Below are 123,675 nucleotides of genomic sequence, written 5' to 3' on the forward strand. Positions count from 1 at the left end.
ATTGCAGATTTCAGTGACTATATCCAGACACAATATACGCCCCTTTTAGTCCCAGCGCCCAAACTCATTTCTGACTTTTAATGGCCGCCGACCCTTCATATTTTCGGAAACCTTTACAAATTTTTACCAAAACCATCTTTAAACTATCTCCGATCGAATTAGGGGTGGACACGTGGTATGGGAGTAGAAGATATATTTTTTTAAAGGGAAAGATTAAACACAGGCTGAAAATGCCCAAATTTCATCTGATTATTCCCTTTAACCGGGTGCGGACTGTTAATCTTTCATCAGACTTGAACAAAAGATCACCAGAAACACGTGTCGTGACTTTGTCTGGAAATACAAAGTAAACATGATATCTGTTTTTACAGCTTTTCATGATTTAAAGGAATATATCACTCGATAGGGTAAAGAAGTCATTGTAGATTTCAGTGACTATATCGAGACCCAGTATGCACCCGTTTTAGTCCCAGCGCCCAAACTCATTTCTGACTTTGAATGGCCGCCGACCCTTCATATTTTTGGCAACCTTTACAAATTTGCACCAAAACCATCTTTAAACTATCTCCAATCGAATTAGGGGTGGACGCGTGGTATCAGATTAGAAGATATATTTGTTTAAAGGGAAAGATTAAACAAAGGCTGAAAATGCCGAAATTTCATCTGATCATTCCCTTTAACCGGGTGCGGACTGTTAATGTTTCATCAGACTTGAACAAAAGATCACCAGAAACACGTGTCGTGAATTTGTCTGGAAATACAAAGTAAACATGATATCTGTATTTACAGCTTTTCATGATTTAAAGGAATATATCACTCGATAGGGTGAAGAAGTCATTGCAGATTTCAGTGACTATATCCAGACCGAGAATGCACCCGTTTTAGTCCCAGCGCCCAAACTCACTTCTGACATGTAAAATGGCAGGCGACCCTTAGTCATTTTCGCCAGTCTTTAACAATTTTTGCCATCTTTCAAGTTTTTCGGATTAAACTAGGGGCGGCCACCTCGTATCAGATCTCAAACTATATATCTTTAAAGGGAAAGATCAGACAAAGGCAGAAAATGCATGAATTTTATCTGAGTTTGAGTGGCCGCCGACCCTTTATATTTTCTCCAATCTTCACAAATTTTTGTCAAAATCATATTTGAAATAGTTCCCATAAGCCAAGTTGTATCAGGTTATTAGATATATTTCTTTGAAGGGAAAGTATAAACCAAGGCAGAAAATACCCTGATTTATCTGATTATTCCCTTTAAACCTTTGAATGGCATCCAACTATTCATATTTTGCTCAATTTTCACAAACTTGTGACAAAAATCATCTTACAAAAAATAGGTATCGATTTAGGGGCGAAAATAATCTGATTTCATCTAATCATTTCCTTGAAAATTATGCCTACTATTGATGATTTCTATAATCTTAATAACTTATTGTCTTGTATTTGTAATGAAACATAGTTGCAGAAGGTGACCCATGATTAATTGGCTCGAAACTTTAACTAAATAACCTGCTATCGCTTCCTTGCAAAAAAGTAAATAAAAAGCCGTGACAGACGTCCTAGAGACAACAGATGAGGAGAACGTGAGTGATTTTGTGCCGTTCAGGGCGAGTTTGGACTCCACACGGTATCGTCACGGAGGCGTAGTATCGATAACACGAGGTATCGAGAGCACGGTTTGGGCGCTGAGTTTGGGCGCTGGCTTCAGCTTGGTAGAACTGTGCACTGTACACACGTAGTCGTATACGTATACGGTTCTGCTCTCTATCGCCTATCGCGGCTCGAAACGTGAGTGTGTGTTTTGGATTCTTGTGCATTTTTCTATTGAAAAATTAAAATTTATGTATATACCTCATTTGCTATTCTGAAAAATTTGATCAAAACCGTATATACCCTATGTGTTAATAAAGTGTAACAGTTAGTTCTATTATCACATGATTATGATGTAAATAGCACTCGAAATAGATCTAGGCCTAACACCATGAACACGTAGACCCTATAACGTTAGTCGAATTGAATTGGACGCATGAGTATAGGCCCCCTAATTGCATTTCATTTTTTTTTTTTTTTGTAAATTTGAATTAAAGTTTAAGTAAGGGCCAAATTACAGGCAAGTAAATTAAATTAATTAGCATGTTACACTGTATATCAAGGCTATGAACTCACATTAACCTGTCTCAGCTTAGGCTGTGCATGGGGTCTAACGTTCGTTAGCTATCTACCTGGATTCTGAGTGAGTACTAGCCTGACCAGATACATATGCTGTGTGAAGCATTTACAGCGACTGGATGGGTAGACAGAAAGATCCGTCTGTCCGGAGGACTCTTTTATATTTTGCCATTAACGCTGTCCTCCGTAGACATACGGAGGGGATCCGTGAAGCCAGACGCAGTCTCCGCGGAACATTCCCGACGGACAGATACAGACAGACCGATCTTTCGTTCAACTGGATGGGCTGCGTGTATATAGTTATCTGAGTTCATTAACATACGGTAATTACTGAGAACTGTATTAGCCTGAATGAGCTTATCAATAGAATGCAACTGCCATTTCTATTTTCTTGCAGGTTGCAGAGGAGTGATAAAACTTGAAAGAATTGCTGGACACAACAACGCAACGCAACAGTCACAATGGCTTCGAATGACCGCGGAGACCAAGGGGTAAGATTTTATTCAAAGTTTGCTTTTATTATGTACAAGTACCAATGCAATGGACCAAATCTTAAACTCATTCAGTAAAAATCTTATTATTTCCCATATGTTGAGTGGGTTCATAGTTCTACCAGCCGTTAGACCCCCAATTTAATAATACCTCAAATTGTAATCAATCCCCAGAAAAAAAAGGAGCTTTGTTTAGCATACATAAATAAACTGTAAATCATGTGATCAAGTTGTTGGTGGTTGTGATGGTCTCAAAATGTGACTCTCTGTGTTGTGGTTATTTTTTTAATTTTTTTTTTTACTTATTTTTATTTATAATTTTTTTTTTTTTTTTTTTTTTGGGGGGGGGGGAGGGGGAAGGACTTATATGTGCAACAAGTTTGTGTATTTTTTTTGGGGGGGGGGGTTTGTGAGGCATGATAAAAGCTGAAACTAAAGCTTGGTAGGCTTGTGAGCATGAGTTCATAAACACACCTTAGGTGCAAGTCTCATGCCTAGTATGAATGGCCTGAGACTTGACATGTACTTGCATGGTGTTTGTTTTTGCACCTCTGTGTGTCTTGTGCTATTAGCCACAGTGTGTGTGTGTGTGTGTGTATGTGTGTGTGTATGTGATTGTCCTACAAGAATATTTGACAATGTCAATGAGCTAGATAAACATTTCTTCTGATGTGAATGATGTTGTTGAATAGAAATGGATAATGAAACTCTTTTGGAAATGTATTTGTATTACATGTGTTCAGAATCCACACAGAAAATTACTAGATTTCAAACAGGATATGAATGGGCAACATCCCACAAATGCAACCTTTATTCAGGGCTCCGATTCCAAAACCACAGTTTATGCCCAGCCATTCATGAGACCGACCTATTCACCTGTGTGGTTTCCTTCCGTACATCAGCCATCACACATGGGCAGCATACAAACATGTGATAGCATAGAGTGATAACAAAGTACTGTACATACAAAGTGTAGCACTACAGTCCTACACTTGATACAAGCAAGCCCTTACACATGTCCTGAACTGAATGTGTAGCTAATGAGAGTGATCCTATAATACTCACTCATGCTTTATATATATACACAGAAACAAGACCAAGATCCAGTGAAGGTTGACAAATGGAATGGAACAGCAGTGAAGAATGCTCTTGACGATGCTGTAAGAATGGTAAGTGAACACATCAATAAAATGTGGAAGAATTCTACCTCTTTACAATAGAAGAGCTAAACAGAAACAAATGCAAGTCAACTGCAAAAAAAAACCACATAAAAACAACAACAACAAAATATTGCAACTTCAAAGGATGTGAGTTTATTGAGTCTTATTATGTCTTCCAGAGTATTTCAAGAAGAAATGTGATGAATTTGGTTTCAAAATGCTTTGTAATAATGAAAATGTCCATTATATACAGTATCTTCTTCAGATGATAGTATATTATGGAAGCAGACATGTAGCATGTGTGTTTATGTGACATTAACTATAGCAATGTGCCGAAGACCATGAATGTTTACCAGTATTTGTATGATTGTTTTTATAATATTGATGATTATGATGATTTATCTTAAACAGTTTATGATTTTCGAGAGATGTCATTAGCTTTGGGAATTATGATGCAAAACCAACATAATATATGCTGTTTGTGTCACATCAGGCATAATAAATTCTACATTCATATTTATTTCATACAACACACATAGCAGGGTCAGGGTATTCATTTTTCCATTGATAGTTTTATCTGACTTTCAGAGTTTCGAAAGATCCTGTTTCTTCAGATTGTGAACCTATAACTCTATACCTTCACATTCAATCTGCCATGTGAAGGACCTCCTTCAAAGAACATCTACCTCCCGATTTGTGTTTTGGCCTCCAATGTCATCAAAGGTGTATAACGTGTGTTTTACTTTCCTATCTCTTCATCTTCTTGTCACTTCTATCCAGATTTTTACCGATCACTTTCAGTATGAAGAGAACCACACGCTGATTGACAATCGTCTCATCCTCTGCTCCGTGGCCTGCATGTTCGCTGTTGCGGCTCTCATCTACGACTATCTGAGGCCTTTTCCCGAGTCCAAGACAGTTCTTGCCATCTGTGTTTTAGCATATCCTTTTTTTTCAAATCTTTCACTCTAATGGGCCTTTCCCAAGCTCACTTGATCCCAGTTGTAAGGACATTGATAGCTGTAGATCCAAATTTCCCTGATCCCTGATGCTTAACTGTGATGTGGCTTTGCCATGCTTCTCAACTTTTTTTAAATCCCAAAGCCCACTTTGGCCAAGGACTGCATTAAAAAAACAACAACAACATTTTATAGGCCTAGTTAGATTACATATCTCTTTCAATTTATTTTTGGCTGACATCGCGACCCACCTGCGAGAGCTTCCATCGGGTTGAGAAGTGTGAGGCCTAATGGATAAGACCCTAGTCTCTCAATGTTGAGCACCCTGATTTGAGTCCACTGTTGGCATTGATTACACCGTGAGGCAGTGGTCTTTATTGTTGTTTTTAAATCTTGTTGCCAATAGGGGACTTAGGGCAATTAGTTCCGTGGTAGCTCGCTCGTAAGCATATATGTATTTTTCTGTCAGAATGCTCCAATCTGTTTGAAAGTTCATGACAGAATTTGTGTGTTTTATCAATCTTTGTTGTAACAATGTAACAATACTGAAATGCTAATGGGCATGAGTATGAGTTATCTCAGAGTTTTTCTGTGAATGTTTTGGTGATTCTGTACACATGCATTTGCCAAAGAACCTGTAGATTGGTAGTTAGAGATTATCAAGTTGCTCTGTGACATGAAGCAAATAATAGGATAGGATTTTGTTCAGTAAATCATGATAAGAAAGGGATAGTAATATCTTTAGAATGGCTATATGTACCTGATATAATGTGCTTTTTTCCTGAGCTTGGAGTAGCAAGACTTCTTATTTGACCTTGTCACTGAAAGAGGATTTTTAAAATTTTAAAATTTTTCAATCTCACACCATTGAATGTGTCAGGACTCTAAGATTGTCGAGGGCCACAAAAGTCAATATCATTGTTCATGCATTGTAGAAGTCATGAGGACTTCTAAAATTCTTGAACAATAATCAGTCTCAACTTAAGATCATTTTGCAGAACAAGATAATCTTATCGTAACTAAAATGTTTCTGAATTGTTGCTTCTGTAATGCATGATATAACCCTTGACCCTTTCACACTTATTTTGCCATGATGTCTGTGCTGACACTGTACACAACAATGGTCGAGAAGAATCACTTTCTGGTCACCAACCAAAAGGATCCAGCTGGGGTTGACCCCAGCAATACGTGGTACTGTGATTCCATAATGAAGAGGTAAGATATTTAAAAGAAAAAAAAATCAGTCCAATACCACCATTTAGCACCAATAATTCCAGATGGCTAAAGAGTTTGACCAACACACGCAGATCGTCTTCATCTCAGTCAAGAATACATGCTTGCATTTTATGGAGATGCTTCAAGAGCCACTCAAAAGATAGTCTTGGAAGAGAGTGCTTCTTTGTCAACATGATGGTATTTGAATAAAGGTCCAATCCAGTCAAACCATGCAATCTTACGCGTCTTCATTTGAACTGGAATGTATATTGGGATTGAGTCGTGTGATAGTTTCAAATCACCCTCTCCTACTTATTAAGTGCTTGAAATGTGACAGCTTAAAGTCAATCAGTCACAGCTTTATTTGTTGGGGATATTTTCAGGAAGTGAATTGTTTTCATAGCTTTATTATTGATGAATCATAGGAAGTCATTGTTTGCCATTGTGTGCGGCTGTAATGTTGCTACCTCACTGGCAATGAAAGAAAAACGGAAAAACAATTGCTGAGTGCTGTTATTTAACGATGGTCATACCAGCCACTAAACAGTATCAAAATACTCTGTCAGTTTTCTCATCACAAGGAAAGCATCATTATGTATGTTTGTTGTGATGGCCCATGCCACGTGGAACATGCTTGATGAAGAGAAATGCAACAATTTAATGTATTTTGTATCTAAGTGATGTATTGAAATTGTTTGTAAAACTGTGTTATTGTTGTATATTCTTTTATAGATATATTTTTAAGGAAAACAAGTTGCAGAAATGAGTTTAAATTGAGATTGAAATTGAAAAAAAAAAATTATATATTGAAATATTTTCTTACAAAATTACAGCAAATTCATGAGTCAAAGTTGCTGAGCCAGAGGTGCCCTACTTGAGGCCAAAAGCTTAAAATACACATATAAACTTGTAATAGTACCATGAATGAATTTGTAAAAAGCAAAAACTTGGCAATCGTGAGATTTGAAAAAACTTTGATTCTTGCAAGAGTAGAGTATGTCTTTACTCAAAACACTCTCCCATCCAGATGAATGGGACTCACGTTAAGAGTGTATTGTATATGGGAATTCTTTTTTTACATGAATATGATGAATATTCTTATCAGCTTTAGCATTTATGTTCATTACATGTTTTGAAGGATGAGCTGCTAAGAAAGCTCAATGTCCCATTTTCTCCCCTCCTTTCCCACCCCCCCCCCCCCAGGTTTGATGATGAGTATAGTCTAATAATGCAGTTCACTGATGGTACCACGAAGGCAATGAGAGATGCCAGCTTTTCCAAATCTGTCGGGGCGTGGTTTGACGAGAATGGCACGCTTCTCTACGATCTCTTCCAGGCAGACGTCTGTTCGTTGCACGACAGTCTCATCAACGAAAGGAAAGACAAGTAGACGAATTAGTTTCCTTCAATGGGTTTCCTTCTTCTTGTCTGTTCGTGAATCCTGTTTAGGGAGACGGTATCTATGCCCAAGCATACATTGACACTGATGTTGCAGTATTGAAGTATATGTTCAAATGACACTCATATGGATGCTTTAGAATTAAACCTGAAGAGATTAATGCCATATTCATACATCCCATACAGGGACTTTTAAAAACCTCCTCAAGTTGAACTCCCTCTTGTCGTGTTTTGCATTCTGTTTGCCCCAGATTATAAATTCACATTCCTCATTCACCAAAGATTGTGGCAAATGAATGCCTTTTTTGCATGAAAATTGCAGTTGATCATCATTGAATTCCACCCCCTAAAAAACAATCAAAAACCTCAAACGGACAAACAATTTGTAGAAATTGTAATGAAAATGCTGTTGACAGTCTCACAGAAGCAAGCATATGAAGATATAGATTAGCATCTCCGCTCAGCAACTTCAAAATCTTTGTGGTCAAGAAAATGGGGTTGGTTCCACTTTCCTGTTGAAAACGATTACAGTAACTACATGTTGCATCTGAGAGTAAGATTTCTTCAAAAATGCATTTGTTCCGCAGAACTCGAAACTCTTGGGAACAATGCTTGATTTCCCCATTTCACCTTAGAGGTCCCTTCCTATGCAGAATGTGGCAAACTGATCGCTAGGTATTTCCAAAGAATTGTTTAAGGAAAGAATTCAAACCTGTACTATCAACGTGCGAGCTAGAAGGGTCAAAATGACCCTGCTGAAAATCTGTGAATCTGCTGAAAAATCTGTGATCTGTGAACCAACAGAGTGAAGATTGCATTTGTGGTGTGAGCGACATTGTCGAGATTATGCATGATGCAGAGATGCAGCCTTAACCCGTTGAGGATGGGCTGATTTTGCTATAACATGTATTTCCCATTGACACCTGCCCAAGTGATACTTGGGATTCGTCTTCGATGGGTTAAAATCTGTTCATGACAGGATACTGTAGATGTCATATGTGTTAAGCCTTTGGGAGGTGTCATATTCTGCAAAGATCTTATCCAGGGTTCCATCTACTGTATTGTCAAACAGGAATTGAATCTTCTTATGTCTGTTGTTGGTATAAGTAAAATAGAAGCACCACCTATTTATTTTTCAGCTTTTTCTCAATGCATTTGAGGCAAGTGATTGTGCTTGCTTTCTTATGAGGTTAGCTGGTTTTGCCAAATGAGTATCAAACAGTTACGAACTATTTACCGACACTTATCGAGGCATAACCTTGTAATGTCCACCTGGAGAGGAGATATGTCAGGATTTGTACATCACTGCACTGCACATATTTGCATTCGAATACATTGGGTCGCAGAGCACTTCTAAGCTTTCAAGGCTTGTGATGTTGACTTATGTTGATGTTTTTACATTCCTAGATCTTTCACAACTCACGGCGGAGCATGCATTGCATAAACTACTACTTTCTTGAATTATCGGAATTATCTGCTTTGCTGCAGCTTGGTATGGGTCTGTGGCTGCTATAGACTGGTCAAATTCTACCACGGGAGACAAAATTGGTGGTTGCTGGCCGCGTTAGACAGGAGGCCGCCATACATGGGAGGGGGGAGGGATTTTTCAGTGGCAATATACAGCAGATGGTCACTATAGACAGATGACCGCTGAGGCAGGTTTGACTGTATGTCATGTATTGCCCCATGGCAACATGTACGTCAAGGTATGCAAATGTTTTGGTGTCTAAGAAGAAGGGTAGACCATTGGAAGCTCATCATTGAAGCATAGTCGGACTTATTTGTTTTTTGTTTTCCTCAGCTGTAGATCGAGTCTCAGTTGTTGTGTTTAGCACATGATATGTATTGTTTGAGCAATGTTTTGTGAACTTTTGTGAATATCAGTATGTGTAGATCAACCCTGTTTTTCTTCTGCATAGATGTGTAGCAAACTCGAGTATGTAAATAAAGTGACCTTTCACTTCTAAACACGGAGAATTGACATTCTTCTTCTTATTCTGTTGTGTAGATTTCTTTATAATGAAGTCCTTTAGCCTTGCTGAGATGGAAGGGAAACTTTGTGTGTTATGACCATTGCATTGGTGTGAATTGTCTTGATGTAATGCTGCCTCCTACAGTTTTACTTCAAATGTGACCATGCATCAAAAACTCACAAAACTTTACACCAGCCATCTACTCAGTAGGTCAGGAAAGTGGGAGTACGCTGTACTATTATGAGGCCAAAAATGGTGCGTTTGGGGTCAACGGTGTTGATAATATGTGATTTTTAGTACTGTACATGTATTTGAAAATGTTGTAAATGTGGAAGAATGAAATCATCTAAGACCCATAGTTCTGCTATCTGACATATTTCTTTATATTCCACAAAAATCCTACAGGAAATTTCAAATAAGCATGAATAGATACTCGGTGGATATACCAATATCAATGATTATCTTATAATCCCTTTAAAGCGGTTGTTATGGAGTTTCATCTTTCTTCTGTGCAAAATAGTGGGTCAGTGAGCTGTGTCTTTTATACATTATGTGTATATATTATATTATATTTTATATATATATATATATATATATATATATATATATATATATATATATATATATATATATATATACACACACACATGTATATATATTTCTCCTCTCTCTCTCTAAAGTTTTTCATGAATGAAAAACTGTACACAACTGTACTTGAACGGAGGAGTGGTCCCAAAAACTTCAATCTTTGAGGATATGACAGAGCTAATCAGTCAGTCCGCAACACCCGATAATTCGCTCGTATTTATTCAACTCGTATGCAAGCCCGCTTTAGGCTTGCATACGTAATGAGGTGCGTAAGGGGATTTTGTCCTTGGGCTTTCGGCTACAAAAATACACCTTATGTTCACAAATTTGGTATCAAATTCAAGGAAAATATGTAAACTATTGTCACATGTTACTCAGATTATTGTAAATGAAAAATATCATAGCGTAATTTGAGCTTGAAAAATGATGAAAAAAGTAATTCGTGCAGTACACTTTCAAGACGTCAAAAAAATACCAAATTCACCTTGCGTCTCAATGAAAATGCTTTATTTGGTAGTCCATCTCCTAATCTTTGTATCCATGTAAATATCTTGACAATTTGTTGCTCAATCCGGTCAGGAACCAGTAAAATATACATCGATGTCAGTGCTGATCAGTTTGAAACCGTGCAATCTCAAGAGTAAGCTCTCTCATTGGACAGCGCCTGCACTCAGCGCTTGCATTACGTCATTACGCTGCTACATAACGGTTTCATGCCACTTGCGGTTTTTTGGCACGCGTGTAGTTCAAGCGCTGAACGCACGCACTGTCCAATGAGAGAGCTCTTTCGCACCACTGTACACTTTGTGCGGAGCATACTTCTGGCTTATGAGTGAATTTTACAGACATTTCAAAACGGAAAAACTAGTATAAATCATGCTTGCGTCTCCTTGACTCCGATATATGATGAGTATCTAAGTTTCCTCTCTAAGAAAAAGCCAAAATCAGAAACAACAGTTTCTTAATCCGGTCAGGAACCAAAAAAGAACTTTAGATGACAAAATCTTCCGTGAAAAGCAGGTAAAATTTACGCAAATTCAACTGATTATATAGTCATGATAAGATCCGATGTTATAGGCAAATTCTGTATCAAAATAAAGATCAAAGTCTGGAAAACAATATACCGTGACTTGTAGCCATGACGAATGTATGTACAAGTCGCTACACTGTGAAAACCATAGCCCTATCAAAGTCTCGCAAAATCTCGCACGACGAGACACCTTTCGAACGCAAAGATCGTCAACGAGAGTGCTGAATAAATCTTGCCGGATCGGCTCATTAGCATACATGCTGCGGACTGACTGTAATGGTTTTTCATATGTGATGTATATATATTGACATTTTTGCACATTCTGTGCAACATGAATCTAGCATGAAAAATAAAAACAAATATTTTTGTTGCGATATTTTATCTCTGATTTTGCGGACTTTAAAACAAGCAAAATTGATTTTACCAGACTGAGGGCAAAATGTTATTCATGCTAAAATGTCCACTTTTACAGTATGCTATAATGTATGTTCATGCTTTTCAGGGGTTAGGTGGTAAAGTTGTGGTTGATTAGACCAGCAGAGTAATTAAAATAATGAGGAAATATCATGGGATGACACATGTGTAGTTCTACTTCCATTTATTAACCCTTCCAGGGATGCTATAGTCTCAACAACATACATCAGCTATAGTATTTACTTCAAATTTACAAGATTTCACAGATAGACAGAAAATTTGACACAACATACAAAAATATATGATGTGAAAGATTGTCATAGAAACACATGGAATGCAAGGTACAGTATTCTGTAAGATTGAAACGATTGTAAAACTGCCTACCAAGAAAAAATAAACCTGATGCTTTTCTGTGTTACACAAATACTACCGATATCAGTTAATGTTTCAATTTATTTTTACAATGGTAATCAGAGGAAAGGATCTCTAGAAATCACATCTTTTTTTTTTTAAAGCTCAGAAATGCCATGATCATGATTTTATTACACCAACAAGCACACACTATTGACCTGAGAAGCAGTAATATTTGTAAAAGTGGTACACATACACAATTTTGAAGTTGCTGTTGTTTCACTACTTGTCCATTGCTCCAGGACTGATCAAAAACAGCCCTTTTTTAGTTGCAATTGCTAACAATGAATATTTGAAATTACAAGGATTTCCCCAAATTACCTCACACACATGATATGCAGCCCTGTAAAACAGCAAGAACACAAAGCAGTCGTGTCAATCACAGTGACACATCCACACTCACAATCATTTGCGTACCATATATCATTGTGTTATCCCGTGCTGGCTACAGATTTGAAAATGATGACAAGATCACCTATCTACTCTCCCTTTTTCAAAAATAAACATATATGTCCTCCCTCATCAGAATTTTTATCACAGGATAAATGCTGGAGGCCAAGTAGAAGTTGCTTGCATTATACAATCATTATAATAATTCATTATAAAAAGCCTGAAAGACAGTGGTAATGATCATTCCATTTGTTGTATATTTCATCATATCACTTTTGAATTGACATGGAAGGTGGGGTGGGATCTACCTGGTACCGACATTGTTCACTGCAATTCACCTGTAACTGATTCATTCTATAATCACTGCTACACTCCAAGCTTGATATATTACTTCATCCACAGCATGTGAATCACATGAACAATTCTACATAGTGAGTCACTTGACATGTTAAAGGAACTGGTATAAGTTATGTATACAATTTACAAGTAAATCCAAAACCAAACAAAAATGATAGTGCGGTATCAGTTGTGTCTTTGGAAGAAATGGACTCTCTCTATCAAGAACTTTATTACAAACAAACTCATATGAAGGAGTACTTTTTCCTGGCCTCAAGTCCAAGTTTCTGTAAATTTCTATTGTATCTTTTATATCCTGATATTCAACTTAAGCCATGTCAAAGGTCAAAAGGATTCAGTCACTATGAAAGTCCACTCTAACTGATACATCCAAGTATTATATCCATCACGTAGTGACAAGCTTAACAAGACTGCTGAACTGTAAATTCAGCTGAAAGATTTGGCTACGCTAAACATCACAAGACTTGAAAAGAGCCAGATATAACTAGAATAAATGCTCAAGGCATCAAAGCACTTTCCTTATGCAATATAAGCGGTAACGATATCACTGTAAATTGACTTGCCAGTAAAGTACTGAAGAGTTGTGCAAATTACAAAACATGGACGGGAATCATTCTTTCTATACAGCTTTTTATACACCGTTGGTTTGCTGTCTAACATGTGTAACAGACTCGATCGACTTATCACTGACATGGCAATGCAAGTCTTAAATACATTTTCATGCCATCATCTCTCACAGCACTCATAAGTGATCACTGTACTAGATTCTGTGGTATTATCAACCATAACCTGACCCTTACAAGCCACCATATACCTATGATAGTAAAGATATGATGTATTTTGTGGTAAAAAGTTCTACTCTTCAGCATGACTCCACTAATTAGGCCTATCAATGTCACCTGAAGACTATAGCAACCTACGGTACACAGCAAGCTAGTTTGCAAAATGGAGGTAGATCACAATGTTCACAGCAGTATGCCACAAATTAAGGAGAACAGCAAGGTGATGGACAGCAAATTACTACTGTAAAGCCAGAAATGTTTGCCTGCATTTTAATTTGCAAAGTTTGCAGCATTAAAATGCATGTGAAAGTTCTAGTCTACACTATGATGCCTTGAAAGCCAGAGGCAATTCCCAAAAATTTAATGTTGCAAAAAAAGGCTGTCAGCTCCAATTCATGAAAATTTCATGTCATAAATATTTCTTGCTTTACAGTAACTACACATAGTGCCCCGCATGAGACTTTATATTGAACAAGATTTTGCTTATTTTCTTCCCTTGCAATATGTGTTACGCAGCCTGAAGTTTGAATCAAAAATATAATATTTCAAAAACTATTGGTTAAAAAGAAATCTTTGGTTTTGTAATTTTCAAATGTTGAAGTTCATCATAAATAGTTTCTGCTAGTCATTGCTCATGAAAAAACAAACAAACATATTGCTCTCCGTCAAATAAGTACAATTATCATGAATAAGTCTCCTTTCTAGTTGCGTGAGAATTCTTGATATATAATGGAGGTTCCCTAGACAGTTTGTTGTTGCAACTTTGAAGCTGAAATTTTCATTGTAATTCATTTTATTTTTCCATGGTTGCATTCTCACTAGAAACAATCTTAAGTAAGTGAGGGCATCGTTTCCTTCTACAGTGTCCACTCTCGGGGACGATGAGTTTGTGACCAGCCAATCATGTCCTGCCTCTGGAGGGGAGCATGTGGCATGTGGGTCTTAGGGATGGACGGTGTGGAGATGAACGGGATGTCTTCCTCCCCGCCGAAGGATGCGCTGAGGACCGACGCCCTGCCAGTGGTCTTGTCAAACGATGCGCTCAGCCGACCTGACAGCGGCCGGGTGTGTCCCAGCATGGAGTAGTTCAGGCTGCGGGCAGTGAGATGGGGAGTGCAAGAACCCAGAGCCGATTTGGGGCGGATGCGGAGGGTCTTGTCCTCCTCGTCCTTCTCTGCCTCAGTCTTCACCCGAAAGCGGCTCCCTACCGGATGACCCAGGTGGTAGTTGGGTGTGGCCGACTCGCTGTAACTCCTGGTGTGGAGTTTAGCTGACTTCCCAGCAAACCAAGTATCTGTTTGCTCTATATGTGTGAAAGAAGATTTTTTGGTATCAATGAAATTACACATTAAAAAAAAATCTTGATGAGCCATTTATGATCCACACCAAGATTTTGAAACTCTGTGCTGAAGTCTAAGCCCTAAAGTAAAAAAATATATTCAGTTTGGAGATGTATCATTTGATGGCATTTATGTACAACACTATTACAGCAAGTACTGTCTATCAACTATCAATGTAAAAGAATTATTTTGTTTCTTTGTGCCAAATATACTGTTTGAGACATCAGCTGAAAGAGGCAAACCTCATTTAAGTTTTGAAACTACTTGGTTTGTGTTTATAGCAACATCTTCAACACAACTTATCATACATGTAGAACATAACTTTATTTTCCGAGGCAATTTCTTTTTCCTGAACAAAGGTAAATATGTAACATGAAAGCTCTCTAGCTGACATAAGAATTATTCGTTTTTATATAAGAATTATTTGTTTTTACATAACAGATATCCCCCACCCAAAAAAAAGTCTCTGTCATAAAGGTGTTCACAATCAATTTGACGAATACTGTCGCCCCTAGAATTTCACATGGGAACGAAGATACTTGGCTGTGGATAACATATACTCCATATCAAACTTGGCCATATGCATGTGAGCATTTCTGAGTTGTTGAGGGTTCTGAAACTTCCATTTTTGGAAGACTTGACATTTTTAATTCTTACCTTCAAATCCCTGTCTGGCTGTGTCCAGGTAAGATCCATTCACTGACTTGCCATCTGAGTATCCTAACACCTTTGGCTCTGGGAAGAGAAGGAAAAGAAATTATGCACAAATGCACAAGGGGTGAATGGAAATCCACATGAACTTGCATATAAGGTAAATGCAAAGTAAAGATATGATTGCAAAATATATCAAAAGTAGTCTTGGAGAAAATAATCCTACTGACAGGGTTGTGAGAGATAGAATAATCAATTTTATCACAATGAGTCATTTCTTTTGTTAAGAGTTCATTATCAAAATGAAGATAATAGATCATAATTATCAAATGAAACAAAAACATAGACGTCATGTTACCTTACAGGTTCTAATCTGCATTAGTGAAAAGCAAAACTCCTAATTACTAACTTGTATGTGTTGCTAGAAATAGCACATCCAAGTGCACTAGAGTCTTATGATGTGCCTCATCCTAATTATAGAAATGCTGGCTCACAGTTGGTAGTATTCTGACCCTTCAACATGCAACTGTTTAATCAAAAGATTTGATAAAAGTGTAGTTCATGAACATATATGCTCTTAAAAGTTGTGTAAAACTTTTGGAACTCATCACACAGTAGAATTCTATGAAAACAAGTTAAGTATTCATCCCATTTTTTTTTAATGCCCAGTAGTACTCGTGCTTAATGTTAATTTGATTTAGGATGATGCAAAATGACTTTTCCACTGTAATGAAACACTATTGATACTGAAACTTTGTGTATCTAATGCAGGCAATCAAGCCTTCAATATTACCACTGCACATGTTTAAGAAGACATTTCCTTGTATTTTGATCCCTTTAAGTCTGATGATACAATGTATCTATTTCAGCCAACATACACAATACACAAACATCAGGCTGTATAAATTGTCTCTTGAAAACATGCACACACAAAAATAGCACACAAAAACACTATCATGAGTATATGTGTATGGTTTATATAAACTTCAAGTGAAAATTTCACCAGGGTAAGCATATGCACATGATGCATACTAGTACTATCTTAACTCAGATCAAAGTAAATATTTCTGTCTCATATAGGCAAATTTGTGTATTTTTTGCTGATACAGTGTATTGTGCTGATTGATTGCATTCAGCCAGCCCCATCTGACCTTTCTACGGTACATGATATGCAGTAACATTCAGAAATGCCGATGTGACAAAGACAAGATTATGATATATATGCAGCAAAAATTACCCTGGGAATTAAAATCTGTAAAATACTTACTTGCAGTGTGGAACAGGGTCTCATCAAATGACGAATCAGGGCTCACTGACTTGTATGTGTCAAAGTACCTGTCAGATGATCGGCATAAATTGAACCAATGAATGAGCATTTTGATAAATGTACACCTCTTGCTTACATTGTTGAAACAACATGTGAAATAGGAAGATGAAAGTGGGGCAGAAATATTCTGGCACCAATATAGACATAATCAAAAGGTATCAAGATATTTGTTTCTGAAAACTTCTTATGTAACAATACTTTCAATCTCAATACACTTTTGGAATGTTGGTCCTTATCTGCAATTAGACACAAAATACCAGATAAGTAAAAGTAATGGAATAATTAAGGTGAATCTTAAATTATACTGGCTGTTGATTTCTGCTATATGACAAGTCACAAGGAAATATGAAATAACCCCTGCAATCAAATGCTTGGTACCAGAATAATCTTTTTTAAAACATTATCTGATTTTTTTTTTCTTCAAGTCAATAAAAAATTATGAAACTGCAAATTATCTAGAAACCTATCATCTGAACATTTTAATGACATAATTCTGTCTGTGACAGATTTCATTTCACGGAACAATATGCATGAACATGTCCTACTAAAGACTAATATCATGATCATTTTTTTAAAAACGCTTGTCTCATTTTGCTCTAGACATTACTAGATTTTTTTTTTTTTGCTTCCATTTTATTGTGTTCACAAGATAACTCTCTGTCTGTGGAGCCTTTTTTTGTCTGGTGAGATCTGCATGGTTTAGTGGTTGAGGCACTAGACTTTTGAACATGAGACCTTGGATTCAAATATTGTCCCATAACATACACCAATGTATATAGCATGTCTGACATTATGCTTTGATCACAACCTGTGCTACGTGTATAGATAGGTATATAGTGGGCAATGTTAAGGCAAAAATGATAGCGGGGCATCTGGGAGAATAATTCTTGCATAGAAGTGGTTACCCTGAGTGGAGTAGATCATACATGTATGAACATTATCATTATAAAACCATCAAATAAGACTAAATGCAAATTTTCATCAAATCAAGGTTATATATTATTCAACTCACATCCTCTTGGTAAACATGAAACGTATCCTAGATGGATGGACAAAGATCCCATGTTTATTCCTGCAGGAGAAGTACTGTCTGCCCTTGTACAAGCCATTGTGTTTGCCAACTATGAAAGGATGCACAAATGCCAGAAAAAAAAAAAAACAAGATATATAGAAACATTCAGAGAAAATCTAGTACATCAGGTACAGAAGTATATTCATCACATTGAATATTCATATCAAAATATTTGGTCTATCTACCTGTCAGCTATCTATCTATACCTATCTATCACAACTTGATACATGAGATAGGTAGATAGATAATGGCATATGATGCACCGTTGAGAGCTACTCATGCAGTCTTTGTTTATTGAAGATGAATTGATGATAAACACACATTTTGCACATACATACACACACATACACACATATTATATTTATCATCTAATATATATCATGTAAATTTGCTATGCTGTAATCAGGGTGAATGGGAATTTAAGAACTTTATTATAATCAGGCAAATGTGCTCATCAAGCAATTGCATAGGTGTGAACTTGAGTAATTGATATGCACAGATGTAAAGCATAAATCTAATTAAATACAAAATATGACCATCTTCAAACAATGGCACAAGAGGCTTCTCAGTGGTGACATTAGATGCTACAGGCCATGCATCATGAGTGTTTGCTGTTCTATGCTACAGCCACTAAACTTACTCTTGATTATGGGCCACTATGATGTGTGCCCAAAGTTGGGGCCAGGCTGGACCTGGCTACTTTTGTTCAATATACAATATCCATGAATTGTATTCTTCTGAATCATTACAATGTATTTGATGCAAAGTTTGTGTGTTCACTACATGTGTACCTGATAGAAAATTGGCCCTGTATCATTATATATTAAGTTACTAGTAGTATGAGACATAAGTGCATACTGCAGTGCAATCACCTGCTTTGGATCAGCTATTCACATTTTGAGGAAAGTGTAAACACCCAACACATGCTTATATTTGTTGGTGCTTCTTGCTGTGATGCCTTACACATTAACTGAGCTGCTTTGAAGCATCATGCTAATGCATGGCTGGAATTCATTTAGCATAACATAAGATGTTGCTGGATCATAAAAAGACACTGTACCAACCTGGCTCGTCGAGTTCAATGCCAACCCAATCTCCCGTAACGTTGGTCAAGCCACCTTTATATTTCACTGTGCCCTCATGAACTTCACCCTTGTAGATGACCTCTACCCTCTGACCTACGTTGATGTTGATGAACAGGACCATGCTTGCACTGGACGGATGTCACATGTCAGTGATGTTGAAGTCACCCTGTGGAATGATAAATTGTGAAATTACAGCTCAGAGTGAAGTGTCATTATCAAACTCTTTATGCCGTAGTGCTATATACGTTCACATGTCCGACTCAATCAATGGCTTGCCGACTTAACATATTTCAATCAAATGCACAATGCACAACTTGACTCATAATTTGTGATATAGGACAATACATTAAAGTGTCACAGCAATAGCATTGTCATGCAATTTAGACCACAGCAGAGCTTGCAATTTTTTTTTTCTCTTGACTTTGCTGTTAATGGATTTCTAAGAAGTTACATAGCTTTGAAAAACAGTTTTTGAATTATTTTCATAAAGTGCTCATGTGTTGCAGTCTCAGCATAATATGTGAGGGGTTTTAAGACCATAGCAAACTGATACAGAGTTAAGCAAGTGACTTTGTACAAAGTAGCAACTACATGTAAGCCTACTGTAGAAATCTCTTAAAGCCCCAAAGATCTTACCTTAACGTGATCTTTGTATCATGTGATAACAAAAAAGATCCTCTATTCCCCCGCCCCACTAATTTTTCATACCACTCTACACTATTCTTGTACTATTGTTAGCTTTCACACGGATGCACACACTCAAAGTCCCACACACAAACATTTGGGGGAGGGGGACATACGGAAGTCTTCCCCAAAGCTGGTTTTTATAGCTCAATACCCTATAAAATCTAACCATAAACTACACAATTCATGTTCACTCATAAGTATTATATGGTAACCTCACCTGTTAAAATATTTGTTTTGTTTTTTGGGTTTTTTTTGCCACAAGTGTATTGGAGATTGACAACCATTTGAATTAGACGAGCTGAGCTGACCGCGGCGAGTGACAGTGTATCACTGATGTCATGTCACACTATGTCAAACTGAGCTTAAACTGAAGTACTTGATAATGATATGACAGCTAGACACAAACATGAATACTGTATCTGTGTATTGTGCAATTGTGTTCACATTCGATTTGTTTCTTACAAAGTCATGTCAAATTCTGCACTAGGTGACAGCAATCATACTGCATACCCAGTCTCAGTATACTACATACATGTGATGATGCATGATGTGTACTGAGTAAAAACAGATGATGATGATTGAATTGATGTAAGACATACAAAATACAGTCATCTATTCATGAGGCCGAGGTATAAATATTGCACAAATATATTGCATAGATATTGCACGACTTACCAACCTACATTCCAACGGCACTGCAGGCACAAAGCCGATCCGACGACCAAATCCAGCACGTTCCCTGGAGCTACAATTAATCAGCTAGTTTGCAGCAGCCATCATAACTGTCCACGTACAGCTACAGATAATGACTGGGCTTGCAAGCAAGAGCCCACTCTTTGGTGTTTAGCGATGGAGAAATAAGCTAGGGTCTTCGACTTGAGGCACTACTGTTTCCTTGTACTACATCTCGGTTTACCTGCCGAGAGCTCTCATCCACCTGTCACGGTACACTGCACCTGCACACGCCAAAATTCGTTGTTGTAGTAACCGGAATCCTACATGACTCTGTAGGGGATAGAGGTAAAGAAGTGTAAATATTTTTTTAATTCTATTTCACCACTTTTTCAACTTTAAGCTCAATTTGGATGAAAAAATACATTATGTTTTACTAAGATCAAGTGAAAAGATATGGCAGCTCAAAAATTAATGTCAGTTAAATGATTCACATTCTATATTTCTGAAACGTGACACCTATAAGTATATTGGAAGCTCCAAAGAGATTATCTCTCGCAAATTTCGAGATTTAGCCTAAATTGCGAGACCCAACGAGAGAATGTTTCGCTGCTCTATTCGTCGATCGGCGATCGCGCCCACTTTCAATTGCAATTTTATCATCTGCTGAGAGCAGCGATCTCTGGCTTACGATTGTTCTCATCCTGCGAGGCAAGTATATTGATTTGAATTTTGTTTTTCTTGTACATAGAGTGATTTTAAGTCAAAATATTCCCCCAAATGTTCATGGAACTAAATATTGGTCGAATAATTGAACTTGCGTGCTAACGTGAGTGATATTAGGGGTTGTCCTAGCGTATGTTGGGAGACCAACAACCAGTCCTCTAAACTTTCGCGATGAAGAGAGGTTAAATATCAGTCCCGTGCACTGAGAATTGTGTATGTCATGTAGAACCCCCTTACTATGCTATACACGCCACGTACTGTACACGATCCACGAATGAGCGATGTATGATAACAATGACAATGTCAATGATGTAGTAGGCCCTATAGTTGATTTTAAAGTTCTGTATCAGTATCTATACATTGAGGGATTGCACGTCTATATCCCAGCAGCGACGTTTGGTGCAGCACAAACAAGACAAGAAATAAATCAAATCAAATGTATCAAAACTGATTTTCATCAATGATCAAATAGACTTTATTGATTCCTCTTAAATGATGTTAGTCTTATTAGTCTTACTCTTAGAGTTATATGCTCTTTAATATTTCATATAGTTGTCAAGGGGTTTCTAATTATGTCGCTAAAAGTTAAAACCTGAATCCCTATCTCAACCAAAACTATACCATCCCTTAACATTTCACTTTTTTCTTTTTCTTTTTTTTTTTTTAATTAAAAATGATGCAAAACAGCCACACCTGTAAGCTCAAGATGGCAGAGAAAGAAAAGGAGGTCAAAGGTTGCTTGGGTCAAGAGACGATAAAGGTGATTGGGGAGTGTATTGGCGTGCCATCATTACCAGAAGAAGCCTGTAGTCTACTGGCAGAAGATGTGAGTTTCAGGCTGAAAACGATGATTCAGGTGAGTGTCAGAAAGGCCAGTTTGGATTTTCAAGAAGAAAAAAAGGAACATGTATAAACTGTCAAGACGCTTTATATCATATACATATCGCAATTTGTGATAATTATTAATGATAATTTTTAGCAATGATCTAATGACACTTCAAGCAAAGTCTTTTATATCATATATCCAAAGTATATATAATACATTTTGAATGTTATGAGTAATACTTTATGAAAGTACATCATTTTCAACAAAGACTTAAAATTTAAATTTCAAACAGAATTGTCTCTTATCATAGAGAGAATCCTAACTTTGCGTCAGGACTTACTGAATTCTGTTTATTTCTATTTTGTTCATAGATCAATACAATTTCAGTAGCAAGTGTAAACATGAATTACAGTATGTCAAAGTATACAGATGTTTGTGACTCTGTTGTTTGATAGCAGGTATTAATTCATTTCTGTTTTAATAACTTAAGAAAAATCACCCATATTTTATTGCTCAAAGGTCTTTGCTTTCTCTTCTTGCCTGTACATACTCCATATTTTCTGTTATGTGCTGAAATATGTCAAAAGGTAATTTTTTTCTTGTTGCATAGCTGTGGGATGTAGTTTCAGATGTGTAGGACTTAAGTTTTCCAAGCCATCTTGATTGTTTGGGTTAAAAAAGTAAAAAATCCAGTAGATGCACTATATGTATACTATGCATGTATTACAGGTTACAAGAGTTATACACACTTTCACATTTATGATTTGATCATCGTTACGTTAGGAAGCGGCCAAATTTGCGAGGCACGCCAAGAGAGTGAAGCTGTCGACGGCAGACTTTGACTATTCCTTACGGATCCACAATGTTGAGGTGAGGATTACTGGAGCTTTTCAAGGGATGTTGCATGATATACACACATTCCTTTGTGAAGTAAATTGTTGCAGTTGTGAAAACTGGCTGAAACTAATACCAGTAATGAATGTCAAGGTTACAGCAGAGCTCTTACGAAGAAACTTATCTCATGTATTCCCTCTATTTCCTTTCCTCTCCTCCTATCTCTCTCTCTCTATCTCTTAATGCGGAGCTTCAGTTTTAGTTATTATAATGTTTTTTATGCCATTGCTGTATATGTTCGGTTTATTATGTCTCACAGTGATTGCATTTGATTTTGATTTACTTTTGATTTAGTCTCCCCCACTAAGGTTCCTATGACTCCAAGTGTTGCAAATGATGTATCATTGGTCTGATTATTTTTGTACATATAAGTGGACAAAATATTATTGTATAGTAATGATTGTAATAATCACTGTTACTCAGTTACATTTGTACCGTACTCTTGTCAAAACAAAGTGGAAATAAATTCAAATCAATCAATCAATTGTGACAGGGGATTACCAAATAAAACTGAAGCTGATTTGAGGTCAGAAGATGAGCTATGTAGAGCTTACCATTACTCCCCATGGCATTTAGCAGCCTTGAAAGTTCATAAGTAAGATTAACTTGACCTGTGCAGTTTCAGTTATTCAATTCAATTCAATACTTGAAAAGTTTGCATTTATCACCGGGCAAGAAATACTGTGTGAACCTTATAATGATTCAGAATATTCTTACACTTGTTGTAGTGATGAGTTTTATCTGTGAAGAACTATTACGAGGCAATCACATCCGTCTGGATTTCATATCATGTAACACTTGATATTTTCTCTCAATCCATCCCGTTATGGCAGCCCCTGTATGGTTTCGTGACGGACGATCACATCCCATTCCGCTTTGCGAGCGGTGGCGGGCGGGAGTTGCATTTTGTCGAGGAGAAGGAGATAGAGCTCTCGGACATCATAAACTCATCAATGCCCAAGATTCCTCTGGACATCACTCTCAAAGGTAGTTTCCTATACATACATACATGTATCCATATTATGTACACATACATTCATACATACAGACAGACAGACATACATATTATATATATTTTTTTTATACATATTATATTTTTTTTCAGGGTGGCAGTGCTGATTTCAGTATTCATATTACTCCTTCAACTGCTTCATAGCAGCTGCGGAACTTTAGTAATGGAAAATTGTTTTTGTTGTTGTTTTTTTAGCTCACCTGAGCCAAAGGCTCAAGTGAGCTATTGCGATCGCCCTTCGTCCGTCGTGCGTCGTCCGTCGTGCGTAAACTTTTTACATTCTCATCTTCTTCTTGAAAACCCCAAGACCGATTTTCATCAAACTTGGCAGGTAGCATCCCTAGGGGGTTAGGAACTCAATTTGTTAAATTGGGCACCATGCCCCACCCAGGGGGCCCCCATGGGGGCCCAAACCCCCAAAAATTAAGGAATCTGTAAAAATCTTCTTCTCTAGAACCAGAAGTGATAGAGCTAAGTTAATACTATGAGTTAGTACATTGCTGACTGTAGTTTCAAGTTTGTTCATGGCAGAATCAGGGGTGCCCCCCTTGGGACCCAGGGGAGGGGGTGGGGAGGGGTCCTAATGGGGCCTAAATTGTACATTTGCATCTTCTTCTTGAGAACCCCTTGACCCATTTTCAGCAAACTTGACAGGTAGCATCCCTAGGGGGTTAGGATCTCAATTTGTTAAAATGGGCGCCATGCCCCACCCAGGGGGCCCTCAGGGGGGCCCAACTCCCCCCCCCCAAAAAAAAAAAAGATGAAGGAATCTTTAAAAATTTTCTCTAGAATCAGAAGTTATAGAGCTAAGATAATACTATGTGTGAGTACATTAATGACTGTAGTTTCAAGTTTGTTCATAGCAGATCCAGGGGTGCCCCTCTTGGGGGCGGGGGGGGGGGGGGGGGGGGGGGTTGGGAAGGTCCAAATGGGGGCCTGAATTGTACATTTTCATCTTCTTCCTGAAAACCTCATGATGGATTTTCGTCAAACTTGGCAGGTAGCATCCCTAGGGGGTCAGGATCTCAATTTATCGAAATGGGCACCATACCACACCCAGAGGGCCCCAGGGGGCCCCAATCCCCCCAAATTAAGGAATCTTAAAAGATTTGGGCCCTTATTGTACATTTTCATCTCCTACTTGAGAATGCCTGGTCAAATTTTAGTAGAGCTGTGAATAATTTAGATTAGTGACTGCGTGAAAGGTGAACTTGCGATACTCAGGTGAGCGCTAGACCCGCGGGTGTCTTGTTTTTTAATGTGTGTTTGTCTGTGTGCATGTGTGTGTTGTGAGCATACATTCATCATGAACATAAACTCTTAAGTACTTTATTCTTACACTGGAATTCATTTCAAATGAGAAACTAGTATGCACTTTTATGTATTTTTGAAGAGCCATATATTTCTTCTCTTGGATGGAACCATAGGTTAGCCAGGACCTGTTTTCACAGAGTTCCACAAATCAAGAACATAAAACATATGATGAAATTTAAGTGTAATATGTATTCAAACCAAGAATGAAAAAACAAACAACAAACAACAAACAACAACAACAACAACAACATATGAATGTATAACATACAAAAATATGCAGTATTACAGTGAGCTTTGAGAAATTATAAAGAGGTTTGTACTAATTCCACTAGAAAAAGATCTATAGCTCAGAGAAAAATGACACTAATTTTTTGAATCCCCAAACAGATTAATTTGTTTGGAGAGCATACATGTTGGTTTATAAATAAGATTAAGTGATGAGGCTTATTGATTGTTTTTTGAAGATGTTTCTTGAAAAGTGACATCATGGTTATCATCTGACTTGGGTGGATTTAACATCTGAAAGTTCTGTGTCTTAGCACCATCTCATGTAAATGACCTGTAAAATAAGCTGTCATGTACAATGTATTTGTTTCACTAGATTTCCCTGAAGACTTCATGTTTGCTTTAGTAATAGCTGTGAGTATTAATGATGATGATGATGATGACAACGATGTTGGTTATGATGACGATGATAATTGTTATCGATGTCATTACTATAAAATGACAGTAAAGATACCAAACATGATGATAAATATTAGTGTGAAATTAACACCCAGTTCTACTTTTATGATTTTTGACAGCTCATTGGTTGAGCATTGAAGGAATACAACCAGCAATTCCTGAAAATCCTCCACCAGGTGAGTTTTTTTAGCCTTCCATTTTCCTCCATTTTGAACACCATACTACTTTCATGCTACTTTTGGCTCGCATCACTTCTGAAACCTGCAAAATTATCTTCATGATATTCTTTGCACATTTTGAATGGGTTGAATTGTGTGTGTGCTTTGTCTACTGACAAATACTAAGTACAGTAGTACTACATGTGTGTGTCCTACTATTCATTTCACCATGTGTGTGTGCTGATACTGAGTAGCTTTCTGTGCAAGCTGTATATTCAAATGGGTCGTTTGTGTGCATCAGTACATCAATTTTCTTGCATAGAAATGTCATATCAGATTCTGTCTCGTTTGTGAATTGTATGAAAGCATGCAATTATGCAATTGAGCAACATGAATTTAAGATTCTGCAAATATGTTTGTGTGCTGCTCAGTGCAAGAATTTGATTGTGCAAAAATGAGGACATGTACAGTACCAATTTCCAGTGTGGATAGTTATGCCAATACCAGTGACTTAACTCCTCTTTTCTTGCCACAGTTGACACCAACACCCAGAAGTTGGAGTCCCAGGATGCGCTCCACACCAAAAAGCCGACGCCCAAGAGCGAGAAGAAGACTGGGAAGGGGGCGGAAATGGGCAAGACGGCAGCCACCTTGCTCGCCAAAGCCAAGGGTATCACGCTGGCACCAACCAAGCTGAAAGGGGTGTTAGTCCATGAACTGTCGGTGGTAAGCGAGGATTGAAATCATGTCCAAACTCACTGTGAAGCATACTTGCAATTTTGTGACTATATAATTGTTGCATAGATAGGCTACCTGGCTGGCAGGAAACAAAAATAAGATCACAAAATTACAAATGCATACTATATGTAAGAATCTGACGATTATTCTTTAGTAGAAAAAGGCAGGGACCTACAGCTAGAGCAACAAGATTAATGGTTTAGTTATATTTGCTTAAAAAAAAAAAAGAAGTAACAAATTTTTCAATAACGAAACAACTTGCTTTGCAATATCTCTCTCAAATTGCCACAACTGATTAAGTTCCACCAATTTGGTTCTTGTTCATTACAATGTTCAAGTTATGATATCGAGAGATAAATGTTCAATTTCCAGAACTCAAAGGAAGGCCATGCTATTGATGCACATTCTAGTCACCATCTCATTAGCTGTGTGAAGTACTGATCAAAAGATGAGTGTAGAGTGAAAAATTTGCATGTCTAACTTTCTCCATTCTTTTCTTCCATGGAACTTTTTTACAGGAGCAACAGCTGTACTACAAAGAAATCACTGAGGCATGTGTGGGCTCTTCTGAAACCAAGAGAGCTGTAAGTGTCATTCAAGCAGCATTCACGCACAGGTCCACCACAAAATGTGATTTTCCATCTAGAAAGAAATTCTAGCACAAATCAAACACCATTCCTTTCAAGCAACATAGACTCATTTACATGAGAGATAGTCAACGTCATTAAAATGTGGGATGAAGCATTTTTAGCAGGTTGGTTTTTTTTTTGTGTGTGTTTTTCCATTCGTTTATTGTCATGTCAGGGTGTGCATGTGTGTGCTTCATTTTCATGTACTACCCAGCAATATGTTGCTGTGGACATTTGTTTATTTTCTGCAAGTTTTTGTTTCTTTTGGTTGCTGTAGCTTTTTGTGACTATAGTTTTACTGTCTTACAATGAAACATGTTGTTGGCCATGCACTCTTTCCCCTGTACAGATGATGAAGAAACGAGGCACAGGAAAATGTGATTACATGTGAAAAGAGTTTTTTATTTCATTTTTTTATTTGGAAAGGAAGCAGTCCTGAAGTAGATGAAGATAACAAAAGCTTAAACCCATTTCATTATTTAAAAAAAATTGTTTACTCATGACACAGGAAGCACTTCACAGCCTGGCGAGTGACCCCGGCCTCTACCAGGTCGTGCCCCGCTTCAGCATGTTCATTGCCGAGGGCGTCAAGGTCAACGTGGTGCAGAACAATCTTGCCATTCTCATCTACCTCATGCGCATGGTGAAGGCCCTCATGGATAATACCACCCTCTACCTAGAGAAATATGTGAGTGAATATATCGTTTCCATCTTTTTGTCTCCTTTTTCGTGCCCTATTCCTTGTTGCCTCTTAATTACCTCTGCCAAGGAGGTTATGTTTTTGCTGGTGTTAGTTTGTTTTTCTATTTGTCTGTTTGCAAGTAAGTCCAAAAGTTGTGAAATGTTCTGTCATGCTTTACTTACTTTTTCCACCCTCTTCATTCCTCTGTCCTAATCTTCTCTCCCTCCCCTGGCGGGTTCGAGTAGCTCCACGAACTCATCCCGGCTGTCATGACCTGCATAGTCAGCCGCCAGCTGAGCCTACGCCCGGATGCCGACAACCACTGGGCCCTGCGCGACTTTGCAGCCAGACTCATGTCCAGCATGTGCAGGTATGGCTGAGTCAGAATAGCAGAACTTTTGGTTACATTGGCATGTTGCAAATAGCGGGCAGTTAAGAAAAAAAAAATCAAAGTTAGACAAACCATGACCAGAAGGACTTTTGATTACATCAGCATGTAGAGAATAAGGGGCAATTGAAAAAATAAAATGAACTTAAGTATTCAACTATAACTGCTCCTTTCCCTTTTTTTTTATTGGGGGGGGGGTGGTAGGGATGGTGCCTTGGGTTTACTTTTAATTGTAAATATTTGCAGCTAAAAGATTATTGCCTGGCAAACTTCTGGTTGTCTACATGTAGCTGCGTGAATTGCAATTGCAATTAGCATAAAACTTGTTATCAGTGCCTTTTGATACTGTGTCCCAGATCAAGTGTTTATGAAGTGTTACCATGTTCATGTAAAAATTTGACTGCTACAGGAAATTCAGCACCACCACCAACAACATGCAGCCCAGGATCTCCAAAACGTTCGACGACGCCCTGTGCAAAGACAAGGCTCCGCTGGCCACTCTGTACGGCGCCCTCGTGGGCCTGGCTGAGTTAGGTCCTGAGGTAAGTTCATGCCATGCCATCAGTCTCACAACTTCTACTGTGTATATTCATAAATGACATGAGATCAAGCATTTTAGCATAATATGTCACTGGATGTGAACATCCTTGGAAAAGACATCTTATCCACAACTGCCTTGTCAACCAAAAGTGTATGAATGCCTATGCCTAGGTAATGGTAATGGCAGGGCCGTCTCACGGACAGATGATAACACATAAGAGGCTGTACACATACGACAGCAAAATATGGTAAAGAATGTATTGGAGTCCCATGAACCACAATTCTCTGGTATGATGCTGCTGCATCACTTCTTTCATTTTTGGGGGAGAAAGTTTGCTTGAGGAAGGAAGACACCCAAACTCGGGCAAGGTGACAAGATGGAGTGAGTGGTGACAAGATGGCATGAGAGTGGTTGCTGTGAGAGTGACCATCATTATTGGGGACAAACTTAGATCAGAACTGGATGTTGCCAATAATTTGGACGGATTGTTGTTGTCTCCCACCAGGTAATGAAGACATTGGTCATCCCAAAGGTCAGGATGCTGGGCGAGCGGCTGAAGGCGATGTCCGAGAGCCTGATGGTCAGCAACCCGGACAAGGTGGCCGCCGATCATCTCAAGCAGCTGATCCAGGTCAGAGGTCATCACATGGTCTTCTTCCCATGACATTGTCATCTCATCCGTTATCAATACCCATCATGTTTGATCACATCTTTATCACATCATGATCCATACTTTAATCAGCTCATTTTATACCAAAATGTAAACAATTTTGTTGGATGATTTACGATTTAGGAGTTAATAGTGCAAGTTCACTCCATATAGTTTGCTTCATTGATCAGAGTAATATCACACGCAGAGAACGGTAGAGGTCCAATTTTTGCTGTAACCTCTATCAGTTGGTTTATCTGATTCATTCTTGCTAAAATCATCCTGAACAAACTGTGGAAATAGATGTGAAGGTGGAGTGCACTCGCAAATTTAGTGTCTCTTGTGTGTAGTCATGTACATCTTATTCATCTTCTCTATCACTACGCATATCCTCCACTTTTACGGCCCGACATTTTGTGAGTTTGGTAGTCCTCGATCTGTCGGTCATTGTCGGGGAAGGTTACTACAGTTCTTTCCATTTTGTTTTCACGGGGTTTGGGAAAACAAATTGGATCCAGTTTAAAAGGGTGCCTAATCGAGATTAAAGGACAAGTTCACGTTCATTAGCATAAGGATTGAGAGAATGTAGCAATATTAGTAGAACACATCATTGAAAGTTTAATGAAAATCAGACAATCCGTTCAAAAGTTATGAATGTTTGAATTTTTTGTGCAGTCACCGCTGGATGAGAAGACTACTACAGCTGATGATGTCACATGCGTACAACAGTATAAGGAAAATATAAAGAGAATTTCACAAAATGATACTTTTTGAAAAAAGTGCATATATCCTCGACTTGTCACTGACGTATGTTAAGTGTAATATTATTCCCCCTGCCTTCTGAAAGGGGGAAGTCAAGCATTCTCTTATTATGCAAGAAAAGTGAAAATATGTTGAATTTTCTTTATATTTTCTTTATATGGCTGTACTCATGTGACATCATCAGCTGTATTAGTCTTCTCATCCAGCAGCGACTGAGCAGAAACTTCAAAAATTCATAACTTTTCAACGGATTGTCCGATTTTCCTCAAACTCTCACTGATGTGTTCTACTAATATTGCTGCTTTCACTCAATCCACATGTCTATGAAAGTGAACTGGTCCTTTAAAAATTCTACTACATTATGATATTATCATACAAATCATATCTATCCATAACATTGATAACTTTTTTTTCTTCATGTTTTATAATGATGATGATGGTAATCATTATCATCATCATCATCATCATCATCATTCATCATCATAGTCATAATTGTCACCATCATCATAGTCAACATCATCCATGTGTTTCTATTCTAATTATTCTCTCCCATTTTCCTTTATCCACTACAATGCCTAACACTGTCTCTCTCACCAAAGCACGCACCTTCCCTTCATTTTCAAACTTTATTTCATTTTCTGATTAACGAACCTCCGGTATAATGAAAATCATTCCCTAATCACAACACAGAAACACTGTGCCCAGTACCTGAAAGGAGTTCGCAGTCCACCGGATGTCCTCCAGGAGTACGAGGAGGAGTTTGGTTACCTGGGGCCCTTCCTCCACTCCCACGTCAGCAAGCTCAGGCTGCAGCCCAATTCCGCCTCCACACAGGGCAGCAGCGGGGGGAGCGGTGTTGTCACCAGGCCGGTCATCTCCATCCCGCAGGTGGGTTGCCATGGAGACAGAAATTACAACAGAGAATCTCCACGGATGGATGACATTTAGTGCAAATAGCTTGCACTGCAAAACAAGTATGAAGCACAATTCTGATGGAATTATTCAGGCATGTTGTAATTGTATAATCACATGCACACTGAGTCTGTAGCTATGGAAACATAGGCTACTTCAGAATCGGGAATTTGGGTGTAGAGAAAGAAGGGTAAAACTCTGCAAAATATGAACAAAAAATGAAGATGTCATCAAAGTGATGTCACATTGCGACAGAATCAACTCATGGGAGTGCAAACATTATGCAGGTTTAGCAACCACATTCCTTTTTTTCTTTGAAACACATTGTAACTTGCATACACTTACATGCATTTCTCCCACAATCAGCAGTTGAATTGTCATCTCCTCCTCTTCCCCTCCTCACAGGGGCGTCCCTCAACAATCATCACCCAGGGCCGATCCCTCTCGTCCAGTTTTGGCTCACGGACCCCCACCCTCCTCTCCCCCACCCAGACGACAGTCCAGAGGACCCTTTCCACCCCGGGGGCAGGAGGGGCGGGGTCATCTTCGTCGAACCAGGCCAAGTTTCTCCTCGTAGCGACCACCAATGCCTCAAGAAGTTCATCACAGACGGTAAGTTGAGTACAGCTTTTGACGACTGAATGAACAACCAAGCTTGAGTATTTGTCTGTTTGGTATAGTCAGACTACTTGATTATAGCAGAAAGACCTACACCTGTAGTGCCGTCTTTTCTAAGATTCCCTTTGTTTTGAGCATAAACAGCATTGTGGGATGTATGTGGCTATGAATTAACAACAACAAAAAAAGATAGAAGAAAGATTTAAATGATTTAGAATGATTCCATAAATGCAGAAATATTTATGAAGCTCTGCAGAATAAAGAATTTTATCATCTTATAAAGTCATTTCTTGAGGACATCAAAATTCACTTGTCCTCGCTTTTTAGAAGACATGGACAGTTATATTTGCCGAAACATATTTCAGTATGACAAGGTGAGGAATTTATACTATTCAGTGAAATTGGTGATTTGTAATATTCTTTTCGTATTTGCTTGCTATCATTGTGATATTCTGACCTCAAAGTGCAGTAGAGTTCCCATCTTGAAAAAGTAGTAAATAAAATTAAATAAAAACTTTACATTTTATCTTTTGAATAGGTTGTTTGATTTTCCTCAAAAATTTTCCCCCTTTTTCTACATTTACTCAATCCATATGTAGCGCATCATCACATTACCCAGAAAGTCAAAGATCATAAAAGGAAGATAAATATGCATATATCCGACTTTGACAATATAATCTTTACAGTTTTCTAAGTATTGAGTTCTTATTAAAGATATTTTCCTTGTAATGAAGAAGGGCAACTTATATAACAATGTAGAGCCTAGTGCCTGACGAATTCATGTCTGCCAAAAACTAAAAAAATTATATCCCTGACATTATATGGCTTTGGTGATGACGCATCACATATATATTAGGGGGAAAATCGCCCATGTACAAAAAGAAGGTTGTTTACAAGAAACTTGCTCATGTGGATGTTTGTATTGTCATCCCTGGCAGAGCCCAGTTAGCAGCAGTCAGGGCAGCAGTACCCCATCCACGCCTACCTCCACCATATTCAAACTGGTGACCAGTGCATCGACACGCCCGTCGGGGTTAAAGGTCATCACCACATCCTCCAGCTCGTCGGGCAGCTCGATGCTCGTCATGTCCCCGACGGGCACGATACCTCCCGCCACGATGAAAGTCGAGAAGAAGTCACCCACGTCGACGCCGACGACCACCAGCGCGTCCGGCGGGGGCAGCAACACCAACATGCTGATGTCGCTTGCTCAGGCTGCCACGATGCAGACCCCGATCCGATCCTCCAGTACGGATGACCCGATGCAGGACTTATAGCGTGGGTAGCATTTGGGTGACAGCTGTGTACAGGAGACACTCTGATCGTGAGTTTGGACCAGGGCATCTGCCTGCCATTGTTTTGGGACACCTTACTCTGATCGTCCAACCAGACAACCTCATGTGGGAGTTGTAGCATCTACGGCTTTAATGGCCAAATGGGCGATAACTGCAAGTTGACACGAGACATTCTGATTGTGTTATTAGACCAGGGTGTGCAGCCTGGTGTTGGGACAGCCGACCAGACTTTGTGAAAGAGGTCTGCCAAGTCAAAAGCTTCCCATGTGTTTGTGCTGCAGGAGGCATGACAAAGGTGCACCTCGAGGGAAGGACCTCAAACACCTTGTGAATGATGGACGTTATGAAGCTTGGAATAGTGCAAGAAGAGTGATATAGACCTGTGTCTGTGTCCATTACACCCTGTTCCCTCCTCTTCAGTTCAAAGCCAGGAGTATCATTTGTCTAAGCCACAATGCAATGTTACATCTCTAGGATAAGTGTATTATCTCTGCCGACTTTCCTGAAGTTTGTGCCACTCACAGAGCATCAATGCCAATTGATTTCTTGTCAGACTGCTACTTGAAAGAATAAAGCTAATCTGTTGTCTCACGAAGTGAGGTAAACACAAAAATGATTGCGACATTTCAGCTATGAAATGTTGCCGAAACGTTGGAATCACTTTAGTGTTTACCTTGCTTTTCAAAATTAGCTTTATTCTTTCAGTTACCACCACGATGATGAACATCTTCTGTACAAAAGACTGCTACTTTGTTGAAAAGACAAAGCTTTTTCTGTATCTTTCATCAAAGGAGATATTGACATATTTTTTGTTGCTTTTTTTCCCTCGATATTACCATCAATAACTCAGTGATAAGAACCGCAATAACCACATGTTGTGTACTTTGCCCAGCAACGTCATGTGACATTGCAACCCTGTGCAATGCGGTGTGAGCAGCAAATTACTTAAAGTCAAATGAAAGCAATGTATGTACTTTCGACAGATAGATCATACAACTAAAAATGTCTAATTAAATGCAAGCATCAGATGGTGTTCCATTATGAGAAATTTGAGGTATTCATGTGGGTATTTTGTATTTCCCCCTCCCCCACCCCCCCCCCCATCTGTAAACTTTTTTAAAGACATTCCATTCTGAAAATGTAAAACAGCATAGGTTGAGAATAGCTGGATGTCTGACATGAACCAGAAATCAAACCTGAGTTTGCATCAGTTGTCTGATTGTCTCAGGGGCAGATCCAGGAATTCTGTAAGGGGGGGGGGGGGGGGGTGCAAAGCAAGGTGTCACTTCCGCGTTTCATCAGTTGACTAGTGAGGGCATACTTTTATTATTTTAATCAAAAAAATTAAAGGGGGGAGTGTGCCCCCCCCCCCCCGATCCGCCACTGTTGTCTTGCAGTAGTCTTGCTTTCGGTTGTCCTCATTACTCGAGTTTGTATTGCTATTGGTTATGCTGAAACCACAAAGTTGGATTATCATGTGCTTTGATTGAAAACTCACTTTGAAACATCATTGGATACTGTGATTGGAAACTCATCATTGATTCAAACATCTTGTTCGTGATGATGTAATTTGATCAGGCTGTAAATTTGATGTGATGCGGGAATATGTTTCTGCTAAAAGTCCATTTTGACATTCATATTTTAGTGTGTAGTAAATTTAAACACGGTGCACTTTCATTATAACTGATCAGCAAATCAGTTGCAGTAAAAAACAACTCGATGCAAGAATGTCATTAATATGAAGGTTTACTTTCAGTTCTAATGAGTGAATTAGGACCAGGGCCCTGTTTCATAAAGCTGTTCATAAAGTTACGAACAACTTACGAGCGACTGGTGATCAGTTCTGATGTGCTATACTTATCAGAATTTCCATAATTCAGCACAAGAACTGATGACCACTCGCTCGTAAGTCATTCGTAACTTTACGAACAGCTTTATGAAACAGGGCCCTGAGCTCATTCTACCACCTTGCTCTTATAGATAATGCATTGTTCATCCACGGCATAGCGATGGTCAATGAGACTATAGCAGAAATTGAACAATTGTCTATCAATCTTTTTTCTTTTCTTTTTTTTTTCAACTGGGAGCTAACATCCTTATATATATAATATAGATTGGAGGCACTTTGTAAATACTTGTATTTATGGTGTATATATTTCAGTAATAAAATTCAAACTTAAAATCAAGATGATTATTGACTGAATTTCCTGTCTTACTTTACCATTAATTTGTCAGCACTGTTTTTGTTTGTTTTTTTGTTTGTTTGTTTGTTTGTTTTTGGTTTTGTTTAAACGGTGCAATGTGGCTAACAGTGTCAACCCGGTGGTGCTGTTGACGTAACTGTGAGTTACAGGAACAGCACATGTCCCCCCTCCCATACTGATGCAGCTTTAATAGTGTACAATGCTTACAATATTCAGTGTTTGGGAAAAAAACACTAAACTTGAGCAGCAAAATGGCGCAACGCCATAATGAGCATTGCAACATTATTAGAAAATAATGAGTTAGAGAACATATGTTAGAAGTACAAATGAGTTGAGTGTTTATTAGTGAACAGGGAGTAACTGAAGCTTTTTATCTTTTTTCTTCATTTTTATTTTAATACACTTTTCTTAGGAGGGGGATGGGATGGGTCAGTGATAAGTTAGATAGATTGCATTGTTTTTTAATCACGATAGTCAGTCTTCATGTAGCATTGTGTAGCGTTGTGTGTTTGCAGTTTCCCTTTACGTTAGAGACCCCACACTCAAGACAACATTCCACCTACTGGGGGTACACTGTATAAGAGACAAGATGTACTTCTGTGGGAGTCTACTTTTTTTACGATCTATTTCTAATGATATCAGAGACACAGGAACTTTAGAAGATTATAACTGATAATTGCAGTATGTACAGTTAACGTCACGTAGGTCGAATAATTGCCTATAAAGTCAAAGGTCTTTTCAAGTCCTTCTCTTTATATTCTATTGATTTTTATCCCACAAAAGTTCAATTTTCTCGAAGTCGAAGCTATTTCTTCAGTCCAAATAGATTTGACTTGGGCAAGGTTGACTGTGTTTACCTGTACATCTTTTCAATTGAATTAGTATACCACATACAGTTTAGTCGAGTTTCGTCATAGCTGACATTCATATCAGCTAAAGCGTTTCTTTGATGTGATAGTAATTTCATGATAATAATGTTGATTAGTCATGAGGCCGGGGATACAACTTCAAATAAAACACTTGAGAATAAAGGGCTAGAATTATTTATTTATTTATTTGAACTCTCTTCACAGAAGGAATAATAATCATTAATATACTATACGTCACCGTTTTGCTTGTGAGGTATGATTTTCTTTCCTTTTATACTGATTAATCCATAAAAGACTGAATGGTTTATTGCACTGAATCTTTCTGAAGTTGGTTTGGTTTGATTTTCCTTTGTTGCAAAAGGCACAGTATACTTGACATTGTGCTTTGATCTCAAGATTTTTTCTGTTCTTTTTTTTTTTCTTCTCTTAATTATAGATAGTATAGCAGTGTAGGTTTTCCTAGGTAGACATGTAGGTCTTCCAATTTTTTTTTTTTTTTTTTTTTGGTTTGTTTGTTTTTGTATTCTTTTCTGGAACAGTCATTCTCCTGTGCATCTTATTCACTGGCTGTAGGTCAGCTCTTACTTTTTTCAAACTTACAGTATGATATCTCCGTGACTTGCTGTTGGAGTTTAAATCCTCAGTGCTTGCAAACAATGTCCAGGCTTACATCAACTTGATTTCTATTTCTGCGCATGCACATGTAGTTGAGGAAAGCGAAACTTGTTTTCGTTGTTTTCTGGTTCTGGAATCCTTTTTACCATTGTCCAATGAATGTCAATATCACTGTTCTCATTTAGTTGTTGTACCCTCTGCGATGATTGTGAGGGTAATGCATATGCTCATGGCATCGCCGTATTGTCATCGGTGGGCGTGGTCTAGAGTGTGGCTGTGGAGGGATGCTGTGAGGGGGCCACGCCCTGTTAGGAGGTCTTCGGTTGTCCATATGGTTGGCTGGAGGACGCCCCCAGTGTTGACCGACGTTGCCCTGTATCAACGTAAGAAAGAAGATTTACAGTTAAATGCTTTTGGCGAATGTAAATGAGATTGTCACCTTTCAAGAGACAGGGGGCTTTGGCGACCGTTTTAAACTTTATAAGCAATAATCTTAACTTTGATGAAACATGCATTTTGTCAGCTGCATATTAGGGCCATTCTCATTGATGAAATTGGCAAGCACAAGCAGGGATAACGTATGGCAACAAGTACAAGTTAATCAATGCATCACCTGGCTATTGGAACGCACTAGATTTGGGTTGAGTAGCTCCCTGGCAGCGTTTTCTCTGACCTCCCGCGACAGTTGAAATAGCTGAGACATCTCGTCTGGCGGTGGTTGATGGGGTGGAGGAACCAGCCGTGATGGGGGAGGGATGAACGGCAGAAGAGGATTGATAGGATACCCACTGATCATCTGTCTGTTTAATGCGTGCTGCTGGTGGTTGGCCGAGATATTTGGTCCTGAAGCGACATTGCCTGGGAGAGGTAGAGCAGCAGGCATCATGGGGTTTGGAGGAGGTGGAACCATGAAGCAACTCCCAGCATGCACTGCGATGTTTGAAGATGATAGTGAGGGGAGGTAGGGTGGGGGAAAGTGAATCCTCTCTTTACTGATCATCTTCTGAAGAGCCACTCGCTCGAGGTTTTTGATATCCCGGAAAGTGAGAGGAGGAGGGATCGGGGGCAGAACAACTGGCACTGCCGTTGCTGGAGAGGAGATTGGGTCGTCTCTAAGGTTGTCATCATTCCCCGATTGACAGATCTTTAGTTTTTCTCTATTTTCATCAACCTCCTCATCGTAATCATCATCGTCGTCGTCATCGTCAGAGTCTTTGGAGAGGATGATGCACTCCTCATTGCGCTGTATGATACCTAATGAGGCATCTCGCTCTGCACCTTCTGATCCCATAATGAATGAGATCGTCACACCGTCTTCATCCTCATCGTCGCTGTCGGGTCCAGACTCTCCAGTGAACACGCGGTCGCTGTCAGAATCGAGGGAGTCTCGTGCGTCTTTGACGCCGTCGTGTGTCCCTCCCGATGCCAGTTCTTCCTCCATAGCTCTCATATCGGCGACAAACTGAGCTTGGTAGGTGATGACATCTCTTCCCGGCCACGGTCCGCGGCTGGACAGAAGTTCCTTTTTCGTTTGGAGATCGGCAGCATCAATCTTTATCCCATTGATATAATAGCTCTGGGGTGGACAGAGGTCTGAGTAGTCAACTGGACCTTCGCAGTCCGCCTGATGAGAGGAGCCAGTTGCGTCATCCTACATTGTGTGAAATTACAGGTGAACAAACTTAAGTGTGATGCCTCAGCACTAGCATCCTTTCTAGAGATAACTTAACAACATTGCCAACACTTGAGCACAATTCCACAGAAGAACTCACATCATTCAAAACCTAATGATCTCAGTGAAACGTGTTCTTCAAACTTGTTAAGTAAGTCGTAATAGACATGATAAAGTTTGATTAAAAGAATTCTTCATTTTTCTTTATTTCCCTCTTTCTCGTCATGTATGTCTCAGCGACAAATGGCGGCAAAATATCAGTTTTCAACAGAAACATAAGAAAGTATTGTGACACAGAAAATCTGGCGATGATCCGTACTTGATTCTCTTTCTTGTCTCCGTCCTGTGTCTGAACGTGTAGCCAGTTGTCCTTACTCACTTCCTAAAGATAGAAAAGTAAATCATTATCACTTTTATTCTTAAAAATCTAAAATAACTCTCAAAAGTCATGTTCACCCACTGAGAACAGGGAACGTGTGTGAGCCAAGAAGTTTATGTAACATGCGCACCGTTCTAAAGTGGACATAGTATAAACTCATGTGGTTCGTTGTGCAGAACCTTGGGGACATCATGCTTTTTGGGTGACAATGTTGTTTAGTAAACTGCACAACGATTGTATGCTCTCCGAGTGTGCAATTTCCTATAAAGAGAGTTAACAATTTCGACATTTTATTTTTGTGAATAGGGGATAATAGCAATGGCGGTAGTGATGGAAACAAATAAAATAGTTTTATCTCGAAATGGGTCAAGCGTCATTTTTTACAGTTTTAAATTAAATTCACAATTAGATAGAGGAAAATAAAACCCTTCCGGCTGTACCTCACTAGTCACATGACAAGGGATATTCTTTCAAGTTATGATTACAAATTTTCTTGTCATTTTCTTTGTTTATTCGAAGGTTTAATTGCAAATATCTCAACCTCACGAGAATGTATTTAGCTCGTTTTGCGATGAACTTCTCAGAATATGCACGAATGAATCAATAAGTACTCACTGTGAGCACGTCATGTACAATGATCTTTGCCTGTTCTCTGACTGCTGACTCTTTCTGGACATCCTATACACAAAGATGAATAGTACATCAATGTCAGAGTATAGATACTTAATTTTAGAGTAAAGATGAGGAAAAGCAAGAGAAGAAAAGGGACGACTTTCATTTTTAGGGACACTATAGCACAGGACTGAATATCTTTACCACGATGAAAAGATTGATGATGTTATTTTCTTACCTCCAGAATACCGTCGAGGAATGCCAACGCCGAGTCCTCGGCGTATTTCTGGACCCGGGCAGCCTGGGAAAGGATACGGTCGAATGTTTAGCGATCGTCATAACCCCCCCCCCCCCCCAAATGAATAAACAACAAGCAAAAACAACAACAACAACAACAAAACTACAACAGCAACAACAAAACATGACAGTGATTTGCAGTCATGATGAGACACAAAAAAACCCCCAAACAAACCGGATGTGAAATTAAAAAAAAAAAAAATTAATAGTGAAAATAGGTTTATAGCTTAGATAATTTGTCAGTCGAAGATTCACGCTTTGTAAGAAAAACAAATAAAGGAATACAATCAAACGTACACATGGTCTGAAATATCAACTTTCGCCAACAGTATACGATTAAGAGAATAAAACTTCACTCACAATGTACACATTTTGTACAATGGTTCTTGACTGAACTTTTAGCTCTGATAATTTCCAGACGTCCTACAAGAAAGAACACTAGATACAAACGGCATTTCTACTTATTGTTTCTCCAGAGAATAAGTAGAAACTAAGTTCCCAACCGAAGTGGTTCTACAGTTTTGAAAATAGAGTCTTTTTTTAAAGAAGACAAAAACTCTTACCTCAATAACTTCGTGGAGAAAGCCTGCCGCCAAATCTTCGGCAGCTTTGATATCTCTAGCTGCCTGCAAAGGAGACAAAATAAGATAGACCGTGTCAATGATGTTCGAAATGTACATCTTCTGCATTTGCATTTCCATTTGCATTTGCCTGCAGCAAAAATTTCTTATCCTGTATTTGTGAAATGGATTTAGAGCAGTTTACTTTATATCATACTCTATGTTAAAGGTACTAGCCCACATTTGCAAACCCACGAAAATCAAAACTGCATAAAACAGGTCCAATATGACTTCAAGTACAAGTTATAACAGTAACATACCTCACCTGTCGCTCTTTGTCTATACCATTCGATAAAAGAGTGAAAATCATCGTTTTAAAATCAATTTTCAAACCGGGTCAACCCGACCCAAAATCGAATTACGAGCGCGGGCTATAGCTACGTACATTGTACATGTAACACGTACGTGGACCGGAGCTAGCGAGCGTTATACGCATGCATACAGATTACGGTGCATTTTCATTTATTTTTATGAAAGTAATGGACTAATTGGAACGAAATTTTGCACAGGTGTTACTGCAATCATACCCAAACTCCATGCTAACTATGAGACCAATTGCTGCAGGTTTACAAATGTGGGCTAATACCTTTAAGCAATAAATGCATTTTTGTTGGCTTTATTTCAGCCTGTGAATACATGGAAAAAGCATAGTAAAACTCTATTTCTCTCTCTCTCTCTGTCTCATTTATCTCTTTTGATGACATCTTACACGCCTTTTGTCTTTCTACAAACAGAAGCTGGGAAAAGGAATAAAAGAGAATATTTATAGAACTCTTACTTGATACGCATTCTGCACGATAACCTTTGCCTGTTCCCTCAGCTGAAATTCCTTGCTCACTTCCTGTGAAGAATGGAGACAAATCAATTAACTTCGTCGAAGAAAACGAGGAGATTCAATGAACATCTGCCATAACTTACATAACTCTATGACATTGATTTATGTCCCATGTTTTGATTGAGATGTGAAAATAGAAGGAGCGATTTTAAGCCAGAGATTAATAAATTAAAGATGGATTATAATGAAGATTTCAGGAGGATCACTGGCAGCCTCCAAGACGGCTAAACCAGGCAAAGAAAATGTTAGATAAGTAATACGGTATAAATCATTCGAGATGGTGAGCTTGGTAAAGTTCATTTGCAGCAAACAAATCAAGTGTCTTACCTCATACACTCCTTGCACAATGGCCTTTGACTGTGCCTTCAGATCCGATTTCTCACTCACTCCCTGAAATATTTAATAACAGAAGCATGAAATATGGTGCAGGTTCATCTAAACTTAGTTCAGCCATTTTGCCTTCAATTTCAGGTACCAAACTAAGTGCTAATCTAGTCGCACGTTGCCTCTGGATATAGGGCCTACGTTTGTGTTAGAGTTTTCCCAAGTATGAGGTATCAATGAGTTACACAAAAATGACAATGTAAATATGTTTTTGATTCTCACCTGGAGCACATCGTCAAGGAAGTTCGTCGCCGATTCTTCGGCAGCGTGGTGATCCTTTACTGCCTGTGAGCGCGATGAGCATGGTGAGTAGAAATTTTATAATGAAACCGGTAAATGGTATATACTTGAATCATTCATATTGATTTAGTCTGCATAATGATGACTTATCTGCAGATTAAGGACGAAATATTCAAGGTATGAGGCACATTATTGTTTTTTGCACTAAAAATATATTATCAGAAATTTTCGATGTAGACTCGAATTAAAAGTGAGGTGTTATATGTCAAAAATGATTCCTTCTAACATTTGGATACCTACCTCGTATACATTCTGTACAATGGTCGAGGCCCGTTCTTCGAGTTCAGTCACTGCCCTTACCTCCTACAAACAGAGATAAAGACATTTCGTCAATGCTATGCATGTTTGCTGGTGTTCTTATTGACATTAATTCATCAACTTAGATCTTATAATTGGTATATTATGATTATGATACATGATTACTGTAAGATCTATGCATTACGAATTCAAAAAAGAAACTGGTGGCTTACCATGCTTACCTTGAACACATTCTGGACAATGGCCTTTGATTGCAGCTTCAAATCAAACTCAGCATCCACTTTCTGAGTAAACAGCAGAGCAAACACGTAATTAAGTCCTTTTTAACTTTAACCATACCATCAGTGCATATATTTTTCAGTAATTGTGATGACAAAATTGTTTTTAGATTACACATATCAATGCACGTATGATAACATGCAGTCACGGAACAATTTTCTTTACATATTCGGTGTACACTGTACCCAGTTCAACTTTCCACTGGGCATGCTGGGTATTTGGATTTAAAACGGAACAAAACTAGTTAAACGTTGCTGCTTCTTACCATCAGCACATCGTCAAGGAAGACTGTGGCTGATTCTTTGGCAGCTTGGTGATCCTCCACTGCCTGTGAGTAAAATATTAATTGAAACAAATATTTTTACCCGAAGGCGTACATGCATCGTATATTAGTTTACACATGTATTTGTTTTACTAATGATTTCTTTCACAAACAAAAACTCAATGTAAAACAGACACTCAGATCAGCTGGAATACAGGTATACTTGTCAAATAATACATGTATGCAAAGGTCCGAGGATCATATCTTGCAGTATGGTCTGACAGAACGGCAGTCACTGAAAAAAACAAACCCCATGTATAATGCGTACCTTAAATACATTCTGCACAATGGTCGTCGCCTGTGCCTTTAATTCAGTCGCTTTCGCAGCTTCCTACAAAGAGAACAAAATGAAGAAAGTGTGATTATGACAATGTTTATATGAGAATATGTTAGAGAAAGGGGGTCATCAATATAACAGTTGTAATTTTCTCTGTGTTTTTTCCGAATGGTTGTAAAACCGAAATGAAGCACACTTTGTTGTAAATACCAGAAATGGAAACCTGCTAAAGGACATCTGTGAAACTAAGAATTCTTATCATCACCCCGGATCACTTCAAAATGATACGAGACTAATGTCATTATGTTGACGAAAACAAACTTATGCATTACTTTCAAACAAACACAATAAGCTATTCGCTGGATAGATTCTATAACTGCGATGTGGATCATCACGTGGATCATCCGCCACTTAGTTATAACTTCAGACACGGTCAGTACATATGCTTTCTCGCATGAGTATTGTCGCGTTAAGCTACTGTAATTTCTGTTATATGACTTTACCTGAATATGTTGTGTCGCCTTTGAGTCGTTCTGTGTCACAGAACTCCTGCAGCAAGAATAAAAAAGAGTAAGAATGAGAGTTTATAGAATAACAGTGTTTCCCCTAAATTATCCCCTGCTTTTATTATCTTTATTTACATAGCAATGTACTCCATTTTTATGTTTACAAATTATAAACCAAGAAATTGTAATCATTATCATATTTTCCCCGTTCTGCAAATCCTGTCCGTTAGATGAATTAACTATCAGCATGGTTAAACGTTGCATGTCATGATGTAGCCATTGTGTTTTATAGTTAATGACTCACCCAATCCCGTACGAACAAGCAAGGATGACTGTGTGGCGTGCGAGTTCGGGAAGAGAGCGGGTCTTCCTTGCTCTCTGTTGGCGACCTGAATAAAGGTGCAGAAACATACAAAATATTTTAAAAGAAAAAAATATAAGAAAGAGGAATTGGAAAGGCACAGTAATAATCATGCAGAACCTCTCACAGGTAGTGGGAAATCGAGGTTGTTCGATTTTGATGCGAAATCTCTGAATGCCATACCATTTGGAAGATAAATGATAAGAGGGAACACAAAAACTGTGGTATTACATTTCGCATAATACCACTTGGTATCATTATGTATGGTATACACTAACATGATGAATTCATTCTTGGTTCCATTCCAGATTAAGCTTAATTATTAAAATGTATTTATTCTTAAGGATGATTTTTGTCTTTTCCTTTTCTGTGCTACTTTTCCTCTATAATACACCTGTCAAATATTGCATGACTGGAGGTATGCGAGAAAAGTAAACAGGTACATACAGAGCATAATTTTTTGCGCACCCCACGAAACACAATATGACTAAAGGCCGAATTACAAAATTGCTTCTATCTCAATAATGATGTATGAAATTCAGACAAAAAGTTGTCGATTTGTCACTCACCATTTTTCGCTGTACAGCATGCCAAAAATGACACCATACGATCAATTTTGGTCAAATTATTGCCCATTTTGATCGATCAGATGAATCTATCAAGTGATTCGGTCATCTGCTATATAAGAAAGTAATGTTTGGCGCCGGTTCGCAGGCCCCTGGAAACAGGGACAGGGTATTGTTGCGTCACCCGGAGTGCGCGCAAACTTCAAGTTGACGCAATCAAAGAATAAACATGTTTAGTTTTTCTGTAATTGTATTTTGTTTTCTGTCTTTCACATGGAATTCATTTTAGAACATTATGAATTCAAAGAAAATGGCTTTAAAGGAAAATTGACTCGAATGAACATTAATTATCACGAATAAAACCAAAAATCAAACCCGTAGACACATTGTAGTGACCAATCATCACCGTTGATTCATAACGTTACCAGTCACGCAACGCTTGATGCGCGCTACAAGCAGACAAAGTGGACCTCTGTTTATGACGTAATGACCGCACTGTTTTCTCACTCGTGGTTGGTTCCGCGCGTGGCTGTCTTTACCTTCCGCGCAGATGGTCTACCAAATAGGAGGAATATCATTATATTATTTTGTCATTATAAAGTCAAGTGAGATGCTGCTTCAAAATTCTTATTTTTTCTTTACTCTTGATCTCCGACAAATCATAAACTTTGACCCTTTTCATTTCTGAAAAGCATATCAATATTGGAAGAGCGTGACTACTAATAACATGTTATTCTGTGGACTTGTCAGCACAGAAGAAAAGGACGAAGAAGAAGAAGACGACGAAGAAGAAGGAGTAGGAGGAGGAGAAGGAGGAGGAGGAGGAGGAGAAGGAAGAAAAGGAAGAGAAGGAAGAGAAGGATTGAGGAGGAGGAGGTCGGAGGAGAAGAAGGAGGAGAAGAAGAGAAACAAGACTGCTATAGTTATCTAAGAATTTACCCGACAGCGCTGAGCCTTGTAAGCATGGTCAGGTGATATCTACTTTGGATATCTTTGAAAAACCAACGTTTTCTGATAGTGGTTTATCGGATATGCCTGACTTTCAATCGGAGTACCCGAGTTCTTGGGTCCAGCCCTGGTGCTGAGTGTTGACGTCTAGGATAGCAACCTCTTGCAGCAAGAGCAAAACAAGAAGCTGGATTCTTGTCATTACCATGACATTTGCCACTCCAGCAAGGGTTTCTATTGTAGCCACTGTTTGTGAAATGCGACCCTGAATACTCGCGGAAGATTTTAACGATGAAACTTGAACTGTTATTTCGACTCACAGACATCTCAAGATAACATGTATTGCAGAAATAGGTGTATCATACTATCACCAAATCAGAGAGCTTATGAAAAGTCTAGAAGCTCCCAACTATTGCTTTGCAACGAAGCAACGCTATTAATGTTGGTTTACATCGTACCCATGCCACGCCCCAAGTTTACATGTCTATCTTTTATTTCTTAAACGTCGTCTTATGTATGTTATGCATGTTTCGAGAGCACCCACGACGCAACACGGCGTGTGAAAGACAGCTTGCATTGCTGCAATGTTTGTAATTATTGTAATTGAAATGTAACTTTTACCCTTTATGTAACTATATGAGTTAAAGGAACATTGTACGTTTACCCCCCCCCCCAAACTGATGCAACTTTAAAATGCTTACAATATTTATTTATTGGTTGTTTGTTTGTTTGTTGTTTTTTTTGGGGGGGGGGGGTGGGGAGAGATTAACAGTGAAAGGGCGCAACGCCATATTGAGCATTGCAGCATTTTGACGATTTACTTCTAATAATATCACAGACACAGGCACAACTTTAGAAAATTAGAACTGATAATTGCAGTATGTACAGTCAACCTCACATGATACGTCAAATAATCGCCTATTATTAAAAGTCGAAGGTCCTTTCAAGTCTTCTTCTCTTTATATTCTATTGATTTTTATCCCACAAAAGTTCAATTTTCTCGAAGTCGAAGCTATTTCTTCAGTCCAAATAGATTTGACTTGGGCAAGGTTGACTGTGTTTACCTGTACATCTTTTCAATTGAATTAGTATACCACATACAGTTTAGTCGAGTTTCGTCATAGCTGACATTCATATCAGCTCAAGCGTTTCTTTGATGTGATAAAAATTTCATGATAATAATGTTGATAAGTCATGAGGTTGTGGATGCAACTCTAAATAAAACACATGGGAATATAAGGCTAGAATTACTTATTTACTCATTTATTTGAACTCTCTTCAAAGAAGGAATAATAATCATTAATATATAATACGCCACCATTTTGCTTGTGAGATATGAATTTTTTCCTTTTATACTGATTAATCCATAAAAGGCTGAGTGATTTATTGCACTCAATCTTTCTGAAGTTGGTTTGGTTTGATTTTCCTTTCTTGCAAAAGGCACAGAATACTTGACATTGTGCTTTGGTCTCAAGATTTTTTATGGTTTTTTTTTTCTCTTAATTATAGATAGTATACCAGTGCAGGTTTTCCTAGGTTGACAATTAGGTCATACAACCTTTTTTTTTTTTTTTTTTTTGGTTTGTTTGTTTTTGTATTCTTTTCTGGAACAGTCATTCTCCTATGCATCTTATTCACTGGCTGTAGGTCAGCTCTTACTTTTTTCAAACTTACAGTATAATATCTCCATGACTTGCTGTTGGAGTTTAAATCCTCAGTGCTTGCAAGCAATGTCCAGGCTTACATCAACTTGATTTCTATTTCTGCGCATGCACATGTAGTTGAGGAAAGTGAAACTTGTTTTCGTTGTTTTCTGGTTCTGGAATCCTTTTTACCATTGTCCAATGAATGTCAATATCACTGTTCTCATTTAGTTGTTGTACCCTCTGCGATGATTGTGAGGGTAATGCATATGCTCATGGCATCGTCGTATTGTCATCGGGGGGCGCGGTCTAGAGTGTGGCTGTGGAGTGATGCTGTGAGGGTGCCACGCCCTGTTTGGAGGTCTTCGGTTGTCCATATGGTTGGCTGGAGGACGCCCCCAGTGTTGACCGACGTTGCCCTGTATCAACGTAAAAAACAAGATTTACAGAAACAGAAAATTTAACCCTTGATAATGCTTTCGGTGAACGTAAATGAGATTGACACTTTTCAAGAGACAGGGACTTCGGCGACCGTGTTAAACTTAAAAGTAATAATCTGTGTTGCTGCAGACTAAAACATACAATGTCATGCACGTATCAGCTGCATTAGGGCCATTCTTATTGATGAAATTGGTGAGCATTTATGAACAATGTATGGCAACCAAATCCAAGTTACAGTCAATGCATCACCTGGTCATTAGAACGCAGTAGATTTGGGTTGAGTAGCTCCCTGGCAGCGTTTTCTCTGACCTCCCGCGACAGTTGAAATAACTGAGACATCTCGTCTGGCGGTGGATGAGGGGGTGGAGGAACCAGTCGTGATGGGGGAGGGATGAACGGCAGAAGAGGATTGATAGGATACCCGCTAATCATCTGTCTGTTTAATGCGTGCTGCTGGTGATTGGCCGAGATGTTTGGTCCTGAAGCGGCATCGCCTGGGAGAGGTAGAGCAGCAGGCATCATGGGGCAGGGAGGAGGTGGAACCATGAAGCAACTCCCAGCATGATGCACGATGTTTGAAGATGATGGTGAGGGGAGGTAGGGTGGGGGAAAGTGAATCCTCTCCTTACTGATCATCTTCTGAAGAGCAACTCGCTCGAGGTTTTTGATATCCCGGAAAGTGAGAGGAGGAGGGATCGGGGGCAGAACGACTGGCACTGCCGTTGGTGGAGAGGAGATTCGGTCGTCTCCAAGGTTGTCATCATTCCCCGATTGAGAGATCTTTAGTTTTTCTCCATTTTCATCAACCTCCTCATCGTAATCATCATCATCGTCATCGTCAGAGTCCTTGGAGAGGATGATGCACTCCTCATTGCGCTGTATGATATCTAACGAGGCATCTCGCTCTGCACCTTCTGATCCCATAATGAATGAGATCGTCACACCGTCTTCATCCTCATCGTCGCTGTCGGGTCCAGACTCTCCAGTGAAGACGGGGTCGCTGTCAGAATCGACGGAGTCTCGTGCGTCTTTGACGCCGTCGTGTGTCCCTCCCGATGCCAGTTCTTCCTCCATAGCTCTCATATCGGCGACAAACTGATCTTGGTAGGTGATAACATCTCTTCCCGGCCACGGTCAGCGGCTGGACAGCAGTTCCTTTCTCGTATGGAGATCGGCAGCATCAATCTTTATCCCATTGATATAATAGCTCAGGGGTGGACACAGGTCTGAGTAGTCAACTGGACCTTCGCAGTCCGCCTGATGAGAGGTGCCTGTTGCGTCATCCTATATGGTACGAAATTACAGGTGAACAAACTTTAATGTAATTACTCAGCTATAGCATCCTTTCTAGAGATAACTTAACAACATTACCGATACTTGAGCACAATTCTGGAGAAGAACTAGCATCATTCAAAACCTAATGATCTCAGTGAAACGTGTTCTTCAAACTTGTTAAGTAAGTCGTAATAGACATGATAAACTTTGATTAAAAGAATTCTTCATTTTTCTTTCTTTCCCTCTTTCTCGTCATGCATGTCTCAGCGACAAATGGCGGCAAAATATCAGTTTTCAACAGGAACATAAGAAAGTATTGTGACACAGAAAATTTGGCGATGTTCCGTACTTGGTTCTCTTTCTTGTCTCCGTCCGGTGTCTGAACGTGCAGCCAGTTGTCCTTACGCACTTCCTAAAGATAGAAAAGTAAATCATCATCACTTTTTTCTTAAAAATCTAAAATGACATTAAAAAAAAATCATATTCACCCACTGAGAACAGGGAAAGTGTGTGAGCCAAGAAGTTTATGTAGCATGCGCATCGTTCTAAAGTGGACATATAAACTCATGTGGTTCGTTGTGCAGAACTTTGGGGACATCATGCTTTTTGGGTGACAATATTGTTTAGTAAACTGCACAACGATTGTATGCAATTTCCTATAAAGAGAGTTAACAATTTCGACATTTTATTTTTGTGAATAGGGGATAATAGCAATAACGTTAATGATGGAAACAAATGAATAGAACTTTCATCTCAAAATGGGTCAAGCCTCATTTTTACAGTTTTAAATCAAGTTCACAATCAGATAGAGGAAAATAAAACCTTTCCGGCTGTACCTCACTAGTCACATAACAAGGGATATTCTTTCAAGTTATGATTACAAATGTTCTTGTCATTTTCTTTGGTTATTCGAAGGTTTAATTGCAAATATCCCAACCTCACGAGAATGTATTTAGCTCGTTTTGCGGTGAACTTCTCCGAATATGTACGAATGAATCAATAAGTACTCACTGTGAGAACGTCCTGTACAATGATCTTTGCCTGTTCTCTGACTTCTGACTCTTTCTGGACATCCTGTACACAAAGACGAATAGTACATCAATGTCAGAGTATAGATACTTTATTTTACAGCAAGGATGAGGAAAAGCAAGAGAAGAAAAGAACGGGTGTAGTTTTTAAGGACACTAGTAACAGACTTAATATGTTTACCACGATGAAAAGATTGAAGACGTTATTTTCTTACCTCCAGGATACCGTCGAGGAATGCCAACGCCGACTCCTCGGCGTCTTTCTGGACCCGGGCAGCCTGGGAAAGGAAACGGTCGAATGTTCAGCGATCGTCATCAAACAAACAAATAGATAAAGAAACACCAACCAAAATAAAAAACAAAATCTACAACAGTAACAACAAAACATGACAGTGATTAGCAGTCAAGATGAGACAAAAACCCCCCAAAAAACCGAATGTGAAATTTTTAACGAAAAAAAAAAATTATAGTGAAAATAGGTTTATAGCTTGGATAATTTGTCAGTCGAAGAGATAACAGTCACGCTTTGTAGGAAAAACAAATAAATATCAACTTTCGGCAATAGTCAGTGGCGTATCTAGGGAAAACGGCGCCCGGGGCAAGCGCGAAAATTGCGCCCCTAACTTCTGAAAAAGACAGTGTTCAACCGCAACCCCATCCCGGTAGGGACTTAAAAAAAAAAGTCAACATGATATGCTTTTTCAAGCACTTGAAAGGGGTCTTTTGAGGGTGACTTAAATGTAATAAATTTTGATCAATTCTGGCGAGCGAGCGCAGCGAGCGAGCCGAAAATTTTTGTATTTCAGCTTACAAAACATGGAATTCTTGTCATTTTTTTGCTTATTAAATCTTACAATTCTAATCAAGATAATAATTTATAGTGACGGCCTTATAGATAACGATTTATACCAACAAACTGAGGACTTGAAAAAATACTCTAAAAAATTAGTAAGCGCGAGTGAGCCGAAATTCGGATATTTCCGCGTCATCATCACGTTTTGTTCTTATCTTCTTCTTCTTTTTTGATGAATTTTGGCGAGCGAGCGCAGCGAGCGAGCCGAAAATTTTTGTATTTCAGCTTACAAAACATGGAATTCTTGTCATTTTTTTTGCTTATTAAATCTTACAATTCTAATCAAGATAATAATTTATAGTGACGGCCTTATAGATAACGATTTATACCAACAAACTGAGGACTTGAAAAAATACTCTAAAAAAATTAGTAAGCGCAAGTGAGCCGAAATTCGGATATTTCCGCGTCATCATCACGTTTTGTTCTTATCTTCTTCTTCTTTTTTGATAAATTTTGACGAGCGAGCGCAGCGAGCAAGCCGAAAATTTTTGTATTTCAGCTTATAAAACATTTTTTTTTTCATTGAGTTTTTATTGATCAAATTAACAAGATTACAAAAACATCACAACAAAATTCGAAATGATAAAAATGCTGCTACTAATAAATAATAACAAAAAATTAAGTCAAAAAAATGAAGAGAATCAAAGCAAAGCAGCATAGAATAAAGTCAATAAGAATGTTGTACATGTGCAATGGTACAGTCATAAACAATAATATCGGCTTATAAAACATGGAATTCTTGTCATATTTTGCTTACTAAATCTTACAATTCTTATCAAGATATAGTGACGGCCTCAAAGATAACGAATTAGAATTTGATACCAACAAACTGAGGACTTGAAGAAATACTGTAAATTAGTGTGCGCGAGTGAGCCGAAATTTGAATATTTCCGCATCATCATCACGTTTTGTTCTCATCTTCTTCTCTTATTTTTCGGAAAAATTCTGGCGAGCGAGCGCAGCGAGCGAGCCGAAAATTTTTGTATTTCAGCTTACAAAATATGGAATTCTTGTCATTTTTTGCTTACTAAATCATACAATTCTAATGAAGATATAGTGACGGCCTTGTAGATAACGATTTATACCAACGAAATGAGGACTTGAAAAAATACTCTAAATTAGTACGCGCGAGTGAGCCGAAATTTGTGTATTTCCGCGTCATCATTACTTTTTGCTCTTATCTTGTTTGGTTTGTTTGTTTGTTTTTTTTTTCTTGTGCCCCCTCCCCCGTATGTTTGAAACCGTTGGTGTCCTCTTTTGATCCAATCGGCGATCGCTTCAGAACGAAAGAAATTGCAGCCGCTGCTCCGTGTAACATTTTGCCTGCTAATTATAAAATGGCATGTGTGAACACAATATACATTGTCCTTTTTACCGCGTCATCACCACGTTGTTTTTTGTTTTTTTTTTTCTTATCTTCTATTTCTACATAAAGTTTGGCGAGCGAGCGTAGCGAGCGAGCCGAAAATTTTTGTATTTCAGCTTACAAAACATGGAGATCTTTTGTGAATACAACAAACATTGTCATTTTGTCCGCGTCATCATCATGTTTTGTTTTGTTTGACCCCTCCCCTTCTCTCTCTCTCCCCCCCCCCCCCCCCGGGGGGTCCGGGCGAGTTTTTTTTTTTTTTTTTCTTCTTCTTCTATTTTTTTTTTCGTCTTCTTCTTTTTCCTTTTTTTTTCTTCTTCGTTTTTTTTTTTTTTTCGTTTTTTCGTTTTTTTGCGCCCACAAGGAGTGGCGCCCGGGGCACGTGCCCTCCTTGCCCCCCCCCCCCTAGATACGCCTTAAGAGAATAAAACTTCACTAACAATGTACACATTTTGTACAATGGTCCTTGACTGAACTTTTAGCTTTGATAATTTCCAGACGTCCTACAAGAAAGAACACTAGATACAAACGGTATTTCTACTTATTGTTTCTCCAGAGAATAAGTAGAAACTAAGTTTCCAACCGAAGTGGTTCTACAGTTTTGAAAATAGAGTCTTTTTTTTTTAAGAAGACAAAAACTCTCAATAACTTCGTGGAGAAAGCCTGCTGATATCTCTAGCTGCCTGCAAAGGAGACAACATAAGACAGACCGTGTCAATGATGTTCGAAATGTACACCTTCTACATTTGTATTTGTATTTGCATTTGCCTGCAGCAAAAATTTCTTATCCTGTGTTTGTGAAATGGATTTAGAGCAGTTTACTTTATATAACACTCTATGTTAAGCAGTAAATGCATTTTTGTTGGCTTTTTTTTTCAGCCTGTGAATACATGAAAAAAAGCGTAGTAAAACTCTATTTCTCTATCTCTGTCTCCTTTATCTCTTTTGATGACATCTTACCCGCCTTTTGTCTTTCTACAAACAGAAGCTGGGAAAAGGAATAAAAGAGAATATTTATAGAATTCTTACTCGATACGCATTCTGCACGATAACCTTTGCCTGTTCCCTCAGCTGAAATTCCTTGCTCACCTCCTGTGAAGAATGGAGACAAACTTCGTCTAAGAAAACGAGGAGATTCCATGAACACTTGCCATTACTTACATAATTCTATGCCATAGATTTATGCCCATGTTTTGATTGAGATGTAAAAATAGTAGAGATTTTAAGCCAGAGATTAATAAATGAAAGATGGATTATGATGAAGATTTCAAGAGGATCACTGGCAGCCTCCAAGACGGCACGCGAGGCAAAGAAAATGTTAAATAAGTAATACGGTATATTCAAGTTCATTTACAGCAAACAAATTAAATTTCTTACCTTATACACTCCTTGCACAATGGCCTTTGACTGTGCCTTTAGTTCCGATTCCTCACTCACTCCCTGAAAGATTTGATAACAGAAGCATGAAATATGGTGCAAGTTCATTTAAACTGTAATAATTCCGCAAATTTGCTTTCATTTATTTCAGATAACAAACTAAGTGCTTATCTAGTCGCACATTGCTTCTGGATAGGGCCTACGTTTTTGTTAGAGTCTTCCCAAGTCTGAGTTAATTAATGAGTTACAAAACTGACAATGTAAACGTTGCTGCTTCTCACCTCGAGCACATCGTCAAGGAAGTTCGTCGCTGATTCTTCGGCAACTTGGTGATCCTTTACTGCCTGTGAGCGCGGTGTACATAGTGAGTGGAAATTGTATAATGAACCCGGTAAATGGTATATAAATATATGTAAAAATGTATATATACCTGAATCATTCATTTTGATTATGTCTGCCTAATGATGACTTATCTGCAGATTATAAGGACGAAACATTCAAGGTATGAAGCACTTGATTGCTTTCTTTCATTAAAAAAAAATCTATTATCAGTAATAGATGTAGATGTAGACTCGATTTAAAAATGAAGTGTGATATGTAAAGATTATTCCTTTTAACATCTGGTCAGGATACCTACCTTGTATACACTCTGTACAATGATGGAGGCACGTGCTTCGAGTTCATTCAATGCCCTTTCCTCCTACAAACAGAGATGACATCTTTTCGTTAATGCTATGCATGTTTGCTGGTGTCCTTATTGGCATTTATCAACTAAGATCTTATTTGTCTATTATGATTATGATATATGATTATCATAAGATCTATGCATTATGTATTCAAAAAGGAAACTGGGGGCTTACCTTGAACACATTCTGGACAATGGCCATTGATTGCAGCTTTAGATCCAACTCAGCATCCACTTTCTGAGTAACAGCAGAGGAATTAACCCGTAATTAATTCCTTTTTTATTTTAACCATACCATCAGTATATATTTCTCAGTAAATGTGATGTCAAAATTGTTTTTAGATTACACACATCAATGCACGTATATGATAACATGCAGTCACGGAACAATTTTCTTTACATATTCGGTATACCCAGTTGAACTTTCCACTGGGTATTTTTATTTAAAACAGAACAAAACTAGTTAAACGTTGCTGATTCTTACCATCAGCACATCGTCAAGGAAGGTTGTTGCTGATTCTTTGGCAGCTTGGTGATCCTTTACTGCCTGTGAGTACAATATTCATTGAAACAAATATCTTTACCGGATGACGTACATGCATCGTATATTAGTTTTCACATGTATTTGTTTTACTAATGATTTATTTCACGAACAAAAACTCAATGTAAAACAGACACTCAGATCAGCTGGAACACAGGCATACTTGTCAAATAATACATGTATGCGAAGGTCCGAGGATCATATCTTGTAGTATGGTCTGACAGAACGGCAGTCACTGAAAAAAACAAACCCCATGTATAATGCGTACCTTAAATACATTCTGCACAATGGTCGTCGCCTGTGCCTTTAATTCAGTCGCTTTTGCAGCTTCCTACAAAGAGAACAAAAGGAAGAAAGTGTGATTATGACAATGCATGTTTGAGAATATGTTAGAGAAAGGGGGTCGTCAATATATCAGTTGTCTCTGGGTTTTTTTTTTTTCCTTTCCGAATGGTTGTAAATACCAGAAATGGAAACCTGCTAAAGGAAATCTGTGAAACTAAGAATTCTTGTCATCACCCCGGATCACTCAAAGTGATACGAGACTAATGTCATTATGTTGACGAAAACAAACTCATGCATTACTTTCAAACAAACACAATAAGCTATTCCTGGATACATTCTATAACTGCGATGTGGATCATCATGTGAATGATCCGCCACTTAGTTATAACTTCAGACACAGTCAGTACATTTGCTTTCTCGCATGAGTATAATTTTCGCGTTAAGCTACTGTAATTTCCTTTATATGACTTTACCTGAATATGTTGTGTCGCCTTTGAGTCGTTCTGTGTCACAGAACTCCTGCAGCAAGAATAAAAAAGAGCAAGGAGAATGAGTGTTATAGAATAACAGCGTTTCCCCTAAATTATTCCCTTGCTTTTATTTTTATTTACATATCAATGAATTCCCTTTTTATGTCTACAAATCATAAATCAAGAAATTGTAATCACTAAAAATCATCCCGTTAGATGAATTAACTATCAGCATGGTTAAACGCTCCATGTCATGATGTAGCCATTGTGTTTTACAGTTAATGACTCACCCAATCCCGTACGAACAAGCAAGGATAACTGTGTGGCGTGCGAGTTTGGGGAGAGAGCGGGTCTTCCTTGCTCTCTGTTGGCGACCTGAATAAAGATGCAGAAACATACAAAATATTTCAAAAGACAAAATATAAGAAAGAGGAATTGGAAAGGCACAGTAATAATCATGCAGAACGTCTCACAGGTAGTGTGAAATCGAGGTTGTTCGATTTTGATGCGAAATCTCTGAATGCCATACCATTTGGAAGATATATGATAAGAGGGAACACAAAAACTGTGGTATTACATTTCGCATAATACCACTTGGTATCATTATGTATGGTATACACTAACATGATGAATTCATTCTTGGTTCCATTCCAGATTAAGCTTAATTATTAAAATGTATTTATTCTTAAGGATGATTTTTGTCTTTTCCTTTTTTGTGCTACTTTACCTCTATAATACACCTGTCAAATATTGCATGACTGGAGGTATGCGTATACAAGAAAAGTAAACAAGTACATACAGAGCATAATTTTTGCGCACCCCCAAGACACACAATATAACTATAGGCCGAATTACAAAATTGATTCTATCTCAATAATGATGTATGAAATTCAGACAAAAAGTTGTCGACTTGTCACTTACCACTTTTCGGTGTGCAACATGCCAAAAATGACACGATGCGATCAATTTTGGTCAAATTATTGCCCATTTTGATCGATCAGATGAATCTATCAAGTGATTCGGTCATCTGCTATATAAGAAAGTAATGTTTGGCGCCGGTTCGCAGGCCCCTGGAAACAGGGACAGGGTATTGTTGCGTCATCCGCAGTGCGCGCAAACTTCAAGTTGACGCAATCAAAGAATAAACATGTTTAGTTTTTTTCTGCAAAGATCTTTTGTTTTCTGTCTTTCACATAGAATTTATTTTAGAACATTATGAATTTAAATAAAATGGCTTTCAAGGGAAATTTACTCAAATGAACATTAATTTTCACGAACAAAACCAAATATCAAACCCACAGACACATCGTAGTGACCAATCATTACCGTTGATTCCATAACGTTACCAGTCACGCACCGCTTGATACGTGCTACCATTGGACCTCTGTTTATGACGTAATGACCTCACTGTTTTCTCACTCGTGATTGGTTCCGCGCGTGGCTGTCTTTACTTTCCGCACAGATGGTCTACCAAATAGGAGGAATATCATTTTATTATTTTGTCATTATAAAGTCCTTCTTATTCAAAATGATGTAAGTGAGATGTTTCTTCAAAATTCTTATTTTTTCTTTACGCTTGATCTCCGACAAAATCATAAACTTTGACCCGTCTCATTTCTTGAAAGCATATTGGTATTGGAAGAGAGTGACTACTAATAACATGTTATTCTGTGGACGTGTCAGCAAAGAAAAAGACGAAGAAGAAAAGAAGGAGGAGGAGAAGAAGAAGAAGAAGGAGGAGAAGAAGGAAGAGGAGGAGGAGGAGAAGGAGGAGGACAAGAGAAGCAAGACTGCTATAGTTATCCAAGAATTTAAATCAGAGAGCTTATGAAAAGTCTAGAAGCTCCCAAATATTGCTTTGAAACGAAGCAACGCTATTAATGTTGGTTTACATCGTACCCATGCCACGCCCCAAGTTTACATGTCTATCTTTTATTTCTTAAACGTCGTCTTATGTACAATGTATGTTATGCATGTTTCGAGAGCACCCAAGACGCAGCACGGCGTCTGAAAGACAGCTTGCATTGCTGCAATGTTTTTAATTATTGTAATTGAAATGTAACTTTTACCCTTTATGTAACTATATGAGTTAAAGGAACATTGTGCGTTTCCCCTCCCATACTGATGCAACTTTAAAATGCTTACAATATTAATTGTTTGTTTGTTTGTTGGTTGGTTGTTGGTTTTTTTTTTTGGGGGGGGGGGGAGATTAACAGTGAAAGGGCGCAACGCCATATTGAGCATTGCAGCATTTTGACGATTTACTTCTAATAATATCACAGACACAGGCACAACTTTAGAAAATTAGAACTGATAATTGCAGTATGTACAGTCAACCTCACATGATACGTCAAATAATCGCCTATTATTAAAAGTCGAAGGTCTTTTCAAGTCTTCTTCTCTTTATATTCTATTGATTTTTATCCCACAAAAGTTCAATTTCTCGAAGTCGAAGCTATTTCTTCAGTCCAAATAGATTTGACTTGGGCAAGGTTGACTGTGTTTACCTGTGCATCTTTTCAATTGAATTAGTATACCACATACAGTTTAGTCGAGTTTCGTCATAGCTGACATTCATATCAGCTCAAGCGTTTCTTTGATGTGATAATAGTTTCATGATAATAATGTTGATAAGTCACGAGGTTGTGGATGCAACTCCAAATAAAACACTTGGGAATATAAGGCTAGAATTATTTATTTACTCATTTATTTGAACTCTCTTCACAGAAGGAATAATAATCATTAATATATTATACGCCGCCATTTTGCTTGTGAGATATGATTTTTTTTCCTTTTATACTGATTAATCCATAAAAGGCTGAGTGATTTATTGCACTCAATCTTTCTGAAGTTGGTTTGGTTTGATTTTCCTTAATTGCAAAAGGCACAGAATACTTGACATTGTGCTTTGGTCTCAAGATTTTTTTTTCTTTTTTTTTTTTCTTGATTATAGATAGTATACCAGTGCAGGTTTTCCTAGGTCGACAATTAGGTCATACAATCTTTTTTTTTTTTTTTGGTTTGTTTGTTTTTGTATTCTTTTCTGGAACAGTCATTCTCCTATGCATCTTATTCACTGGTTGAAGGTCAGGTCATACTTCAAACTTACAGTATAATATCAGCGTAGCTGTTGGAGTTAAAACCCTCAGTGCTTCCAAGAAATGTCCAAGATTACATCAACTTGATTTCTATTTCTGCGCATGCTCATGTTAGTTGAGGAAAGCAAAACTTGTTGTCAATGTTTTCTGGTTCTGGAATCCTTTTCACCATTGTCCAATGAATATCACTTTTCTTATTAGTTGTTGTACCCTCTGCGATGATTGCGAGGGTAATGCATGTGCTCATGGCATCGTCGTATTGTCATCGGTGGGCGTGGTCTAGAGTGTGGATGTGGAGGGATGCTGTCAGGATGCCACGCCCTGTTTGGAGGTCTTCGGTTGTCCACATGGTTGGCTGGAGGACGCCGCCAGTGTTGACCGACGTTGCCCTGTATCAACGTAAGAAAGAAGATTTGTTTTTGGTGAATGTAAATGAGATTGTCACCGTTCAAGAGACAGCAGGCTTAGGCGACCGTTTTAAACTTTATAATAATCTTAACTTTGATGAAACATGCATTTTGTCAGCTGCATTAGGGCCATTCTCATTGATGAAATTGGTAAGCGCAAGCAGGGATAATGTATGGCAACCAAGTGCAAGTTACAATCAATGCATCACCTGGCTATTGGAACTCAGTAGATTTGGGTTGATAATCTCCCTGGCAGCGTTTTCTCTGACCTCCCGCGACAGTTGAAATAACTGAGACATCTCGTCTGGCGGTGGATGAGGGGGTGGAGGAACCAGCCGTGATGGGGGAGGGATGAACGGCAGAAGAGGGTTGATGGGATACCCACTGATCAGCTGTCTGTTTAATGCGTGCTGCTGGTGGTTGGCCGAGATGTTTGGTCCTGAAGCGGCATCGCCTGGGAGAGGTAGAGCAGCAGGCATCATGGGGTTTGGAGGAGGTGGAACCATGAAGCAACTCCCAGCATGCACTGCGATGTTTGAAGATGATGGTGAGGGGAGGTAGGGTGGGGGAAAGTGAATCCTCTCTTTACTGATCATCTTCTGAAGAGCAACTCGCTCGAGGTTTTTGATATCCCGAAAAGTGAGAGGAGGAGGGATCGGGGGCAGAACGACTGGCACTGCCGTTGGTCGAGAGGAGATTGGGTCGTCTCCAGGGTTGTCATCACTCCCCGATTGAGAGATATTTAGTTTTTCTCTATTTTCATCAACTTCCTCATCGTAACCGTTATCATCATCGTCAGAGTCAGAGTCTTTGGAGAGGATGATGCACTCCTCATTGCGCTGTATGATATCCAACGAGGCATCTCGCTCTGCACCTTCTGATCCCATAATGAATGAGATCTTCACACCGTCTTCATCCTCATCGTCGCTGTCGGGTCGGGACTCTCCAGTGAAGACGCGGTCGCTGTCAGAATCGACGGAGTCTCGTGCGTCTTTGACGCCGTCGTGTGTCCCTCCCGATGCCAGTTCTTCCTCCATAGCTCTCATATCGGCGACAAACTGATCTTGGTAGGTGATGACATCTCTTCCCGGCCACGGTCCGCGGCTGGACAGGAGTTCCTTTCTCGTTTGGAGATCGACAGCATCAATCTTTATCCCATTGATATAATAGCTCTGGGGTGGACAGAGGTCTGAGTAGTCAACTGGACCTTCGCAGTCCGCCTGATGAGAGGAGCCAGTTGCGTCATCCTACATGATACGAAATTACAGGTGAACAAACTTAAGTGTGATGCCTCAGCACTAGCATCCTTTCTAGAGATAACTTAACAACATTGCCAACACTTGAGCACAATTCTGGAGAAGAACTAGCATCATTCAAAACCTAATGATCTCAGTGAAACGTGTACTTCAAACTTGTTAAGTAAGTCGTAATAGACATGATAAACGTTGATTAAAAGAATTCTTCATTTTTCTTTCTTTCCCTCTTTTCGTCATGTATGTCTCAGCGACAAATGGCGGCAAAATATTAGTTTTCAACAGGAACATAAGAAAGTCTTGTGACTCAGAAAATTTGGCGATGTTCCGTACTTGATTCTCTTTCTTGTCTTCGTCCTGTGTTTGAACGTGTAGCCAATTGTCCTTACTCACTTCCTAAAGACAGAAAAGTAAATCATTATCACTTTTTTCTTAAAAATCTAAAATGACATTCAAAAGTCATGTTCACCCACTGAGGACAGGGAAAGTGTGTGAGCGAAGAAGTTTATGTAGCATGCGCAACGTTCTAAAGTGGACATACAAACATACAAACTCATGTGGTTCGTTGTGCAGAACTTTGGGGACATCATGCTTTTTGGGTGACAATATTGTTTAGTAAACTGCATAACGATTGTATGCAATTTCCTATAAAGAGAGTTAACAATTTCGACATTTTATTTTTGTGAATAGGGGATAATAGCAATGACGGTAATGATGGAAACAAATGAATAGTCAGATAGTTTCATCTCAAAATGGGTCAAGCGTCATTTTTACAGTTTGAAATTAAGTTCACAATCAGATAGAGGAAAATAAAACCTTTCCAGCTGTACCCCACTAGTCACATAACAAGGGATATTCTTTAAAGTTATGATTACAATTTTTTTTGGTCATTTTCTTTTTTTTTTTATTCGAAGGCTTAATCGCAAATATCTCAACCTCACGAGAATGCATTTAGCTCGTTTTTGCGATGAACTTCTCAGAATATGTACGAATGAATCAATAAGTACTCACTGTGAGCACGTCCTGTACAATGATCTTCGCCTGTTCCCTGCCTTCTGACTCTTTCTGGACATCCTGTACACAAAGACGAATAGTACATCAATGTCAGAGTATAGATACTTAATTTTAGATTAAAGATGAGGAAAAGCAAGAGAAGAAAAGGGACGACTTTCATTTGTAGGGACACTATAACAACGGACTGAATATCTTTACCACGATGAAAACATTGATGTTATTTTCTTACCTCCAGAATACCGTCGAGGAATGCCAACGCCGAGTCCTCAGCGTCTTTCTGGACCCGGGCAGCCTGGGAAAGGAAACGGTCGAATGTTCAGCGATCGTCATAAAACAAACAAATAAATAAACAAACAAAAACAACAGCAAAACATGACAGTGATTTGCAGTCAAGATGAGACAAAAAACAAAAAACAAAAACAAAACAAACTGGATGTGAAACTTTGAACAAAAAAAAATGATAGTGAAAATGGGTTTATAGCTTGGATAATTTGTCAGACGAAAAGATAACAGTCACGCTTTGTAGGAAAAACAAATAAAGGAATATAATCAAACGTACACATAGTCTGAAATATCAACTTTCGCCAATGGTATACGATTAAGTAAATAAGTCTTCACTAACAATGTACACATTTTGTACAATGGTCCTTGACTGAACTTTTAGCTCTGATAACTTCCAGACGTCCTACAAGAAAGAACACTAGATACAAACGGTATTTCTACTTATTGTTTCTCCAGAGAATAAGTAGAAACTAAGTTCCCAACCGAAGTGGTTCTACAGTTTTGAAAATAGAGTCTTTTTTAAAGAGGACAAAAACTCTTACCTCAATAACTTCATGGAGAAAGCCTACCGCCAAATCTTCGGCAGCTTTGATATCTCTAGCTGCCTGCAAAGGAGACAAAATAAAATAGACCGTGTCAATGATGTTCGAAATGTACACCTTCTACATTTGTATTTGCATTTGCATTTGCCTGCAGTGAAAATTTCTTATCCTTTATTTGTGAAGTGGGTTTAGAGCAGTTTACTTTATATCATACTCTATGTTAAGCAATAAATGCATTTTGTTGGCTTTATTTCAGCCTGTGAATATATGAAAAAAGCATAGTAAAACTCTATTTCTCTCTCTCTCTGTCTCATTTATCTCTTTTGATGACATCTTAACACGCCTTTTGTCTTTCTACAAACAGAAGCTGGGAAAAGGAATAAAAGAGAATATTTATAGAGCTCTTACTTGATACGCATTCTGCACGATAACCTTTGCCTCTTCCCTCAGCTGAAATTCCTTGCTCACGTCCTGTGAAGAATGGAGACAAATCAAATAACTTCGTCTAAGAAAATGAGGAGATTCCGTAAACATCTGCCATAACTTACATAATTCTGTGCCATTGATTTATATCCATGTTTTGATTGAGATGTGGAAATGTAGTAGCGATTTCAAGCCAGAGATTAATAAATGAAAGATGGATTGTGATGAAGATTTCAGGAGGATCACTGGCAGCCTCCAAGATGGCACGCGAGACAAAGAAAATGTTGAATAAGTAATACGATATATTCAAGACAGTCAGCTCCATCAAGTTCATTTGCAGCAAACAAATTAAGTCTTACCTTATACACTCCTTGCACAATGGCCTTTGACTGTGCCTTTAGATCCGATTCCTCACTCACTCCCTGAAAGATTTAATAACAGTAGCATGAAATATGATGCAGGTTCATCTAAACTTAGTTCAGCCATTTTGCTTTCAATTTCAGATACCAAACTAAGTGCTTATAATCACACGTTGTCTCTGGATAAGACCTACATTTTCATGATTCTGTTAGAGTCTTCCCAAGTATGAGTTAATCAGTGAATTACAAAACTGACAATGTAAACGTTGCTGCTTCTCACCTTGAGCACATCGTCAAGGAAGTTCGTCGCCGATTCTTCGGCAGCTTGGTGATCCTTTACTACCTGTGAGCGCGATGAACATAATGAGTGGAAATTGTATAATGAACCCGGTAAATGGTATACTTGAATTATACATTTTGATTATGTCTGCTGGCCTTAAAGATGACTTATGTGCAGATTACAAGGACGAAACATTCAAGGTATTCAAGGTATGAAGCACATTCAAGACATTGCTGCTTTTTCATTGAAAAGCTAAATCTATCAGAAATTTTCGATGTAGACTCGAATTAAAAGTGAAGTGTGGTACGTCCAAAATAATTCCTTCTAACATCTGGATACCTACCTTGTATACATTCTGTACAATGGTCGAGGCCCTTTCTTCTAGTTCAGTCACTGCCCTTACCTCCTGCAAACAGAGATAAAGACATTTCATTAACGCTTTACATGTTTGCCGGTATCCTTATTGACATTTATCAACTGAGATCTCATCATTTGTCTATTATGATTATGATATGTGATTATCATAAGATCTACGCATTATGTATTTGAAAAGGAAATTGGTGGCTTACCTTGAACACGTTCTGGACAATGGCCTTTGATTGCAGCTTCAGATCCAACTCAGCATCCACTTTCTGAGTAACAGCAGAGGAATTAACCCGTAATTAATTCCTTTTTTATTTTAACCATACCATCAGTATATATTTCTCAGTAAATGTGATGTCAAAATTGTTTTTAGATTACACACATCAATGCACGTATATGATAACATGCAGTCACGGAACAATTTTCTTTACATATTCGGTATACCCAGTTGAACTTTCCACTGGGTATTTTTATTTAAAACGGAACATAACTAGTTAAACGTTGCTGATTCTTACCATCAGCATATCGTCAAGGAAGATTGTTGCTGATTCTTTGGCAGCTTGGTGATCCTTTACTGCCTGTGAGTACAATATTCACTGAAACAAATATCTTTACCGGATGACGTACATGCATCGTATATTAGTTTTCACATGTATTTGTTTTACTAATGATTTATTTCACGAACAAAAACTCAATGTAAAACAGACACTCAGATCAGCTGGAACACAGGCATACTTGTCAAATAATACATGTATGCGAAGGTCCGAGGATCATATCTTGTAGTATGGTCTGACAGAACGGCAGTCACTGAAAAAAAAACACAAAAACATGTATAATGCGTGCCTTAAATACATTCTGCACAATGGTCGTCGCCTGTGCCTTTAATTCAGTCGCTTTTGCAGCTTCCTACAAAGAGAACAAAAGGAAGAAAGTGTGATTATGACAAAGCATGTTTGAGAATATGTTAAAGAAAGGGGGTCGTCAATATATCAGTTGTGTCTGCGGGTTTGTTTTTTTTTTTTTCCTTTCCGAATGGTTGTAAATACCAGAAATGGAAACCTGCTAAAGGAAATCTGTGAAACTAAGAATTCTTGTCATCACCCCGGATCACTCAAAGTGATACGAGACTAATGTCATTATGTTGACGAAAACAAACTTATGCATTACTTTCAAACAAACACAATAAGCTATTCCTGGATACATTCTATAACTGCGATGTGGATCATCATGTGAATGATCCGCCACTTAGTTATAACTTCAGACACAGTCAGTACATTTGCTTTCTCGCATGAGTATAATTTTCGCGTTAAGCTACTGTAATTTCTGTTATATGACTTTACCTGAATATGTTGTGTCGCCTTTGAGTCGTTCTGTGTCACAGAACTCCTGCAGCAAGAATAAAAAAGAGCAAGGAGAATGAGAGTTATAGAACGTTTCCCCTAAATTATTCCCTTGCTTTTATTTTTATTTACATAGCAATGAACTCCAGCAATGAACTCCCTTTTTATGTTTACAAATTATAAATCAAGAAATTGTAATCACTAAGAATCATATTTTCCCCGTTCTGCAAATCCTCCCCGTTAGATGAATTAACTATCAGCATTGTTAATAATAATAATAATAATAATAATAATAATAATAATAATAATAATTAAACGCTCCATGTCGTGATGTAGCCATTGTGTTTTAAACTTAATGACTCACCAAATCCCGTACGAACAAGCAAGGATGACTGTGTGGCGTGCGAGTTTGGGGAGAGAGCGGGTCTTCCTTGCTCTCTGTTGGCGACCTGAATAAAGGTGCAGAAACATACAAAATATTTCAAAAGAAAAAATATAAGAAAGAGGAATTGGAAAGGCACAGTAATAATCATGCAGAACGTCTCACAGGTAGTGGGAAATCGAGGTTGTTCGATTTTGATGCGAAATCTCTGAATTCCATACCATTTGTAAGATAAATAATAAGAGGGAACACAAAAACTGTGGTATTACATTTCTCATAATACCACTTGGTATCATTATGTATGATATACACTAACATGATGAATTAATTCTTGGTTCCATTCCAGATTAAGCTTAATTATTAAAATGTATTTATTCTTAAGGATGATTTTTGTCTTTTCCTTTTCTGTGCTACTTTTCCTCTATAATACACCTGTCAAATATTGCATGACTCGAGGTATGCGTATACGAGAAAAGTAAACAAGTACATACAGAGCATATTTTTTTGCGCACCCCACGAAACACAATATGACTAAAGGCCGAATTACAAAATTGCTTCTATCTCAATAATGATGTATGAAATTCAGACAAAAAGTTGTCGATTTGTCACTCACCATTTTTCGCTGTACAGCATGCCAAAAATGACACCATACGATCAATTTTGGTCAAATTATTGCCCATTTTGATCGATCAGATGAATCTATCAAGTGATTCGGTCATCTGCTATATAAGAAAGTAATGTTTGGCGCCGGTTCGCATTCCCCTGGAAACAGGGACAGGGTATTGTTGCGTCACCCGGAGTGCGCGCAAACTTCAAGTTGACGCAATCAAAGAATAAACATGTTTAGTTTTTCTGTAATTGTATTTTGTTTTCTGTCTTTCACATGGAATTCATTTTAGAACATTATGAATTCAAAGAAAATGGCTTTAAAGGAAAATTGACTCGAATGAACATTAATTATCACGAATAAAACCAAAAATCAAACCCGTAGACACATTGTAGTGACCAATCATCACCGTTGATTCATAACGTTACCAGTCACGCAACGCTTGATGCGCGCTACAAGCAGACAAAGTGGACCTCTGTTTATGACGTAATGACCGCACTGTTTTCTCACTCGTGGTTGGTTCCGCGCGTAGCTGTCTTTACCTTCCGCGCAGATGGTCTACCAAATAGGAGGAATATCATTATATTATTTTGTCATTATAAAGTCAAGTGAAATGCTGCTTCAAAATTCTTATTTTTTCTTTACTCTTGATCTCCGACAAATCATAAACTTCGACCCTTTTCATTTCTGAAAAGCATATTAATATTGGAAGAGCGTGACTACTAATAACATGTTATTCTGGGGACTTGTCAGCACAGAAGAAAAGGACGAAGAAGAAGAAGACGAAGAAGAAGAAGGAGTAGGAGGAGGAGAAGGAGGAGGAGGAGGAGGAGGAGAAGGAAGAAAAGGAAGAGAAGGAAGAGAAGGATTGAGGAGGAGGAGGTCGGAGGAGAAGAAGGAGGAGAAGAAGAGAAACAAGACTGCTATAGTTATCTAAGAATTTACCCGACAGCGCTGAGCCTTGTAAGCATGGTCAGGTGATATCTACTTTGGATATCCTTGAAAAACCAACGTTTTCTGATAGTGGTATATCGGATATGCCTGACTTTCAATCGGAGTACCCGAGTTCTTGGGTCCAGCCCTGGTGCTGAGTGTTGACATCTAGAATAGCAACCTCTTGCAGCAAGAGCAAAACAAGAAGCTGGATTCTTGTCATTACCATGAGACATTTGCCACTCCAGCAAGGGTTTCTATTGTAGCCACTGTTTATGAAATGCGACCCTGAATACTCGCGGAAGATTTTAACGATGGAAATTGAACTATTATTTCGACTCACAGACATCTCAAGATGACATGTATTGCAGAAATAGGTGTATCATACTATCACCAAATCAGAGAGCTTATGAAAAGTCTAGAAGCTCCCAACTATTGCTTTGAAACGAAGCAACGCTATTAATGTTGGTTTACATCGTACCCATGCCACGCCCCAAGTTTACATGTCTATCTTTTATTTCTTAAACGTCGTCTTATGCATGTTATGCATGTTTCGAGAGCACGGAAGACGCAACACGACGTGTGAAAGACAGCTTGCATTGTTCCAATGTGTTTAATTATTGTAATTGAAATGTAACTTTTACCCTTTATGTAACTATATGAGTTGAAGGAACATTGAGTGTTCCCCCTTCCATACTGATGCAGCTTTAAAATGCTTAATATTCAGTGTTTGGGGGGGGGGGGGGACAGAGGTTAACAGTGAAAGGGCGCAACGCCATAATGAGCATTGCAACATTTATAGAAAACAGGAGTTAGAGAACATCAGGTAGAAGTACAAGTGAGTTGAGTGTTTACTAGTGAACAGGGTGTGAGGGCAGCTTTTTATCCTCCCCTCATTTATTATCCTTTTTTTTTTTGTAGGGGCATGGGGTGGGGTAGTGATACAGAAGTTAGATGCCAATGTTTTCTATTGTAGTCATTCTTGCTGTAGCACTTTGCAGTGTTTCATGTTTTCACTTTCCCTTTTGCAAGAGACCACACCCTGTAAAGACAACTGTATACTCGCTGGTGGTACACTGTGTGAGGAACAAGTTGTTCATCTGCCAGTGTCTGCTACTGTACTTTTGACGATCTACTTTTGATATGTGATAAAACATCAAAAGTAGAGGAACATCTTTAGAAAATAAACTGATGGTGGTTCTTGTCATTCATCCGGTAGAAGTATATAATGATGTGCTACACAATCTCATACGTTATAAGGGCTGTTCTTTCTATGGGATCTTCATTCGTCTGAGTAAGCCAACTGATTTTATTTATTTATGTATGTATCTATTTGTTTGTTTATTAATTCATTTATTTGTTTATTTATTTATTTATTCATTCATTCATTCATCCATTCATTCATTCGTTCATTCATTCATTCATTCATACATTCATTCATTTATTCATCAATTGTTCACTGCTTCTCTTGGGGGCCCTGTAATTGGCAAAACGACACTTCAAGTAAGTCCATTTCCATTTCTGTGATTTAGGAATACTTCACTGATTTCAGAAGATTTTGCCCGATAATCGCAGTACATAATACATATTACGATAAATCGGTATATTGCGCATATATTTCGGTTGAGTTTCGTCATGGCTGACAGTCATATCAACTCAAACAATCTGTTTTAATAATGATTTTGTATAGTGATAATGTTGATAGGAACATGAGGCTACTGATGCAACTCTAAATAAAACACTTGGAGATATACAGCTTTAAGAATTCTTTATTTATTCAAACTCTCTTCACAGAAGGAATAATAATTGTAGACAATATCATTTGCTTTTATACTGCCCGTGAGCCATGATTTCCTCTCCTTTTATACTGAACAGATTAATCCTTAAAAGGCTGAGTGATTTATTGCACTGACTCTTTCTGAAGTTGGTTTGGTTTGATTTTGACTTGTTGCAAAAGGCACAGTATACGTCATATTGTGCCTTGGTCTCGAGTTTTGTTTTGTTTTGTTTTTCCTCTTAATTATATATAATATAGCAGTGTAGGTTCACCTAGGTAGACAATTAGGTCTTCCAATTTTTTTTTATTCTTTTCTGGAACAGTTATTCTCCTGTTCATCTTATTCACTGGCTGATGGTCAGCTCTTACTTTTTCAAACTTACAGTATAATATCTGCGTGACTTGGTGTTGGAGTTTAAATCCTCAGTGCTTGCAAGCAATGTCCAAGCTTACATCAATTTGATTTCTATTTCTGCGTATGCACATGTAGTTGAGGAAAGCGAAACTTGTTTTCGTTGTTTTCTGGTTCTGGAATCCTTTTCACCATTGTCCAATGAATATCAATATCACTGTTCTCATTTAGTTGTTGTAACCTCTGCGATGATTGTGAGGGTAATGCATATGCTCATGGCATCGTCGTATTGTCATCGGTGGGCGTGGTCTAGAGTGTGGCTGTGGAGGGATGCTGTGAGGGGGCCAAGCCCTGTTTGGAGGTCTTCGGTTGTCCATATGGTTGGCTGGAGGACGCCCCCAGTGTTGACCGACGTTGCCCTGTATCAACGTAAGAAAGAAGTTTTACAGTTACATGCTTTTGGTGAACGTAAATGAGATTGTCACCTTTCTAGAGACAGCGGGCTTAGGCGACCGTTTTAAACTTTATAAGCAATAATCTTAACTTTGATGCATTTTGTCAGCTGCATTAGGGCCATTCTCATTGATGAAATTGGTAAGCACAAGCAGGGATAATGTATGGCAACCAAGTGCAAGTTACAATCAATGCATCACCTGGCTATTGGAATGCAGTAGATTTGGGTTGAGTAGCTCCCTGGCAGCATTTTCTCTGACCTCCCGCGACAGTTGATATAACCGAGACATCTCGTCTGGCGGTGGTTGATGGGGTGGAGGAACCAGCCGTGATGGTGGAGGGATGAACGGCAGAAGAGGATTGATAGGATACCCAGTGATCATCTGTCTGTTTAATGCTTGCTGCTGGTGGTTGGCCGAGATGTTTGGTCCTGAAGCGGCATCGCCTGGGAGAGGTAGAGCAGCAGGCATCATGGGGCAGGGAGGAGGTGGAACCATGAAGCAACTCCCAGCATGTACCGCGATGTTTGAAGATGATGGTGAGGGGAGGTAGGGTGGTGGAAAGTGAATCCTCTCTTTACTGATCATCTTCTGAAGAGCCACTCGCTCGAGGTTTTTGATATCCCGAAAAGTGAGGGGAGGAGGGATCGGGGGCAGAACAGCTGGCACTGCCGTTGGTGGAGAGGAGATTGGGTCGTTTCCAAGGTTGTCATCATTTCCCGATTGAGAGATCTTTAGTTTTTCTCCATTTTCATCAACCTCCTCATCGTAATCATCATCATCATCGTCATCGTCAGAGCCTTTGGAGAGGATGATGCACTCCTCATTGCGCTGTATGATATTTAACGAGGCATCTCGCTCTGCACCTTCTGATCCCATAATGAATGAGATTGTCACATCGTCTTCATCCTCATCGTCGCTTTCGGGTCCAGACTCTCCAGTGAAGACGCGGTCGCTGTCAGAATCGACGGAGTCTCGATCGTCTTTGACGCCGTCGTGTGTCCCTCCCGATGCCAGTTCTTCCTCCATAGCTCTCATATCGGCGACAAACTGATCTTGGTAGTTGATAACATTTCTTCCCGGCCACGGGCCGCGGCTGGACAGCAGTTCCTTTTTCGTTTGGAGATCGGCAGCAGCAATCTTTATCCCATTGATATAATAGCTCTGGGGTGGACACAGGTCTGAGTAGTCGACTGGACCTTCGCAGTCCGCCTGAAGAGAGGAGCCAGTTGCGTCATCCTACATTGTGTGAAATTACAAGTGAACAAACTTTAGTGTGATGCCTCAGCACTAACATCCTTTCTAGAGATAACTTAACAACATTGCCAACACTTGAGCACAATTCCACAGAAGAACTCACATCATTCAAAACCTAATGATCTCAGTGAAACGTGTTCTTCAAACCTGTTAAGTAAGTCGTAATAGACATGATAAACTTTGATTAAAAGAATTCTTCATTTTTCTTTCTTTCCCTCTTTCTCGTCATGCATGTCTCAGCGACAAATGGCGGCAAAATATCAGTTTTCAACAGAAACATAAAGTATTGTGACACAGAAAATTTGGCGATGTCCCGTACTTGATTCTCTTTCTTGTCTCCGTCCTGTGTCTGAACGTCTAGCCAGTTGTCCTTACTCACTTCCTAAAGACAGAAAAGTAAATCATTATCACTTTTTTTCTTAAAAATCTAAAATGACAGTAAAAAAATCATATTCACCCACTGAGAACAGGGAAAGTGTGTGAGCCAAGAAGTTCATTTAGCATGCGCACCGTTCTAAGGTGGACATACAAACTCATGTGGTTCGTTGTGCAGAACTTTGGGGACATCATGCTTTTTGGGTGACAATGTTGTTTAGTAAACTGCACAACGATTGTATGCTCTCTGTCTCTCTCTGAGTATGCAATTCCTATAAAGAGAGTTAACAATTTCGACATTTTATTTTTGTGAATAGGGGATAATAGCAATGACGGTAATGATGGAAACAAATGAATAGTTTCATCTCAAAATGGGTCAAACGTCATTTTTACAGTTTGAAATTAAGTTCACTATCAGATAGAGGAAAATAAAACCTTTCCGGCTGTACCTCACTAGTCACATAACAAGGAATATTCTTTAAAGTTATGATTACAATTTTTTTTGTCATTTCTTTTTTATTCGAAGGCTTAATCGCAAATATCTCAACCTCACGAGAATGTATTTAGCTCGTTTTTGCGATGACTTTCTCCGAATATGTACGAATGAATCAATAAGTACTCACTGTGAGCACGTCCTGTACAATGGTCTTTGCCTGTTCTCTGATTTCTGACTCTTTCTGGACATCCTGTACACAAAGACGAACAGTATATCAATATCAGAGTATAGATACTTAATTTTAGAGTAAAGATGAGGAAAAGCAGGAGAAGAAAAGGGACGACTTTCATTTGTAGGGACACTATAGTAACGGACTGAATATCTTTACCACGATGAAAAGATTGATGATGTTATTTTCTTACCTCCAGAATACCGTCGAGGAATGCCAACGCCGAGTCCTCGGCGTCTTCCTGGACCCGGGCAGCCTGGGAAAGGAAACGGTCGAATGTTCAGCGATCGTCATAAAACAAACAAACAAACAAACACCAACCAAAATAAAGCAAACCAAACAAGACAAAACAGAACAACAGCAACAACAAAGCATGACAGTGATTTACAGTCAAGATGAGATGAATATATGGATGTGCAAGTTTAACCAAAATATGAACAGGGAAAGAGGATTGTGGCATGAATAATTTGTCAGTCAAAGAGATAAGAAAATTCACACTCTGTAGAAAAATGAAACAAATAAAGGAATAAAATCAAATGTACACATGGTCTGAAATATCAACTTTACACAACAGTAAATTGTTAAGAGAATAAAACTTTACTTACACTGTACGTATTTTGTACAATAGTCCTTGACTGTACGTTTAACTCTGATGATTTCCAGACGTCCTACAAGAAAGAACACTAGATACAAATGGTATTTCTACTTATTGTTTCTCCAGAGAATAAGTAAAACTAAATTCCCAACCGAAGTGGTTCTACGGTTTTGAAAATAGAGTCTTTTTTAAAGAAGACAAAAAAACCCCTCTTACCTCAATAACTTCTTGGAGAAAGCCTGCCGCCAAATCTTCGGCAGCTTTGATATCTCTAGCTGCCTGCAAAGGAGACAAAATAAAATAGACCGTGTCAATGATGGTCGAAATGTACACCTTCTACATTTGTATTTGCATTTGCATTTGCCTGCAGCGAAAATTTCTTATCCTGTATTTGTGAAATGGGTTTAGATCAGTTTACTTTATATCATACTCTATGTTAAGCAATAAATGCATTTTTGTTGGCTTTTTTTTCAGCCTGTGAATACATGAAGCATAGTAAAACTCTATTTCTCTCTCTCTGTCTCATTTATCTCTATTGATGACATCTTACACGCCTTTGTCTTTCTACAAACAAAAGCTGGGAAAAGGAATAAAAGAGAATATTTATAGAACTCTTACTTGATACGCATTCTGCACGATAACCTTTGCCTCTTCCCTCAGCTGAAATTCCTTGCTCACCTCCTGTGAAGAATGGAGACAAATCAATTAACTTCCTCTAAGAAAATGAGGAGATTCCTTGAACATTTGCCATAACTTACATAATTCTGTGCCATAGATTTATGTCCATGTTTTGATTGAGATGTGGAAATGTAGGAGCAATTTTAAGCCAGAGATTAATAAATGAAAGATGGATTATGATGAAGATTTCAGGAGGATCACTGGCAGCCTCCAAGACGGCACGCTAGGCAAAGAAAATGTTAAATAAGTAATACGATATATTCAAGACAGTCAGCTCCATCAAGTTCATTTGCAGCAAACAAATTAAGTCTTACCTTATACACTCCTTGCACAATGGCCTTTGACTGTGCCTTTAGATCCGATTCCTCACTCACTCCCTGAAAGATTTAATAACAGTAGCATGAAATATGATGCAGGTTCATCTAAACTTAGTTCAGCCATTTTGCTTTCAATTTCAGATACCAAACTAAGTGCTTATAATCGCACGTTGTCTCTGGATAAGACCTACATTTTCATGATTCTGTTAGAGTCTTCCCAAGTATGAGTTAATCAGTGAATTAAAGACTGACAATGTAAACGTTTGCTGCTTCTCACCTTGAGCACATCGTCAAGGAAGTTCGTCGCCGATTCTTCGGCAGCTTGGTGATCCTTTACTGCCTGTGAGCGCGATGAACATAGTGAGTGGAAATTGTATAATGAACCCGGTAAATGGTATACTTGAATTACACATTTTGATTATGTCTGCTGGCCTTAAAGATGACTTATGTGCAGATTACAAGGACGAAATATTCAAGGTATTCAAGGTATGAAGCACATTCAAGACATTGCTGCTTTTTCATTGAAAAGGTAAATCTATTAGAAATTTTCGATGTAGATTCGAATTAAAAGTGAAGTGTGGTACGTCCAAAATAATTCCTTCTAACATCTGGATACCTACCTTGTATACATTCTGTACAATGGTCGAGGCCCTTTCTTCTAGTTCAGTCACTGCCCTTACCTCCTGCAAACAGAGATAAAGACATTTCATTAACGCTTTATATGTTTGCCGGTATCCTTATTGACATTTATCAACTGAGATCTCATCATTGGTCTATTATGATTATGATATGTGATTATCATAAGATCTACGCATTATGTATTTGAAAAGGAAATTGGTGGCTTACCTTGAACACGTTCTGGACAATGGCCTTTGATTGCAGCTTCAGATCCAACTCAGCATCCACTTTCTGAGTAACAGCAGAGGAATTAACCCGTAATTAATTCCTTTTTTTATTTTAACCATACCATCAGTATATATTTCTCAGTAAATGTGATGTCAAAATTGTTTTTAGATTACACACATCAATGCACGTATATGATAACATGCAGTCACGGAACAATTTTCTTTACATATTCGGTATACCCAGTTGAACTTTCCACTGGGTATTTTTATTTGAAACGGAACAAAACTAGTTAAACGTTGCTGATTCTTACCATCAGCACATCGTCAAGGAAGATTGTTGCTGATTCTTTGGCAGCTTGGTGATCCTTTACTGCCTGTGAGTACAATATTCATTGAAACAAATATCTTTACCGGATGACGTACATGCATCGTATATTAGTTTTCACATGTATTTGTTTTACTAATGATTTATTTCACGAACAAAAACTCAATGTAAAACAGACACTCAGATCAGCTGGAACACAGGCATACTTGTCAAATAATACATGTATGCGAAGGTCCGAGGATCATATCTTGTAGTATGGTCTGACAGAACGGCAGTCACTGAAAAAAAAAACACAAAAACATGTATAATGCGTACCTTAAATACATTCTGCACAATGGTCGTCGCCTGTGCCTTTAATTCAGTCGCTTTTGCAGCTTCCTACAAAGAGAACAAAAGAAAGGAAATCTGGAAATCTGTGAAACTAAGAATTCTTGTCATCATCCCGGATCACTCAAAGTGATACGAGACTAATGTCATTATGTTGACGAAAACAAACTTATCCATTACTTTCAAACAAACACAATAAGCTATTCCTGGATACATTCTATAACTGCGATGTGGATCATCATGTGAATGATCCGCCACTTAGTTATAACTTCAGACACAGTCAGTACATTTGCTTTCTCGCATGAGTATAATTTTCGCGTTAAGCTACTGTAATTTCCTTTATATGACTTTACCTGAATATGTTGTGTCGCCTTTGAGTCGTTCTGTGTCACAGAACTCCTGCAGCAAGAATAAAAAAGAGCATGGAGAATGAGAGTTATAGAACGTTTCCCCTAAATTATTCCCTTGCTTTTATTTTTATTTACATAGCAATGAACTCCAGCAATGAGCTCCCTTTTTATGTTTACAAATTATAAATCAAGAAATTGTAATTACTAAAAATCATATTTTCCCCGTTCTGCAAATCCTCCCCGTTAGATGAATTAACTATCAGCATTGTTAATAATAATAATAATAATAATAATAATAATAATAATTAAACGCTCCATGTCATGATGTAGCCATTGTGTTTTACAGTTAATGACTCACCCAACCCCGTACGAACAAGCAAGGATAACTGTGTGGCGTGCGAGTTTGGGGAGAGAGCGGGTCTTCCTTGCTCTCTGTTGGCGACCTGAATAAAGGTGCAGAAACATACAAAATATTTCAAAAGAAAAAATATAAGAAAGATGAATTGGAAAGGCACAGTAATAATCATGCAGAACGTCTCACAGGTAGTGGGAAATCGAGGTTGTTCGATTTTGATGAGAAATCTCTGAATGCCATAGCATTTGGAAGATAAATAATAAGAGGGAACACAAAAACTGTGGTATTACATTTCTCATAATACCACTTGGCATCATTATGTATGGTATACACTAACATGATGAAATCATTCTTGGTTCCATTCCAGATTAAGCTTAATTATTAAAATGTATTTATTCGTAAGGATGATTTTTGTCTTTTCCTTTTCTGTGCTACTTTTCCTCTATAATACACCTGTCACTATTGCATGACTGGAGTTATGCGTATACAAGAAAAGTACACAAGTACATACAGAGCATAATTTTTGCGCACCCCCACGAAACACAATATAACTATAGGCCGAATTATAAAATATTGATTCTATCTCAATAATGATGTATGAAATTCAGACAAAAAGTTGTCGACTTGTCACTTACCACTTTTCGGTGTGCAACATGCCAAAAATGACATCATGCGATCAATTTTGGTCAAATTATTGCCCATTTTGATCGATCAGATGAATCTATCAAGTGATTCGGTCATCTGCTATATGAGAAAGTAATGTTTGGCGCCGGTTCGCAGGCCCCTGGAAACAGGGACAGGGTATTGTTGCGTCATCCGCAGTGCGCGCAAACTTCAAGTTGACGCAATCAAAGAATAAACATGTTTAGTTTTTTCTGCAATTGTCCTTTGTTTTCTGTCCCCTTTCACATAGAATTTATTTTAGAACATTATGAATGAAAAGAAAATGGCTTTCAAGGGAAATTGACTCAAATGAACATTAATATTCACGAATAAAACCAAAAATCAAACCCACAGACACATCGTAGTGACCAATCATTACCGTTGATTCCATAACGTTACCAGTCACGCACCGCTTGATGCGTGCTACCATTGGACCTCTGTTTATGACGTAATGACCTCACTGTTTTCTCACTCGTGATTGGTTCCGCGCGTGGCTGTCTTTACTTTCCGCGCAGATGGTCTACCAAATAGGAGGAATATCATTTTATCATTTTGTCATTATAAAGTTCTTCTTATTCAAAATGATGTAAGTGAGATGTTTCTTCAAAATTCTTATTTTTTCTTTACGCTTGATCTCCGACAAAATCATAAACTTTGACCCGTCTCATTTCTTGAAAGCATATTGGTATTGGAAGAGAGTGACTACTAATAACATGTTATTCTGTGGACTTGTCAGCACAGATGTAGAAGAAAAAGACGAAGAAGAGGACGAAGAAGGAGTAGGAGGAGGAGAAGAAGGAGGAGGAGGAGAAGGAAGAGGAGGAGGAGGAGGAGGAGGAGAAGAGAAACAAGACTGCTATATTTATCCAAGAATTTACCCTGCCGCGTTGAGCCTTGTAAGCATCGTCAGCTAGTTATCTACTTTGGTCAATGTTTTCTGATAGTGGTACAGCTGGATATGCCTGACTTTCAATCGGAGTACCCGAGTTCTTGGGTCCAGCCCTGGTGCTGAGTGTTGACGTCTAGGATAGCAACCTCTTGCAGCAAGAGCAAAACAAGAAGCTGGATTCTTGTCATTACCATGACATTTGCCACTCCAGCAAGGGTTTCTATTGAAGACACTGTTTATGAAATGCGACCCTGAATACTCGCGGAAGATTTTAACGATGAAACTTGAACTGTTATTTCGACTCACAGACATCTCAAGATGACATGTATTGCAGAAATAGGTGTATCATACTATCACCAAATCAGAGAGCTTATGAAAAGTCTAGAAGCTCCCAACTATTGCTTTGAAACGAAGCAACGCTATTAATGTTGGTTTACATCGTACCCATGCCACGCCCCAAGTTTACATGTCTATCTTTTATTTCTTAAACGTCGTCTTATGTATGTTATGCATGTTTCGAGAGCACCTAAGACGCAACACGGCGTGTGAAAGACACCTTGCATTGCTGCAATGTTTTTAATTATTGTAATTGAAATGTAACTTTTACCCTTTATGAAACTATATGAGTTAAAGGAACATTGTGCGTTTCCCCTCCCATACTGATGCAACTTTAAAATGCTTACAATATTAATTGTTTGTTTGTTTGTTGGTTGGTTGTTGGTTTTTTTTTTTTTGGGGGGGGGGGGAGAGATTAACAGTGAAAGGGCGCAACGCCATATTGAGCATTGCAGCATTTTGACGATTTACTTCTAATAATATCACAGACACAGGCACAACTTTAGAAAATTAGAACTGATAATTGCAGTATGTACAGTCAACCTCACATGATACGTCAAATAATCGCCTATTATTAAAAGTCGAAGGTCTTTTCAAGTCTTCTTCTCTTTATATTCTATTGATTTTTATCCCACAAAAGTTCAATTTCTCGAAGTCGAAGCTATTTCTTCAGTCCAAATAGATTTGACTTGGGCAAGGTTGACTGTGTTTACCTGTGCATCTTTTCAATTGAATTAGTATACCACATACAGTTTAGTCGAGTTTCGTCATAGCTGACATTCATATCAGCTCAAGCGTTTCTTTGATGTGATAATAGTTTCATGATAATAATGTTGATAAGTCATGAGGTTGTGGATGCAACTCCAAATAAAACACTTGGGAATATAAGGCTAGAATTATTTATTTACTCATTTATTTGAACTCTCTTCACAGAAGGAATAATAATCATTAATATATTATACGCCACCATTTTGCTTGTGAGATATGATTTTTTTTTTCCTTTTATACTGATTAATCCATAAAAGGCTGAGTGATTTATTGCACTCAATCTTTCTGAAGTTGGTTTGGTTTGATTTTCCTTAATTGCAAAAGGCACAGAATACTTGACATTGTGCTTTGGTCTCAAGATTTTTTTTTTCTGTTTTTTTTTTTTCTTGATTATAGATAGTATACCAGTGCAGGTTTTCCTAGGTTGACAATTAGGTCATACAATCTTTTTTTTTTTTTTTTTTGGTTTGTTTGTTTTTGTATTCTTTTCTGGAACAGTCATTCTCCTATGCATCTTATTCACTGGTTGAAGGTCAGCTCATACTTCAAACTTACAGTATAATATCAGCGTAGCTGTTGGAGTTAAAACCCTCAGTGCTTCCAAGAAATGTCCAAGATTACATCAACTTGATTTCTATTTCTGCGCATGCTCATGTTAGTTGAGGAAAGCAAAACTTGTTGTCAATGTTTTCTGGTTCTGGAATCCTTTTCACCATTGTCCAATGAATATCACTTTTCTTATTAGTTGTTGTACCCTCTGCGATGATTGCGAGGGTAATGCATGTGCTCATGGCATCGTCGTATTGTCATCGGTGGGCGTGGTCTAGAGTGTGGCTGTGGAGGGATGCTGTCAGGGTGCCACGCCCTGTTTGGAGGTCTTCGGTTGTCCACATGGTTGGCTGGAGGACGCCGCCAGTGTTGACCGACGTTGCCCTGTATCAACGTAAGAAAGAAGATTTGTTTTTGGTGAATGTAAATGAGATTGTCACCGTTCAAGAGACAGCAGGCTTAGGCGACCGTTTTAAACTTTATAAGCAATAATCTTAACTTTGATGAAACATGCATTTTGTCAGCTGCATTAGGGCCATTCTCATTGATGAAATTGGTAAGCGCAAGCAGGGATAATGTATGGCAACCAAGTGCAAGTTACAATCAATGCATCACCTGGCTATTGGAACTCAGTAGATTTGGGTTGATAATCTCCCTGGCAGCGTTTTCTCTGACCTCCCGCGACAGTTGAAATAACTGAGACATCTCGTCTGGCGGTGGATGAGGGGGTGGAGGAACCAGCCGTGATGGGGGAGGGATGAACGGCAGAAGAGGGTTGATGGGATACCCACTGATCAGCTGTCTGTTTAATGCGTGCTGCTGGTGGTTGGCCGAGATGTTTGGTCCTGAAGCGGCATCGCCTGGGAGAGGTAGAGCAGCAGGCATCATGGGGTTTGGAGGAGGTGGAACCATGAAGCAACTCCCAGCATGCACTGCAATGTTTGAAGATGATGGTGAGGGGAGGTAGGGTGGGGGAAAGTGAATCCTCTCTTTACTGATCATCTTCTGAAGAGCAACTCGCTCGAGGTTTTTGATATCCCGAAAAGTGAGAGGAGGAGGGATCGGGGGCAGAACGACTGGCACTGCCGTTGGTCGAGAGGAGATTGGGTCGTCTCCAGGGTTGTCATCACTCCCCGATTGAGAGATATTTAGTTTTTCTCTATTTTCATCAACCTCCTCATCGTAACCGTCATCATCATCGTCATCGTCAGAGTCTTTGGAGAGGATGATGCACTCCTCATTGCGCTGTATGATATCTAACGAGGCATCTCGCTCTGCACCTTCTGATCCCATAATGAATGAGATCGTCACACCGTCTTCATCCTCATCTTCGCTGTCGGGTCGGGACTCTCCAGTGAAGACGCGGTCGCTGTCAGAATCGACGGAGTCTCGTGCGTCTTTGACGCCGTCGTGTGTCCCTCCCGATGCCAGTTCTTCCTCCATAGCTCTCATATCGGCGACAAACTGATCTTGGTAGGTGATGACATCTCTTCCCGGCCACGGTCCGCGGCTGGACAGGAGTTCCTTTCTCGTTTGGAGATCGACAGCATCAATCTTTATCCCATTGATATAATAGCTCTGGGGTGGACAGAGGTCTGAGTAGTCAACTGGACCTTCGCAGTCCGCCTGATGAGAGGAGCCAGTTGCGTCATCCTACATGATACGAAATTACAGGTGAACAAACTTAAGTGTGATGCCTCAGCACTAGCATCCTTTCTAGAGATAACTTAACAACATTGCCAACACTTGAGCACAATTCTGGAGAAGAACTATCATCATTCAAAACCTAATGATCTCAGTGAAACGTGTACTTCAAACTTGTTAAGTAAGTCGTAATAGACATGATAAACTTTGATTAAAAGAATTCTTCATTTTTCTTTCTTTCCCTCTTTCTCGTCATGTATGTCTCAGCGACAAATGGCGGCAAAGTATCAGTTTTCAACAGGAACATAAGAAAGTCTTGTGACACAGAAAATTTGGCGGCGTTCCTTACTTGGTTCTTTTTCTTCTCTCCGTCCTGTGTCTGAACGTGTAGCCAGTTGTCCTTACTCACTTCCTAAAGACAGAAAAGTAAATCATTATCACTTTTTTTCTTAAAAATCTAAAATAACATTCAAAAGTCATGTTCACCCACTGAGAACAGGGAAAGTGTGTGAGCCAAGATGTTATGTAGCATGCGCACCGTTCTAAAGTGGACATATAAACTCATGTGGTTCGTTGTGCAGAACTTTGGGGACATCATGCTTTTTGGGTGACAATATTGTTTAGTAAACTGCACAACGATTGCATGCTCTCCGAGTATGCAATTTCCTATAAAGAGAGTTAACAATTTCGACATTTTATTTTTGTGAATAGGGGATAATAGCAATGGTGGTAATGATGGAAACAAACGAAATAGTTTTATCTCAAAATGGGTCAAGCGTCATTTTTACAGTTTTAAATTAAATTCACAATTAGATCATAGAGGAAAATAAAACCTTTCCGGCTGTACCTCACTAGTCACATGACAAGGGATAATTTTTCAAGTTATGATTACAAATGTTTTTGTCATTTCTTTTTTTTTTTTATTCGAAGGCTTAATCGCAAATATCTCAACCTCACGAGAATGCATTTAGCTCGTTTTTGCGATGAACTTCTCAGAATATGTACGAATGAATCAATAAGTACTCACTGTGAGCACGTCCTGTACAATGATCTTCGCCTGTTCCCTGCCTTCTGACTCTTTCTGGGCATCCTGTACACAAAGACGAATAGTACATCAATGTCAGAGTATAGATACTTAATTTTAGAGTAAAGATGAGGAAAAGCAAGAGAAGAAAAGGGACGACTTTCATTTGTAGGGACACTATAACAACGGACTGAATATCTTTACCACGATGAAAACATTGATGTTATTTTCTTACCTCCAGAATACCGTCGACGAATGCCAACGCCGAGTCCTCAGCGTCTTTCTGGACCCGGGCAGCCTGGGAAAGGAAACGGTCGAATGTTCAGCGATAGTCATAAAACAAACAAATAAATAAACAAACAAAAACAACAGCAAAACATGACAGTGATTTGCAGTCAAGATGAGACAAAAAACAAAAAACAAAAACAAAACAAACTGGATGTGAAACTTTTAACAAAAAAAAAAATGATAGTGAAAATGGGTTTATAGCTTGGATAATTTGTCAGACGAAAAGATAACAGTCACGCTTTGTAGGAAAAACAAATAAAGGAATATAATCAAACGTACACATAGTCTGAAATATCAACTTTCGCCAATGGTATACGATTAAGTAAATAAGTCTTCACTAACAATGTACACATTTTGTACAATGGTCCTTGACTGAACTTTTAGCTCTGATAACTTCCAGACGTCCTACAAGAAAGAACACTAGATACAAACGGTATTTCTACTTATTGTTTCTCCAGAGAATGAGTAGAAACTAAGTTCCCAACCGAAGTGGTTCTACAGTTTTGAAAATAGAGTCTTTTTTAAAGAAGACAAAAACACTTACCTCAATAACTTCGTGGAGAAAGCCTGCCGCCAAATCTTCGGCAGCTTTGATATCTCTAGCTGCCTGCAAAGGAGACAAAATAAAATAGACCGTGTCAATGATGGTCGAAATGTACACCTTCTACATTTGCATTTGCATTTGCCTGCAGCGAAAATTTCTTATCCTGTTGTGAAATGGGTTTAGAGGAGTTTACTTTATATCATACTCTATGTTAAGCAATCAATGCAATTTTGTTGGCTTTTTTTTTTCAGCCTGTGAATGCGTGAAAAAAGCATAGTAAAACTCTATCTCTCTCTCTGTCTCATTTATCTTTTTTGATGACATCTTACACGCCTTTTGTCTTTCTACAAACAGAAGCTGGAAAAAGGAATAAAAGAGAATATTTATAGAACTCTTACTTGATACGCATTCTGCACGATAACCTTTGCCTCTTCCCTCAGCTGAAATTCCTTGCTCACCTCCTGTGAAGAATGGAGACAAATCAAATAACTTCGTCTAAGAAAACGAGGAGATTCCTTGAACATTTGCCATAATTTACACAACTCTATCCCATGGATTTATGCCCGTGTTTTGATTGAGATGTAAAAATAGTAGAGATTTCAGCCAGAGATTAATAAATGAAAGATGGATTATGATGAAGATTTCAGGACGATCACTGGCAGCCTCCGAGATGGCACGCTAGGCAAAGAAAATGTTAAATAAGTACAATACGGTATATTCAAGACAGCTCGGTCAAGTTCATTTACAGCAAACAAATTAAGTTTCTTACCTTATACACTCCTTGCACAATGGCCTTTGACTGTGCCTTCAGATCCGATTCCTCACTCACTCCCTGAAAGATTTAATAACAGAAGCACGAAATATGTTGGAAGTTCATTTAAACTTTATTAATTCCGCAATTTTGCTTTTATTTATTTCAGATTCCAAACTAAGTGCTTATCTAGTCTCACGTTGCCTCTGGATAGCGCCTACATTTTGTTAAAGTCTTCCCAAGTATGAGGTAATCAATGAGTTACAAAACTGACAATGTAAACGTTGCTGCTTCTCACCTTCAGCACATCGTCAAGGAAGTTCGTCGCCGATTCTTCAGCAGCTTGGTGATCCTTTACTGCCTGTGAGCGCGGTAAGCGTGGTGAGTAGAAATTGTATAATGAAACCGATAAATGGTATATACTTGAATCATTCATATTGATTAAGTCTGCATAATGATGACTTATCTGCAGATTAAGGACGAAATATTCAAGGTATGAGGCACATTATTGTTTTGTGCATTAAAAATATATTATTAGAAATTTTCGATGTAGACTCGAATTAAAAGTGAAGTGTTGTTATATGTCAAAAATTCACGCAATATAGGCGTCATTAACAGGTTCAAATTGTTTCTTCCCCAACATTCATTATTCATACTGTATTCGTCTTTGATATTACCTGATTTAAATTACGGAATTTTGGCACGGGGAAATACGCATGAAACATTATTAGATAGGGTTTTATTGTTACAAAAGAAGGCACTTCGAATCATTTGTAACATTGTGTAATGCCGCTCCTTGCTCTCATACAGCTTCTTTGTTTTTTGAAAATAAGATTCTGAAAGTTTAAGATTTGTTTTTATTTCATTTAGGACAATTTATGTATAGTTATAATAACAACTGTCTTCCGCTTATATTTGATTCTATGTTTCCTCGTAACCTGACATACCATAGTTACCCGACAAGACAGTCTAATGAATTTCACTTGCCCCTGCTTAGAACTGTGTTAGCTCAGCAGACATTTTGTTTATACAGGCCCAAGATTCTGGAACTCCCTTAGTCCAGACATAAAAAATGCTCCTTCTTTGTTTTCATTTAAAAAAAGGATTGCAATCATTCCTCCTTAAGTCTTATAATGTAACAGAAAGAAATTGATTTTGTTTGTTTATCTTTTTCAGTAAGTAGGTTTTGTCATAAGCACCAGGATGCTATTGATTTTTCATAGGCATGTTAGGTCGCGTCTTTCGCGGAATTCCACATCGCATCCCCTGTTTTTTTTTATTGCAAACTTGTACATTATTACACGTGCCTTCACAGAACAGATAATATGTTCTGCTATCAGCAATTCCATACAATTGTATATATCACTTTCTCATCGCTTTCAACGCTCTACACTTCTAATATGGCTAATAGTCTCTGTTGGTTTGATCTTGAATGTATCGATTGATTTAGGCTTTTTGTATTTAGTTGTCTCGTCTCTTTGTATTTCTGCTTCTTCCCTTTCCCCTTTTCCACTTCTTTTTTCATCCCGCACACTTGTAGTTAAGTTTTCACCTTTATTTTTCCTCCTGTGAGGTGCCCACGTTGTACAAGCATAGTCTTTTGAGTGGGTACCTCCACTTTTTTTCGCAGAATGTATTAATATGTCTTTATAATAAATGCCTAATTTTGTAATGATTATTGACAAATGTTATTCTTTGCTATCTATGTATCATTCCTTCAAACGCATGTCGAATCTATATATTATTTCTTTTTTTACATTCTGTTGAAAGAAGTGAAAATAAAACCTTTGAATTGAATTGAAAAATGATTCCTTCTAACATTTGGATACCTACCTTGTATACATTCTGTACAATGGTCGAGGCCCGTTCTTCTAGTTCAGTCACTGCCCTTACCTCCTGCAAACAGGAATGAAGACATTTCGTCAATGCTATGCATGTTGCTGGTGTTCTTATTGATATTAATTCATCAACTAAGATCTTATCATTGGTCTATTATAATTATGATATATCATTATTTTAACATCTATGCATTACGAATTCAAAAAAAGAAACTGGTGGTTTACCATAATGCTTACCTTGAACACGTTCTGGACAATGGCCTTTGATTGCAGCTTCAGATCCAACTCAACATCCACTTTCTGAGAAATAGCAGAGGAAACCCGTAATCAACTCCATTTTACTTTTAACCATACCATCAGTGCATATATTTTTAAGTAATTGTGATGCCAAAAATGTTTTTAGATTCATCACATCAATGCACAGTATCCAGTTCAAATTTCGATTAGGAATTAATTTCAGATTCTAAACGGAACAAAACTAGTTAAACTTTGCTGCTTCTTACCATTAGCACGTCGTCAAGGAAGATTGTTGCCGATTCTTTGGCAGCTTTGTGATCCCTTACTGCCTGTGAGTACAATATTCATTGAAACAAATATTTTTACCAGAAGACGTACATGCATCGTATGTTGATTTACGTATGTATTTGTTTTTCTAATGATTTATTTCAAGAACGAAAACTCAATGTAAAACAGACACTCAGATCAGCTGGAATACAGGTATACTTGTCAAATAGTACATGCATGCGAAGGTCCAAGGATCATATCTTGCAGTATGGTCTGACAGAACGGCAGTCACTGAAAAAAAAAAAATATGATGCGCACCTTAAATACATTCTGCACAATGGTCGTCGCCTGTGCCTTTAATTCAGTCGCTTTTGCAGCTTCCTACAAAGAGAACAAAAGGAAGAAAGTGTGATTATGACAATGCATGTTTGAGAGTATGTTAGAGAAAGGGGGTCGTCAATATAACAGTTGTAGGCCCTAATTTTTCTCTGTTTTTTTTTCCGAATGGTTGTAAAACTGAAAGAAAGCACACTTTGTTGTACATACCAGAAATGGAAACCTGCTGAAGGTAATCTGTTAAACTAAAAAATATTATCACCCCGGATCACTTCAAAAATGATACAAGACTAATCACATTATGTTGACAAAAACACACTTACACATTACTTTCAAACAAACACAATAAGCTATGTTCGCTGAATGTCCTCTGTATATACATTTCAAATTGCGATGTATCCAAGATGTCTCATACTTCATGTGGATCATCCGCCACTTAGTTATATCCTCAGTTCAGACACGGTCAGTACATTTGCTTACTCGCATGAGTGTAATTGTCGCGGTAAGCTATTGTAATTTCTGTTACTTGACTTTACCTGAATATGTTGTGTCGCCTTTGAGTCGTTCTGTGTCACAGAACTCCTGCAGCAAGAATAAAAAAGAGTAAGAATGAGAGTTTATAGAATAACAGTGTTTCCCCTAAATTATCCCCTTGCTTTTTTTTATATATATATTTTTATTCATATAACAATGTACTCCATTTTTATGTTTACAAATCATAAACCAAGAAATTGTAATCACTAAAAATCATATGTTTCCCGTTCTGCAAATCCTCCCCGTTAGATGAATTAACTATCAGCATGGTTAAACGCTGCATGTCGTGATAACCATTAACCTGTTTTACAGTTAATGACTCACCCAATCCCGTACGAGCAAGCAAGGATGACAGCGTGGCGTGCTAGTTTGGGGAGAGAGCGGGTCTTCCTTGCTCTCTGTTTGCGACCTGAATAAAGGTGCAGAAATATACAAAATATTTCAAAAAAAAAATATAAGAAAATAGGAATTTTATTTGGATAGACACAGTCGTCATCATCACGAGGAATTTTTTTCACAGGATAGACTAGCTAGTGGAAAATTGAGGTTGATCGATTATGATGCGAGATCCCGGAATTCAGTTACAATGAGAGGTAAAAGAGAGAACACGAAAACTGTGGTATCACTTTTTTAGTGTGTAATAGTACTTGATATATTATTGATATATACTAGCACGGTAGATTTATTCTGATTCATTTATAAACTGATAAACTCAATTGTAAATATTTATTTCTAAGGAGGATTTTTATTTTCTTCTGTTACTTTACTACTCTTCCCTGTCATTCACATTATATTGTATGTAGTATATAATATGCGTATACAGGAATATGTATTGGATTTGCGCACCTCCAGAAACACGTCATGACTATGGCTGAATCAAAAAAGAAATGCTTCTATCTCAATAAAGCTGTATGAAATACAGATATAAAGTTGTCCACTTGTCACTTACCACTTTTCGGTGTGCAACATGCCAAAAAGGACACGATGCGATCAATTTTGGTCAAATTATTGCCCATTTTGATCAATCAGATGAATCTATCAAGTGATTCGGTCATCTGCTATATAAGAAAGTAATGTTTGGCGCCGGTTCGCAGACCCCTGGAAACAAGGACAGGGTATTGTTGCGTCACTCGGAGTGCGCGCAAACTTCAAGTTGACGCATTCAAAGAATAAACATGTCTAGTTTTTTCTGTATTATTGTCTTTTGTGCTCTGTCTTTCATATGGAGATTATTCTAGAACATTATGAATTAAAAGAAAATGATTTTCAACGAAAATTGACTCGAATGAACATTAATATTCACGAATAAAACCAAAAATCAAACCCGTAGACACATCGTAGTGACCAATCATCACCGTTGATTCCATAACGTGGCCGTGTATATGCAACGCGTGATGTGCGCTACCAAGTTGACCTCTGTTTATGACGTAATGACCGCACTGTATAGGCCCATAATGTTACTTGTGGTTAGTTCCACGCGCGCTCGTCTTTACGTTTCGCGTTGTTGGTCTACCAAATAGGAGGAATATCATTATCATTTTTTCATTTTATTCAAAATATCCTTCTTACTCAAGGGGACGCAAGCGAGATGCTGCTTCAAATTTTTACTTTGCTCTCCACCACTCTGGATCTGCGAGAAAATCATAAACTTTGACCCGTCTTGGAAGAGAGTGACTACTAATAACATTTGATTTCATTTAATTTCAATTTATTTCCATATTTCTCACATATAGCACAAAAACGTATATAAATACAAAAATTATACAAAACATAAATGAGATGAAACTTCAACTGAATGTACAAAAGTTTGTCTTGGTATAAACACAAGGTCTGTATACATGAGAGTTGACATGGTTGAGCTATGGTCATAATGCGAGAAATATGATGGCGCCAGCGTAAAAGCAGGCTTGTACAGCCGCAGGTCCCGTGATAAATCAGATTAGGGGAACTATGAAATACAGATATCTTTTAGACCATACTACAACTGGGGGGAACCGATTAAAACAAGCAAAAACCTGATCAAATAAATGTTGATAAATAAAATCATACAGAAAGGCCACATGTCGCAACAATATTATATCCTACTACAAGTAAGGGCATTGGGAGAACAACGACTGAGATTGTAAAGATTCAAGTGGGTGTGGAGGTAATGGTGTAACAGTATGGCATAAATACACCTGTGGACATGTCAGCAAAGAAGAAGAAGAAGATGACGACAATGAAGGAGGAAAAAAAGGGTTCTTATACAGATCAGTATAAGAACTCCTTTTTTGTTAAGACAACGGTGGACTGGAATCATCTTCCAGACACCATAGCAACCTCCCAAACAGTAGCAATCTTCAAGGCTGCGGTCGGGGACCACTTTCTTCAGTACCAGTAATTTTCATCAGCCCTCTCACTCTCTCCGGTGCACTAATACCACAACGGTCCTGCATTGCACACATCCAGATCGAGAAGAAGAGGGATGATGATGAGGAGTGGTGGTGGGTGGTGGAGGAGGAGGAGAAGGAGGAGGAGGAGGAGGAGGAGGAGGAGGAGAAGGAGGAGGAGGAGAAGGAGGAGGAGGAGGAGAAGGAGGAGGAGGAGAAGGAGGAGGAGAAGGAGGAGGAGGAGGAGGAGGAAACAAACATGACAAACAAAACTGTTACAGTTATCAAAAAAAAAAAATTACCCGGTATTGAGCCTTGTAAGCATTTTCTTTCTCTCTCTCTGTTCTCCCTTCTTTTTTTTTTTATATATGTATGTATGTATGTATGTATGTATGTATGTATGTATGTATGTATGTCTGTATGTCATGTCTGCGTACCTGTCTGTTTGTCTGTCTATCCATCATTAAGACCCCCGTATTTTTCTGTGTCACCAGCCTCTCTCTATATAGTTCACTGTCATGTATCCTTTAGATTGGCTACCAATGATTTCTACCGACTCTTAATGGATGTTATAATAAAAGTGAATTCCATTGTGATATTCCAATTCAAATCCAAACTATATTTCCATTTTTTTTCAACACAAGAAGCAAAGTGTTATGTAGTTTTGTATGAAAACAAATTAGAAAAGTATAGATAACTTTAAAAATTTAGGGAAAAACCAGACACACATAAAGGTTATGAACTGAGTTATGAACTGAAGAAAAAAACAAGTTATGAACTGAGAGTAAGAAAAATCGGCATCTCTGTGTGATGCAGGTGCTGAGGAGCTCTCCATTATTATCTTAGGCACACAAAATTTCACTAATTTTCTTTTTTTTAAATATATTTTGGCACTGACAGAACTTATCCGCTGAGGATGAAATACAAAAAATTATGACTCTTACTATGTTACAGTACCAAGAATATATCTGATTTTTTTTTCGAGAAAAATGAAAATGTGTTACTTTTTGTAAACAACGAAGGAATGGAGATCTTCTTAACGTCTACTTTACACAGAGTTGCCGATTTGTTTTGTCCTCTAAACTTTTGCAGTTCATAACATTTATTGCATGCCTATTTTTTTTCTCAACTTTCGTGCACTGATCTACTTTTCTGATTTTCCTGTTTTCATACCGTATATACAAAGTAATATAATATCGGGAGAGAATTCTCCTTTAATTGTATTTCATTCTAATTGGTGCTAAGCCAAACTAAGCCAAACAGCAAGAAGCGTGAGTATACATCCTGCAATCTATCTTTTCATGAAGCTTACCATTATAGCACACTCACACACACACACACACACACACGCACACACACATACATACACACACACACACACACACGCACACACACATACATACACACACACACACACACACACACACACACGCACACACACACACATACACACACACACACACACACACACACACTTACAAAGTGTGTTGTAAAAATCACAACCCGACTCGCCAAACAAAGAGAGTGCACGGTTTATAACACAATGCTTGTTCAGAGGGTCAATGGTTTCATTTAATTAATAGAATTTTTCAAGCACGCACGACCAACAACAACATCTACAACGTCCTTCTCGATGTCATTACGAAGTATTAAGGAAGACTTACAAAATTGTAAGTGTGTAGTGTATACACAGTATAGTCGCTCTAGGCAACTTTCACATTCGGCTTTCTTTGGTGTTATTGCTGCTTCAAGATTTAAGCGAACTGGTCTTTGTCCGAAATCAATGAAACACATTTGGAGTTGATTAAAAACCCAACAACAACAACAACACAGAAACTGCAGAAACACAAGTGGAAATCAAACAAGCGTATTCGCGCATGCATTTACGAATAAGAGTCAACAAAAGTCAGCAAAGTGAGTAAACATACGATGTATATCCTAAGATATTGTCACATATCCCGTGCACTGATAACCATGATAAAAGTAAAACACCATGATGTCGCTTTGTGTAGACTATAAACACTTTAGGAGTTGATAAAAACGGCAAAACACAAACTAAAGAAACACATGTAGAAATCAAACAAGTGTATTCGTCCATTCGTTTAAGAGTCAACGAAAGTCAACAGAATGAACATACGATGTATATCCTAAGATACTGTCACATTATCTTGTGCATTGATAACCATGATAAGACACCATGATGTCGCTTTTTGGTGGATTATAAAACAGATCACTATTAAGAAAACAGCATTCACACACACTTGAGATGAACTTCTGAGTATGTACAAGTCAGAACAAAAATTCAACTTATCTTTTTTTTTCTTTTGCTAACGAAGAACACGACCCATCGAGCAAGCATTGCTACACTTATTATGTATAGGTCTCAGATGCATTCAACGCAAAAAGAAAGATGCCTCGTTTAAGGAAAAAAAAATGAAAGTTGTTTTTTTTTTCCCATTTTTGGTCATTAATTGCTTCTCTTATGAAAATGATAGTTTCCGCCAAAATTTCGTGACTACATGATATTTTAAGCCTCAGAGTCAAGCTTTCTGTTCCCCAGTACAATAACAAGTTTCATTGTGGTGCGAATGCTACCATGTTTTTCATGTACCATTCGTGTGCACGCGTTTCGCTATCGATCCATACACAACATGCATGACAATCATGATCACTTTCGGGCATTCGCGGGAATCAATATTCCATTGTCACAGAGCACATTGAAGCAGACAAGATCCTCCCGCGAACAATGCTTGCAAGGAGGCACAGAGTTGCATACACTTTTTAAACATTCTACATGGTCATAAAAAAATGACAGGAATGTCGTCCAAAGATCATCCCTGCAAATTCAAAGATGGAAACAGCACTGATCAAGCGCGATAATCTGTTACACGTCAACGTGTAACAATACATTATACGGCTGCAACGGTGTTTACTTCGGACTGCGATCATTTAGCCACAGCTAGGCATTGTATTATATTGAGAATTAAAAGTGTGGCGTCGCCCACTTACTTTGACTATTATGTTACAGGTACCTATGATTTTTTTTCTTATTCTATTCATTAAGAAGCTGAATAGGAAATACATTTTGTTAGTATTGCTACCTAGCATGCAACAGACAAACAAACATTATTCGACACGAAGTCTACGTTCATCATCAAATGCATTGTTACTCCAAACACACTGAGTAAAACATGGATAGGGTGATCGTGCTTTCTCCGTTATGAGACCAAAATTGTGGAATCAGCTACCTTTTCAGTTAAGGCAACTGTCATCTACGGAGACATTCAAATCCAAACTTGAAACGTATCTGTTCCTCTTACACTGAGGATTGAAATTGCTGTCACTAAACAAATGTTCGAAACAATATTCTTTTACATTCTTTATTTGGTATATGTTATTATGTTTGTATGTTGTATGCCATTTTATTCTTTGTTGTCATGTTTTGAACATGTATATGCATACATACTATATCCATCTTTTCATTCTTGAAGCGCTATGAGCACTGAAAGGTGTATCTGTGCGCTATACAAGTAGCCGCTGTTATTATTATTATTATTATTATTATTATTATTATTATTATTATTATTATTATTATCATTGTTATCATTATATCCCATATACAGATAACAAAAATGATTATGTTCGACAAATATTCCGACTAAACGAAAGTACGGATTATTCATCCTTACTATGCGTGTGGAACAATCTTCCCTCGCTCTTTTGATTAAAATTCTGTTTAACACACGAATACATACACACAGACACACACACTCATATATATATATATATATACATGTATACCTTACTTATTTCCACATGAGGACTAAAACTTTTTGATAACATGGATTCGAACAGATAATTAAGGAAAACAAAATTATGGAATCTCAATCATCATTTGGTTAGTGCAGTTACGCAGTATCAATAAGCATGTAAGCAGTCAGACAATGATTCAAATTAAGAAACAGAAATACTGTTCTAAGAGCGACAAAGTCAAAAGGATATAATGTTTACATTATCACGGTGTTAAATCATTCAAATCACATTCTGATGTTTAGTATCATCACACACACACACACACACAAAAAAAAAATGGGCTTGATAGTCTAGAAACTCTAGAGTATTCCCTTAAAGGGGAAGGCTAGTAACTGATCAGTGGGAATCAGTGGAAATGCTGGGAGATGATTGTTCCAATCCTTATGGGATTCATTCAAGAGTTCATTGTATATCTATTGTTGTGTGAAAATGATTTGCTTCAGAATGGTCTCATATTCAAGTAATGTGCAGTTTAATGCTTCCAGGTTAGCGTCCCTGGTCAGTGACGGAGCATTAATCTGCACATTACTTGAATATGAGACCGTTCTGAAGCAAATCATTTTCACACAATAGATATACAATTAACTCTTGAATGAATCCCATAAGGATTGGAACAATCATCTCCCAGCATTTCCACTGATTCCCACTGATCAGTTACTAGCCTTCCCCTTTAAGATCTAGACTTTCCGATCTGTCCTAATACCATTCCAAAACTGAGCTGGACAGGCCTTCTTTGTATAGGTATATACATACACAATACATACATACATACATGTACATACACACACACACACACACACACACACACATATATATATATATATATATATATATATATATGTATAAGGCTGTATACATAGTGATAGAACAATTACTTGCACGATAGAAATTGCAATGCAATGGAATTTGAACGAAATTCCTTTAAGATTGTCTACGCACTCAACACTATCTAGATTCGATTTGATCGGAAACACGTAACGTTACGATGAAAACATTCATTCAAGTTCCAATGTGATGAGTAGAGTAGAGATGGATGGAAAAAGTGAATTGCAAGATTCTGCGTAAGTCGCAGCTGTGTCACGATGTCAAAACTGCATATCGCTTGTAGCCGAGGTCATCCATGACATCGAGGCAGTCAGCTTCCACTTGCTCGATCTCGACTTGGCTCAAGTCCGACATCCACTGATTGGCGATCACCCTTGAGTTCTTCTTGACATCAAAAGTGCCCTTTTCGCTATTTTCCACTTTAGTATTGTCGACTATCCACGACTTTACCGACGCGGGAAAAGGCAAGCCGACAAACTTGTACAAATCCTGTGCCACTTGCACCGGAGCCTCGGCGAAATCCTCGTACCGGAGGAGGTAGTATCGACCCCGCAGCCAGTCGGGCATGTTCGCCGAGATGCGGACATTCCTCCGAATCCATCCGCACATATTCGGAATACAGTCCTTGGGGCGCTCTGTGATGTTGTTCAGACCCAGAGGGGCTAGGCGACCCAGCGTGGCGAACTGTGGTCGTTGTCGGTTTACCAGATCGGGATAAACCTCGAAATAATAGTGGATCCTGGAAGCCGCGGCACCTCGAGGATCGCGCACGAGATGGACGACCTTAACATTTGCCTCGCTGTCCTCGACGAGAGACCTGAGATCATCCAAATCCGCTCGAATGAGCTTAACTGCCAGTCGACCCTTAAACTGCGAGCAGAGGTTGCGGACCCATTGCGGATTTGGTATCTTGCAGTCCGTGGTGGGGTTGGCCACCTCGCATATGGCGCGGTTTTTAATCGTCCCTCCCCAAGAGTTGCTGAGACTTACGAACTCGCTGGTGAAGTTGCACCCTGCGATGTCGCGAAGAGTTTGGGTGGTGTAGCTGTGGACTTCGGGAGACGTGAAGTCCTTGGGGAGTCGGTTCTGGCGTCTCAGAACGTCGACCAGCCACAGCGGCTCGAAAAGAAAGAAAATGTTCTGGTTTTGGTTGAAGATTTCGCCGACTATCGTTGATCCGAACCGCCACTGCGCCAGGACAACAATAAACGGTGGAATTTCTTCTGTTTTCTGTTCACCACTTATGTCATTCACGTCTCCTACCCCTGGATCCTCCTTCCAAGGATAGTTTTCTGAACTGTTGAGATGGTCCTCATTTCCTATGTTATCGAGATTCACGTTGTATCCATCATCACTCGCTTTCTCACCAGTCTGATTCACTTCGACTTCACGCAGAGGAGGGGCTGTGGAATCCCTCTTCCCAAACTTATCTGCCGCTGTACCGCTTACTTCTCGAAAGTCGAGTGGGCCTCTCTTAGTGAACAGAAAGTCCTTGGCTACATAAACCGTTGTGAAGATAGCAAATGCCAGCGATATATTGACCAAGCATTGAAACAAGTTTAGCCGACGACATCTTCCCGACGCTATAGGCATTGTCATTGTGCTGGTTAGCTCTCTCACGTTATACAGTAATACCACCAACCGCACAGATAAATTGCAGTCACAACTCTTGATTATCGATTAGAAGCTCAAGATCCTTACGGGGCAGAGCATGATCCGCATCGCCACATCACCTGCAACATATACGCCTCGTTCAACCTCATCATCTCTCCGAAAGAGTATGTTTATCAGTCAAAACGAACTCGTGATCCCTTCCATATGGTCCCAGTGGAGCATCCAGTGAATTAAACCATGTTTCACAGGGACTCGAAGGGTACATTTCCGTCACTCGCCTGCTATACTTTCACCTCAACACCCGTACATGGCACGTTGATCTACCTAATTTTCTCCTTGCCCCGTTCATTCTATGAGAATGCCGACGCCGCAAATGGCGAAACCAACACGTACAAGAGAACTATCGATGCGCATCGCCGCACGATAAGAATAGGCAAGTCCGAACAATGGTGTGGGAGCTCCTCCGTGAGGGGATGGGGGACAACGACTTACGTAAGACAAATATCAATGGGCTTCTGTTTGTTTCATTTTCCACCTTAGAAAATGGCTGGATAGCCCACATTTCAGCTGCACTAGCTGGTCTTCCATGGGGTCCAGTTGGATGTGAGGCCAGACCACTTCACCGGATTATGCATTCTGCTCTTTGCGATGAATAAATGAAGCGGCATCTTTTACGTGCATGAGTTGTTATTCTCTCACACACAAAACCTCCAGGGCAATTCCACGGTAACTCGCGTTACAAATAATGGGTACATTTATGGGATAATGTGCCAATATCTTTGTAATTGGTAGGATCTACAAGTTACTTTTTTCATCATGGGTTAAGTAGACATATACCAACTAAATGAATCCAAAAAGAAAAATAAAGGACAAACATGTTGGGATTCTTGAATTATTAAACTTTGGTAGCTCGCGTTACACAAAAAGGACATGGTCAATTCTATAAAGACCTCTTTTTGGAAAGTCTCCTCATACTAGACAATCTCGTCCACTTCCTGGACTGTATTCGTATGCAGTGTACCCGCGTACATACGGACGTACGTTGATGGTGTCTGTATGTACACTGTATAACACAAGATCACCCCTCCTGAGTCCTGAATGAGTACCAATTGGTGGAGTGTCGCAATCAGCGGTTGGGCGCATTGTGTGGGTGCATGCATGATTGTGTATGCGTGTGTTAGTGTGGGGAATGCGGACGATTAGAATCGTCCAGTATCTGGACTATAGACAATCTTGATAAAATTTTTCCTACCTTGAATTGATGGTGGGTTAGGACTCATAAATCAACGCTATCAAAGTTGAGTAACAATAACCTGGTAAAATATAGGGAGCCTTTATGTCGGTAACTCGCGTTACGGTAACTCGCGTTACATTATGTCCACTAACACCTGTAGGTGACACAAATTGATGACATACAGCTGTTCTGATGGCACTGAATCTTGTGTTGAATGTTTTGAAAGATGCTTATTTTTGTAGATAGTAAAATGAATAAATGTTAAACAAATATTTTACTAATAAAACCCAATAGAAGAAAGCATTTAAGACTAATGAGAGCTTCACTCCTCATAGAGACCTTGAATACGTTTGAATATACACCCAGGTGGCTTAGGTGTATAAGCGCATTGTAGTTTTCAGAGTGTAAAGATGAAAAATGTTGAAAGTCTTTTTAAAACAAAACATAAAAGTATCAAAACCTATCTACAAGTTTACAAAAAAGCTTACAATCTTCCAAAAATTCAAATCCTATCTTTGTGAGGAGTGAAAACTAGTACATTTCTTTGCAACTGATTGACAAATAGACCAGTTCATAATTCCACTTTGCGCATGAGCAGAAAAAGGTCATGTACCAACAGGCATTTTGGTTTGTAAGTTCACTGAGATTTTAAGCATCTGTGATACAATGATTATTCATGCGATCCTTATCTAAATGATGCTTGCCAGCACATCCACCTGACAGTAAGAATGGTATTTTGCAATATAAAAGGAAATATTAGCTATTACCACATTAAACCCAAAACAATGAAATGGATGCCTGCTGAATTATAAACTGATGGGAGTATTGTGATCCCCTGATCTAAATGCAAGTTAATTTGTTTTTTAACATGAATTCCATAAATTGTTATGTCGGGCAAGCTTATGCATTATGCCGCTTTGAAAACGAGTGATGTGCCGAACCAACTGAGAAAAACAGAAAGGTCATTTGTACCAATGTGTACATGAGTTACTGTGTAATTACGAACTGGCTTATTACCCTACGTCGACGTAAATAAGGACTGAATTGATCAGTGTTTTAGTAGTAGCCATGATAAAAAAGTAAGGGGCGCACATACTCGAGCAGTATTCAAACCTAAGACCTCCTGATCACCGGGCGACAGCAAGTGTTGGTTCTAATCCGTATAGCATGCAGCGGGTACTGTGTAATTATTCAAATTCATGAAATTCTTCCGTTGAGATGTTTTCATTGCAACTGATTGATACATTGCCCTACATAAACGTAAATAAGCACTGAATTGATCAGTGTTTTAGTAGTAGCCATGATAAAAAATCATGGTCATACATTCACACTCGAGCAGGATTCGAACCCACAATCTCCTGATCTCCGAACAGGCGTCATCTTCAGTAGACCACGAAATAAGGATTAGAACCAACACTTGCTGCTTTATAGCTTTCTATAATAAAAAAATTCTGTAATACTGATGCAAAATGTCTTATCCTATTATTTATTATCTATTTTCAGCAGAACATCATAAATCAAGATGTACGTTTAGATGTAACACTAAGAATTTTTTTACAAAAAAAAAAGTACAATAACAACTCACGATATCTTTTGGTTATTCATAACAATATGAAACATGTTCTGTTTTTCACTCATTTTTTTGTTTAAGTATGTAGTTTACAATTTGTCAAAAAAACTCACAATGTCTTTTGGTTATTCATAACAACATCAATCATTATGTTCTGATATTCACTTATATATATATATATATATATATATATATATATATATATATATATATATATGTATATATATATTAAGTATATCAAGTTTACAATTTGTTTTCTTGGTATTAACCATCAACTTACATGCATTCGCTAAGAACCATAATCTAGTAATACCAGATTTAAATACATTTGAATTACTGCAAGGATTTCTGAACTGATGCTGTACTCGTGCTCACATGAGTATCGCAAGCTTACCTTCCATGCATACAGTTTGACAAGAGAAATATGGGACCCGAGTGTGTGGATGGTGGTGGTGAGTGTGTTTGTTCCTGTGATGTGTGGTATCGTGGAGGGCTTGTGCTGCACATCCACTCACGGCGACAATCAGGGAGAATTCCGCCTGACCATCCGGTTGCTGTTGTTCGTGTTTATTGGCGCTTTTCAATCAGTCTGATTATCTGCGCCACGTCTTCTCCATACTAATATTTTTGTTGTTGTTGTTATTAGATTCTGTGGCGTACAATTCGTGTGCTGAATATTGACGCCATCTACCTGCGGGTCTCTGTACCTTTTTGGCTTTCGTTGTTGTTACCGTACTTTTCATGAAGGGTCCCAGGTCCGGCGTCAGTGAAACGTTCCTCTAACTTTATTCTTTTCTTCTTCTTCTTTTTTTTTTTGTTGTTATGGGTTGCATCTTCTTGACAATCCGACTCTGTACTTTGAGCAGATTTCTCAGCCTCAGGAAGCCTAGTCCACTCCGATGCGTGAGAAGTGTTTACCCTGCCAGGACCTGTTATTGACGCCTCTAAATCCGAAATATCAAATAAAAAAAAAAACACATAATAGAAACAAAACAAACAAATCAAATGAAACAAAACTAATACTAATACTCCGGGGTTGCATCTCTTTTATTGACTCGTGGCTGTTCTGCATGAATGATCCCCAAGTAGCTTAGTCTCTTCTTGCCAGCCGTTTTCTCTAAAATCTAAAATAAGACAACCTCCAAAACAGCGCAACCATATTATTTTGGGTGATGTGAAAAAAGACTTGGGCCTGGAGATAATACCCTTTATTGTTCCGGATAAAGTATCCACAATGCAGAGCAACAAAGGAAAGAATTAACTCCCTCGAAACCACTATTTAGAGCTCCAGTGATAATGCATACAATAGGTTGTGAATAGCGACTGCAGTTTCGATACACCTGTTGGTAGACCTTATCCGTCGCTGAAAAAGAATAATTTTGACACAAGGTATTCTTCCAGTACGGTAAGACAGGAGAAGACAATGGTTAATATGCAAGCTGGGTTTTCTATACGGATTGCGTAATGATACTACGGATCTGTGTCGAGGTTTTCTGCTCGTATTTATTCATGGGGCAAATTATTTGTATAAGGCCCCATTTCTCTCTCTCTCTCTCTCTTCTTTCGATCTTTAAAATAACAACAACAACAACAACGTATTTATTCGCTCCGCGTTTAAGGTAGGTCAGGCATATAGGTGCAAATTGTAAGAGTACAAGTGTCGTGCCCCACCCATGCATAAATCAAAACTAAAATTGCCTTCTCACAAATTCATTTTGTTTCATTTCACATCATTCCATTTTCCTTCATTTCATTCCATTCATTCATGCCGTTTGTTTTGATTTGATTTGATTTCATTTCATTTCATTTCATTTCATTTCAGATTTGAGTGGATTGAAATATAACAAGTTTGGGTGGTGTTATTCCAACAGACGTAATGTTTGTATTTGGGCTGCTTCAATTCCATAGTAACCACAGTGTAAAATTCCCTCTCCTTTGTCGTCGACTTGTAAGGCTCCTGTAACCATGGTAACTGCTCTTTTACTTTTTTCGGTTCCCCGTTTTTGTGCAATCTACCAATCATCTCTCCGGTAATCTGCTCCCCTCCTACCAAATGGCGACGTCGTTCCCGCATTCTACCTATCGAAAAGTCCATAGCATCACATTAGCTTTATTCATTCACCTTTTCTCTCTCCCCTTCTCTTTCTTTGTATCGTAATCTACACGCACACACACACACACACACACACACACACACACACACACACACACACATACACACACATACACACACACACACACATATACATATATATATATATATATATATATATATATATATATATTCGATTGTCTATTGAAAAAAAAATGTAAACATATGAACAAATATCAAACATATCAATCCACATCGAATATAGTAGATTCAAAATTAAAGAAACTGAATTTCCACATTATTGCTTTGTATACTTTCGCAGGCAATAAAATCATGAGAATGAATAGACCAAAATTTACGAGACGTAAATAAGATTTTCGATTTGAGTGAAAGAACTAACAATTAGAGTTATTGACAGTAACACATCATCATCAATTAGATTCACACTATACGCGTACACACCGGAAGTTATATTCCCGTCATTAGGGCAGCATCAAAACAAAAACAAAAACAAAACTTCTTATCTTGATTTTATTCCATATTTAATCAGTCGACAAAGGAGAATAGATTTCACAACACATGTTCACCCTTCATGTTGGAAAAGGAACACTCTAGCAAACATTTATCAATATAAAATCGTATATAAAATGAACTGCGCGAGAATTAGAACAACACGTGATAATAATATCCAAAGTGTACAATATCAAAGCCGGTTTTTCTTTCAGCATGGCAATGATCTGAAGATCAATTAGCTATCTTCTAGTCTCGGCGTCATGTAGAAATAATGTTGAGAGATACCTTTTTTTTTTTTGCTTACAGTTACATTATCATCAACAGTATAAAGATAGTACTATTATCTTTCTTTGTTTTGTCTCTATCAATGGCGTAACATACAATTTATTCATGTCTTCTATTTTCTTTCTCTAATCGTTTCAAAATGTTTCCATTCCATACTTTTTCAAATTTTATTCTTTGTACTACAAACATTATCATCATTCTCTTTGGGGAGGCATTCTAGTAGGCTCTCCTAAAAGTTAATTCTCATCTTTGTTTTTAAATGTTGGACTGCTCCTGGACATTCATCAGCATTCTTTATCGTCCACTTGAAATCATGAAAATTTACATTTACCACAATCATAAGGGTTCAATATCAGCAAGAAATGTTGTTCATTTGTTTGTTTAACTTGTTTTTCAATCCTTGAATAGGAGTACAAAGCATGATTCCTCGAAAACGGCACAAGGTGATTTTGTATTACAGCATTCTTTCACGGAATCAAATATATGCTATAGAAATAGAATAAAAATACATAAATAATAAGGTCTTATTTAAGCCTCGTCAGTGTTGCCACTGCTCTACATGAGGGTCCTGTCATAATGGTTACAGTTCTTTTTTTCCGAAGCTTCGTTAATCTGAAAATTAAAAAAAGGGGTTCGTAATTCCGAAAATGAAATCAGGATCGTTATTCCAGCGTTTCGTTATTCCGAAGATTCGATAATCCGAAAATGAAAAAAAAAATAGTACATAATTCCAAATTGTCGTTAAAGAGACTGCATTGTTTTTGTTGAAACCTGACTTCAGGTTTCAGACATTGCGCACGCGCGCGCGCGTGTGTGTGTGTGTGTGTGTGTGTGTGTGTGTGATAACGTTTATTTGATGAAAATTGGCTTTGAAATGGCCGAGGTATCCAAAACAGTGCAATCTTAATAAAAGGTGGGACCCACCTTCTCTTACGATCGCTTTGTTATATTTTAACTTTGGATGTCTCGGCCGTTTCAAACCAATTCTCATCAATTAAACTTTAAATTCCTCTTAGAATGGTATGATCTGTATTATTTCAAAGGTGGTTTCTTGGTATCTCGCAAAAATTTGAAAGCCCAATCATCATTTCCATCCCTTTAAAGCTGACCTTGCGATATTATAGGTATCCTCAGAATAGTTGTGGCATGTGTGGACATTAATAGATGTTATTTGTCGGAATTGCCTGCGATAGTTCTCTGCTTTATTTCTTATTGTTTTCCTCGAAAAATACAGAAATATCATCTTATGAAAACACACCAGACAATAGAATGTTTTCATGATAAACATACATTAGTCCAATATTTCAAAGTTGTAAACTCAAGAAAGCGCAAACTCTTTCGATGGCCGAGTCACACGCACGCGAGTTTTCTATGGCATGTGCATGGTAAGTTTTTCAACTTGCCCTTTATACCTCCACTTCACTGTAAAAACTCTTCAGAAAATAGATATAATTATATTACATAACCAAGTCCATCAATATTTCTAACACCATTCAGGACATCTTATGAATCATATCAGGAAGCTTTAGATTTGCGACGCGGACGTTAAGATGACGACTGCGTTGGCCATCCTCCTCTCTCCCTGCGTCGCGTCGTGTTGCAAAGTAGCTTTAGATTACGCGAGGACGCAGCCTACACCAGTATACAAAGCGAAATGGCGCCCCCATCGTGCCCATAGGATCGTTAATTGCATCAAGTCGCTCTTTGCAGTGTGAATTTGAGCGGACGCAAAAATAGCCCAGAATGAGAGGTTCTTTATCACTTATAGAACGCCTTTGCCCAGAACAGACAATGCAAACTCAGACGACGGTGGAATCGATTTCTTTAAAAGCAAATTTGCACATGCGCAGAACATTTTTTTTTCCGCTGAACGTCCGCGTCGTGAAAATCTAAAGCTCCCTAGTGTTGGGAGATGAGGAAGAGACCCTTAACAGTTGCAATGCATGGATATCATTCCATAGAATAGATATAAGATATAGCTGGATGATTTAAACATTATCACATCATTTATCACGTTCATCATAAGTACACGTAGTAAAGGACGGTAGATAACAGTGGTTTTTTGTTTGTTTGTTTGTTTGTTTGTTTGTTTGTCTGTTTTTAGTTCATACACAGTCTTAACTCCAGCTCGTGTTATTTCACACTTTTTATTTCATACGACTTTCATGTCTTTTGCATAATAAATACTTTTAGAGTAAAACATATTTTATTGTTATCTTAAATTAGCTGACTGAATTTGTTTTAAAATATTAAAAAAGATATTACAACGGCCCTTGAAATAGTTAATCGTCATGATTATGCAGACATTCATTCTAATATGTATAAAAAGCGTAATATGTCGAGTTTGTGCTATTTAAAGAAGATCGAACGCTCATAACTCAAGCTTATTGCAATAAATCATCCTATGTTTGTCCTCATTGCTTGCACAGTATAATAGAGTAAATACAGTACCTGCTTTGCATATTACAGAGGTGGATAAATCTCATCCCGAAAAGAAATATTTCCAACGGCAGATTGACTTAATTACCTACTCCAGCTGTAGGTTCACAATTTATGCGTTACGACAACATACGACAATTGACATCAGCATACACTATACTGCGATGATAAATATATCAATATGGACGACATCTCTCTTTACAATGATTCTATGTACATTATTGACATTTTTAAGTATACTCTAATTATTTGCAGGTTGAACAGAATACTCGATATATATCGTTGCATAATAAGCGATTATATACAAGACTTACTACTGAATCACTGCATGTACAAAATAGGACAGTTGTGTAGAAAATGACCACATGTTCACCAATCAACTATACAGTATTATATGACAAATATCATGAAGAATTTTAAGGTATGAAAGTACATTCTATGTCGTTACAGTCATTCTCCCACGTACATGTACGAATGCGATTCAAACTATGTGACGATTTGAGTACCGAGAAAATACTCAATGTTGTACTCGTATTATTATGACGCAGATATTGATGTGTAGGAAAAAAAAAAACTACGAGATTAGTTTCCGACTGTAACAAATAATACTACATTCTCTCTGCCATGTATTCCTTGATTACTATAACGTTAGTAGTCATTTTTTGTTTTAGAAACTTCTTCTCCACTTACGTATCACTTACAATATCTGCATCAGATCCAATATCAAAATCAAAGTATGGATTCCACAAAACCTTCTTTGCTGCCCCCTTAAAATCCGTGGGCTTGTCCGTAGAGCTAACTACAGCCCCTCCAATAAACTCTATGTTTCAAAAGATGGATTTTTTCTTTCATCTTCAGGTTTTCTCTTGGGTAGTTTTAATCTACAAATAGATTGTGATAATCGAGATATTATCAAAAATATAAGAAACAAGGGCAACTTTATTGAGACTGATTCGTACGCGGTGCAGACGACCAAATGAATGACTCGAGAGATTAAAAAGTTCTGCCAGCTGTTAGCTCCCCAAATCATGGCGACGCGCTGGACACGTGCTGCTCGTGACGTAATGTGACGTCAGAGGAGCACAAACATAAAGCCAGTGGAGCGGGAATGACGCCAGCGTCTTTAAGTGATATTTTGAAATCTGATGCCTGCTATGACATTGTGTAGTTCGTTTTATCCACATGTCCATATTTATTCAAGTGTGTCAAAATCGTTTGGATTTGTGACGAACATATTTCGTTCACTAATAGGACGAGTAATCCTTGAATTCGAATAATAAAAAGAGCAATTATGGATTCAGAAACTCAATTATCTTTAACTTTATGAATGCCGCTTGGCTATACTCTCAAGGATTAAACAGCTATAGGGGAAATCTGCCAAAATATGCCAATTGTTGAATAGACCTGAATGATGGGTATACAATGTTGCTGTAAATATAATATACAAAAAAAAAAAAAAACATATTTACAAATTGCTTTCTGTTTATCAGAACAGAAGTAGATTGAAATCCAGTACTCTTCTCAAAATAAAATCATAACAAGTAAGAGTAAAGGAAAGCAGATTATGTTTACAAGAAGTTCCAATAAATCAATCAATATGAAAAACATAAGATAATCAGAGTAGGCCTACTTGTCAAAGCATCAGAAATTGTCCGTCGTTTTTACAGCTACAGAACTACCCCAAACCACGTTCCGCAGAAAAAACAAACATCCCCGAAATTCTCTCTTTAAAAAATCTAATAGACTCTTGATGACGAAATAAAATTAAAAGAGTATCAAACAATCATATAATGCTAATATCAACTCTCGTCATTAATAAACTCATTCTACGTCTATCCGTCATGCAGTTAAGAGGGAACTGATAATAATCATGATAATAATAGTAGTAGTAGTAGTAGTAGTAGTAGTAGTAGTAATAACAATAACAATAATAATATTATTATTATTATTATTATTACCATCATTATCATCATTATTATTATCAGCATTAGCATTATTAGCATTATCATTATTCTATCTTTCTTCCCTGGGTTTGGGATTATCGGTTCCTATGATAATGGGCTATCCATGCATGCCACGCATGTTCGTTTAAACTTTATCATTTTTTTTTCTCTATTTGGTGGAATTGCATGAATGTCCATCATAAGGATGCTTCCCTGTAGTAGAGACAAAAAAAGTAACTAACTGCAACTTTGGTTACACATCCCGTGATAGTATCTCGGAGTTTAACCACGTTCTTTCCCACTAGATCAAACTTCCCTCCGTCGCCGTCAATCTTCTTTGTATAACCACCACAGCTGCCTAATCATGATATAAGTCAGTCAATCAAAATATTGCAAATTCATTCCAGAGTACAGTATGGAGACTCCAATGAAACAGATTTCTTTTTTTTTTGTCGCGCCCTCTGTCGTCGAGAAGTACGACATCCTTCACTGTGCTGCCCGACGACATAAGTTACTCCCCTAGAGCATAACAATACTCTTGGGTTACTCCATCGATGCGCGAAATGGCATTATGGGTATTCCACGTGCTGACTGTTGTCACTGGAACATCCGGTTTCCTTCTTATCCATATAGTGATTAAATTCTGCCTTCCAGTCCACCATATACTTTGTGCTCCACTGGTAAAACTCCTCTTTCCACTGTCTTTCAGCTTCGTCGATATTTGCTGGCAACGCAAGAACAATCAAACACATTAAAATAAAAGGTTAAAGTATATGATAATGCAAAAAGTTGTTTTTACTTTAAACATACATTCAGATGAATAGTGTAACAATGAATGGTAATCATTCAAAAAAAAATGCAAGAGAAATTTTGCATTGTCCAATTCTTTTGCTTTTTGGGATCTTATATACCCCACTTAGAAATAAACAATTATCATTGCATGGATTCCGCAACCACGTCAAGAGGTCAGATGATACATACAGCTGAAAAGAAAATATAAGATACACCTTTTAGAATGAATGAAATTTCGTCTTCTCTTCATGAGATGCGTGTTAATAACGGATACTTGTCTAGTAGATATGAATACATATTGCTACTTTAATAAAAAAAAAAAATAATAAAAACGATTTGTTTACATACGTTCGTGTGAAAATGCGTGTAGAAGAAATGCTCACTTGTATGATTCCTTACCTGTTTGTGTGTTGAGGTACGGTACGTATTTCCACCAGAACGCACAGTAATTTGCTCGGTCCCATATATAGGATTTCGGGCTGTCAACCGTCGTATCCTTCAGCAGATAAACCCACTGAGCACTCTGATTGAATAGACGCCACTCCACTTCGTCTGCAGACTCATCCTCGTTGATATTGGGATCCCTGAACAGTTTGAATGACATTGTACTTGTCATTCGAAACGCTGTGTACAAGCATGGAGGTAGGCTCTAATAATAAGGTCTTATTCACCCAGGGTAACCTCTTCAGTGTTGCCATCGCTCTAACAGAGGGCCCTGCCATTATTATTACCCCAGCGTTGCCAGGTACCCATTTATACACCTGGGTCGAGAGGGACATGGTGGGTCCTCCGATCGGGAGTCGGGAGTCTTATCCACTATGCCACAGCGCCCCCACTCTAACGAAAACTTCTGGTACTCTTTACTGAGTGTAAAACCATTTCATGAATTGCAATAGAGTTAGATTGAGGGGAGTAGGAAACAAAAATAAAGACGTGATATGTTACCGTAGACACTATTCTCTTCAGAATAGTTGGATTTTTCAATTTCTATTTATTTTGAATGCATGTTAAAACCACTTCATGAATTGCAATAGAATTAGATTGAGGAGTGTAAGAAACAATAATAAAAGTATGAGTATGTTACCATAGACACAATTCTCTTCAGAATTTCCATTTCTATTTATTTTGAAGTCGCAGGGTGTTGATGTTGAAGTCAAGCCGTTACCAGTGACGAGTTATTAACTGAAATCATGTGCAATAATATCTTCCACGTACAAACTGCTGCCACCACTGATTTTACGCATCACTCATCCATATCAAGAAATTGAATTGTTGGGTTTTTTTCTTCAATGTTGATTAAATACATTTTACTAGAACAAATTAATCCCATTATTTCTTGACGGGACGGTTTCGGCATTGTCAATTTGACAACGGCTTGTGCCTGGGCATATCAATTGTCATGGATGAATACATTACAACACAAGACAGAAAACCCCTATAAATGACCGCAGTTATGTTCTTTGTACTTCTTAGATTTCATACGATGCGTTTGAATTCTATGAAGACTTGAAAACACTCGCAAACTTTCGCCATTACTTACCCGGACCGCGCAAAGTTCCCCCACAATCTCATCATCTTCGTACTCAGTCTGGCGTCGTCCGCAGAGAAGCCGAAATCAGGTCGGAGTGGCTGGCCGAAGACGAACGCGATCTCGTCGCCGTGCATGACGCCCATCCACTCGGCGAACTCATTGTTCATCGCCCGCTGGTCGAAGTGGTAGGCGTACACCTTGTTGTGCGAGCTGGCGTGGTACCTGCCGAACTCATGCGTTGGGCAGACGATGTTGTAGTCGCCGACGTATGCCTCGGTGTTGTCGCGCAAAATGACCTCATTGTTGGGGTCCAGCCAATCCGTGTACTGGAAAGCTATCGCGTCGCGCCCAAAGTTATTCATGGACGGTATGGCTATGGCGATGTGGTCGTAAAATTGAGTTCTGTTGATCAGACTCTCCGTGTCCTTATCAAATCCTGGCATATAGTACACCATGAAGAACGATCCCTCGTTGGTATTGGTGCCTACCATTACGGTCATCTCCTCAAAAGCCCCTCGCATCAGAGCTGCCGTTGGTGTCTCGGTCAAGAATTCTCCGTCCACCACCGCCACGAAGGGGAAGATGTACGTTCCTTCTACCACGAACTCATTCGCAGTGATGTTCTCTGGCGGAACGCGGCGGAGACAATCGATGATTTCGTTGATTTTTCGCGCGTCGGGTTCATATCCGTAAGGTGTGTAGCACCCTGTCCTCTCCGCCAAAAGCAAGCCACGTCTCAGGGCCTCTTCCTTGGTGATCACAGCCCAGGGCGCCACGGACGCGCCGCTCTGCAGGACCGCCCGTGAGAACAACCCGCGACTCATCGGCGATAGCATGTGCAGGTTGACACTGACTGAACCGGAACTCTCTCCAAAAAGCGTCATCATGTCTGGATTGCCACCAAAGCGAGCGATGTTGTCCTTCACCCAATGAAGGGCGAGGTTCTGATCGAATAGACCCATGTTGCCCGGGGCGTTGTCGTCCGAGTCCCCCATGGCCAAGAACCCAAAAGATGCTACTCTGTAATTTAGCGTGACTACTATAACATTTTCAGTGGTCGAGAGAACCTCACCGTTGTAGACGTCCAAAGAGGCGCATCCAGCGAAGAACCCCCCACCGTAAATCCAAACCATCACAGGGAGTGAATCATTGTGCTCTTTCGCAGGTACCCAAACATTCAGAGTCAGACAATTTTCGCTGAGATTGACGTTGGGGTTCCACATTTCTATCCCGCGGAAGCCCGGGTCCGATGTGTCGATGACCTGGTGGCAAGCGAACCCGTACCTACTGGTATCAAGGATGCCCTCCCACGGTGTCTTGGCGACAGGTTTCCTAAACCTCCTATCGCCTACAGGTGGTTCGGCGAAAGGAATACCAAGATAGGCCCATACCTCTTTGTCCAAGATCTGCTTCTTTATACCCTGCACTTTGCCAGCCAGTGTTTGTATGACGGGATGTGAGTCAGTGGACGAACAAGACAGAAGCAGCAAGATGCCCAGAGCAAGAACAAGCTTGGCCATGGTTGTTACCGATATCAAGTGATTTCCCTCCATGTTGCTAAAGAAGCAGCTTCATCTGGAGAAAGAAAAGGGGGAAAAAAAAGAGAAAAAGAAACTGTGTAGTTTCGCGATTCTATTTCGTAACAACAACAGTGTGAGGTGTTTGTCATTAATAAGCACATTTCAATAATTTGAATTCAAAGACGGAAAGCTCAGAATATGACTGGAACAGGGAGGTGGAAGAAATAGGCCTCCTGGCTGTAAGACCTCCCCCCCCCCCCCCAAAAAAAAAAAAAAAAAATCAATCAATCAATCAATCAATCAATCAAATAAATAAATAAATAAATAAAATGAAAATAAAAATAAAAATAAAAAAATAATAATAATAAAAAAAAATAAAAAACAAATAAAATTAGGAGAAAACCTGCCAAGAACAAAAGCCTTTTCATAAAACAAGCAATACTTATAGGCTTCAACGTTCCTACGTTAGAAAGATGACGCGCGTTGATCTGAATCAAATTTAGTTTCATAAATATACTATAGACACATACTAAGTATAGACATGACTCATGCGCAAGTCACTGCTCACTGTAATTATATACTATTTCTTTTTCTCGGTGAATATATCACCGTTTTGATCACTTTATTTTGGCATTTGTATTTGGTAGTCTACGATGACTAGACTTTTGGGTAGGTTGCTTTTTTATGGAAATGGCTTTTCTTTAAATCAACAACATCACGCATTTAATAGTGCAACATGCAATCTGCGTAATACGACATTAGGCGCAATTTGTTTGAAATAATGTTTGATATGGCATACAGCTCACTCAGAACTATATAATTTTTTGCCTTTGAGATATTGAAAACCATAATGTATTGGAGTCATATCACATCCACTTACATTAATGAATCAATGGGGGTAGGTGAATGTAAAATCAACAACAACAACAACAACAACAACAACAACAACAACAACAACAACAACAACAACAACAATAACAAAACCTGTCACAATCATTGGTTTAACATTGGTATTGTCATGGTGTGGTATGGTATGGTATGTCATGCCATGGTATGGAGAGCGCCACCAGGGGCGTTTGACTTGGAAGGCGCGGTAGGATGCGGAAGCGATAAGGAGCAATTAAGTCATTGGTCAGAAGCGATAAATCACCTGGCCTATTTGCGCAGCAATTCAGAAGCCAGTTTAAAGAGGCATTTTATGACGCTCGCTGTTTGTGTATAAACGACATTTTTGTTCTAATGTAATGTACTAAACGCCTTTGCAGCGGTTCCATTAAACAAGCACATACACACCTAAAATGCGTTAACTGCCTTAAAGGCATTGAAATGAATAATCACCTCAGATTCACCTAGTGGCATTAACAATGAGTGAATCTTAAGATTTGTCGACTGCTATTAAAGAACAATAGCATATTAAGCTGAATCTCACATCTCTCTTTTGTTTTTAATTATGTCACAACAGTTAGACTGAACGGGCGGGGGAGGGGGGGGGGAAGGGCATGGGTGCGACATTACACTTGTCACACCTGTGCCCAGAAACGGGAAGAAGAATAATGAATATTATTAGAATGGTGTTTGAAAGCCGACATGGAATTTATAAGATAACTCAAACATTCGCCTTAAACACTTGCCTCTGATGGAACAATCATCCCCCAGCATTCCCACTGATTCCCACGGATCAGTTACTAGCCAAGGGGATGACTAGTAACTGATCAGTGGGAATCAGTGGGAATGCTGGGGGATGATTGTTCCAATTCTTGTGGTTTTATATATCTATTGTTCTGTGTAAATTATTTGCTTCAGAACGGTCTCATATTCAAGTAATGTGCAGTTTAATGCCCCGTCACTGTACAGGCATGCTAACCTGGAAACATTAAACTGCACATTACTTGAATATGAGACCATTCTGAAGCAAATAATTTTCACACCACAACAGATATATAATGTACTCTTAAATGAATCCCACAAGGATTGGAACAATCGTCCCCCAGCATTCCCACTGATTCCCACTAATCAGTTACTAGCCATCCCCTTTAAAAGATGCAATGTCCTAAAATTTCACAAATTTCTCGAAAGATATAAACTATCCCTCTCTCATCTCTCTTTGCGACTCTTTTCTTGATATACGATAAGGACACCACTTTCTCTGGCATGTTTGGGGCAAAGAACTTTGAGATACATAAAGTGACACACACACACACACACACACACACACACACTCACACAAGAATTTGGAAAAATATAATTATTACACAATCGGGTCCTACGTATCAAAGATTTCTGCGCAGTGACGTTGTGGTACAGTGACAAACTGAGATGGAAAATTTTGACGTCATCGTGCTGGGTGTATGACGCCATGAGTTTGAAATACCAGTGCGCTTATTGTTTGTCATTGCTCAAAACATATAATTTCAGGTTGTTTTTATTCCAACAAGAAGTGTATTCAAAACAAGCTCAAATCGAGCTTAATTCTCTCAAAATACATCATGCAATTGTACTTTGACGAACACACTGCCCAGTATTCTATCACGGGCAATCGATGACGTGATTAATCCGTTCGGGGGAAGTAATCAGGTAATACAGCGCACCTCCCAACACCGTACCGACCACACTCTGCTCACATGTCAGTTTGTTTCGAAACAAGAGCCTACGCTTCTTGTTTTTACTCAAAAGAGCTCCTCCTGGTTCCCTTTATAAGTGTTCCCTAAGTTTGATTGAAGCAAACAGCTCCTCTAGATAGTAATTGCCGATCTACATTACTATAATTAGACGATGATCGTAACGGTTACTGAATTAAACAGTACTTGTGTGATAAATCCTTGATTCGAGTTCTTATGTGCCGCCGTCGCTCCTCAAACTGTCATATCGTAACAATGTTTGCTAGTCGTGAAGCGATAAGGTCAGGCTATATTATGTATAAGATGTTTAAATGCCATCATGCGACCTCAATCATTCATTCGCCTTTAGCCATACAATGTGACAGTTTCTTTCAGTGGACATGTCAACAATCAATTATCTTTATCTTTACAACCAACAACTAAATTGTCATGCCTGTGAGTAGCGTATTATGTTGCTTTTCATGATCCAGTTATTTTCAAGTAATTATACAATGATTATACAATGATGAAGGGGTTTTTGCCTACAGAAAATGGAAAGTAGGTCATAACTCTCGAAATGAATATAAGCTATAAAAAGAAACCAAAACCCAAAGAGAAATGTGGATTGAGCGAAAGCAGCAACATTAGTAGAACACATTAGTGGTGAAAGTTCGAGAAATATCGGACAACCGATGCATAAGTTATGAATTTTTAAAGTTTTGGTGTTAGAACCCCTGGATGAGGAGACTACTAGAGGTTATGACGTCATGTTTGGACAACAATATAAAGAAAATATAAAGGGAATTCCACAAAAATTCACTTTTCATGAAAATTACACATTCCATCCACTTGATAGTGACATATGTTGAGGGTAGCAATTATGCCCCTGCTTTCTGAAAGCGGTTTGTCAAGTGCTCTTTCATTATGCTAGAAAAGTGAATTTTTGTGGAATTCCCTTTATATTTCCTTTATAAATTGTTGTGCACACATGACGTCATAACCTCAAGTATTCTCCTAATACAGCGGTTCCAACACCAAAGCTTTAATAATTCATAACTTTCGATTGTCCGATTTTCCTCAAACTTTCACTGATGTGTTCTACTAATGTTGCTGCTTTCACTCAATCCACATTTCTCTCTGGGTTTTGGTTCATTGCTGATATCTAATTTCAGTCACTGCAAGCACTCAGATCCTCTTGAATGTCATCTAGGAGCTGTTTTATGTCTCCTTGATAACAGAGCTCACCTACGTCGAGAGCCTTATCGTCAAAATTCATGACGTGAAGTCCCCCTTCGGGATCGACAAGGCTTTCGATATTTATGCCAAGTGATGGGATCGTTAGCCGCTTAAATGACCAACCAGCTCTGGCTAGATAAGCTCGAGCGACCGCAATTAAGCCGAAAGAAATAATCATATGACCTATTCGTATAATATACTTTTCCACCTCCCCGCTATGACAGTTGTATGAGGCTTACAGATTTTTATGTGCAAGGCTTTCTTTTAATATAATATATAACCCCCCCCCCCACGGTTTCTGCTGCGACGTAGGAACTACCTCTTGCAGGACTACTACTGTCGACAAAAAAGATCATTTTTAATTTTCTGTTCAATTTGTTTGTAATTGTAATGATATCGATTAAAAAATGGCTGACAGGTATTGATAGCAGCTGCGCGCCAGCCAGTCATTTCGGCAGAGGCCAAAAAGCAAAACAAACAAAACAACAACAACAACAACAACACCAACAACAAACTACTGACATAATGTGATTCATTATCACTCCAATAATTTGCCAATAATCAAAACTCTTCCAAGCCATTTGCATTATTATCATGATTAAATAGGAGCATTATTTTCTATTGTGCTGTCAGTGATATCACAGCTCGGCACTTTCTAAACTTGGTGATCTTTGCACTTTGCATTTTTTGTCTTTTTTTTTGATTGATTGCACTTATTGATGCACTCTATGCGGTTATCTCAAACAGTATTCAAGTTTGATGTGCGGTGAACACTTGTCAATCGCGTCGCACTCCGAAGCGCAAACACTATATAGGTGTGAACAATATATGATAAAGCCGGTAAAACGGGTCCATCGCGGAGCGGGGTACTGGGTTCAAACTTCAACCTGATTTACGCTCTGTGCTCTGCTGTTAGCGGTACGGGCTGCCCCACGACCATTGCCCTACGACGTTGCGTTCAACGCGTGTAGACAGTGAACATGCACTGCTTTTCCAAGTAGGCCTACGGAGCTCCGTGCTACACATCGATGGAACGAACGTACTGTACGGTTGCCAGGACTCACCTACCCTTTGCCTCTTGTCTCCTCTCACGTTAATGAAATTCTGGCATCGACGACCATCAAGTACCTCACGACAACCCTTGATTTCCCCATTTCGATCGGCAGGGAAGGAAACGTATCGCCCGGGCTAACTCGATTACAGCCCAGCGAACATGCAATATGCGTAAGATGAATCTAGGGTAGCGGTGCAGCTATAGTGTGACACGGAAGAATAACAGGTCAACAAAGTGTACAATGGAGGAAAAAAAAAAACAACAACTAACTAACTTCCTGGAAGATATTCCAGGTCTGTGAAGCTATGCAAGTGATGGTTCCTTCCTCTATAAATGCATCAACATTATACACTTCAACACACAACGTTCCTCATATAGATGTCGCTACTGTACGAACTTCGCAATTCACTGTGTGCACACTATGCATGTTCTCCAGTGTTGATGACACGTGCACTGACCCGAACGCAACCGGGCCAGCCCAGGTGACAAGCCCCCGGGGGTCTCCGGAGGTATACGGTGTGTACTTCGGCAGCGGACAAATTGTATATGAACTTCGAAAACACTTCACTATTCCTGCACGGTTTCAAGCTAAACAGCGCTCTTCCTTGCTTGGCGCTCTTGGATCGTTCCCACCGAAGGCAATTTCAGTCATTTATCGAATAGGTCCCCAGATACACCTCGATGCATTCTCTTTTGTCGTTATTATTGACGAGTACGTGCGTTACATAATTTGCTCTTGCCTTTATGTCGTCAGCTCGCATTGCTACATTTCATCAGGGTATGACCTAACATCGATGTCCAAATTTTGTGATACGAAAAGCGATTAATTCAAGAGCAAATTTAGAAAGGGGGGGGGGAGCTGATGACATTTTACCCTGATTCTTTACTTACATTCCTTGCAGCGAAATAGAAAACGTTTGTTAAAAAATCGCGAGTGGTATAATAATGTTTTGGCCTATATTATATTTTGTTTCAGCACCTGCACACATGAAGCGCATGCAAAGACAAGGGAGGGTGAGCTTGCCACAACACCTCTCTGCAAGTGAAGTGCAAAGACTTTTAACTGAACCTCGAGGCCAGATCCGAATTTCTTAATTGGCACTTGACCGATATCTCAGCTAATTGCAAGGCCTTTCATATTTGCTACCCAGCGACTGGATTTAAAGAATATTGTCTATCGATTGATGAAATGATACTTAGTATACAAGCCACAACAGAGTTTTACTAGTAAAGGAGAACATGGATATAAACAACTAGGTTTACACTGCGACCCCAGGGGAAAAAAGATAGGTAAAGACTAATGAGGCTCAAATCCCCCTTTAGTAGTATGCCCGTTGAGCTGATGGAGAAATACAATAAGTGCATAAAGGAAAACGAAACATGATTCTGTTGTCTTTTTTACTCACAATAACATTAAAGGTGTTGGCGAACACACACCCACATCCACACAATCGTACGCGACCTTAGCGGACTGCAAAAATGATATAAGCTGCTCTATCTTTGTATATGGTGGATTCCAGATAATTTGCCATTCTTGCAATATCAAAATAAACAAAGATAATACACATTGTAATGATAGAGACACAACGGTTACAAACATCACGTCGTCAATATTGTGTATTGTATACGTCGCTAAGATTCTATTATTCACGATTCACGTTCGGTTGATCGGATCGTAACATGCGCCTCGACCTAATTATGGAAGGGAGACCTCATTATCATTATATACATTGTCGTTTTGGATAGTGGTGTAATACGGACGATCGTTATCCAACCAGGGAGGTGGAAGTTCCTCTCTCCCACCTCCCTGATCCAGCGATGACAAATTCTGTCGCCAGGTGCATCTGAGCGCGAAGACGAGTAGATACCAAGATGAAGGAGCTATATGTCCCAATAGGAGCATGACGCACGTCATAGTACTCGCACTGATGTCACACACAAATATATTTTGAAGGAATATACTTGCCCTCCATTCCTCGCAGCTCCTCCCTCCTCAATCTCTTTTCTCCACCTCCCTCTCTCTTTCCCCTTTTCCCTCTCCCGCTCAGTTTCTTGAAGATCTCTCTTTCTATCTATCTCTTTTCAGCAATCTCAATCTCTCTCCCTCCCTCTCTTTATCTCTCATATAAATGATTGAATATGAATATGTATATATTTATGTATTTATCTCTCTCTATATATACATATATTTCATATGTATATATATATTATATAATATATATATATATATATATATATATATATATATATATATATATATGTAAAGGCCCCAAGAAAATAGACCCCCCTAAATTTTTTGGAAGTTTCTAGATGCATGCATTTGTATAAATAGGGAAATTTACCCTCACAAGTTTATTTCACCCACCCCTGAAATCAGAGTGGAGTTTACCCAGTCTCTTCAAATTCTAAGAAAAATGCCTTCATCACGATTTATGGGATGTGGTTTTGAGCTCCACACTTTCATCCCTGCATCCATTGTGACTAGACGTGGCATTTTTCCCTTCCTTCAGGTAAGAAATCTTACTTCTACTTCCGTTCAATTATTCTAAATCATTCTTTCTGACTGGTAAATTTGTTGAATTCTATGATGTTTAGTGTTTTGTAGTTGAGCTACATGGTTCCTCCTTCAGTAAAAGAGGAATTAAGACCAAAGATGACGTTCCCAATGAAGTTATTGAATTATTGTTTAATGCCAGATATGATTGCTTGTTTGCTTGTTTATGATGTGCTAGTGACCATATGAGTCTTAGTGCTTGTGTCATTATTAGATTTCTGTAGTGATTTAACAGTATTCATTATGAAAGATGTAAAATTGCTACTTAAGCTGATTTAGTTTCGGATTAAGTTCCGCTTGTGCGAATGCGAACAAGCCATAGGCTGTGCCATCCCGTGTAGAAAGCAGAGTAGAATGGTGAGTGTAAACACTCTCCTAGGTGGTGCGTCGCACCAGAGTCCACTGACCTTATTATTGATACGGCTCTCTTGGGATTGAGTGTAAAGTGACTGATATATATGTTATTCTGACTGAAAGCCTGAATGCCTTAACAAGTGTACTAATTGTAATTACGTGGATACTTGGTATGATGCTTGTGGAATAGCAGTGTAGCATTGTACAGAATAGAAACAGTGACGGATGATAATAGAGTACACTTATTTGTAGATACATGTAGAATAGAGATAGAGACAGAGGGTCGGTATGAACACAGTTTGGGTGACTCATGCAGCGACCTCCACGCCTTATCGGCCAGAGCGCTGACCACTAGCTCTCTGGACGGTGTGTTTATAGTTGTGGTCAGTGTCTCTCTCACTTTCCCAGCTCCTCAGTTCCTCACTTTTTGGTCAGTTCCTCACTTTGGTATAAAGAAACTAAAAAGGAATCATTCAGGGATCGTCCCCAAAGTTTGGTCTTCAGAGCAACTGCTCTTGCATTTTTGAAATACTTTCGCTTTTGCCTGACGGCAGGGATCATCTCAAATGTTGTTAAAGTTTATATTGTAAAAGATTTTACAGAAGCGTTTGGTTTTATATCAGAGGAATAAAATACAGAAACGAGCTGGAAAGAGAGAGAAAACCTGGCTTTTAGAGAAATAAAGGAAAACTAAAGAACTCAGATTTGTTTTGCAGTGTATTAAGACTACAGGTTTTCCTTCTTGCTTTTAAACAATTCTTGTCAAAGAAGTGAATACATTCCAGGTTTAGGTTTATGTAATCATTGACTGATTTATTCATCGATACAAACAGAGATTAATCAAATGATATGTAGTTGCGTTTATTTGATTAAATCATTAACATTTTAAATGACTGGTTAAGGTAAAGCTATAGATTGTTTTATCAAAGGAGAATCTTACAGTTAATTATGCTTACTACAGAGGAATAATAAGAGTGATTGTTATGAGTAAGTGTTATAATTAACCTTTGATTGTCGAGACTCTTTGAGGTATAAATCAAGCATCATATTGAGCAAGGTAAATTATCAATTACACTGATGAAGAATTACGTATTCATATAAGCAAACTGGCATGTGTCATTCACATTGTGTTGATGAGAAGAAGTGTTTGATAATTATTTTGATTGTGATAAATATGATCATTGAAATTCGGTATGATTTATACCAGAATAAAGAGACACACTTTCATCCCTGCATCCATTGTGACTAGACGTGGCATTTTTCCCTTCCTTCAGTACACAGTTTTTAAACACCCCTTGCCACATCGGGACGGGTGTAACATTTTCTGGCGACCCTGCCAGGACGACCCCCGCACAGGAGAGAGATAAGACCAGAGGCGGATGTGTCGTCCTTAGGACAATAGCCTGAAGCCTCCCACCCGCACCCGGCTGAAAGATTACCCGATCAACCAAGATGAGTCTGGAAGAGGTCACCCTGAGGGTCCAGAAGGACGTGCACCGTCTCCAGGAGGACCAACTCCATCTCCTAGCAGAAAAGCTGCAGATCTCGAAGGAGGATGCAGAAAAGGTAAGGGGGAGAGGGCGGGTTGGTATACTTCGGTGGGTTGTAAGGTATTTGGCCAGGGAAGAGGTGGAGGAGATGGAAGACGGCGGACTTGGCTACCTGGGAAAGGTGGAGGAGTACATCGAGCAGATCGCCGGGTCAGAGAAGAAGGAGGTGGTGATGTCCGAACCACCTGTTGAGGAAAAGCAAAGCAGTAGCGACGGCCCCAGTAGACAGACACCAGCGTCAGCAGATCAAATTTCCCTTTCTCATCTTTCTGGTCTCATAAAGAAAGAGTTCAGGATTGTGGGACAAATTGGGGAGGTGGGACAAAAAGATAAGATCAGTCTGGCCAGCCTTACCAGGCAATTGGAGATGGGTCTGGCAAAAGGCTACACGGAATCTGACCTGGTGGAAGGGGTTCTCCGTGCCATTAGCCCAGGAATGAAGTTGCGTAGCTACCTGGAAAGCAAGGAGGACCTGAACCTCGCAACTCTGAGAGAGATCCTCCAGGCTCACTTCCGGGAAGGAGACGCAACCAGCCTCTACAAGGATCTGTCAGCAGCTGCCCAGGGACCAAATGAGTCAGCCCACGATTTCCTGGTAAGGATGTTGGATCTTCGACAAAGGATCCTCCATGCGTCAAGAAAAGTGGGAGCAACGCTAAGGTACGAAGCGGGACTTGTCCAGCAGATGTTCTTGCACTCCCTGGCAACAGGGTTTGCATGCGACAATATTCGCATCGACATGCGTCCGTTGCTTAGCGACCCAGATGTCAGCGACTCCGCTTTATTCAAGCAAGTCCAGGCATCTGAGATGAATGAAGCCGAACGGAAGATCAAAAGCAAGGCAGGAAAGGCAAAAGTCAGCAAGGTGGAGTCTGAGACTGACAGTTTGCAAAAACAACTCCAACAAATACAAGCCGACCTTGCATCCTTAAAGGCAACTAATGCAACTCAGCCCAAGAGACCAAGCAAGGGACGAAGGCCTGACTGGGGATGTCCACCATGCCGCCAAGTAGGCAAAGGTCAAGAGTGCACCCACTGCTTCCATTGTGGTAGTGGGGAACACTTCCTCCGTGGATGCCGGGCCCGTTTCCAGTCGGGAAACGCGCAAGGGTTGCCAAGGAGGGACGACGGGCAACCGGCATCTCAGGAGCGTCCCAACCAGCAACAGTAGCCCACATAGACCAACAAACACAAGGAACCCACCAATTACCACATGACCGAACCAAGACAAGACACCGGACAAACAACATGAAATTGACAAAACTAGTGGGAGAAAGATGCCTGGTTAACTGCAACCTAAATGGAGTAGCCACCCAAGCGTTGTGGGATACTGGTGCCCAAGTGTCCCTGATGTCTGAGCAGTGGAGAGAAACCCACCTGCCTGGAGAGAAGATACGCCCTATCATGGAGCTGTTAGGTGATACTAACCTGCAGCTGAAGACGGCAAACGGGGACAAGCTCCCATTCACAGGTTGGGTAGGAGTAGAGTTTTCCTTGGGAAGCACAAGCAACTGCAAGATTGAGGTCCCAGTACTAGTCACCCCAGACGAGCTCCCCGAGCCAATCATTGGCTATAATGTCATAGCTGAGATCACAAAAATAAACTCAACCAACCAAGATGCACTCGTTGACCTGTTAGCAGCTGCCCTTGAGACGCATCCGAGCAAGGTCACACCCCTGGTCAACCTTCTTCAATTCGAGCCACGTGAAGATATTGGGGTAGTACGGTACCAGGAGGCCCACAAGAAGACTACTGTGCCAGCACAGTCATCCCTGGTAATAACCTGTCATGCCAGAGTGTACACCCCGACGCCATCTTTGGAGGAAGTCTTTTTTCAACCGGATGACACTAATCTCCCACATGGACTCAAACTTAGTGAAGCACTTGTGCGTCCCCCCAAGGGTACCCATGGGAGGGTACATGTTGTCGTCACTAACATGACTAGGCATGACATCACACTCAAAGGCAAGAAGACTCTTGGACACCTACAGCCCATATCCAGCATTGTCCCAGGTGAAATGACTTCGACATTGAAGACTCCGGGTACACATGTATCAGCTGTGCAGGAAGTACACGACAGCAACCTGACAGATTTCCTGAAGGATGTGGACCTCTCTAACTTGACCCCCGACCAACAAGACAAGGTGAGACATGTCCTTATGCAGGAGAAAGATGCATTCTCAAAAGATGACTCAGACGTTGGGTGCATCAAAGACCTGAAGATGCATATCACCTTGACAGACAACAACCCAGTCAACCGGACATACATGTCCATCCCACGCCCCCTTTACCAAGAGGTGAAGAACTACATAGAGGACCTCATCAACCGTGGCTGGGTGACCAAATCAACATCCCCATACTCTTCACCCGTAGTCTGTGTAAGGAAAAAAGACGGCAGTCTTCGACTTTGCATAGACTACCGGGAGCTAAACAAGAGGACTGTATGTGACCGCCAACCCATCCCCAGAATCCAGGACGTACTTGACGGGCTGGGAGGGAGCCGATGGTTTTCGACGCTAGATCAGGGGAAGGCCTACCATCAGGGGTTTATGGACGAGGAAAGCCAACCCCTGACAGCATTTGTGACCCCCTGGGGCCTATACCAATGGCTCCGCATCCCATTCGGACTGAAGAACGCCCCTGCAGTCTACCAACGTCATATGGAGAGCACCCTAGAGGGCCTGACCCACAAGTCCTGTGTCGTCTATTTAGACGACATCTTGGTCTACAGCCCGACCTTCGAAGACCACCTTCGTCATCTCGTAGAGGTCTTACAAAGAATGAAACAGCACGGCATCAAGCTTAAACCAAGCAAATGTAAGCTGTTTCAAAAAGAGGCCAAATACTTGGGACGGATCGTCTCTTCTGAAGGACACAAGCCGGATCCGAAGGACACAGCTGCTCTCCATTCCCTGAAGGAGAAAAAACCACGGACGGTAGGTGGAGTCAGGCAACTGCTAGGCCTGATAGGCTACTACCGCCGGTACATCGCTGATTTCTCCCGCAAAGCCAAACCACTGTATGACTTGTTGAAGGGACCAAAGACACCGACACAGGGCAAACCCCAAAGGAAACAGAAACCAATGAAAAAGAAACGTGACGTAGTACCCTCAAGCCAGCCCATCACCTGGACAACAAACCACCAGACGATACTTGAAGACCTAATTGACCAACTGGCATCCCCAGAGGTCATGTCCTACCCTGACTTCGACAACCCATTCTGTTTGTTCACTGACGCATCCCAGGAAGGACTTGGTGCAGTGCTGACCCAACAGAGAGAAGGCAAGAGCTATGTCATTGGGTATGGATCCCGAACCTTGTCAGCAGCCGAGAAGAATTACCATCTTCATTCGGGCAAACTTGAGTTTCTTGCCCTGAAGTGGGCTATTACAGAACACTTCAGGGATTACCTCTTCTACGCCCCAAGCTTCACGGTTTATACAGACAATAATCCTCTGACGTATGTCATGTCTACAGCAAAGCTCAATGCTACGGGACAGAGGTGGGTGTCTGAACTGGCCGACTTTAATTTCACCATAAAGTACATGCCAGGAAAGAAGAACCGAGCAGCTGATGCCTTGTCAAGGATGCCTGTGGACATGGACAAGTACAAGACCTCTTGCACTAGAGAAATAAACCCTGAAACCATGCGAGCCTTGCAGTCAGCTATGGCCGAAGAGGACGAGACTCAAACAGCGGGCTTATCCACAATTACGACCAGTATCCCCCTAGACATGGAGCCATCGACAACAACCCTGACCGAATTTCCCACGAGGGATATCCGAGAGGCTCAGGAGAAAGATGTTGTCATAGGCCCTGTTCTTCATGCAAAGGACAAAGGGAGCTTCCCTTCACGAAAAGAGCAGACAAATTTTCACCGACACGCCAAGAGCTTACTGCATGAGTGGAAGCGGCTTGTAGTAGATGATGGTGTACTGTACAGGAGAACTGCAACGAGGAATCAGATGGTACTTCCTGAATCCTTCCGAGGGACAGTCCTGAAGCAACTGCACAACGAGATGGGTCACCAGGGTGCTGAACGCGTGACCAGCCTTGTACGTGATCGCTTCTACTGGCCCCACATGCAGCAAGACATCGAACACTACACCATGAATGCCTGCAGCTGCCTTAAAGACAGAGCCCCAGCGAGGAAAACAAAAGCCCCGCTCAATCCCATAACTACCTCCCAACCCTTCGAACTTGTGTCCCTCGACTTTCTTCACCTTGAAAGGAGTGTTGGTGGCTGTGAGTACATCCTTGTAGTTGTCGATCATTTCACAAGGTTTGCACAGGCCTACCCTACCCCAAACAAAAGTGGAAAAACGGCAGCTGACAGGTTCTTTAACGACTATGTCCTCAGGTTCGGCATGCCAAAACGAATTCACCATGACCAAGGCCGAGAATTTGAGAACCGGTTTTTCACCAAGCTGTGCAAACACACCAACATCGCTAGATCGCACACGACCCCCTACCATCCAGAGGGAAACGGTCAGGTTGAGCGATTTAATCGCACCCTCCTGAGCATGCTTCGCACACTGACGGAGACAGAAAAATCCCACTGGAAAGACCATGTCAACAAGGTAGTACATGCATACAATTGCACGCGTCATTCCGCAACAGGATACTCACCTTTCTTCCTGTTGTATGGGAGGTCACCACGCCTCCCAATTGACCTTGCATTTGGCTTGCAGAACGAGGAGGATGCGCAGGCCCCGAGGGACCATGAGGAGTACACAGAGAAGTGGAAGGAGCAGATGACTGAAGCATATGAGCTAGCCAGGGGGAGGACAGCGGCAGCCGCGGAACAGGGGAAGATACAGTATGATAAGAGAGTACGCAGCACTATCCTCCACCCAGGAGATCGTGTCCTGGTGAAAAAGCTGGCCAGCTCTGGCGGTCCAGGCAAGCTAAGAAGGTTCTGGGAAGATGACGTTTACAGGGTAATCTCTCAGAAAGATGACTTGCCTGTCTACGAGGTCAAACCAGAGAGTGGAGTAGGTCGCACAAGAGTGCTTCATAGAAATCATCTGTTGCCCTGTAACCACTTGGAACCCAGTGCCCCAGTCACCCCAAACCCACCAACACAACCAAAACGGAGACCAAACAGAAACACAAAATCCCGACAAAGACTGACAGACGGCCACATACAACCCCTGGAGGACAGTGATCCGGATGACTCGGAGAGCGAGTACTACCTAGAGTTTGCCAGACGTCAAAACTCAGGACACTGTAGCCCTGGAGTCAGTTCAGAACCGGAAGAAAGGGTAGACGACGATGAAGAACCTCCTCAATTACCACAGGACGATACGCCCAATCTGATCGATGAAGATGTTCAGGGAGAGCCCACAGATACGGGACAATGTCAGAATCACATTGACGATGAACAAGAGAATACTGCCCCTCCAGTGAGTGGACAACCCCGCCCTACCCGACATCGTAGACCACCACAAGTCCTAAGCTATGACACCTTGGGTACGCCAGCTACACAAGAACAGAGGATTGGTGTAATACCAGCCCAGCTTCTCCAAACTCCGTTAGCATTGTACCAGAACAACGAGCAATTCAACTCTACAGTTCCAGTACCTCCATTCTCCTTCCCAAACCAATACCTTAACATGCAACCTTTCCCATACCAATCTTTCCCCCACCTTTCTGTACACCCGGCAGCCAGATTCCCGACACCGCAGTGGACCCAGGATCCCGGGAGCCAGGCCTATGGTCAACCTACCGCCTACCCACCCTGGACGAGACTGCCACCCCAGCATGCTGAGACGATGGACTGGACGCACCAGTAAAGGACCGATGACGAATAGTAGAATAATCGAAACATTATTGTGTATTTATAGGTAAATGTATTGTTAAAGTGAATTGTCAAAATTTTAGGATCACATCTTTGGT

At 39.1% G+C, this 123,675-nt stretch overlaps 8 protein-coding genes and 6 long non-coding RNA genes across 14 annotated transcripts; 2 read left to right on the forward strand and 12 right to left on the reverse strand.

Annotated features, from left to right (window-relative positions):
* The first annotated feature begins 1,754 nt into the window (after positions 1-1,754).
* LOC140244181 (signal peptidase complex subunit 2-like) lies at positions 1,755-9,360 on the forward strand. Its single transcript, XM_072323812.1, has 6 exons — positions 1,755-1,788; positions 2,567-2,660; positions 3,749-3,829; positions 4,601-4,760; positions 5,859-5,994; positions 7,198-9,360. The coding sequence occupies exons 2-6, from the start codon at positions 2,631-2,633 to the stop codon at positions 7,382-7,384; spliced, it is 594 nt and encodes a 197-aa protein (XP_072179913.1). The 5' UTR covers positions 1,755-1,788; positions 2,567-2,630; the 3' UTR covers positions 7,385-9,360.
* A 4,834-nt stretch (positions 9,361-14,194) lies between these two features.
* LOC140244750 (uncharacterized) lies at positions 14,195-18,968 on the reverse strand. Its single transcript, XM_072324363.1, has 5 exons — positions 18,792-18,968; positions 17,668-17,776; positions 16,596-16,663; positions 15,335-15,412; positions 14,195-14,640 (listed from the first exon to the last, which is right to left on the reverse strand). The coding sequence occupies exons 1-5, from the start codon at positions 18,931-18,933 to the stop codon at positions 14,195-14,197; spliced, it is 843 nt and encodes a 280-aa protein (XP_072180464.1). The 5' UTR covers positions 18,934-18,968.
* A 2,635-nt stretch (positions 18,969-21,603) lies between these two features.
* LOC140244233 (transcription initiation factor TFIID subunit 6-like) lies at positions 21,604-33,712 on the forward strand. Its single transcript, XM_072323868.1, has 13 exons — positions 21,604-21,753; positions 22,507-22,593; positions 23,451-23,604; positions 25,747-25,803; positions 26,321-26,511; positions 27,042-27,107; positions 27,661-27,840; positions 28,080-28,204; positions 28,632-28,764; positions 29,269-29,394; positions 30,865-31,062; positions 31,492-31,698; positions 32,643-33,712. The coding sequence occupies exons 1-13, from the start codon at positions 21,604-21,606 to the stop codon at positions 32,979-32,981; spliced, it is 2,013 nt and encodes a 670-aa protein (XP_072179969.1). The 3' UTR covers positions 32,982-33,712.
* Positions 33,713-48,599: 14,887 nt separating this feature from the next.
* LOC140244588 (uncharacterized) lies at positions 48,600-49,970 on the reverse strand. The gene is made up of 3 exons (XR_011902292.1): positions 49,906-49,970; positions 49,674-49,736; positions 48,600-48,671 (listed from the first exon to the last, which is right to left on the reverse strand). It is a non-coding gene; the product is annotated as an uncharacterized lncRNA (long non-coding RNA).
* A 4,517-nt stretch (positions 49,971-54,487) lies between these two features.
* On the reverse strand, positions 54,488-55,320 carry LOC140244634 (uncharacterized). Its single transcript, XR_011902296.1, has 3 exons — positions 55,274-55,320; positions 54,784-54,846; positions 54,488-54,521 (listed from the first exon to the last, which is right to left on the reverse strand). It is a non-coding gene; the product is annotated as an uncharacterized lncRNA (long non-coding RNA).
* Positions 55,321-58,049: 2,729 nt separating this feature from the next.
* LOC140244845 (uncharacterized) lies at positions 58,050-60,615 on the reverse strand. The gene is made up of 3 exons (XM_072324455.1): positions 60,574-60,615; positions 58,985-60,022; positions 58,050-58,757 (listed from the first exon to the last, which is right to left on the reverse strand). The coding sequence occupies exons 1-3, from the start codon at positions 60,613-60,615 to the stop codon at positions 58,566-58,568; spliced, it is 1,272 nt and encodes a 423-aa protein (XP_072180556.1). The 3' UTR covers positions 58,050-58,565.
* Positions 60,616-61,038: 423 nt separating this feature from the next.
* Positions 61,039-61,889, reverse strand: LOC140244679 (uncharacterized). Its single transcript, XR_011902301.1, has 3 exons — positions 61,867-61,889; positions 61,272-61,334; positions 61,039-61,102 (listed from the first exon to the last, which is right to left on the reverse strand). It is a non-coding gene; the product is annotated as an uncharacterized lncRNA (long non-coding RNA).
* An 8,263-nt stretch (positions 61,890-70,152) lies between these two features.
* LOC140244517 (uncharacterized) lies at positions 70,153-71,419 on the reverse strand. Its single transcript, XR_011902282.1, has 3 exons — positions 71,390-71,419; positions 70,711-70,773; positions 70,153-70,373 (listed from the first exon to the last, which is right to left on the reverse strand). It is a non-coding gene; the product is annotated as an uncharacterized lncRNA (long non-coding RNA).
* Positions 71,420-72,674: 1,255 nt separating this feature from the next.
* On the reverse strand, positions 72,675-73,352 carry LOC140244675 (uncharacterized). Its single transcript, XR_011902298.1, has 3 exons — positions 73,299-73,352; positions 73,019-73,081; positions 72,675-72,707 (listed from the first exon to the last, which is right to left on the reverse strand). It is a non-coding gene; the product is annotated as an uncharacterized lncRNA (long non-coding RNA).
* Positions 73,353-78,087: 4,735 nt separating this feature from the next.
* On the reverse strand, positions 78,088-79,450 carry LOC140244969 (uncharacterized). The gene is made up of 2 exons (XM_072324577.1): positions 79,044-79,450; positions 78,088-78,812 (listed from the first exon to the last, which is right to left on the reverse strand). The coding sequence occupies exons 1-2, from the start codon at positions 79,428-79,430 to the stop codon at positions 78,621-78,623; spliced, it is 579 nt and encodes a 192-aa protein (XP_072180678.1). The 5' UTR covers positions 79,431-79,450; the 3' UTR covers positions 78,088-78,620.
* Positions 79,451-79,635: 185 nt separating this feature from the next.
* LOC140244846 (uncharacterized) lies at positions 79,636-84,745 on the reverse strand. Its single transcript, XM_072324456.1, has 11 exons — positions 84,732-84,745; positions 84,513-84,567; positions 82,978-83,040; positions 82,698-82,760; positions 82,327-82,389; positions 81,929-81,991; positions 81,332-81,394; positions 81,100-81,162; positions 80,422-80,484; positions 79,690-80,081; positions 79,636-79,642 (listed from the first exon to the last, which is right to left on the reverse strand). Exons 1-11 carry the CDS (start codon positions 84,743-84,745, stop codon positions 79,636-79,638), a joined length of 909 nt encoding a protein of 302 aa, XP_072180557.1.
* A 33-nt stretch (positions 84,746-84,778) lies between these two features.
* Positions 84,779-85,387, reverse strand: LOC140244678 (uncharacterized). Its single transcript, XR_011902300.1, has 3 exons — positions 85,340-85,387; positions 85,021-85,083; positions 84,779-84,817 (listed from the first exon to the last, which is right to left on the reverse strand). It is a non-coding gene; the product is annotated as an uncharacterized lncRNA (long non-coding RNA).
* A 7,763-nt stretch (positions 85,388-93,150) lies between these two features.
* On the reverse strand, positions 93,151-94,497 carry LOC140244847 (carbohydrate sulfotransferase 1-like). The gene has a single exon (XM_072324457.1). It carries the CDS (start codon positions 94,495-94,497, stop codon positions 93,151-93,153), a length of 1,347 nt encoding a protein of 448 aa, XP_072180558.1.
* Positions 94,498-105,088: 10,591 nt separating this feature from the next.
* Positions 105,089-108,464, reverse strand: LOC140244659 (cholinesterase-like). Its single transcript, XM_072324279.1, has 3 exons — positions 106,921-108,464; positions 105,780-105,964; positions 105,089-105,312 (listed from the first exon to the last, which is right to left on the reverse strand). The coding sequence occupies exons 1-3, from the start codon at positions 108,462-108,464 to the stop codon at positions 105,158-105,160; spliced, it is 1,884 nt and encodes a 627-aa protein (XP_072180380.1). The 3' UTR covers positions 105,089-105,157.
* Between the last annotated feature and the right edge of the window lie 15,211 nt (positions 108,465-123,675).

This window comes from Diadema setosum, chromosome 21, assembly GCF_964275005.1.
Source record: "Diadema setosum chromosome 21, eeDiaSeto1, whole genome shotgun sequence".
NCBI lineage: Eukaryota > Metazoa > Echinodermata > Echinoidea > Diadematoida > Diadematidae > Diadema > Diadema setosum.

Coding starts and splice junctions, on each gene's coding strand:
- LOC140244846 (XM_072324456.1), bottom strand. Junction 81,395..81,928: donor TTCTCCACGAAGTTATTGAG/GTAAGTGTTTTT, acceptor TTCCTTTCCCAG/GCTGCCCGGGTCCAGAAAGA. Junction 80,082..80,421: donor GAGAGAAGAAAAAGAACCAA/GTAAGGAACGCC, acceptor CGTATCATGTAG/GATGACGCAACTGGCTCCTC.
- LOC140244847 (XM_072324457.1), bottom strand. CDS start 94,497: ATGACAATGCCTATAGCGTCGGGAAGATGTCGTCGGCTAAACTTGTTT.
- LOC140244845 (XM_072324455.1), bottom strand. CDS start 60,615: ATGTCCCCAAAGTTCTGCACAACGAACCACATGAGTTTGTAT. Junction 60,023..60,573: donor CGAACCACATGAGTTTGTAT/GTTTGTATGTCC, acceptor CGTATCATGTAG/GATGACGCAACTGGCTCCTC. Junction 58,758..58,984: donor TACTGAGTTCCAATAGCCAG/GTGATGCATTGA, acceptor ACGTTGATACAG/GGCAACGTCGGTCAACACTG.
- LOC140244969 (XM_072324577.1), bottom strand. CDS start 79,430: ATGATCAGTAAAGAGAGGATTCACTTTCCCCCACCCTACCTCCCCTCA. Junction 78,813..79,043: donor TACTGAGTTCCAATAGCCAG/GTGATGCATTGA, acceptor ACGTTGATACAG/GGCAACGTCGGTCAACACTG.
- LOC140244233 (XM_072323868.1), top strand. CDS start 21,604: ATGGCAGAGAAAGAAAAGGAGGTCAAAGGTTGCTTGGGTCAAGAGACG. Junction 23,605..25,746: donor TCTGGACATCACTCTCAAAG/GTAGTTTCCTAT, acceptor GATTTTTGACAG/CTCATTGGTTGAGCATTGAA. Junction 26,512..27,041: donor TAGTCCATGAACTGTCGGTG/GTAAGCGAGGAT, acceptor ACTTTTTTACAG/GAGCAACAGCTGTACTACAA.
- LOC140244181 (XM_072323812.1), top strand. CDS start 2,631: ATGGCTTCGAATGACCGCGGAGACCAAGGG. Junction 4,761..5,858: donor TCTTGCCATCTGTGTTTTAG/CATATCCTTTTT, acceptor GACCCTTTCACA/CTTATTTTGCCATGATGTCT. Junction 5,995..7,197: donor TGTGATTCCATAATGAAGAG/GTAAGATATTTA, acceptor CCCCCCCCCCAG/GTTTGATGATGAGTATAGTC.
- LOC140244750 (XM_072324363.1), bottom strand. CDS start 18,933: ATGGTCCTGTTCATCAACATCAACGTAGGTCAGAGGGTAGAGGTCATC. Junction 17,777..18,791: donor CATTGAACTCGACGAGCCAG/GTTGGTACAGTG, acceptor ATCCTTTCATAG/TTGGCAAACACAATGGCTTG. Junction 14,641..15,334: donor AGCCAGACAGGGATTTGAAG/GTAAGAATTAAA, acceptor TCACACATATAG/AGCAAACAGATACTTGGTTT.
- LOC140244659 (XM_072324279.1), bottom strand. CDS start 108,464: ATGGAGGGAAATCACTTGATATCGGTAACAACCATGGCCAAGCTTGTT. Junction 105,965..106,920: donor GGGAACTTTGCGCGGTCCGG/GTAAGTAATGGC, acceptor CAAACTGTTCAG/GGATCCCAATATCAACGAGG. Junction 105,313..105,779: donor GTACCTCAACACACAAACAG/GTAAGGAATCAT, acceptor TTGCGTTGCCAG/CAAATATCGACGAAGCTGAA.